Raw genomic sequence first — 144179 nt, forward strand, 5'->3', positions numbered from 1 at the left:
AACAGGAATAAAAGTAGGTAGTTTGCCACACACTGCCACAAGATGTCTTGACACCCCGACCTGGAATTCTCTCCAGTATCTTGCTTGAGTTCCAGAGGTTTTCCTAAACTTTACCCCTTTGGTTAAAGATCTGAATTGGAACTGATTATTATCCAACAAATTGTCTCTCTGCCATAAATGTAATTAAGAGTGTGGGCCAAACTCCAACCATTTTTAAAATGTCATAGTTTCAGTAAAGATCATCCTCTACTCTCAAAGCTCAGCTGATGGTGTTGAAGCAGCTTAGCTGGTCCACCGTGGCTGCCTCTATACAAACAAATGATAAGTTACCTGAGAAATTATCTGGGCACTGGAACACTCTGCCTTGTGGTATTAGAGCCATGTCATTAGCCTGTACCAACTAACTTTTTCCCAAATAATTCTGGGTACAGTTCAAAAGTTAACACTGGACTGAGATTACCACAAAGAGGCCATGTGCACATAGCCAACCTCTTTCAGAGGCTCAGGGGATTTATCAGCATAGACATGGGCTGTTCTGTACCACTCAGCATCAATTATTATAAACATTTCTGGACACTTATTTTGCCAGCTTAAACATGGCTTATAACTGCGTGTATGCTCTTAGCCCACTCATATTACAAAGCATAAAAAATTACTCTAAACATCACTGGATGGCCATTAAGCTAAGGTGCATCATGAAAACCAGGACTAACACTGAGTCCTGGTTATTCAGCCTGGAGAAGTGCAGGTTCCAGGGACACCTCATAACAACCTTCCAGTACCCAAAAGGGGCCTACAAGAAAGCTGCAGAGCAACTTTTTGCAAGGGCATGTAGCAACAGGACAAGCAGAAATGGTTTTAAACTGATAAAGGGTAGATTTAGATTAAATAGAAGGAAGAAATTCTTTACTATGAGTGTGGTGAGGCACTGGAACAAGTTGCCCAGAGAAGCTGGGGATGCCCCATCCCTGGAAGCGTTCAAGGCCAGGTTGAATGGAGCTTTGAGCAATGTGATCGAGTGGAAGGTGTCCCTGCCTGTGGCAGGGGAGGTGGAATTAGCTGATCTTTAACTTCCTTTCCAACCCAAATCATCCCATGATTCTATGATGCTGTGACTGTTACCATGCTGAGCAGATACCCAATAGAACCTCTGTAACATACACATACATCTGACACCTAAAATATAGCCAGTTATGAATGCCTTGTAGTGCATTACATATTACTGTTATGGTGTCTGTTATTTCATGACAAATTAAGCATATACTTTAGTTTGAAAGCCTAAGCTGGGACAGTTAGAAGCTATGAGCATGGCTGTTACATAAAGCTTGAAAAGTATCTCTCCTTTAAGTAAAGGGATGAGCATGCACATGTAGTCTGTGCCTGCAGTTAATAATATAGCAGTGCCATCATGGACAACTGGATCAATAGATTAAATCATCCCAACCTCATTGTAATTCAACACAGTAGGAAGAGAAGGTCATGGCTATATCCAGGGGTTAAAATTAAGAGGAAGATTCATTAACTTTGAACCTAGCTCATCATGCCTGCAAGGCTATATCCTGAGCAATGGCTTACATTTTTAATAAGACACAAAGCACCAGAAATTCAAACACTGTCAAAAATAACTTCAGTGAAACAATAATTTAAACTAAACAGTATTGGCTATAAAACAAGGTAGTAATTCAAGAAAAGTGTGTTTAAAAATCACTCATGAATCATCAATAAACAGACAAATTCAATTCTATTTTCTCATGTTGAACCCTGATACCTTTTCCAAATTACTTTTGGAAATTAATGATTATCAACAATATAGGAACACTGTGCTGGAATTTACTGCAGAATAGGAGTTGAAATCTTTATGCATGATGAGTATTTAATTAAAAGTAAAAATCCTTGGTACTTACTTTATTCTAAAACCTTTTCTTTGCTTTCCTCCTCTTTAGCAGAGGACCCTTACTTTCAATGCATGTGTGGGTACTGGTATTGCTGTTGGCATCACAGAAACAATCAAGTTACTGAGATTAGATCTGATTTTATAGGTACTTAGAGCAGTGCAAAAAAAAAAAAAAAAAAAGAATAGATACAAAGATAGCCACAAGTTAGATGGCTGAATTAATATGATAGCAAACTTGAAATCAGGGCCAAGTTCAGTACCAAGTACGTGAAGTGGCACCAATGACATGAACTGTAATGCTTTTTACACCAAACCTTGTCAGAGGAAAGGAAAACTCCAGTATAACTGAGTTAGGGTAATGTTTTCTGTAAGGTTGTATAAGTGAGAGTTTCCACAAGGAAGGTCTACACAATCATCAGCTGAAATCACCAACTTCAAACTCTCCTCTGGCCCTGGCCAAAGATCCACAACCATACATGCATGCGCTTATTTTAAATTCCTTCAGACAGCAGGTAGGAAGATAGGTCTGTCTTCTCTGCTTTGATGTTAAAGTGTTGACTGGGCTTTTTAAAAAAAGTGTCTGCACAAATTATTTTCAAATAAAAAGCCTTTCAAAAGAGTAGTCTCCAGCAGCTTCAGAAGATGGGGTGGACAGCATGGTTCCACTGGTGTGAAGGTGGGCGGTTGCACTTCCATCGCCACTGGGGAGAAAGCAGCTGGAGTGGGGAAGCACTGCTGCAGGTCTGGCCCCTGAAAGTGGCACCATCCCCTGCCAGCCTGCTCCTGTCTCCCTCAGGGTGGCCACAAATGGGGGAGTACAACGGTACTTAAAATTTTCTTTTCAAGCTCAGCCTTTGTTTGCCCCAAACAAGACCCAGTCCAAGAGCGGAACCAAGTCTCCTATCACTCTTGGTCTTAGATGAGACTACTAAGTGATGTTCAGCATTCCTGCTGTGAACTTTGTGTGGGAGTGCTGCAAGATGAGAGCAGGAGACTTGTCTATTCAGTGCCTATATGTGTGAATGATGGGACAGGAACAAGACAGGGAGTGCACATGATACGTGTGTTCATGGATGTCACTGTAGTCTTACTAACGAGGAAAAGCAAGGGGCAATCCTGAGCTCACCAGCATGCATTCAGGACGGTGCTAACTCAGTTACATGCCTGGTTTTGGACAGGAGCTGTCATGTTTCCTGCTAGTTCAGAGCATGGGCAGAGAAATCACAAGTCCATCTCAAAAAATAAAAAGAGAAAGGCTCTACAGACATGCCCTCATCTCATACTCATGCTGAAGGTAAAAGGGCTACATGAGGACTAGTTTTACAAGCATAAAGATTCTCTTGGACAGTCACTTACTAATTAAAGAGAGATCAGACCTTGATTCAGGCCTCTTTCGAGTGATACTGTGTTTGACATCACAAGTGTGCATGATGTGGAAATGATAGTGACAGATGACCAGTAGCAAATACCAAACTTCTTGGTTGCAACTTTTGTTCAATTTCATCTGCACTCTCTGGGGTGCAGAAAGGTTTACTAAATCTTTTCTGTGCTGTTGCAAATTAGTTTTTTTCCATTGTAATTTTTTCCCAGTGGTCATTGAGTAAAAGGGCCTGGTGAAAAGTTCAGTCTGTTTACTCAGAAAGTCTTAGTTTGAAAGATAGTGAAATATTCTTGAAAGAGTTTAGATTTGTCATTATCATTGCAGGAAGAAGATGACGGAAATCAACAATTATTAAGCAAAAGACTATATTAAAATTGCATGATGTTTTAAATGAGCAATTTTAAAATTACACGGAGCACATGAAGAAGACCAGGAAGTCTCATTAAAAGTGTGTTCTCCACTCACTGAACTAAATTCTATGAGCTCTCAGATCTACCAAATGATATATTCCTTTTGTTCCTTTCATGTTGTTTCCATTTTAGCATAAATAAAAAATCTACATGCTACTACTGTGATTTCAAAATGAACTGTTGCTAACTGAGGTTTAATACAAAAATGATGATGCTTTTTCGTTCTCTTCAGAGTTTATATTTATTTACCTGCAAAACACATCTAGACTATGACATTGAAAATACAATCAGAGAAGTATATTTTTTTTATTGCAGTTCTGCAACAGCTGCTATAGCAATACAGCAACATCTCTAAACCAAATTCATATAAAGAATATATAGTGCCATTGAGTGTTCTGAGTTCACCAGCAGATTAAATCCATTTTTCAGGAACACAAATACTGGCTTAATTTATAAAGATTTATGGATCAATTTCTTGCCCACAGGCTGTGTATCACAGTCCTGTATTGAGCTTCTTTCATGCCCTTAAGGGCAAGCTTAAGGAGAAGCCTTTTGGATTGTGTTTCCTGCCATGTTAACTTTGAAAATGACGGGGTCTCTTGCTGGGTTTGAGCAAGTCTTAAAAATAGCAACCAAAACAGATTCTGACTTCTTTTAATTTCTAATCCTTCAAACTTTTACCACCAGGTATACAGCTTGCTACCAGCTATATCCCTGCTACCAGTGATACTTGTGGTGACCTAAAAGAGAACACTCTCCTTTCACTTATGCACCAGTTTAAAATAGGAATTTTTAAAGCAGCTACTTTTCATCATACTGGATTAAACATTTCCCCAACTATTGTAGGCTGCATAGTAAAGAATAACTACATATGTTCCCTGTAACTAGGAGCTCAGATCACACCCTGAAGGTAAAATCACATTATTTCTAGTTTGTTCGTTCTTTACTAGAAGCAAAGACATAGCATATATAATTTTTCATTTTTTCATCATTTTCTGGCCACAAGTTTATACAACAGATGTGCTTTCAATGTGGTTTCCAAAGAAATTTCTGTTAAATTCTAATAAAAATGGAAGATGGATTTAACAGAGATCTGGCATAATATTTCTCCTCTCTCTTTTTCTGAAGGGGTCTGAGGTAAGGAGAAAAACAAAACAAAAACAAAAAAAAAAAAAAGAGGCTAACATCACTTTCAAAACTGAAACTTATCAAATAAAAATCTATACTTGTCTGGTTCATGTTCCAATAATCCAAGATAATTCTGAAAATTATCTCTGAAAAATGTTGTGCTGGTCATGAATTTGTTTTGCTTAGTGTGAATGCTCAGGAGAAAAATGTTTCATGACGATCCAGCTACCACCTTCAAGAAAAAAATAATGGAGTTCCTAAATACTATTTTTCTTACATCATGCATTGGCAAAAAAATGAGCCTGCAGATCGAAGAGCAACATCTTCCAGAAATCAAGTTGTTCTTAGTGCAAGAGTTACCATTAGCTGCCCCGCAAGTCAGTGTTTTTCAATAATATTGCTTCATATATTATAACAGTTTCTTTTTCTCTGAGTATTTCCAAAGGAGCACATATGCTATAACTTCTAAAACATGCACAACCAGTACCTTTGATTCTGGTCATCAAAATATAAAAAAATTATATGGAAAAGAATAATTACAGGCATTTAGTTTGCTTCAGTGGCAATATGTATGGATAGAAAATCTGAAAGTATTTTAATCATATTCAAAATGGTCATGTAAACGTAAAGCAACATACTGAATTACTGTCTACTCCAGAAACTTTGTGAAACCCTTGCTATAGTGAGGATAAAACTGTTCTGTATAAACAATGAAAACCTTGTTCTTGATAGAAACTTCAAAGGGAAAAGAACTTTCTTCTGTTGTGATATGCAAAATAGTGAAAGGGTTTTTTCATCTAGTTAAGAAAGTCACCTTTCAGTGCATAATCTATTTACAAGAGCGCTGACAACACTGTAGAATATTAGTACTGGCAAGAGAGTAAGTACTGTGCATATTAACATGCTACTAAGAGTATAAACAGAAATGTTAAACATTGTACTACTTATCTACTTCATGGTTAATTCATAGCAGAGTGGTGGGACTGTGGCAGTTGTGTAGGATGCCAAGATGTCTTGTTTTATATATTTTACATCTCTATATTATGTACAAATACTAAGAATATAACTGCTATTTAACAGAGGTGAGGAGACCAGAACAAATATGAACTGTTTACTTGTCCAAAACTCTTTCTAAAATGTATACAGTGAGACTGGAAGTCCTGCAGTATTCTTACTGATTTACTTACCTTTAATATATGACATTATGTGTGTTTTTACCCTGCTCCAGTGGGCTTTTTGTACTATAGTTTAACATCATGACTTATTACACAACTGCAATATGCCTTAATGAATGACAGGGTCATGGAGCAACTCACAGACTTTCTGGGTTTCATACTGACACGCGGACTTTTTTATCTAGGGGTACATAAGTAAATGCATTGCAGAGAGTAAATGTCTTATTGTGCTGCCTGTTGTAAGTGTTTTTAAGGCAACAAAGAGCTTTTTAATTTAAAAACATTATGTGTATTTTTACAAGCAGCTGGTGTTTGAAGTATGTTTGTAAGCAAATTGCAATTGATGTCTTCTCTACTAATTTGGTATCCAGGGACAATATTGAAAATTAGATCTACATATGACTAACAAAAATCTGTTGTACAATGTAATTAACTGAATCGAGGTAGACCCTCATAAAATGACACTGAACATAAGAGGTAAGTCTCCGAGGTCTTGTGTCACCGTGCTTGCACTACGATCCATGCATGAGCCAGCTAGCAGGGAAGCCCCTGGAAGGAGCCCTCGTCACGGCTGCGAAGGGGCACTACGCTCTCTGGTGGGCAAACCAAACGGGAGTTGGAGGAGGTGGGAACCGGTGAAACACCATCGTAGCCGTACCCATCCGAAGACTCTCAGGTGAAGCTGTAGCCACCATGCGTTAGTCCTGGAAGAGCTATACCACCTCCTGCAACATGCAGGAGTGTCTTTCCAGCTCAGTAGCTGAGGACTGCCTGAACTTTATATGCCCACAGCCAATACTTTCGATTAGAGCCAGCTCTGGCCCTCATGCTATTGGTGTGGCTTCAACATGGGCTGAAGAAGCCAGAGTAACTGGGCCATTCAATGCAACACCAGCATTCACCATTACTCTCCAGGTTTGACTACAAGGCAGCCTTTCTGCTCCCTCTTGCCAGGCACAGCTGCACCAGCAAAAGGCAGCAGCGCTTCTGGTGCCTCCTGAAAGTTAGATCAGCACTTAGGAAGTGGAAAATAGGGCAGAGGAGGAGCAGTTTCCCTCCTTCTCCCCAGCCATGCTCCCGCTCAGCCGGGGGACATCCTTAGGGCTGTCCCTGGGGCCATGGACAAGCCCTGATGCTGTAGCTGGCTGAGGGTTGTGGGGGGCTTTTCATATCCCTCCAGCAGCAAACTGAAACCTACAGAGCAGCCAGCTAACATAGCAAATTGCATTTTTTTGATTCTTAATTTCTCGAAATATCTCCCAAGCCCTTGGCTTGTTTGAGTGCTGTACTGAAGTATCATGAGGGCAATTCTGAATGCGAAAAGCACAGCAATACTAAAATTTAAGGGATAAACCCTCCACTGCTGAACCATTTCAGCGGCCACTACAAGAATGTTCTTTCATCTGAACCTTGCAACTATTTCTGCATGTGCCTGCAGCCTCAAGGAGACCCTTGCTGCTTTTATTTTGTGCTAGGAATGTCATCACTATACTTTTCCCTCTCTCTTTATGTTCCCCTGGACTCCTTCAGAGGAGAAACCACTCCAACAAGGTAACATTAAAATGAGTGGACTTGATACAACAATTTGTTCATCCTCAGGTAGGCTCACATTCCAGCATTTGTTCATCTCTGTAACTCCTCATCCTCTACTCTGAAGTTTACATGTATCAGAGGAGGCATCTTTTCTATCATGGTAAGCATATTCCAAAATCAAGCATCCACCACAGTAATTGCCTGGTCCATCCTTGCATTCATGTAATGGCATTTTAGCTCAAGACACCAGCTCCTCCTAACCACAGCGGTGGGACTGTACGAGAAGTTGCCTTACATATTCATGCTATGCTTTATAGATACTTTGCAAGTTGGTTCCATAAGCTTCTGCCAGAATACATGTCCAGGCCATGCTACAGCAGTCACACAGCTGAGGTATTCACCAAACCTCAGCTGATCAGGAACACGACATCTGATCCCAGGCAAAGCTCTGTTCGCTTCTTGCTCCAGATCCATGCTGAGGCCTTGATGCTTGCTTTGCAGCCATGGCTTGCACCCACTGCTTTGAAGCGGTGGCTTTGTTCTCCACTTGCTACTACAGGGGCACAAAGCAGGCAAAATAAATATTATGGTTTTGGGGCTCTTTTTATCGCTCCCTGAAGAAGGCATGTGCAACATGCAGGCATAGCAACAGGATAAATGCCTTATGGAAGGCACCTGTATTTTTTTCAGTTTAGCAAATATGTACATATCCTGCACAAATATGTTTCAAACAAATGTTAAAATCAGTAATTGAATTTAAGGTTTGGGTTTTGATCTTTTAATCACAGATTTCATGTGATTACCTGTGAGCATAGTAACTAGATAGACCCCTACAGTCAGCGGAGGTGGAATAAATTACACTCTCCATAACCGCGGCAAGAGGGAACTCACCGAAACTGGCTTCATGCAGTGTTTCAAGAGCACCATCTTGTGGTTTTCCCTAACCAGAACATACTTTATTTTTTAAAGATCTCCACGCTCCAGCCTTAAAACGGTTGTCAGCCCTTGGCTTTAGGAGTAGATATTTTGGGAGGTGGGAGGGAACTCTTATCACGATCTTAATCTAGATTCCTTTTTTTAAACTCTGTGTGAGTCAAGGCGGATTTATTATTTTTACCACTAAATATTCTGAGGGTTTTTTTGAGAGCGATCACTGCCAGAACTTCGAGTTTAAAACTTTTTTTGTCAAACAAAACATTCGACATGCTAAAATGTCGCTTCTATGAAGCTGAGCCTTTGGCTAGTGATGGCATATCTGACATGCTGTAATTTTGCCATGCATTAGAAATCAGCCTCCAAGGTGAACAGCTAAGCTATGTGCTGTTGCAGAGTTGAAGAGGTGGGGGGGGTGGGGTGTCTGTTTTGATGTTTCCATGTCCCACAGTGCTCAAAGCACAAAGGCTGGTGCTGGAAGATAAATTACACTGATAAGTGCATACAAACTCGTCCTTGGTTTTACAACTGCTTATATCATCAGATTAATCATCATTATCTGAGACTTCTCTCCAACTTCTCTGGTTGCTGTTGTGGGACAGCGGAGATTGCCTTTAATGCTTTGCAGAACGATGTAAGCAGCTCAAGCATTTCCTTGTTATTTTCAGGACAGCATTATAACTGCAAGAGAGATGAGCTGCAAAATATGGATATTTAATACTGATTTCAGAAGGTCCTAAACCCCTGTCTCTGCCTGCCTCCCAGCTAGGGTCAAGATGAAGTTAAGGAAAGTTCTGGACCCATAGTTGTTCAGGTCTGGGGGAACAGCTGCTAATCACGGCAATTTACAGAGCAGAGAGACATCCCGCCCCTCCTCACCACGTGCAGCCATGCCTAGAGATAACCACCTGGGAGAAATCTGTGTTCAGGGTGAGGCTGCAGGTATTTCTCACCCTCTGTAAATCTGGAAGGTGTATGTAATGTGGGTAAGAAGCTGCCAAATATCGAGTCTTAAAGTAGTTTTGACCACACAGCTGTAGCATATAGCAACTGCTGTGCCCTTGCGCTAGACGGGACTCTCACATTGATTACATATCAAAGGCTGGTTCCAGACAGGCTCAGCAATAGACATCAGCAACAATCTGCATCTACTACTTTGTTCCTACTTTTGGAACATATAAGACTCAGCACTGGTTGGGGCACCTACTAGTTCTAACACCCAACGACCTCAGTCTCTATGACGAGCTGCTTTCTTGCTCAGCAGTAGATGCCTGCATGCCTGGGAGGGGACTGATTGTCCATTGATTAACAATTGCCCATTGTTTTTTTCGCCATACACTATTCACTGAAGCTATTTACAAGGAGACCAACAATCATGAGTTCTTTTCAGTAAGATGCATATTTTTTTATACAGGTTCAGTGCCCAGCATTGCTGGGCAAGGTTTCAACTGCTCAGCAGGATTACCATAAAGGAAGAAAGAGCTGTGTGACCACCACAGATCTGTGTGCTTCTCTTAGAAACTTTGTGTAAGAAAATTGCAAGCATTGGTAACAGGTCAAGGTCTTTAAGGAGCTGTCACCCAGCTGTTGAAGGCTGCAGTCTTGAACATCTATTCTGATTATTAACACTAAAGCTAGTAAGCAAGGGTCTGAGGATCAGGACAAGACAAAAATGGTTGGACAAGAGGAAAGAAAGAGCCCCACTGGTTTGCAGCAGACCCATTACAGGCTGATCAAAGCTTTGTTAGAAGTCAAATAACCTTTCCAACAAGGTTTCAGGTAGAAGTTGCCTCTTATGACTCAGTGAAAAACTGTCTGTTTCTTCACATTATTATTCTCCAGTTGTAACCACTGAAGCCACATAGTCCAATTCTTTCCCCTTATCTGGATGTAACAAGAAATCTTCATCAAAATTCTGTGAGTAGATAAATTTCTACAGAAAACAAAACAAACAAGCAGCTCTTCATTAGGCTTACTAGACAGTGGATAGCTCCCCTTAGTAAGCTCAAAACCTTTTGTTTTTTAATTATGTTTGTAACATCCATATTCGGCTCCAAAAAAGACACACAAATCTTAATTCAAGATGTATCATACTCTCCAACACCTGTCTGAGTCTGGATGCCTGTGCCACACTTCTCAAAACCAATACATGAAAGCACAGTCTGTTCAGAGACCACATTAAGACATCTGTGCTACTCAGGACACAGGAATTTCAGGAGACAGATCTTTTTAACAAACTTTTGCTTACAATATTCCTTATCTATCTGCAGTGCTCAGCCTACAGCCTAACAGACTCACTGTGGTTAAATGCATAGCAAGTCCCTGGCCATTGCCTTTTCCATGTCTCAGAAACAATGCTGGAGACACCAACATCACGCGATTCTTCTGCCAGCCTCCAGGACTGGTTGGTAAGGTCCAAGTTACCAGAACATTATAATAGGATGGGAGACTTCTACCTTTCAGTCTCAGACCTTGAACATATACGTAAGTGGACCTAAACAGACAAAAGAATTATGGAATGGAGGTTCTTGATATAACTCACTTTTAAGTCTCAGGTTTAGATTATGAGATTAAGCTCACCACAAAAGCAGAATGTTAGAGGTCCTGCTCAACTGTTTTGACTGCTGCTGTCACAAATTAAAAATGAACAAGTGCAGAAAAAGTTGTCATGCAGTACTGACAGCCCAGTTCAAGGAACAGGGCCCTACAATGCTGCCTTCCCAGCCTGTTGTCTATTTACTAACAGGAAACACATCCAAATCCCAGACATTTCCAAGAAAACAATCAGTCCTTTTCTTGAAAGCATGCCTTTCTTTGCTGTGGAAACACAAAGACTTTAATGACAGTGAGCTGCTTCTGCAACAGCAGCATAAATTCAGCTAATAGACAAATTTCCATAGAATGCTTGTTCAGAAACTATCAGCAATTATTGCTAAGAGTCTTTGGATAAACTGCAGTAACACGGCATAAGAATAGATTCAGTGCCTTTTACACAAACCCAGGAGATTTGGTCTTTGTTAAAACAACATTTTTAAGAAGCACATACTAGAAAACTTGACAAATGAGTCTGAAAAGTAATGTTTTAAGATGATAAATAGAAGGTACATATTTTCCAACCAAGTTACTGAACACAGTAATTTATTTTCACATTTACAAACACAAATAATATTTATAGTAATATTTACAAATATATACAAATATTAAAAATTATCTCATGATTTGGAAAAAACTGGCAAAGAATTTTTCTAGCAGAATAGTAAAGATACAGTACTTTTTAAGTTGGAAAGGGTACAACCTCAGTTCAAGAAAAACGTGCAGTTTCTGAATGAAGGAATGAAGGAAGAGCAACAATTTCAGATTCACATAAGGCAAGCCATTAGAGAAAACGGTATTAGGAGCTTTCACATTTTAAAATTAAGCAAAGCTTTGAGAAAAATCAAAATCTAGACTCCTCAATTTCATGTTAAAAGGGATTTCACTCATCTCACTTGACATTCTTGCTACAGATGTCTTTAAAAGCCTTTTGAACAAGAGCAAACATTTCAATAAAACACAGTTTACACTTGCCCCTTCTGGCATTTAAGAATTGCTAGGGTTACACACGGAATGCTACTTGCCAAAGTTTTTTTGTTTTGTTCAATATTGTTGTAGGGTGTTGTGAAGACTGGAACACAATAGACAAATTGTCAAGACAATATATAAAATATTATAATTCATATCCAGAATTTTCTTTTACATGTATAGATTAATAAGTCTTTAAAAATAGGTATTTCTGATTATTCCTAGGAATTTCAACATGACCAAATAGTAGACAGGAATAATAAAATTAACCTTTTTTTTTTTTTCAAATATAATAGCAAAAAGCATTTTCTTGTTTGATTTTCTTTATGGATAACTTCATATCCTAAAATAACTTTTATGGGACATCTGACAATCTGTACTGGGATAGATGGATCACAATCGCTGTAGATTCTGTTTGCTTTTCTTAGTCCCAGGAAGTGGCTCTAGCTTAGACCTGGGTTTCACCGATTTGCCGCTCATACAGACACTGGAGCTGTGGTAGCTGCACAGGCACCTTGTGCAAAAGTCAAAGCCACAGCTTTCACGATTGCACATTGCTCTTTGTAGATAGGAGTCATACTTTGCAGGTGAGCCACAGCGATGGCAGACTTTAAGGCTTTCGGTGTTTCTCAAGGTCTTGGCAACCTATTGGAAAAAGCATATAGAGAAAATCATAAGTGAAGGGTAAATACACACCCCAAACATTGCCTGATGTTATCCAAGTGCCACAACACATATAACTTCTCCTACTCTAGAGAAATAAACTACAAACTTAGCTTAATCTTGGTTGTATTAAATTCTAATGGAGATTGAACAGGAATAATCAGTTTACAACTGCAGGTACTTTGGACTGGAATAGAAGTAGCCAATTTAAAATTCTTTCAATTTTAAATTTAAAGGACAGGCAGGTTAAATGCAAAGCAGTAAGAAAACCTGCCCTCCTAAATCCTCTAAACTTATGACGGTGATTTAAGTAACTTCAGTTTTAAAACAGAAAATAAACCTGAATTCTGTTTAAATCATTAACATTCTTAAAAATTGAGCAACGTGTTCAGAAATCTCAGCTGTGGGGCACTCCGCTTGAGACACCAAATAGAAGCAATTCCTACATGTCTCCAATGGATTGATTTTTGACACAAAACCAGAACCACCATTCAAAATCATTCAGCATCAGAAAAACTATAGACCTGTATAACACCTTACATAACTAAATTGTTAAAAGCAAAATGTTTTTATAATCCAAATGTCTGTGTACAGACATATATGTTTATCAAGGATAAAAATGTAAGACTGCCACTTCAGTTGAACTTTCAGATTCCTAATGCTACAAAGTACCATATAGTAGTATTAAAGCAATTTGATCATACTTTCCAGTGTGATTATATCTTCTTCTCTTACTGCACCAATTTGCAGAATAAGACTTTTGAGCTTGAGTATAAAAACTTTTTTTAGTTAGGAAAATTTGTTGTTTATTGACAAATAATGACTTTCAATAAGTGCTTTAAGTCTTATAAGACACTTGCAATGTAGACCTGCTCCTATATGTAGGGGGAAAAAAAGCTTAAGAAAAATAACAAGGTGAAGGGAAACTTAGGCTGTTGGCAGCTGTTGACAACTCCAAATGTGTGATACACTATGAATATGTAGTTAAAAAAAGCTATTTTAATGTTAGTTAATTAGTTGGAGAAAAAGCCAAAACAAAACATAGAATGAACAGGAGAAATACTAATTTGTTCAATTTTTTTAAAAATAAGAACGATGCTGTCTTTGGCTTTTTGTTTCTTTTTAATTGCTCAGTGTTGAAGCACAATTAACAGGTTTTGTGGGACTGCTCATCTGAAAAACATGCGATTCATTGTAAGCCCATGGAAATTGAGAAGAAATGACTAAACTTGTTCACGTCTGATCCAATCCGAAATTTAAGCTAAAAAAAATAATCACTAAACAATTTTGAGGGTTCCTAGACACTCGGGGAGGAGGGAGAAAAAGACAATGAATGTCTCAGTGTATCAATATTCTCCACCTAATTTCTGACGTTGACTTAAAATAGGCTCAATAAGCAAAATCTGGCAGCTGTACTAGGAAGAGTTACAAGCACTTCAAATTGGAAAGACTACTTGCAGAAGAAATACGCTTTACAAGCTGATTGTGTGCCAGACAAGATGTGAGAAATTAAAGATGAATGGAAACCATTTACCTCTGAAAACTCCATGAGCCTGCTGTGATTCTTAGATGCTTTGGATCTGGTGCCCTTTTTAGTCAAGTTGTTTGGTGGGGCTGCTTTCTGAATGGAAGATAAAGCTGTTCGGTAGAGAACATACTCCCTTGTTGCAGCCTGCTCTGATGCCTTGGTGCCATTCTAATGAAAAGAAAAACAAGAATAAAATTTGAGAAGATACATGTTGACACAGACTTGTTAAATAGAATCCAACAACTTATTTTTGATCCTTCCTCCTGGCTAGGTTTCCAACAATAAAGTATCTTACCAAGTAGGATACTACTAATTTTACCTTAGCTTTCTCAGTCACTACTGTTACCAATGTGTAGAACAGACCCCTAGTTCAGACCATTAAATTCAACCATCTTCTATTACATAATGCAACATACTTTTATATTAAGACATCATAATTATATGTATATATACAGAGCATGTAACCTAGTCACTGCAATGTTTTAAAGCATAAAGTAATATTTCTAATTTTTCACAGTGAACAAGGGTGCTTGAAGTTTTCCTTCCAAGTAGTAAACTCCTGCTACCAATTTTCTACATTTGCAGTTCAGATTAAAAAAAGGCATATAATGGCAGGGAGGAAATCAAACCTTATGGGGTGAAGTACTGTGGTGTCCAGCTGTTTCACCCCAATAGGCTAGCACCATAAAACACTATACAAAATTTGAACTAATTGACTACCTTATTCTGTGGCAAGTCCTAAGCCTTGTTTCAGTGTCTTTCCATCTTTCAAAGAAGAAAAACACCCCTAGGATTTTAAGAGTCCTGCCTTGGTAAGGTGCAATGCTAATGTGGTTGGATCTTGTATTTTTTTTATTTCACAGGACAAGCAGGCATTAGGAATAGCTCACAATACAAAAAGGTTTTTGTTTTTATGTAGCCAGCATGTTGCACTTCAGAGACTGTTGCTAGAAAGCGTATGCAGAGAAGCTGTGTTGCAGAGTCAGCTGAAAGGTTTCTCTCAGCCCATCTCCCTTCTGGATCAGTGGAGATGCTGAAGTCAGCTAGCCTCTGCTGAGAGCCTCCACCGCTTGCCCAGTGGGCAGTGCTGGAACTGACCCTCTCCTTCCTGCCTCCTCCTAACACAGGACATGTGGGAGCTCCTAAGAACATCTGCATCTCTCCGAGTAACGTTCTCGGTCAATCTTCCTTGGGCTCCAAGGACAGTGAAGTGACTAGCAACACTTGAGACAGGGCATGCTAACAGGACAAGGTCAGGCACTCCAGTGACAATGTCTTCAACCTAAGAAGCAATTCTGTGATCTCTTAAGGTTGGGAGGAATCCTAAAATAGCAGAAAGGCACTGCTGGTTTAGGCTTCAAATAGCTAACAAGCACATAAACTTACAGAAAGGTTTTCCATGGCTCTATTATAAATTTCTAAACTCCATTTATCTTCTTGCAGAATCTTCCGCCATGTTGTACTGACTTTGGCAAAACTGCAATGACAAGAGAAACGTATCAGTTACCTCTGAGGAATGGATAAAACCTTTTCTTTAATAGTGGGCATAAGTATGTAATCATTTCTGTTCAAGTAGAAGATGGGATATGGTCACAGTTTTGGTCTTTAATCAGCCTTCTAGGGAAAAGATACATTCTCCACGTATATCGTGGCTTACATTGACAGTTCATGTTTTAATGTATATACATATTACTACAATACATAATACTACCCATTCTGTAAATTTCACAACCCTCACATCTAAAAGATTCTTAAGTCATCTGATTAGGTTGTTTTCTTTCCCAAGGAAACACATTGAGATCAATATACTTACTTTATTAAATCCATCTCTCCAAGATGCTTTAAAATGTTTGCTAATATATGCTTCAGGTTCTTTTTGAAGAGTTCAGCAAGAAAGTCTATTTTATCTAATCCCATTTTCTTTCCGATTAAGTTACAAAGTTCAACGTTTCCCCTAAAAACAATTCTGTCTACTGCAGCCCAAGACTTGAGATCTCTTTTACCACTTTTTTTCAAAGTTGAGCAAATCATTTCTTCATAATGGATTACTGGCAACAAAGTCTTCTTTGAAAACTGTGCTTGGTTTTGGTTCTTCATGAGACAATGCTTTGGTGTGCCACAGAGATTCCCAGCCAAAGGTATGCTATCCTCATGTCCTATTGCATCAGTGTATTGATTACTTAACATAGAAGAATAACCACTGTCCTCATTAAATTTACTGTTTTCCAGTGCCTCCGTTTCATAGATGCCTTCATCAAGCCTCTGGATTACTTGTTTGTTTTCTTTGTTGTGTACAGGTCTTCCTTCATCTTCAAGATCTAGATTTCTGGTGGCCACATGGTGTGAGTCACTGAGGAATATCTGCTGGGGCTCTTCGTCCCAGCTTTGACAAAAGCCTTCCTCATAACTGGAGGGGCAGGATTCTTCCAATCTTGTTTTTTCTGCAGATTTCAATGGTGCAAATCCAGTGCAAACAGACGTACAATCAAAATCACATTTCATTTTAAAAGAGTGGTTAAGGTTTAATATCGCTACTTTGTATCCTGCAAGAAACAATAAGGGCAGTATTACAACCCAGCATAAACTACATCACAAATTCTTTTTCTTACCAAGATGATCATGCGTTCCTCCCATGTTACAAATTTTAAGCTTTTATCTAACTCACGCTCTGGTGTCTGAAACACAGACAACTAGCAGAACTAAGGATCTGAACAGCCACTTGCTAAATCTAGGAAAGATCTTCTCAAAATTAGAGCTTTATGCTGCATATAACCGGGAGGGTGAGAAAACTGACTGGGTGATTCACTTTGCCATTCAACCAGTATAGTCTGCTCTTAGACACACCTCGTACTGGAAACGCATGATACTCAGGACACTTGCAGTCCCTGCAAGGGACACCATGGCAGAGGGTCCGTGAGTGACAGCTGGCCCATGCAGGGGTATAGCCAGGCCAGAGCAGCCTGAAGTTTGCATCCAAGGCCAGAGGCAATGCTGCTGGTGCCACTTGGCATCTGGCTTTTTTTTGCAAGAGGAGGAGGCTCGGGGGCACAGGAAGGGCCTGACTGCTCACATGCATGCGCCAACTACAGTGGGAAGCAGCGACCCTTGAACAGCAGTGGAAGTGAAATAAAGGTTACTTACAAGCATTATTTTAAGAGGGCGGGAGGTCGATAGACAGTATAGGGAAATTGAGCTTTTCTTGCCCTGTTTCTTTCCCCTCCCCCCGAAGCGTGGTGCTATCTATATTAGCAGTTGCAGGGGGATGGGCAAGGGCTGACGGGGAGAAGGAAGCCATCTCTGTCCTGCTAAATCTAAGGGGAAAATAATTTTCAGCGTGCCTTGCAATCTGTAGCAAAAATAAGCTCCACCATTTGAACAGGTATTTGAAGGGATTTAAACACTTCCAGCAGTTTTGGAAACAAGTATTTAAAACCCGCGTTTCGCGAACGTTTCAGAGGAAAAGTCCCTTCTTCGTATCTACCTTTGGTGGAAGAAAGGAGCAAATACGCTTATGGCTTTGTACAGTGTGAGCTGGGGGAGAAGCAAGCCCTCGCTAAGCCCCCTCCTCCCCTTCCCCCCAACCCGCGCGCCGCGAGCCAGCAGAGCTTTTGGGCTGAAACCCTGCAGAACAGGGACATGCGCCTGTCGTGCTTCGGGGCGCCAGGGCCGGCCCCGACCCCCCGGCGGAGCGGGCTCAGCCGCGGGCCCCCGCAGCTCTGTCAGGCTGCTCCCGCCCAGCTCTAAAGATGGCTCGGGTCGGCGGCAGGTAGCCCGGCTCCCGGCTCCGCCGGGCCCCGCGAACCGCACCCTGCGTCCTCGGGGGTCTCCGCTTTCCCTGCGTTGGAGGATTCCCCCTAAGATGGTGGCGGCGGGGCAGGGCAGGAGCGCGCCGGGGTGATGCCCCCCAACGGCGGCGTGGCCCGGCGGGCGGGAGCCAGCGCGGCGCGGGACCTCCCCGCCCGCCCCTGCCCGCCGGCGGGAGCTGCGCTGCGCTCGCCACCCACCCCGGCCCGGCCCCATGCGCAGCTCGGTGGCGGGACCGGAGCGCTCCGTAGCCGCCCATGCGCCGCCGTCCCGCCTCGTCCCATCCCATCCCACCCTGTCCCAACGGCGGGATAGCTAGGGGGTAAGGCTAGGGAGGGCGGCGGGGCGGGCAGCCACTGGGGAGCGCCGTTCCCGGACCACCCGCCGCCCCTCGCAGCGCCGCCAGTCCCGCCACCAAGTACACCAGCAGCCCCCGCCACTGGGTCCGGCCATCCCCGCGGAGCTCTCCCCGCCGCCGGGTCCGGCCATCCTCGCGGAGCTCTCCCCGCCGCCGGGTCCGGCCATCCCCGCGGAGCTCTCCCCGCCGCCGGGTCCGGCCATCCCCGCGGAGCTCTCCCCGCCGCCGGGTCCGGCCATCCCCGCGGAGCTCTCCCCGCCGCCGGGTCCGGCCATCCCCGCGGAGCTCTCCCCGCCGCCGGGTCCGGCCATCCCCGCGGAGCTCTCCCCGCCGCCGGGTCCGGCCATCCCCGCGGAGCACGCCCGCCGTCCCGCGCTCACCTGCAGAGCTGCGCCGCCGCGGCTAGTGAGTGCGCGGCCGCCCTCGCCGGGTACTTTTAAAAACTTTGAATTTGGTATCCAAAACCGCGCCGGCCAATCGGACGCCGCCGGCGGAGGCGGCGCGACCAATGGGAGACGGGCAGAAGGCGGGGGCCAATCCGAGGCGCCGGGGGCGGGGCCGGCCCGGCTCACATTTTCCCTCCTAGGCCGGCAAGGAGCCAGGCGAGTGGCGGGGAGGTGGTGCGCGCGCCTCGCGGTGGGCGGAGCGCGGGAGCCGGGGCTCGTGGGGGGCCTTTTCCGCCCCCGGCGAACGCGCCGCGGGGTGGCACGCGCTGCCCCGCTCCCCGGCACCTGCGGCCGCAGCCGGGACCGCCCCACCGCCCGCACGCGCCCGGGGCCCGCGGGGCGGCTTCGCCGGGCGGTGGATCTCACAGCGCGGCTTCCCCCGCGGAAGAACGGCTGATTTTAAAGCGTAATCAGGGCTGTCGCCAGCTGGCAGAGCTGGGAGTGGCGGCGCTGGGGGGCAGGCAGGCCGCGCACCGGCGCCGGGGACCCGCCGCTGCTGGCGCTACAGCCTCCCGCGGCCCTGCCCGGCCGCGCCCCCTCGGCACGGAGCAGGAGAGGGGCTCCAAGCTCTCACGCCGCGACGCCGGCCGCGGCAGGCTGAGGAGGCACGGCGCAGGGCAGCCAGGCCCTCCCCGCCTCCCGCCCGCCGATCGGCGCCCGGCCGCTTGCGGGGCCACACGGCAGCCAGCGCCCGCGGGGCAGCGGGGAGGCTGCCCGCCAGGCAGCCGGGCCACTGGCTGGGACGGCAGGGAAGGACCAAGGCGACAGTGACCCCGGCGCTCACACACGTTTCCTACAGGAGCCCGGTGCCCTGACCTGGCTGATGGCCCTTATTGGTCTGGAGGAGTATGAAGCTGAAGCTGGAGAGAAGGCATTGCAGCCTCCATCCGTCCCTCGGCACCAGCTAGCCTGCCTTTAAACGACATCAAGAAGACTGTCACAAGTGCTCTGTACTCTTCCCTTTATAGACTGACCGGGCAGGAATAAGGACTTCAGTCCTTGTTTCTAATCCCATCAATATCCAATTATTTCATGCACAAAATGCTTCAACGTTAATTTTTACTTTCTTACGTGCCAGTTCAGAGTTGTGAATCTGCTAGTAAATCTAGATCTATGTCTCATGCTTACCAACAGGATATATGTATCTTGTTGCGCCTTATGCATACAGGCACACCTACATCTGAAGTTAATGTATGCAACTTTAATTAAAAGATTTTGAACTTAATCATAGTTACCATGCAGTCACAATCTTAGAAAACAAAGCTGGTTCAAATTGCAGTCTCAAATGTAATAAAAGAAGATAACGAACTGATAAAAATCAGTTAATTCTTATGTAGGATAGTTAAATAATACATTTCTACAAGCTATGCGCAGCAAACCTACTTTGTTTCTATTTTAATTTCTTACACTAATTTTAATTAGATATCTAAAAGTAAACCACCCCTATATTCATGGTAACATTTTTCCTTAGGTTCCAATTTTCTTATTTACTGGTATTTATATTTCAAATACATTCTGTGTGTGTATACACACATGCATACGTACAATGCATAATGGGATAATGTGGCATGGGAACAGCAGGTTTTCTGTTGCTTTATGCATTTGGGACTGTAAAATGTAGTCTAAAATAAAGGTTAAAAGTTGTCTTTACCCACAGATATAAACATGTGCACGTGTCAGTAGATTAAAAAGGCAAAAGTCTTACTTTGCTTTCACAGATCAAATGTTTTAAGATGTTGTTAAATAAATAGACAAGGACCACATATATAACACATAACATTCAGAAAGTCAATAAACTGGAGAGACAATTAAAAACATAAAGGAGAAACCGAAGCCAAATGGAGACTGAAATATCAGCCAAACAATATTGTAACAATTCTTTGCACTTTTGACTCAGGAACAGAAACATCCGTTTCAGAAACAATTCATATAACTCGTCCCTTGACTTCCACAGCTTTTTTTTTTTTTTTTGAACAAGGGATGTTCCTAAACAACTTTTTGTGTTTATTAATAAGGGCCAGAAGGCCATGCAAACATAAAGGAGATACACTTTGAAGCCCTCCCACATGCCATGTATTAGTGATAAACAAATATGCAGATTAGCAATGGGGTCATTTATTTATCACTTGCTTCCAATCACTCAAACAAAATACGACTTTTTTGTTCTCTCAAGTATGCTATTTGACACTGTAGTGATGTTTAAACTACTGTTTAAATGAAAACTGTGACTAGAAATAGCTCATTTTTTAATGCATACCTTTCAATAGTGGTGTATCTTTATCTTCTCAGTGGAGAAAGTTAAAAATTGCAGTTACTTCTGACCCAGTCCAATTTACTATTTAAGTGGACTGCTACATCAAGCCCATCTCACTTGGCAAGTGAGAACACTGTTTATCAGTCACGAGGAAACAAGCTGTGGTGTCTGTCATGATCTGAAAAGCAGTTGCATTTTCTGGGTGTTGCTCCAAGAAGCTCCTTTGCAGACAAGTGTCTACATCTTCTGTAATGGGCTGAAAAAAAGCATTGTTCAGGAAAGATGCTTTTTTTCATTTTCTGAAATAATTTCCATTAAAGATTCATAATCATCATATTCACTCAAAGTTTGTATCATTTCATCTAGCATTTCTTCCCCTAGCATGAAACACTCAATATGATGCACTGATCTGCTAATCCTGTGGTCAGTAACCCGGTCCTGTGGAAAGTTGTATGTTCTGATCTTCTCTGATCTTCCTTTAGTCCCAATCTATCGAACAAAAAGAATCAGTTTACCAACATTGTCTTTTTATAAAAAGGGTGACATATTGATTAAGCATGTAAAGCAAAAGCTTCTTCTGCCTCGCACAATTATGCAAAATTTGTTATAATTACATAGTACTCGGACCAGTTCAGTAGTTGCAGTTGTTGCAGTAATCATTCTCAAACATGTAAAAGCACAATTTTACTGTACCTTTTTCTAATACTATTCCAGTTCTTTGTGCTGTAATCCAGATTGTTTCACTACATCTCTAGAGAGTACACACTACTGAAATTTTGAGTCTGGCTAATATACGAACTTTATTGCTGAAGTAGAATGTAATTTTTTTGCATTGCGTAAGTTCTTCCTGGGCTCTTGTTCCTCTGTATGGCCATTTACTATTTGCAGTTCGGTACAGGAGTTGCCCCAAGCCCATACATAATTATATTTTTACTAAGTGAATCTTACTTGAATCTTTCGAACATTGTTTCTCTTTTTGGTTTCTTCTTCCAGTTTGGCGTTGTATAGTTTGGCACATAGCATTTGCATAGCCTTCTCTTTGTTTCTAATTTGAGATCTTTCTTGCTGACATTCAGACATTATCCCTGCCAAAAATATCATGACATTTAACACTTAACAGTAACACACACTAAGAGAGCTTTGCAGTTGCTAGATTTTTATTAAGTTACAATAAGATGTTTCTTTCTTCAATACAAATTTTAGGCTGGGAACATGAAAATCCAGGCTTATTAATATCTACTGATATATTTGGGGAGAGAAGTGCAGTCTGAGTTGTACAAGTGTTTTAAGCCATAAGATAAGAAATTTAATTTGATACATTGGACAACAGGTGGATAATGAAGTAAAAGCTATGTCGTGTAATCTGACTTACAAAAGACGCTTTTAATGCTTGTAATTTTTGACCACAGTTTCAGGAAATTTAGGATGTAAGGAGCAGTATACTACATGAGACAGTGAGTATATAGAATATGATCAGAATATACAAAAGTGGCCACTATTTTCTTAATAAAAAGGTGTGGTTTCTCCTCCCAGAACATGCAGCTCAAGTTAAGTGTGATAAGAAGTGAACAGCCTAAGAAAGGAGTAGGGAGAAGAAATATAGGAAGAGGACAGCACAAGCTATGCTGTTGTTTGGATTTATTTTAAGTAATGGTAAGAATACAGTATGCTTTTATAAGATTATGTAGTATTACTTTATAAAAGACTTGTTTAAAAACAAGTTTTTGGATCACAATGAAGGTTTATAAAAAGACTTAGGATGAGAGAAATAGAAGAAGTAACAGGACAATTGTAAAGAAAGAGAGATCAGGAGGAATGAAGAAGGGAAAGGTGGAACAAGAAGTCAGGAGATAAGGTGAGTTATAAACCCCCCCATTTACCATGTCTAGTGCATAACCACAAAAAAATTTGTAATACATTTTGACATTTCTCTAACAAACATAACTGCCTTTAGCGAAAACTCAGATCATTTGCTGGTTTTAGTTTGTGGGATTTCTTTCCAAACATGTAGGCAATCCAAAACTTTTTGGATCTGTAGGACCTTTTTGTCACCATATCACTATCCTCTCCACTGTTTACCTTCTGCTTTACTGAGGTGATGTCACAAGTGCAGAATGGATTCATGCTTTAATAACTATGAAGAAATGGGTGGCAAAAATCTGGATACCTGAAGATAAAGAGCATTTGGGATTACCCTGAGGCTGTAAAGCCTGACTAATGTTTGTGGTAGAGAAGAGGAAAAGTTAAAAAGCAATGAAAGTCAAGGCAGCTGTTGTGGATTGCTCAAAGGGAAGTAAAAAGCTTAGGAATGGCAATAAAAAAAAAAAAAAAAAAAAAAAAAAAAAAAAGAGATGACAGCTAAAATCAGGTAGCATTTGAGGGTGTATCTTATCCTTCCCACGTTTCCTAACCTGAGCCCTGGGGATGGGCCTCCTAATTATTTTTGTAATCTGTGGGAAAGGAGCCAGCAGACAAATGGAAGCTGGCATCCTGAGTAGACTCTGCAATTAAAAGCAACATTTTAATAAGCAAACAGAGCAATCTCTCTTTTGGAGACTAGTCATGAAAAGCCACATCATCGGATTTTAACCTATTCTGTTTTTCAATTTCTTTTCCATTATTTGAAAGCTTAAATATAACTTTTTCATATAAATTGATTTGGATGTTTTTAGAGTATCATGCTTAATGGCACAATGAATAGCTTGCCTACTGAAGCCAGTAGTCCTCACTATTACAAACTGGAGTGGGCACAAGATGGTGCATTTAGAGTACTACACACACAGTGAAAAAAACTCTATGAAAACTCTGCTCTACTGTTGTCTAGGTTTGAAAATAAAACCACACTTCCAAAAGAAATTCTGACAGCAGTTTTGCAATGTAGATGTTGTACTAAGGAAAAAAATGAAGCACCTGTTGGAATATGAACTATCCGTACAGCACTGTCTGTGGTATTGACATGCTGGCCTCCAGCTCCACTAGCTCGCTTTGTTTCTATCCGTAGGTCTTTCGGATTAATTTCGAGCCTTGTCTGTCATGGGAGACAGAAAGAAGAAAAAAAATAAAATAACACGTTTAAGTTGTTTCTTTCTAGACAGATGTCAAATATGCACAGTTGGTTTACTTTACAAGGTATATTCAGGCAAGATCAAGCTTTGTTTATGAGCGGCAGCTCACATCCACTTACAAACATATTAACAAATCCTTCTAGCCAGACTGGAATGCAACATCATGGAAGCCAGGAAACCAGACAAATAGTAATTTAAGGTGTAACCATCCCTTAGCACTAATCTCCCTCCTCCTCTGAAAGCTCTGCACCCTCTTCTGACAGTCAAACTGTATTTGAGCTTGAAGAAGTGTTTTTTAGATAAAATGGAACACGTTTCTTTTGCTGGAATGGATAGATGGTCTCTGGGAGAAAGGAGCAAGACAATTTTGGGACAGAACAGGAATGAGTAACACCTTTTGCGATTTGCTAGGTCAACACAATACAAAGATCAAAACAAAGCTTTAATTCTTAACCAGTTGTTTGTAACCCAGCAAATAGGTCAAGAATGAATTATCACCCCTACAGTTGGGAAGGGGAAAGTGAGAACACTACAAAAATGGGGAAGCAGAGGTGTTAAAAGAAATCTCTACGGGCTCTGTAAACTATTTCAGTCTTTTGTTACTTTGTAACAAAGGTAAAGTTTTCCACAAAACATGCAAAACAGTCTGAGTGAATTTTCAAGTTCTAGTGAAGTAAACTGCCAGTGACTTTCTTCAGATTATGATTATGAGGAAATCCAGAAAGTCTTTATTTCACCCCCCTAGATAAAAATAAACAATGTGACTTAGTTTAAAACTACTACTACTACTAATAATAAAAAAGTCATTAAGAGAGAATAACAAGAGAGACAGAAATATCTCTTGATATTTCTCGAGTATCAGCAATACGGCATGTAAAAACATTGCTCATGGTAAAGACTGTTATACTAAAAGATAAAAATATTACCTCGGTGGGTTGGGGTAATATTGCAACAGTCATTGTGCTGGTATGAATGCGCCCTTGCTTTTCTGTCTTTGGTACCCGCTGGACACGGTGCACCCCTCCTTCAAATTTCATGTACTTGTAAGCCTCAAGACCAGCTATACTGGCAACTGCATGTCTTAGGCCACCTTAAACAGAGAAGAAAAATAGTTGTAAACCTGTAAGAAAAACTGTCAAATTCTTTTTTATAGATTTAATTTTTATATACATATAAAGATTGTCTATGAGCCACGTACATACATGTACACATACGATCATAAACAACAGTAGAACTCTAGTACCAAAAGTAAGTTTACATAAAGATCAGATTTTGAAAACCACATTCAGAAATTACATCAGGTTTTTTTGTTAGTTTAGAACCTTATCATTCAATGGGGAAAACCCCAACTCTTTAACTAAAGGATGTGTGTTATTTTTGCCCCTTGTCCTCTATGCATCCTACCCAGGTCTTATCTTCGCTCTTTCATTTTGATCTTTTGCTCCCTTGGAGTGAGCAGAACTCCAGCTTCTGCCCCTCTTACCAATACATCCAGCAAAACACTTGACAGCAACGTGCTAAAAACTAGCATTGAACAGCTTGGAACTTGGAAGTAAAGTCCAATACCATCATGGTTTCATGACAGTTTGTTGCAATACTAGTTCATGGCATTTTTGCTCTTCCTTGTTTGTTAGTGTGCAAAGCCTTTGGCCACGCCAGTACAACTATTTGAAGGATCAGAGAAGTGATGACGCTATAAATGAATGTGATTTTTCACCTGTTTTGGATTCTAATCCTGCTCAGTTCCCTGATGCCATTGTCAGCACAGTGGGTGGTGTGTCAAGGGAACGATTAAAGAGGACATAGGTGGTCTTGAAAGAGTATTGCTGTTGAAGTCTTGCAACATGAAACCACAGCAAGGAAGAGGCACATACTTCGCAGAAATAGTTTTAGCTATCTCTAGACTAAGGAAATCAACCACAAAAACAAGACAGCAGCTTTTGAAAAAAGGAAAATGAAGACAATGTAGAATCTGAAAATGGCCTACACAGCAGGAAAAAAAACATTAGCCAGAATGAAGGGTGGGATTTTCACCTCTACTGAGAAGGTTTGCAAATGTTTTTATTCTACAGAAATTTAACATTCCCTCAAGTTTAGTAAAATGTATTTCCTTTTATAGTCACCTTTGCGGAAAATAGCCTAAACTGCTTCTTCCTTTGTCTTTCATCTCAATTTTGTCCTTCTGACTTTTAATTTTTTTCTCCTATTTGTACACATCTGTACCACTTTGATTCAAATGCACTGTTCAACACACCTAGTGCTTCACTGATTTAATTTACATTATCTATTATCAATTCCATAAGATAAATCCATTCTGTTTAGAATAAATCTGACCATAAAGCATATAGTTTAACAAATAAGAATCTCTCTCAAAATCTTCAGTTTAGATCAGTAAGGTTCATTCTAACAGGGAGTGTGAAATCTTTCTACTGCTATGCAAACACTATTCAAATGAACAAAAGATTCGTTCTTTACTCTAAAAGAATCTTATATAACCTAAAATAATTTATGTATTTGAGTAATAAAACTCATTCACTCCTTTGCGGATAAAAGCAACTACTAAAAAAATCATAAGCAACCTCTGCACATGAGGAAGAAGCCAGGCTACATCAGGAGTAAAATAACATGAATGTCCACAAGGTTACAGTACCAATGACAAATATTAATTACATGATCAGCAATTCATTGCAAAAGGTAATGTTCTGTCTTTTCTCCCTCTTCTGGCATTACTATAAATACCACAGGCACAGTCCATCTGTGTGAGTTGAGGCCACATCCGTGACATGTTCAGGAGAGTTTAAGTTTGTAGTGATAAGAGCGTGCTAGTGGCACCACAGTACTTAACAAGAGATGACCAAGACACTGGTTCAGAAGATAAGTATTTAGGTCATACTGCTTCAGATTGGGTATTACCAACACAGGTTAATATGAAATACAGCCAAATCCAATGAAATGTCAACAAACACCTTACCCTGGCAGACATGTCATGGGCCTGTCAAATGTAGTTAGCTTTTACTATGTGCTTGATCCTATTCAAATAAAATGTCCCTCTCTATCCTGAAAGCTGATGTGCGCAAAACAAGGGTGCGAGTTTGTGCTCTTTCTTTATGTGGCATCTTATAGCCAGATTGAGACAAAGTCCCGTATCTGTCTCTGCCTGCCACTACAGGGTGAGAGGCTGTGCATAAATAATGACATGTGGGTTTGTGCTTTAATGTGCGCGCTAAATCTTGAATGTGCTGTTTTTACAGCAGCATCCCTTAGGGTAGGTCAATAAAGCCAGTTAAGAGTGGACTGAAACCAATTCTTAATTGCAGCTTTGTTTAATATTCACTTTATTCACACATGCTAACATTCAGACTTCAGCCAAATTCTGGAGCTCTCTGAAAGGAGGGAGTTTGATGTTTTAATGTAGGACCTTGCTTTTTGCTCATGCAGTCCACAAAAACAGAGTGCGGATGGGATGCAACGGGCTAGTGTCATCAGCAAGCATCCTTAACTCCATTCTTACTCAGCACAGCACAGACACTTTGAACCTAAGGGTTTAAACATGCCTTTAGGTGGCATAGCATCCCTACCTCCCAAATGATTTCTAGCTACTCAGTTTTGATATGTGGTCATAGAATCACAGAATGGTCTGGGTTGGAAAGGACCTTAAAGATCCTCCTGTTCCAATCCTCCTGCTGTGGGCAGGGACACCTTCCACTAGACCAGGTTGCTCAAAGCCCCATCCAACCTGGTCATACAAGTAAGATCAGAAAATACACTACAAGAGGCTGACAAAGGCTACGGCTGCCTTTATTTTTCTCTAAATTTACAACCTAACTTCCTAAACACTCATTTCAGTGCACAGACAAGCCCTCAGCAAGACAAAAGAGTTTAAAATAAATAGCTATTGAAAACCTAGCAGTTTCAAAGAGAAAATACAGGTAGATGTATACTAAATTAATGTATTAACTCAGTTTCCCATCTAAGGCATTACAGACAGTTCCTCTGAGGGTGTGGGCTCCTTGTCCAAGGACTGAGCTTTGACCAAAAGTGTAGCCAAGCACAACTCCCTTTCTCTTCAATCACAGGACTGCAAGCTGAGTCAGACCTGACTTAAGACTATCCAATAACAGAATTTTTAACCCAAATCAGTGGACTAATCCAATTAGCACTTTGACCTCAAAATTACTGGAGCTGAGAAAGAAAGACCATATGGCTGGCAGCTGGCTGGAAGGTGGGACAGCCCTGGTTGAAGCTAACTGTGAAACTGTGCTCTGAAGGTGAAATTGTCTGTGACTGCTGGGGTTTACCCCATCTAAGTCTTTATCTCAATGGAAAGGGCAACTCCCCCCATCCCCTGGTATATAAAATAAAGACAACCCAGATGCTTCCCCCATTCTGTTTACACCCATCTAGCCTGCACCATGTTGATCCTATTTATTTAAAAAAACCCAGTAATTTCTGTCGGCTTTGAAGGCTGAACTGGTTCAGCTCCTGGCAAAGTGTTTGCCTGGTCATGAATGGGGATAAACATGACTTTCCTCTTTCAGCAACAACCTGCATTGTACATGAAGCTTCTTCTTGCTCCTACCTTCACTTGAACTGTGCAAATAGTTTACTTGACAAACGGCCTCTTGACCATAAAAAAAAGTTTATAAATAGTAACAAATCTAGGTAACAGACAATAGTGAATTCCAGTGTCATTGAATTAAAAAAATGTATATTTACTAATTGAATCCACAACAGTCACTCTAGAAGGAGATTCTGATACTGTGAAAACCTGAGTTCATGTTCATCAACTTGAACACCTGCTAAGACACCTGCTAAGAACTCTAAAGAAAGTTTTTAGAACATTTTACAGATATAACACTTCTAAAAATCAAATTCTATTAAAGATTTTAAGAACACAGAAGTACAAGCAAAATCCATAGAAAGCTAAATTGTATCTCCATATCCTGAAGGTGCAGACATGGGCCCCCTTTTTTTGAGGTATGAATACAGACAACAAATCAACCCTGTACCTAGATTTTCAACTCCCCAGTTTGTGATGTCCAACTGTATTTCTTCCATGGCGTTCAATTTTTTAACCTTGTTTTAATCCCTCAATATAGAACAGTGAATCAAAAACTGTAGTTATGCAAGAAGGGTCTTAGGGCACAGAGAAACCCTCATTAGAAGGGAAAAGTAGCTCACTGACATGAAAAGCTCAATTAGGAGAGCTGTGGATATTTATTTTTTGTGAATTTCTGCACAGTTGACACAGAAAGGGTATACTTGATAATACTCAAAAATATCACTGAGTACAAAATAAGGCATAAGTAAACAGAAGTAGTGTTAGAAGATGCTTCACATTTCTTAAAGCTTGCTACAAATTCCTCTGCAATTATGTGTTGACTGAAAAAAGATCAGTTTTCTGACAGATTACATATCCTAACATCCCAGTTTTTCTCATTTCTTCTTCAAGTTTCACTCAAAAAGAAAAAAAATGCTGAAGAAAGTATGAATACAGGCAAATTTTCACAACCCAGCTGAACTAGAAGTAGCAAGCTGCACAAGTGCGCACCTACTGATTCGTACCAACTATAGTAACACGTTACCTCTACGGCAATACGTAAGCAAGCAAAATGTGCTAGCTTTACTCACAGCAGCACGGGTAACAGTAAACCTGCAGATCCATTAACAGACACAGACTTAGCAAGTCTAGCCTGCTGAGAAATGTGACTAGCAATCTGTCCATCAAAACCTAAAATCCCTGCCACTGGCTGGCCATGTTTTGGACTGCAGTTTCACCACTGGCTTATGCTGACTGAACCTCTTGCTGCTGGAAGGAGGTCCTGGTTTTCTCACTGCACCGTTGGTAGCCACATGCTCCTGCCTCCACCACCTCCACGAGCGTTTCTTCTCTTCTCTTGTGCTGGATTACCTGAAAACTAATTGGGGAGAGGGGTGTGTGTGCACACTGTTTTTCAGTTGGATTGGCTTGGTGATGAGACTCTGTGAAGAGGGATCACCATGGGGGCCAGTGCAAAGAAGTCAGCAGCAACACAGAGACAGCAGCCTGATCCTTGTGGAACAACTTACACAGTAAACTGGATTCAGCTAAAACTAACTAACATGTGTTACTGCCTCAGTTTGTTGTGTAAACCTACCAGTCTTCATCTTTGCAGAGACAGTGTTCTATGAGATGCAGTGAACCGACTTCACAGCTCATCATCACCAGAAGATCCAGTTTTTCCACTCCTTGCATTCAGTCCCATCTTCTGCTTATCTTATGCTAGCCCTCAGGCTCATGAGAACTGACTTAACACATTAACTAGGCAAAAAACTCCCAGTTGTAAAAAGCAAAGTCTTCACCAGTTTAAGTGAAAGGACACCAAACCAGACAATTAACACAAAAAAAAAAAAAAAAAAAAAAAAAGAAATGAAAAAAAGGTAGGACTGCTCAGACAGGAAGGGAGGATAAGGAAGAGGGAAGAAAGGAGAAACAGGCATTAAGCTGTTAAACTGATTACCTGTGACATTTTAGTTGAAGACTTAGAAATAATTAGATCTCTTATCTCGCCCCTCAAAGTCTCAACAATTCCCCCACTTTGCTCATCCATTAGCTGTTACAGATGAGCTATATCCAAACATCTCATTTCTTTACATAAATCCTCAGATGACGTTATTTCAGACAAATTCAAGATGTTTGAGATTAAACTTCAAGAATAGTTTGAATTATACTGATCCCTCTCCACCAAGGGATTCATAATTATAAACAGACTTTCAACCTGCCAAACTGATCTATAAACACTAGAAACACTAAGTAACTAAGTCTAACAGCATATACAAGTGAGAAGTCTATGTAGTCTGTATTGGTAATAAATAAAGCTAAAACAACATATCTTCATCACTTTCTAAATTCTCTTCTGCCAAACACTTAGTTTCATTTCTACTTTTTGAAACTACTGAAAGACAAGTATTATTGCTTAACGACTTTAGTATTTTAATAATACTACTGAAATGGAATTTCATTCTCAAACACAAAAGCTAAGGGAAATTGTACTCAGACATTCAAGCAATCTTCCACTTCTAAAATTAAGTTAGTGCAAAATAGCTTCCTGTAGTCAGGAAATTCAAGTGTCATATGAATGAGTGTGTTAACTTAAAAAGTTACAAAGATGAACTATTTTCATTACTGACCTATTTCACTGGGAAAGTATTCTAATATTTCAAATTTCCACTTTTTATAGGCAGCGTATCGTTGATACATATCAAATATCTCCGAGGTGAACAGCATGGCTTCCTGCCCTCCAACTCCAGCGGTTACTTCCATGACAAGATCATTCTTGTCTGTTTCTTCTGAAGGAATCAAAAGCAACAGTATCTGTGAATACAAAAACAGCCCGCTAAGACTTCCCTCCGACACTGCTGTCCCCAGCTGAGATAGTATAAAATGCCAAGCAAGTCCTCCGTAATCAATCTAGGTTGCGTTCTCCTGCACTAACTCCTTGGCTGCCCTGAGGACAGGCTTCTCATGCCTCTTGCAGTGAAGCAACAGCAGTCAGGAGGAGGTGGGGGGGATGTTCCGCTGCAGGAAGGCTCCCCGGGTCTGCTCACAGTTGCAGGAGCTACAAAGGTCTCTCTCAAGACCTACGAAACTTCTCAGAAGTTTTCACGCATCAGGAGCACTGCGATGGTTGGATACCACAGGATACAGGCTGGTTCTTGCAAGACAGCTGAGCACCTCCCTTCCCATCAGATTCCCTTTTAACCTGGTCTCAGTTGCAGCGCTAAGAAGGTATAGATGTTCAGGAGGACAGTCCTTCAACAACAATCCAGCTGTATTATTCATTTATTTATTTAAAAAGAGAGAGCCAGCCTTATACTGATCTGCAGAAGAAAGGTACACTACAACCAAACCAACTGTATCACAATTTTGCAGGCTGGATCAAAACTCGGGATGATTTGCAAATGCTTCTCAATCACCCTCTTTAGCATTTGGTGATGCTTCCCTCCACAGACTACTTCCTCTTTTGGAAAAGTTCTAAGTATTGACAAAAATATAAAGTGACTATTGTATTCTTGTGGGAGGAATAAACAATGCGACTATACCAGCTTCTACTTCACCAGTAACATTAAGAATATGTAACAGTGTGTCTATGTAAAGATCATTATTTTCCTGTTAAGTAACATAAAATGTACATAGACCAAAAAGTAACATAGAAAAGTAACATAAAAGCAACATAAGATGTGGAATCTACACAAGGTAACAGTCTGAAGTAGTTACATAGTATTAAGCTAATTATTTTTTTTTCCGCAAAAAACCACTGGTGTGTGTGATACTATACAAATTTAATGTTTCCAGTAGGTAAAAAGCTGGACATCCATGAGGGTACACCCAAACAAGACAAACCTACTCATAAAGATGTACTGATTCAAACAATTTCAGGTACAAGCAGGCCCTTGCAGGCTGTGTCTATACCACCTGCATTTTCCATTTTCCTTAGATAACAGACAGTTGAGGACTACAATTGGGAGGGAGAGGAAGAGAAGAGAAGTTTTATCATATACATCTTACTTTGATAAAAGGACAATCTGAATTTGTAAATTTAAGAATGGGAAGGAAATAGGGGCTTTTAAAGGGATCTAACCTGGTGTTTCAGTTCAGCTATCTCTTCTTCACAGGAGGCAATTTCCCTTTCTGCAAGTTTCTGGAAATCTTCACTCTCATCTGAAATATTTGAGCATGGTTAATCCTCAGACTTACATCAGTGCCAGTCTCAGAAAACCTTCAAAAAAATAACCACATGAAGAACTTACTCTACCAAAAAAAACCCCAAAACACAAACAACTAACAAACCATCACACAAGCACACCCACACCCACACACACACACACACACACACACACCCCGCTCCAAAATACTAGATATGTCAGAAAATTAGATTAATAATACAGTCTGGAACAAAGATGCACAGTAGATATTGAGTGTTATCTGATATTGTTCAGGTATGAGACATGGGAAAATCTGAAATACAAGAAGACTCCAGAGGCCCCTTCCTGCTTCAATCATTCTGTGATTCTAAAATTACTTTCTGTATTTCAATGTGACATGAACATTAAGGATTTAGAGAGCACAGCAGCTCCACAACTGACACTCTTCATTAAACGGAGTACTACCCCTATCATTGTATACAAAAATTTGAAGATAATAGCAGTAATTTCAAGTATTTTATCTCTGTAAATTTATTTCAGAACAGCTGCAAAACCTCTAACACATCATGAAAAAAAAAGGTATGGAAGAAGTCTTGCATAATAAGAGGAACTTGTAATTTCGAAGTGTTACTTGACTGATCAACACATGCTTTACAACTAAGACTTGTTTTTCTGTACTACAGTTCCGATATGTTAAAATGTACCTTTTTTTCTGGTCAGTATCAAACTTTACACACACATAAAATTAAAAAAAAAAAAAAATATCAACACCTTAAGCAGCCTCTGATCTACACTGATTCAGCTCACTCGCCCAGAAGAAAAAAAACATTACGCCCAAAAAGGAGAAAATGGTACACACGATGAAAAAGGTGGAATTGGGGTGGGCACAGGGACACATTCAGCAGCAAGAGATGAAAAAGATGGTAGACTTCTTTTTTCTGTGTGCAGCAAGCTTTTAAATGCATCCAGCTGAGGCGGGAGATGCACGCTTACAATGAAGCCAAACCCTTTCAACACTGTAACTGCATTTAGTCACCAGCACAATTTTAAATGAAACTTTTAAACTTCACAATTTAGGTTAAATATTAGTGATTTACTATCACCCTGCCCCCATCACTTCTGTAAAAAGGAAGTTAAAAAGATAATCATGCGTAAATTGGTTTTACCTACAGCTGGCTTAGAGCACCCACGGTTGATTGTAACTCTTTAAACATGTAACCTTGATCATCTCCAACTATCTACCTTTCTTTACAACAACTACTGACTGATAAGGGCTAGTCATTAAGGCCAGCAGAAGGAAGGATAAGAATTAAGGAATTACAGGTGTGTTAAGAGTAAAACTCTATCATTGATAATGCTACTATTATGCAAAAAAAGAAAATAATATAACAAAAATTAATAGCAGTTGCATACCTTAAGATGCAAACATAATATAGCCTCTAAAATCAGTTTAAAATAATATGTACAGATATTTTTACGTATGAACTACAAAGTTCTCAAAGTTACTAAGTCCTTGTGTTAATTTTGCTGAAGTTCTAAGCCTGGTTTTGATGACACTGGTTTTTTTAGCAGGTTTTGAAAGCTGAGGAAATACCTTCCATTTCATTTCATTCAGTTAAGTTTGAGTCAATGACTAGTTTGTTCACAGGAACAATTTCTCCTTTTTTCAATCCGAAGTGGGACAAGAATGAACAGAAAAGAACCCAAATGTGCTTTTAGACAGTATTTGCCATCTCTGTTAGAAAAGCTGACTGCAGTTAGCACTTTAATCTGTATTTAGCAAAGTAGTAACTACTAAAGGGAACGTTTCATGATCTAGTGAACGTTTACTGATCTTATAGTACTCCTTTTCTGCATTTTGGTTTCTAACTGCTATCAAAATTTTGATACAAGGTAACTGCTATCAAAAGTTTGATTCAGGGTAGGAAATACTATTTGCAACACCGAGGTGTGTGGCTTCTGACGCCACCCAGCTCCACCACAGCGCCGAAGCAGCACTGTGACTGCTGAAACGGATGCAGGCAGGCAGACTGGTCTGTTTTGACAGCAAGGAAAAAATAATTAAAAAAAGAAAATAAAAAAGGGACAATATTCTACCCCTGATTAATTGCCTTCATTTTATATGAAATACAGTACCGCGCTGCTCTTCCTTCAAGTTCCAGCGGCTCCCACGCTCAGGGCTAAGCCTTTCCCGCTCACCCGTGCCCTGACCTCCGTTCAGGAGGCCTGCTGGCCTTCGGCAGCGGCCAGCACGGGGACACCGCCCGGGAGGTCCCCAGCCACCAGTCCACCGCCCTCGCGCCACCGCGCCGGCACGCGCGGCCGGCATCCGCTACCGCCCGCCTCCACCCACAGCCTGGGGGCGCTCGCCCAATGGCATCGGCATATGCAAATCGCGGCCGCCCCGCCCCACCCCGCCCCGCACCTTGCCGCGCCAGCTCCTGCGTGTCGCGCAGCTCCTGCTCCTTGTCGCGCAGCTGCTGGATCCGCGCCGCCAGCTCCGGCCCCGCCCCGGCCCCGCCCCGCGCCTCCAGCAGCCGCCGTAAGGAGGGGGCGGCGAACAGGTCGGCTAAGCTGGGCCGGGCGCTCAGCCCGCGGCGCGGCTGCCGCTGCCATGTCACCGCCGCGCAGCTCCCGCCCGGCGCTGCCCGGCGGCTCCGAGGGATTGGCGCGGCGGCCCGGCAGCCTTGCACGGCGCGGAGAGCTCGCGAGAGCAGCCGCATGCCCGGCCGGGGTGGGAGCTCGGGCGCTCTTCCTTCGCCAGCCCTGCCCGTGCCGGAAACACCCGAACGCCCTCGCCCGCCTCCCTTCCGGGTTTCCGGAAGCTGCCGAAGAAGTTCGGCGCCGATTTGGGGCGCAGTCGGAAATTATCGGTGCTTGCTGGCGGAAAGGGACGAAGGAGTTCGGCTCCCTTCGTTCCGCGGGGCGGCGCCCTGGGCCGGGCGCGCTCTGGTGGGCCAGCGCTGGCGGGGCGGGCTGAGGGCTCGGCGGGAGCCGGGCGGGTCAGGCTCCTGCCCGTGCCTCCCCGCAGGCCGGGGCGGGAGGCAGTGCTGGCGTGGGGTTTTTATTCATCCTGACAAGAAAAAAAACCCAAAACAAACCAAGCCCCAGACCTTGCCAAATCCTCCATAGCGCAAGTTTAAAGCCGGGTTCTGGGGCCGTTTAGTGTCCAACGCCGCAGCCAGCCTCCAGGGCTGCTCATGTGAAGGGGAAGTGGGAAGCCTCGACTGGGGCTGGGGGTGTCCAGGTCACTTACAGGTTGTCTCCTGTCACTCCAGAAGAAATTCTGAGAATCAAAATACCCCGAGGAGGACGAAGTCATAAATGTTTGTGGAAGGATACCTCCACAGTAAAAGCAGGTGCAAAATTAAGCATTTAGAGGAAAACAAATGCATTGTCAGAAGAAAAAAGGGTGATTGAAGGAGCCTTTACCTCAGGGATTAGTGGAGGAAACTAAAAGACTGCCCATTTACCGAGTACAGTGTCTTACATTAAAGTTTTAGACTGGAAGGCTGTGAAGATGCAGTCACTGAGTAAATGTGATGTGATGGGTGTTGTGGGATAATCTTGGCAAATCCCCTCAAGTATGCAGACAGTGTGGCATAGTAACCTTCTTTCAGATAGCATCATTAATGAGATTCTTGGCTACACTCAAGACAGTTATTATAAAAATGTGCAACTATCCCTATAATGTTATTGGGCAGTATTTTATCTTGCAATAATTGGAGGAGTCAAAGTGGTCTTTGCCATTCTTCTGTCCTTGTTCATGTCTTAACAAAACTAGGTAATCATACTTTATAACTAAATTACACCAGTGGAATAACAGTAACTTCCATATGATATATGCTATTAGTAAATTGTTATTTTCATGAATGTAGTAACAAAAGCAAGAGTAATGCTTGCACACCTAAGTAGTTTTGGTAGTCAGAAATGAAAATTTGGAAGTTTTGTTCCATTGTGGAAATCCAAAGGCAATATGGTCAATGGGAGAATTTGTTATTTGGAATATGTTTAATGTTCAATTAAAATGGTTGGATAAAAACTTTTCCCTATGATTGTAAACGCACCACTTTGAATAAGGTTTATTGGCAGAATACACTGTAGCAATAATTTATAAGTAAAATCACATTCAAAGAGCTTTGTGGAGAATGTACAGTCTGTGTGGCTGGTCTGGCGCTGATAAACAGCCCAGGCTGTTGCTTATGAGATCTCACCCACCAAAAGCTTCCCTTACATTCACTACTGCCTGCCCATGAAGGTTCCTGAAGCCTTCTTTCAGTAGGGTAAAGGAAATATTTATGCATTTAATAGACCAAATATTTTGGTGTTCTGTAATAATAAAAGAAATTATAAGAGTCTAACAGCTGTGTGAACCCCATTTGTGAGAGCAGGATGCAGAACTCAGGACATTTAGAGTAGGGGGTGATATAATGTAAAGCTTGTAAGAAGATAAAAACAGGTTGTGTGAGTCAATGACTGATGGTCAGTCTCTGAATCACCTGAATTGTATCCCTGTTTTAAATTGGAAGGATGGATTTCCACAAAGTGAGGATGAAGGAAGGGGCAAAATCTGGCTTTTGGTGTAACATTAAAGTAATATGCAGACAACGTTTATGTCAGGTTTTTTCCCCACTGACTTTGGCACCATTGTTGCTTTGTTCGTTCATTCCACAAACGTCACTTCTGCTGCTGGCAGAAGTATTCAGGACCTATGTGAATGGGGCTGATGTTTTGTCACTGCAAATGTACTCAGGGTATTGGTGAACAGGACTAGACCTTTGTCACTGCAGCCATGTGCCAGAATGTGCTACAGTGCTACTCTTGGGTCTCCTCAAAAATAACAGCGTTATGGGCTAAGAAAAACCCTGTTTGGACTTGGTAGTTAGACATGGTTCAAATCAACTTGGAGCAGAAATTGCAGCTGTCTGTCTACATGCAACCATAAATTTTTGCATTGTTGGATTTGATAAGGACTTGGGTTGTTGTTGGCTGGGTTAAGACTGCTGGGAGCAGGCTGACAGACATTGTGACACAGAGGTGTGAGCTTTACTCCTTGTGGTGTAGAGTCTCTGAAGTTCAGAGAATTTCTTGTATCAGCTTTGCTTTTGATTTTGCATTGTGGAATACTTATGTTAAGTGACTTTCGCAAGCACTTACTGCACGAAGAAGCTGCCGGTTCCTGAGCAGGCTCATGGCGTGGTCAGTCCAGAAAGCTGTCTCACCAAAAGAGCTCCCCACCTTTTTTAAAGATACTGGTTCCACAGGCAGATGCTCCTTGTGATCAAATTTGCTGCCTAAGGGAGCAAGTTTGGCATCAGGTGACAGCTTAAACCCTGGCTGATAAAGGTAGAATGTAGGTCTCCTTTATTTGCTTGGTTTAGCCTACAGCCTAGCAGACACTTTAGCATGCTTTTAGTTTTAAGCAGAGCTATTACTAGCTTAAGTCTGGTTTTTGTCCACTCTGTTGTCCTGCGAATGGATTATGTGGACTCCAGAGGTGCTCAAGCAACTTGTGGACGAGCTGTGGACCTGGAAGCACTATGGCCATACTTCCATGGTATGTTGCTGCCTGGACTCAGCTGGTTAACACGCAGCCTAGCCACGTGTGTAACTGACCTGTCTTTTGTCCATCACACCTTTAATCTCCTTCATACCATATGTGCCTTCAGTCTAATTTAAATACCCTTGATCCTATCTGTGGGGTTTTGGGGTTGGTTTTGTTTTATCCTGGGTGCTCCAGACTACTTTCAGCTCATACGAAAGCTGACTGTCAACAGCTAAGTTGAACACATGCATAATACAATATATATTCAGTTTCTTTGAAACCTAAAGGTCAGGAGTGTACACAAATGCTCTGCTTATTTGTCGCTATTTGGCATTAGGCTGTATTTGACAGAAAAGATTAAACACTGGGCAAGTCACAAAAACATAACTCACTTTCTGTAGTTCTCTTGCTATATACATTCTCATGAAAAACTGAAATACAAGTTAAATACATACTTATTTTATTCCAGGCTATAGAATAAGTGTATTTAGGCAGTTTTTCAAAGTGTATTGTACACTGCATGCACAATAAATCAGTTTAATAGCTTGACTGTTTTACAATTTGTGTTCAAAGAACTGTATGATAGGCAATGAGATCATGTTACAGCACGACTTGTTGTCCATTTGGACCATATCCATTTTTTCATAAAAAAATTTGGGAAACCCAAACTGATAGATGAAATGTATATTAAACATTTTAATATGAGCATTTGCTCCAAGAAAGAAACTTCACGTGTTATGTTCATTTTTTAAATCCCTCCAAATAGAGGATTTAAGACAAGAAATTTTGAACGTGATTTCATTGCAGTATTACACTTAAGACTGGTGTAATATTTTTCAAAATGATGGAACAGTTTCCGAAGACAGATTTTGGAATCTTATGCTAGAAAGCGAGATAATATTTTAGGGCCCATACATTTAGCTTTAAAACTGTCCTTGAAAGGATGACTTGTCAATGTTGACAAGAACTTCTACCTGTGTGAAATATCTTATAAAGATAGCTTATGACTAGCAGGTCACCATCAAATAGTAACATTAAGAATATTCAAGTCTACATTTGTAAAGACTTATGCATGCAGTTTTGTCTCTTACACCTTGTTTAGATGTGTGGACTAGATGTATTGTGCCTCAAACATCAACAAGCTTGAAATTACACTATGTAAATATATACATATATGATGCTGTATGTTTAGTACCACAGTAAATATAACTGTAATCAAATGATACTAGACATATGTAGGACCATAGTTAAATTCCAATTAAGAAAAAACCCAGAAAAATTCATTGTTTCTAACAGTATTTCACAGCTGAAGGAGGCAGTCCTTTCTTACTGAATCCCCCCCCCCTCAGGATTTGTAAACAATATAGCTATTATTCTACCAGTATAATAATTGAATGTTTTATTCATAATGGTAAGTAGCTAACCAACATGAATAAAGTTGTCATAACACAATAACACTTTCAGACAAAACAGGTATTTATTAAAAGAAACATTTATAAATATTTTGTCTTGCATTTTAAACTACATTTTCATAAATAACAATATTTAAAAGTGCTGAATATGGTAGGATAGTCAGCAACGCCACTGTAAACAGATTTGTTTTCCACTTTGCAGATTTTTTTTTTAGATCCCATTTTTTCAAACACTACAACAGTTAAAATATTTGCATAGGGAATAGAGAATAGCCCTTTTAATCATCTCCTGAATTCTATATAAATTACAAAACCAAATGAGTTTAAGAAACATTTCGTTAAATTTTTTGTATATATATCCAAAAAAAGCACACAGGTTTCAAGTAAAAAGAATGATTAAAAAATTCCCCAGACTTGCTATTTGAAGCATGTTCAATAAATTAAAAAAATGAGAGGTAGTAAAACAAAGGAAAAAAATAAGCCCCAGAAGATAAACGAAGACCTGCGTCCTACCAGTTACTGTATAGCAGCAGATCCACCTGGGCAGCAGCGGCTCCAGCGAAAGCTGGCACCGGAGGCTGCCTGCAAGGAGTAACTGGGTGGTTGGAGCCAAGTGTGTTGGGGCTAGATTCAACTCACGGACACAACTGCCAGACCTTCTGGTCACCATCGAAAGCAATGGGCTTATGCCATGTTTAGTCCTATGTAAGCGAGAAGAACCTTGCCTCTTAAGTCTTAGTATAAGACCAGAGTTGTTAGTATTAAATATATATATATACACACATATATACATACATGTATATATATATATTTTTAACAAGTATTCAAAGCCATTTCTTGGTATATCTATAGCAGTTTGTGAAGGATGCTAATGCTCATTTTGCTTGTATATGGTAGCTATGAAGATGGGTTTTTTTAAGTTCCAAGTCACTGTCTCTTTAAACATCAAAATGCATCCTGAAATTGGACATTTTTGACAAAAAGGCCAAGCAAACACCTATTAAAAACACCATGGCAGCCAAGCAATGGGAGTACTGTGCTGCCTTAGCTCTGATTAAGGGCTCAGTACAGGATTCTTTACCCAGGAAAGACACCCGTTGCGTTTCCATAGGCATTTTGCTTGGGTAAGGACTGTGGGTTTAGGAGCCCTTGAAGTTTGGTTTAATATTACTCTTGAAACCCCTTGTTTTCAAGGAGTTACTCAAAATCAATGAGGCTAGAAGCTAAGATAAGTCTTCTTTAACCCGCCACCTCGTAAAACATTACTTTGTTTAAAAACATTTTTTACCGGATTTAGCTTTCAGGAAAAAAAATAATCTTACAGGACAGATGCAATTCATCAAAATGTTCTAAAATGCTCTAAAATGCTACATGTAGGCAATCTTTTATTAAATTCCTTTATTCAAAAAACTAAATTATCAAGCTTTTTGTTTTTTGTGTTTTTTGTGTTTTTTGTTTTTTTTTTTTTTTCTGAACTACATAACATTATACAACAGTGTTAGAACTGGATAGCCAGTCTTTAATAAATCAATTACAGTATCTGACATCTGAAATGTACATTGAAAATCTTTGTTCTTTTAACAATTAAACAATATCAGCGCATAGACTGTGTCACCCAGATATGGATCCCTTTAAGTGGTTTGTGCTTTTTTTTTTCTTCTTTTTTTTTCTTTCTTTTTTTTGACATTGCAAACTTTGTAATGAAAATGCCACAGTTTTGGCAGTGAACAACCAGAGGAATCCTCTGCTTGATTTGTTTTAAATAAACAGTGATAAATAGCTCTTTTTTTCTGTACAGAAATATTGGCTTCAAAAAGTCAGTGTATTGTACTCAGTAGAGCATGTTTAGTAATGCTACACCTTAAAAATTGGCTTTTTTCAGTTAGTGATGTTAAAAAATGCAAGCCTCTTTCTGGTTTGCTGCAATTGTTTCTATGTACCATAAGACTGTATTGCACAAAAAAAGTTCTTAAATACAGATATAATTTATGTTATTGGATTAAATATTGCAACAACTAAGTGATAAGTGAAGCAGTTTTACCTTGCACATGCAGTGTGAGGATACACAAGGAGACTGTTCATAAAACTACAAATACATCATTGCAATCTTGACTCCAGTAAGGTGAAAGGAGTGTGAAACAAATGTATTTTGGCAAATCCATTGTTCCCCTCCCATGCCATCTCAAGCAAGGAGGACCTTGGTAAAAATGTAGACAGAGACCATAATATGTATTTGTTTTCTTCACAGTAGCCTGAGTAGTGCTAAACTGTAGTTCTCCAGGAACCCAGCTCCAGATGTTATTAAACTACTTTTCTTCCATCCCACCCACCCCAAAAAAATCAAGTTATTTTGTTTGAAAATTAAAACTAAGTTTCAGAAGTAGAGCCTGTAATACTTTCAACAAGAGACTTATAAATCTGAGAGTTCAAAAACCTTGGAAAAGAGTCTCTGTGCATTAGGGTGTATATCTGGAGCTGGGCATCTTCATACATGTGAGGACTGGGATCCAGCAAGTTTCTGTTGATCACTTCTCTCACCCGGGAATCAAGACTAACCTGAAAAAGATAAGAAAAGACTAATCTTGAACAATAATGTCAGAAAGATTGTTATATGTTATATCGTTATTACTCAGGCCTCCATTGAACGTGTGAGTTTATCAGAGCCACCACACAATTACAGACTAAGACCGTTGACTCTACTTCAGTTTTGATGTGATCTCTGCATCCATCTTAAGATCTGTGAGATGAAATACAGCTGTATAACAGAATAAATACAGTACAGCTAAATAAAGCTCTGCAGTAACCTGGATTTCCAAAAATTATGTTATACTACCTTATTTTTTTTTTCACATATTTATTTCTCTGAAAAGAATGTTGAATGACTCTCATTCAGAGAGCTGAAATTCAGAGAGATTTTTTTCCTGACCATATGTGGTTAAATCTTTAGAAGCTTTCTATTCAACATTCTCATCTGGCTGCCTTACACATTTTTTTTCTTTTTTTTTTTTTTTTTTTCAGGCACCGCACTTATTACTCACAAATTACCCACAGTTTTTTATAATTTTTATCATGTTAATCTCCCCATTAATATTAACTATTTCAGATTTGTTCTTCTTTTCAAGACTTTAACATCTGATAATTTATACTTTCAGGATATCATATGTCCATATTGAAGTGGTTAGCAAGTTTCAATTTTAGCTTCTCATTTACTTTCTTTCCATTTGTAATGAACTCCAAAAAGGCCACATTACATTTGGGATGAATACTCAGAGGATTTTAGAAAATCATTTAGAAATTTGAGTGAATGGACAGTTTATCCACAAAATGCTGTAAAACCAGTAAAATTAATGCCTTCTGGATTAAATGAAATTGCAGTAGATGGAAAGCCCACTGGGGCTAGCAAGGGTTTACTCAGCTAAGAAGAAAAAGGCTAAAACTCTGAGCAGTGAAATACCAAGCACACATTAGTTAAGCTACTGTGATTTACACCAGGTTGCAGTCTGACCCTACTACTCTGTAACCCTATAAATACATATTGATGTTGTCTGAAGGATTGAATTCAACCCTGGAAAGCTCCATGAACACATACCTTGGTATGTGAGGGATGCTAACTGAGATGAAAACTCAGAACATGTGTGGATGTATGAGCTTGTGGGTTTTTATATGTGGTAAAGCAAAGTCTTTGAAATACAGTGGTATGGTATAGTATGGAGGAGTAAATATAGATTTTCATTATATCTTCAGTACCAACTGTAGAATCTGTCATTGTCGGTTCGTTGGCATATTGGAGTATGTTGCTGCCACAGCAGGCTTTCTCCTCACACAGCTCTTTCTCCTCCAGTATTTGCTGTTACTTGGTTATCAGTTACAAAGCACAACTGTGATGCAGCCTAACTGTGAGTAAACTGTTGCCGATTCGTGCTAGCAAACTGTACCTATTACTCCAGTATGCTATCTCTGCAGAATAACCGTTATGGCTGCCTAATGCACGCTCTCCACCCAAGCACTCATTTAGGCTTGCAGGCAGCACCCCGGGGCTGTGCGCCCGCCTTACGGATGGGCAGCAGTGCTGCATGAGCTGCCATGAACAGCCTTTCCCACCCTGGCTCTTCCTCTCCCTTGCGCTGGCACTGCTGTCTGGGCAGCCCCACAGCTAGCTGAGTTAAGGAATTGATCTATCTGAAAGTGGCATTTCTTTTCTATGCTGTTTTTCAACCCAGGCATTTTTCATTGTCTAACTGATGTAGCTGTGTGAGCAGGCCAGACTGCGCAGCAGGAATGAACAGACTGGTGGGGCTGCTCAGCCAGGGGCCACCTGCTTACAGACACAACAGCGTGCAGGGGTGTAGTGTTATGGTAGTTTTGAGAAGCAGTGTTGCAGCCGTGTGTCTTCAGAATTTATTGAATAGATTTCAGTCCTAGAGTATTGCATTTCTGTAGCACAGAAATGACACACTAAGATTTAAGCAATTCTCCCCCTGACACACATGCACTTGCATGTATCTTAGCAAAAACAGTCTGTGCAGCTAGCTAATTGGTTCTTCATTATCAAATATTATTGCTGGGATTAACAACTCGAATTTGGCAGGATGGTGGGGCTTTGTGCCATTGAATACAGTACAAGTTAATTGCATTTATAGAATGAAAAATAAAATTAATTATGGAACTATTAATTTACACTGTAGTTACTCAGTGAGTCACTAAAGCCAGATGGCAAAACTAGTTGGAATTACTAAAGGTATTTCCTTGCTAAGCAGATGAACACAGGGTATGTGTTTAGAACACTAAGACCTTCTGCCTCAATAACTTCATCACTGAACAAGTGATGCTACATATTTCAGCTTGTATGCTAAAAGATAAAATCTGGAACGGGATGGCTGGATGAACAAGAGCTTTTCAGCTCCTGTGCTGATCTAAAGCATTGCAAACAGTTCTTGTTTGCCTCTTAAGAATTCCAGGAGCAGGGACAACTGGATTGATGACATCTGCACACGTCCAGTGCATCAAGTTTGTGAGTGGTTTTGTTAAATCTAAGTCAAACAACACTTAGTGGTTGAATTTTAACTGCTGGTTGATCTTAGCTTAAAAAGACAACTGAGCATTCAACACATATATATGTACTAGAGATATTATAAGAAAATCTCATTATTAGCTTGCTGTACTGCTGGTTTTCTCACTCCAGAGCAAAAGTATACACTATGGCACAAGAGAAGATAATGGAGCTGTAAATTGCTGTTGGTTTCATTCATATGAATGAAGTTGCAAATTATTACTGAGTGCAGCACAGAAAGCAAGGTCCACAGTGAGTATAAAGTAGCATAACATCATTGAGTATGTAGTCGGATGCAATGCACAAAATCAAGGGAAAGGAGCTAAACGTACATGACATGGCCTAAAAAAAGACTCTTCAATAGTGCTTATATATTTATGTATCTCACTATTCCAAGATATGGTTTGATAGGGGATGCTTTTTCTTTACTCCAGGTGAAGATGATTTCAGAATTTGCCTATTTCAGTTTAAGGATTATAGACAATCTTACATAATTTCCCAGATACTATCATACCTTTCATTAGAGAAAATACATGGTCTCCATTCCTGGATTCTCACATAGGAATAACCAGTGCAAATTTGGACTTTCTCCGAGACAGCTGTTGCAAAAGATAAATCTGTAATGATTCTGATTTAAATTCCTTAGTTTTGCTGTCTTTTCTCCAGAAATCCATTTGCATTACTTACTCCCTCTCTCTGGCAGGCATGTAGCATTACTGAAGAAGCATACATAAGAAGAACATGATGGACATGTTGGAATAAGTCCAGAGGAGGGACACAAAGATGATCAGAGAGCTGGAGCACCTCTCACAGGTGCAAAAACGAGGTGCAAAAGAGCAACTGTCTTTGAGCAACTTGGTCTAGTGGAAGTTGTCCCTTCCCATGGCAGGGGGTTTGGAACTAGATGATCTTTGAGGTCTCTTCCAACCCAAACCATCCTATGATTCTATACCTATTTCTCAGCCTTCTCTTACTGGAGTCTCTTGAGCCTTACAGAGAAATTTGAGGTGGTGTGGTCAATGATGCTAAATGACCCAGCACCTGTGTCTCTGCTTTTTCTGTCCCTTCCTTTCCTGATTTAATGTCCATACTAGACTTTCATCTGACAAATCAGGCAGACTTTGAGACCCCCATCTGGCAATCCAGGGTATAACATTTCTGCTTTAACAGAAAATGCAAATGTAGCATTTACAGCTTTACCTCTTTTGGTGATAGTATAGAAATGTAATCTTCATATATAAGTCTTGCTTTTTCTTCAATAACTTTCTTGTTCTGTTCCTTCTTTAGATCTTCACACGCAAGCCAGAAAAGCAGGTTCTCCTCACTATACTCTGTTCGAAGAAACTCTCTGAAAAGGTTCCTCCCAGCTGGTGTTTTCATCATCTTGTCAAAATTCTGAGACCAAGACAAAATTTCATCTGCAGTAGGGTTTTGGCTGCAAAAGCAAAGTATCATTACAAATATGCTTCTATTTTTTTAACAGTGTTTTCATACATCCATCCAAAAATTCTCCTTTCAACTGCACTATAGTCCAGATTGAAAACTGGAAGCAAAAAGGCTTCAGCAGTGACAGGGGAATTTTGTTCAGTGTTCACTTGTGCATTCATTATCTCGATAGCCTACTGAACATGTTCAATGTTATAAGACATGTGCCTGGCTTTCTACAAGTTTTTTTACGAATGTTTTTAGCCATCAGACTCAAAGGCAAAATCCCACAACAGCACTGAATTCTTGCATCTGCAGTTAAAGGAGATGTGATTTCAGGGACCTGGCAATAGACTCCCCTTCATGGGGGGGTTAGGTGACACCTGATGTCCCTGCCTGCTTCTGATGGTGTTTGGCCAATCACTGGCTGCCACATGATTTGGTTCAGGAAGGACAAGAAAAACAAAAGGCTCTTGGCAGCCAAGAGCATACTAATGAGGCCCAACAAAATAGTAATTCAGAGAGCTTTTAAATTAACATATTTCTCTGTGCTTGTACATAAGGGTTGCTAAGTTTCCCTCTGCTTAGTGCTATTGACCTGAATTATGATCTATTGGCATGAGATGTGATGGACGTAGCTGGCAAAACTGGAAAGAGAAGAAATGGGAAAAAGTCCTTATTCCCATTTTCTGCTGGGAAGTATTCATGGGTTGTAAGAGTGGACGCACTAGATAAGTGAACAGAAGACTAACTTGCGTCACTAATCCATTAATGTACCAATGAATAGCTTCAGAAGGTAATACTCCAAATTACTTAACAACAATTAAATATGTTTTCAAACTTAATTCTGAGCACTAACTCTCCCCTTCCTGATAGGATCCAACACAAGAGCTTTACTAGCTGTTCTTAATAGCTTCTCTGTAATCATGTTGCACAGTAAATGATGTTTGTCTATATGATTTCTCTTCAAGTCCATTTATCAATTCTTACTCTGCATGCAAGGCAGACTGGATGATGGGAGGCTCTTTGTGATAGCTTTTCAGCAGTCCAAAAGGCATAACAAATAAGAATGTCTTTAAAATTAAACTACCCAGCAAAATAATTGTAATCTGAACCAAAAAGTATGATTTGAAGGTGAAAAGTCCTCTCTCTAAGGAGGGTGAAAAGAACCTGCTGAGGTGGATGGAGCCAACAAGCCACCTGTGGTCCCTCATTGTCTATTGGGAAGCAATCTTCACTACAGTATTTTGTGGAAATTTCTGACATTGTCCTTTCATAAATGACCATGAATAGGAAAGAAGACAATGAGTTGTTTGGGTTGGTCATACCTTCAATCATATCCTCTAGAGTTACATTTTCATTCACTTTTTACGGAATTAGAGAATTCAAGGACACTGATAATAGATTAGTGTTTTTCTCAACTCAATAAACAGGGGCCCAAGTTTCAGACAGAAACAGAAGCTCAGACTTTTAGTTTTTCAAGGTATGTGTTTCCTTGGTTAATTCCAGTGAAACCATACTCCAAGCTGTTTTATGAAAGGTAGCCATGTTAAAAATCTGACTGTGAAGTACCCTTGTGACCATTAGTTTTTCTTCTTGTCTGGATAAACAGAAGAAAATGATTCCACAGGTAGCAGAGGCTTCTTACAGGTCTGTGGAACCACTCATGAACCTCCCATTCCTCCCCACAGTTCTTCCCCACAAATAAGAAACTGTAAGTGAGCCTGACTTCTGAATGTCTCTGCTGGCATTGCATTGTCAGGACAGATTTTGCTTCCTTTTGTGTAGATTTTTTTTGAGGAAAAGTAGTCAAAAGGACATTTCCAAAACATAAAACCCAAGACAATTCTTGCTATTACTTATAGGCAAATTAAAAACATTTACTAGACAACAGTTTGACCAACTTACCATTCTTCTATGACTTGGATGCTCTCCATTTTGGTCGTATGTGTTGGCCTTCCTGCACTGTCTCCTCTATCTTCATTCCTAACAGTGAGGCTGCAATGTAGTACAACACTTTATTTTGTCTAGAGAAAGTTAATTTAAAACAATGACTATAGTAATTGTAAACTTCTAAAAGTTATAAACATATTGAAAGTTTCATTTTTCACTCTTGCCCATAAAATTGTGGAAAGAAATTTTTGATAATGGCTTTTCCCTTTAATTCTGATGAATATTAATTAACAGGTGCTATTAGTATGTGTAATTTCTTACAAGCTCACAGTTTATCCACTGAAAGATGGACACAAACTTAGAGGTCACTTTTTGAGTGATTTGACTTAGTAAATTGAGAATACTAGTAAGAATAAAGGTAGAAGGGATGAGAATATCTGAACTGGAAATTGATGAGGCTTTGGTGCCCCACCAGTCCTGGATGGTTGTTCATTCTTTATGAACGTTCCCTTTTTTGTCTCCTGGATATGGTGGCAGTAGATGGCTCAGATACAGAACGCAGTGTGAAGCTGCCTCTTATGATTTCCTCCTCTGATCTAAATTTGCTTTTCGTTCCAAAAAGTAAAACTTACTGGCCTCTCAACAGAAAGGTGTCCATTACCCTCATCTTACCACAAGCCAGAAAAAGAAAGACTTCCTTTATGTAAGGATGTTTTTAATTTTTTTTCCCTTCTTTTTTTGAGCTGGTAACTATCATCACATATTTTTATGCCAATACCTTTTTAATTGAATTTGCTTTAGTGGTAGTGAATTCCTCTGTGTGTGCTCCTTGTGAATGTTCTGGAACATGGTATTGTCAGCAAGAACACAATTCCTGATAACTAATGAAATAAATCACCTTTTGAATGACATAAGTATTCATATTAGAAACTTTGTTCCAATAATTAAACTTAAGAAGTGGAACATAGTAAGGAGATGGAGATCTCCCTTTATCAGGTGTTACCTATGTGTCCAATTGAGAGAAGACAAGCAACCAAGCAAAAGTTCCCCCCTCCCAGTCGCAGGAGAGCTCATATTTTGAATATTGAGGACCATACAATGATGCTTTCAATCATCCTCAGCAGCAATATACAAAAATATGTTGGTAGCATGAAGCTTCTCCCTCCCCCACTAACCTGAATTACTTCTGCTCAGCTCTAAGAAGAAATCCTAGCTTCGAGGCATTTTTAGCACAAATAACCTTTCTTTCTAGCCCCTCTGCATTTATGAGTTTCTTCAACATTTTTTCAAGCATTTGGCTGAGTTAAGAGGTGATCTCAAATACTCTCTGAGAAGTGGAAGTTTAAGCTCCCAGGTAAAGCAGAGCACATATTAAGACTTAAACATTACAAAGACGTACACTTTCAAATGAAGCTGTTTGATACTGGTTGCTCCTTCACTTACCTGCCAAGACCTTAGTTCAGGCCCTTGGTCCTGCTTCCCCTGTTACAGCGTAGGAATGCAGCTCCAGTGCTGCTAAGGTGTTAGGGTGTCATCAACCGCTGCAGGAGAAACAACACATCCTGAACTCTGGGGTTGGCAGGTAAAAAGCCTTTCCATCTCCTCTGACCTGTTGCTTGTCAGTCTATAGAGGGAGCTCCCAGGAAAGCCAGTGGGAGTTCCGTATACAGGAGGAGAAAAAAAAAGGACCATCCACTTTCTGTCTTGTAATCTTTAAGTCCACACATGTAACTGCTTAGGATCACATTGAATATGGCTGGAGCACAAAGTTGGGGTGAGGGAGAAGCAGGGAAGGCACAAAACTTCTCTTTCTCCCTCCCTCCCTCCTTTGCAGTCCATAGGGAGAGCAGCATTTGTCTTCTCTGCTAGATGCGGAGACCTGAGTGTCTTTTGGTTCCATGGAAGAGTAACGCCATGGAAGGAGGAAATGGCTTGTGTAGGTTGGCATGTAACAGGGTGTTCACCTGAGACTGTCCGAAATAGAATGAAGCTGCCCATTTTCTTTCCTCCATCACATGAACAACAGTTAAAATGTACCGAGGTAATTTGCTTGTTGGGCAGTAGACATCCAAGATTTGGATGCAGAGCCTTACTGGAAGTAGAAAGTGACTCATCTGAGAGCAGCTAATCTACACTGCTAATTTAATTTGATGTCTGGGATCAAATACTGTTTGTTTTGCTCATGCAAAATCTCTGCTAAACTTAGGAAAACAAACATGGGCTGATGAAGGTGGAACGTAAGCAGTGTGTGGTAAGTAAGAGAAACAGGAAAATGAAAAGAAAGTCAGGTTAACTTCATTGTACTTTTATATCAAAGGAGCAACAGATAGGCCCTATGCATTTGATTTCCTACAAGACTACATCTCAGCAAAAAGTTCAGCTGGTGGTCCCAGAGTGTAGCGTGCAGTTTTCTGGTACCTATATCAGACTGATAATGCAAGGCACACACTTGACCCTAATTTCTTCATCTCACCATTCATTGCTGGAGTTCAATGGCTGAAGTTAGTCAGAGTTGCAAAACAGGGAAGACTCTAAAGAAAGAAGTGTTATACTTAGTTGGAACAATTTCTCAATTTTGGATATTGTATTTAAAACTGTGCTAAATTTATAATACATCTTGGCCTAAATTCTGCATTATGTTTCCAGTGATAAACACTAGCACTACATTTCGACTTTTATTTATCTGCATCTGTCAAAGCTGGAGTTCCATTGGATACATTACTTTTGATATGTTTTTGCTGTGAAAGAAACCATCATTTTTATACAGAAGTACATCCAATTCAGACATATTCTGTTTTCACTCAAGGAACTGGCTCATGTTTACTTAGAAAAAAATTTAAATATTTGCACATTTGTGACTGCAAAGCTAATTTGAAAGCAGCCTTTAAATAACTGATCACAATAACAGATTGCTACCTTTTACCTCAAGATGACCACACTGCATTGCTATTTACTATGTTGCTATCTTCAGTTGAAAATACCCTGTCTGCTCACATTTCTCAGTGGAATTCAAGCAGCCCTCAGCAGCAAAAGCACTCTGCACATCTGAAGTTGGTGTCCTTGACATATAATTCCATCGTGGAAGCTAGCTGATTATGTCAAAACAATGATGCTGTATAGTGTAAAGCTAAACAGAGGAAAAGTAACAGGATAAAGATTAACAAAATGATCTTTACTTAGTTAAGTCTTTAAGAAGAGGAAATGGCTGACATGCCTTATCAAAAAGTAGTTGAATGAAAGGGAGGTATTCTGGAGAGACATTTGATGTAAAGTAACATATATGGTACCATTATTATTTATTAGCTGGAGTACCTCCTGCAGATATCTCTAAAATTTAAGACATAAATTACCGATGATAAAACCAAAACCAACAAAAGTTCTAATGCCTTGAAAAAGAGAGAGTTTAAGTGGAAAGCACAAGCACTGGTTTGTTTTCTGTTCCCATGGAAAGTTAGTTCTGCCTATTTTTATGCTGATTTTATTGCTCTGGAGGGTATGGTAAAAAGTACTTCAGTAAACCCAGGTGGCCTGAGCTTGATGTACCTTTCACATATATCTTGTTCCTGACTTCTACAAAAACGATTGTTTCTGTAAAACTGTAATAGTATTATTATGGCTAGTTTCTGTTTGGAGTTAGTGCATTTCTACTTTGCAACTTCACAGACTTTTAAAGTAAAAATGCTAATGACCAGGGAGTAATGCTAATGACTACTTGAAGAAGTATACAAATTCAACACATTACCACATATAAGGTTAAACTGGTCCAGGTTCCTAGCTGATGTGTTTTTGGAGGATGTACTGGGATTCAGAAAACCAATCTTTATTTATGTAGCCACTATTATTCAGCTGTTAATATTCATGTTCAGCAATTAAATAATTGTCCCGTTGAGTAATTACTTAATTAAATCAGTATTGCAGGGCAGTGGTGCATGGTAAAAAAGCCAAGGTAACTGGATAAAATCATCAAGAGAGTTGGACTACTTAAGAGCAAAAATCTCACTGACTTTTCCTCCAGGTGTTTCCAGCCAGTGGTTTTAGCCTTTTTAAAAAAGTTGCATAGCATCCCTACTTTCTACTGCCATTAAGAAACTGAAAATAATATAGAGCTTGGAGCTGATCTTTCATTCTCTGTATATCCAGTAAACAAATAGTTTTTAATTGCTTTCCAAGGGTCAGATTTTCATGTATCAGTAGCCTAAATCAGGTGAATCGGTGAAATTCCTGTTATCGCTATGGCAAGAAAACTATGCCGATGTGGCAGGTGCTAAGGTTAATATTCTGCCCATACAAGGCTAACACCAGTTACTATTCACTCAGGTATTTTCTCAGTTATGTGCATCATATGCCATATATCATCACAGTATTTTGCAATTATGTCTGGCATTGAAGACAATCTGAGAATTAAAGTGTCTTGCCTTACGTGTGTTTTTTGTGCTACTATGAAGGTAAGGAGTAGAAATCAAACTGGGATGCTCTGAACTAGTTGGTAGGCTACTGGGTTGCCATTCAGATCTGTGCTCAATTCCTACTTCTTGGCTGAAGTTTGTAAATGCTAGGCCCTGCAGGGCAACGATTACATTTTAGGCTGAATTGGTGTATGTCACACAGTAGGGCCATGAGCCCTTCAGCCACCGCTGTAACACAAAAACCTTCCTTATTCCAGCCCAAAGGCCACGTGAAGTCAGTTGCACATACATAATCTAAAGGCAGGATTTGGTTTTCAGATGAAAATCAATCTAAGATCCTCTGGATAATAGATGTTCTGACATGTTTCTTTCACTGATCTACCCTTTGAAAGAGTGTATCACACTGGCACTGCTCTTCACCTTATCCTACTCCTAGGAATTTTTATTATCAACAGACCAAGAGACAAAATATTTTTAAGGCAGAGGTCCAAAAGCCAAGAAGCATTTTTTTGATGCTTGCATGCAGCTTCCACTGCAAGAGAGCTACAGGCAGGACTGCCATAACTTAAATAATGGTGATTTAGTAGATGCAGATTAAGTGGAGGCTTACTTAAAAAAACACAATTCCCACCCTCTCAAAAACCACAAGAGATCAAGATGTCATTGTGATTTTAAAATTCCACTGGAAGATGATGTAAAACGGCCATTCACCTAAAGTGTTGACAAACACAGGCTGAATTTACCAAACAGGGTCATTTGGAGGAGGAAATCCCCTCCTTTAAACAAGCAGGTTAGTGCACTCTGTTCGGGATTTGAAAGAACCGTTCCTGTGGGAATGTGGTGGGGTAGATGTCTTTCAAGCTATTCTGATGAAGCTATTCCAGTTCGACGTAAATTACAGAAAACTCAAGGCAGAAATGGGCAACTCTTAACTTACTGGCAAATCATCATGTAATGAATACTTTTAAGCGTTTTATATAAAACACATCATTGAGGGCAGAGCCTGAAAACAAGATGATAAGATCAGTGCATTTTCCTAAAGTAAGGGGAAGCCAGTTTTGAAAACCACCTGAGACAAAGATGGGCACCAACCCTGTATCTTTCACCAGCTGGATAAATACCTTCACTCTTCAAAGCAGAGTAGTTGTGCCCCTGCCCGTCTCCATGCTCTTTGATGCCTTTATTTATATTATAAGTGGCTGGCTTAAAACATGCTATGTGAACACAAACGTGATTTTTCTGGTTTTAATTCAGATACAGAAAAAGTGCATGCCAGCAACTTTTTCATTTTTGATTATGGTTCAATCTGACCAGACTGTCTTCAGTTCTGTGGTTCAAGTCAGTCTTCGAAAAACAACTGTTTGCACAGCTCTGTTCACAAGCTTACTCCTACATGCTGAAGCAGGCTCTGATAGAAGTCAGAGATGGATGTGGTCCCTGTATGCTGTATGATCATGCAATAGACAACTATATTCTCACTCTTCAATTTCTTCTATGAAACCAAAGATATTTTTTTTCTGACACCTTGTTTTTCCTGACAGCTGGAATACTTAAGTCTTATGGCAGTGAAAACTAGTCAGGGCTGTTTGTTTATGAACAGAGGAGCATAATGGTTTTGCTAACTGTAAAGCAGTAATAATGAAAAATAACTGCAATATTATCATGATCTATTAATAAAGAACAACACAGCTATGTTAATCTCAAAATCACTTGGAGTCTAGTCAGTAATGCTATCTTGTCTCCCCATTTTAATGGCACAAAAATAGGTATCCATGAGAATGAAATGTTAGATAGACAATATTATCCCAGGATAACTTTTTTTTTTAAGCTGAATGAATGGCTAAACCCCTGCTTCTATCAAAGTGAGGAAAACAATTCACTTTTTGTTAGAATAAGTGAGTAACATCCAGAATAATTATTCTCAGAAAAGCTAGAGCTAGATTTATTATTTTTATGAAGAAGCGATGCTTTGCACTAGATATTTTCATAGGCTCAGATAAACTTGCATTATATCCTTCAGGCCCCTGGCTGTATTAGAAAGGGGATGCATCAGTCATCAAAGCCATGTGTTGTGGTCTCCTATCTCTAACCTCTGAGAATTTATCTCCTTGTAAGAATAGCAGACTTAAGCACTCAAGACCATTGTAATAATACTAGTATATGCAAAGCATAAAATGTAGAGCAAACTTTGGCCAAATAAGTGTCACTAAATGATTTCTGGAGTGGAGGCTTGTGGGGACCCCTGCAGGTCTGCAAGGCCAGCATAAGTGACCTGCAGTTCATCCACAGAAAGATGTGAAACAGTAAAAATTGCAAACTTGGTATTTCCATATGTCTGCATTGGTTGTCCATGAGAAACTTCGGAGAGGAATGGTGGTCAAGAGCCTTTCGAGTCATTTACTCAAATTGACCAGAATCTGGTCTTAACTCAGTCAGCAGAACATGATAATTTCGTTCCAAAGAAGAAACATCAAAATAAATGTGAACCCTTTTTTCTTTTTCTTTCTTTTTTTTTTTTTTTTTTTTTTTTTAGTGTCCATCCTAGTTCTTTAATGAGATAAGATTTACAGATTTTCACTGAATTCAGTAAAGAAATGTAGGATGTAAAATTTTTTACTGAAAAAAAGACTTTAATGAAAAAAAGCTACATCCTTCTCTGAGTGGAAAAGGAATTGTCTTGTGCTTAAAACTAAATGATGGAGATGGTGTTTAGCGAACTGACACAGGAAGGCAATCTGTTGGGGAGAAGCCAACAATTACCATAAGGCTATAATCAGCCTACTTGGCAGTGTCCACTGAAACTATAAACTCCTTTCAAAGACTGCAGGTACCTGTGGTGCTAAGTTTTCTGAGTGCCAGAGTTACATTTGCCTTAGGTGAAAAGATGGTGCAAGAGACCTGTATAATCCAAATGGGTTTTAAAAGAAAAAAACCCCAAACAAGCATAGACTCCAGCTTGGATTCAGCTGTTTTAGAGTGAAAAAAAAAATGTGTTTGCAAGGAGGATTTATAAATTTGAGGTCTCATTCTGCAAGACTTACCTCCTGTAAGAAAAAGAAACCCAAACAAAAATTCTGTGTTGGTTTCTTTTAAATAATGCAAGTATTTGCTAGGCTAGCATCCTGGAGATTTTGTATTACAGCTGAAAATCCTCCAATATTTCAAAGATTCAGATGGAGGAATGTGGAGTCACAAACTTCCCAGCTCTTTTTTCAGCTTACACTGTGGTCTCATCATTTTGACCTGTAACCATAAAAGCCACCATGATAGGTCACAAAAAGTAAAATAAAAATGAAACAAATGATAAACACAGATGCTTTGTCTCTTCCAACAGCTAGAAAACATTCAATTTCCTCCTTTGCAATTTTCCTTGGTGGTATTTTTCCCCCCTCAATTCATTTTGCTGTGTTGTAGTGTGCTGTACTTCAGATTTTTTCCTTTTCCCCCATCTCTTTGTTTGAAGAGCATGCAGCTGAGAAACAGTCTGTAACAGACGGCTGGGCACTTGTGTGTGCCGTGAATGTGCTTTCAACTGAAAAGCCTAGATGCTTTGCTCAGGATCCAGTAATAGGAAATGCAGTCAGACTTCTGGCTCCCATATGCACCTTTCTGCATACCATAAATCCTGTGGGCCAAGGAGGAGCTCAAGGTGGAAACTTTCTGGTCTGATTTTTGCTACCTGCGATGGATGCAGAAACTGCTTCATAGGCCCTTCCACTGGGGTTTTATAGAGAATGCAGCTGACTGGAACTGAGTTTGTGTTCTGCACAGATTTGACAGTTAAAAGATAACTTACTTCTGAATTGGTTTTTCCACAAAACAGTGTTTGTAGGAAAGTTTAAAATTAATGAATTTCCTAATTTGTTTTGATGGTTTTTCAAATAATTATAATTGCATTTTTAAATGAAATAATCAGGTGCCTTGGTCTCATTCATTGTTGGTGACTTGTTCTAACTAGTCTTTCATAACTAATTCTAGTTAATGTAATCAAATCATAGATTTAAATGAAATATTGTGCCTAGCTCTGTAGAAAAATTCCGTTCTGTCATAGTAGATGTTTTTCTCAGTAAGCTTTCTGATTACTGAGACTTTCTCTTTAAGAAAAGAGTTCATCAGGAAATCCAGCAGCTATATATGTTAAATTTTTGATATATGGAGTTTATTAGAACCTCATCTCTCAGAGTCCTGCAAACAGTTGGCAGCCCCACCTTTCACTCAGAACCATGTTTATACTAAGAACTGTGGCGAGCAGCTTGAAGATCAATGTCTTATAGTATCAAAATCCCAAAACACAGTAAAACCTGCATTTGTTTTTTTGGGTTATTTTGAAGTTAAGTTTTTTGGGGTTGTTTTGAGATTTTTAGAAGAGTGGCATTGATGTGGAGTGTACGGACATAGGAACAGAGATGTGGTCTAAAGCCTTATGCCTGCACACAAGTATGTTGGCCCGTTCACCGTCATTATTTCTGAAACCCGCGCTGTAGCAGCAAGCCAGGGGTGACTGAAGGAATCACTGACAATTCTCCTGTCTGTTCTGTAGTGCTGCTTTTACAGTGCTATTTACACTTTTCTGTATGAAGGAATAGCTTTTAGCCCTGTGCAATATTTGAGAGTTTAGAAGGAAGTACACTTCAAAACATTACAGATGAACAGGGTCCTTCCTTTCTTCTTTTGAAAACCTGGATAAGGTCTGTGAATTCTTTTCTTCTGAGGCTTATGATAAGGTCATCATGGTTCAGAGCTGTGAGCTTCCTGATGAAAAATAGGAAACTTCTCAGTTCATCAGAGATTGTGTGTTTCTGCCATACTTTGAAGGTGGGGGAGAGCAGGCTTTACCTCTTACTGCTTTTCAATTGCAGTGCTTCCTTAATACTGTGCTGGATTCAGCATAATTGGTCAAAGTCATTACAGATTCAACTATAAATCATAAAAGAAAAAGGAGATTGGTGGAAAATAAGGTTTAAGATATCTGGAGCATCTGAGGCTATTAAGGTCTAATTAGTTAAGATTTTTAGCTCTGTCCTGATAGTCTTACTTATCTTGTGCTACTCCTCAGCTTGAGTAAAAGCAGAATTGAACCCAAGTGATCTAGTGCTTAAGAGTATAATCATCTCTTTGTTAATTGGAAGTCTTGGCCAAGATTCTGGAGTTTATGTAAGATCATTATATAAGGTTATTAAATTGCATCCCACATGCCACTGTGAAGGTAGATCATCCTTACTGAAATATGAATGCTAAGCTAAAGTAAGTCATAGAGGGATATGCTCAGTAAAGCAAGTACCTGAAAAGGTTTTAGCAAATCTGCAGTGTTCCGCTCTGTTCCCCTTCCTGCATATTTAATGATGCAAAATGGAATAGATCTAAAGTCTGATAACCTTTTCTGTTCATAAGGGACAGTCAGACTAACAGGCTCTTTTCAAAGCCAGGAGTTATATTCTCCTGCTGTATTTTCCGTGAAAGTTGAATTCAGTGTAAATTTGGCAGACAAGCTTTCAATTTTGTCCAAACTGCATTGTCCCTTAGGACCCCATGAAGAATTTGAAAGAAGAGCCTTGTAGAATTAAAAATCCATGTGTCAATACATCTTCCATCATAGATCACTATTTGCAGTGGGATATTTGACATAATTTTTATACTGATCCTTTCTTCTTTTAGAAAATGTTCAAAAGTGGTTTGGTAGTGGAAAAAACTAACCTGCTGGAGACCCCTTGACAGAAGGGTCATTCCCCTAAATACCAAAAAATATATCTAGAAATGTTTTGCAAACCTTTAAGATCTGAGAGTAGTCTTTGCCAAGCTGAACAGAATCACAAAAAAATTGAGGTTGGAAGGGACAGACCTCTGAAGGCCATCTTGTCCACCCCTCCTACTCAAGCAGAGCCACCTAGAGTAGGCTGCCTAGGATCATCTCCAGGTGGGTTTTGAATATTTCCAAGGATCACAGAATAGTCAGAGAACCACAGCACGGTCAGGGTTGGAAGGGACCTCTGGAGATACCTAGTCCAACCCCCTGCTAAAGCAGGGCCACCTACAGCAGGTTGCACAGGATCATGTCCAGGCAGGTTTTGAACGTCTTCAGAGGAGACCCAACAACCTGTCTGGGCAGCTTGTTCCTGTGCTCTGTCACCCTCATAGTAAGGAATTTTTCATCATATTCAGATGGAAATTCCTGTGTTCCAGTTTGTGCCCATTGCCCCTTGTCCTGTCACTGGGCGCCACTGAACAGAGCCTTGCCCATCCTCTTGACACTCTTCCTTAAGATATGTGTAGACATTGATAAGACCCCCTTGCAGTCTTCTCCAGGCTAAACAGGCCCAGCTCTCTCAGCCTTTCCTCACAAGGGAGATGCTCCAGGCCCCTCATCATCTTTGTAGCCCTCCACTGGACCCTTTCCAGTAGTTCACTGTCTCTCTTGAACTGGGGAGAGACTGGATGGAAACTCTGTAGCCTTTCTGGGCAAGCTATGCCAGTGCTCAGTCACCCTCACAGTAAAACCCTGTTTCCTGATGTTCAGAGGGAACCTCCTGTGTTTCAGTTTGTGCCCACTGTCTCTGGTCCCCTCACTGGGCATCACTCAAAAGAGCCTGGCTCTGTCTTCTTTACACCCTACCTTCAGGTATTTATACACATTGATAAGACACCCCTGGGCCTTCTCTCCTCCAGGCTGAACGTTCCCAGCTCTCCCAGCCTTTCCTCACAGGAAAGGTACTGCAGTCCCATAATAATTTTAGTGGCCCTTTGCTGGACTGTCTCCAGGATGTCCAGGTCTCTTGCAATGAAGAGCCCAGAATTGGAGACAGTACTCCAGGTGTCACCACCAGTGCCACAACCAACGCATTTACAATGATCATATTTAAAGAAAGTCATTTAAAGAACATTTTTGGGGGCTACTTAAAAAAATGGAATGAAATTTACACTACAGGGTGACTTCATGGTAAAGGAGGGAAATGCTCTCAAGGTCAATGCAGGCTGAAAGGTATGTGGAAGGAGACCAGTCCTTTTAATGGACAGCCTTGCTGAACTTGCTTTCCTCCTCTGCTCCTGTGTGACTGATTTAAACTACCTACCTACAGATACTGCAGCTCAGCAGGCATCCAAAGGCAGATGGAAACTACCAGTGTGCACTGTAGTTGAACTTCTGAAATAAAGGACGCTCTCTCTCAGACTAGTATTGAGCAAAAGTTGTAACTATGCAAGGGAGGAAAGAACCAGTGGTTTAAAGCAATCTGACTTTCCTAAACTCTCCTTTTTACCTCAGATCTATTTTTTCTTCTGAAAATCTGTAAGAAAAATTCTTTCTGCTGGATTCTACTTTAGAGATTATATCACTTTTACATAATGATAGCCACACCAGAAGCTATTACAACTTTTGGAAACTTTTAGTCTTTTCTGGGATAAATTTTTGAAGTTTCTGTTCTCAGATGTGGAATGTAATTTCTGTATAGTTAAGAAATCCATGGCTTGCCAAAGTTTGCTTGCTAATAATTCCTAATGAAGTTACTCTGGCTTTCATTGCTGTAGAGCTGGTTTCTGCTTTAGGCAAGATTCAACTCAAGGGTGTATTTCTCTTGTCAGGTCACCCAACAGATGACTAGTCTGGCTGTCAGCTTCATTCCTTCCTTCAGAATAATATTACTGTTCTTATTCCATCTTGTACAATGGATACATCTAATTACTAGACAGTTTGCCATGTCTTTACTCCTGGCTACAGCTATTTTGCAACCAATTCCTTCATACATTTGAGATAATTAAAAGTGGCAGTTGTCTAGTGTTCAAAGAAATAGAAATTGTATTCTTTGAAAGGGTAACTTGATGAATAGAAGCCCTCCAATCCACTAGCAAGCAAGCCTAATGGTCTCAATTAATTCTGACAAATGGGCCTTGTCTCACTTACTGTAGTGGCTTCTTTTTTTTATTTATTATTGGTTTGCAGAGATGAAAATAGCAGCAACAGTAAAGAATTGAGCCTGATTAGGGTCACTCCTTTGATTCCATAGATTTAGTTTCCAAATGGGAAGAAATGCCTGGGAGCATTTCACACTAAATTCATACTAAATTTTGTTTTCATAAGGTGTTGTAAAGTTCTTCAATTAAAGAGGGCTGTATGTATTTGTAAAGTATAATTCCTACCATGATGTTTACGAACAGCGTATTTTATGAAATTAGCCTGGACCAAACTAGTTTACGTTTGTCCACGTTACAATCAAATGAGATGGGGGATCTTACACAGAACATCTGTCCAAGTAACAAACAGGAGTGAGAACCACCATGCCAGACTGTATACATGACAGGCATCTGTTTTGATGGATGTTAACTGTTGGTTTTCGCACTTTCTGTTAGACAAGGCCCTGAGCTGGGAAGCACTTTCGGCACGGATGCCAACAGGAACCGAAGGTATCCATTGCCCTGTAATGGGTGCTCAGCCTCTGCTGGTGCCAGGCCCCCAATCAGCTACTTCAAAAGAGCCAGAGTTGCCATCTAGACAAAAATGTGTCTACGTATGGAATTATTAAGAGTGACTAGACAAGATTCACATCTCCCTTGCCTTTCTGCCTCACATAATGAATGTTTGACCCACTTTTCTGGTGAGAGGATCTCCATCTTACAAGTGTTATCTACTGGGGTGTCAACTCATTTCCATGATACATTCTCTCATTTTTTCTCTTAAAAGTGCTAGACATTTATTCCTGTTTTAACTGACATTTTAAACCGATTTGGAATGATACACGGTTAAAAAATAAACCTTTGTAAGATGGAAATTTTCCCGCTAACAGATTTAAGTAGCCTAATTTTTTTTCCCTTTTAGCTTGGAACTACAGACTACCTTTATTCTTGCAAATAAAATCAGCTAGGAGAGTTCTCTGGCCTGACAAGGCACCACGTAGCCCGTTTGTAAAGCCAATACCTAAAACAGGGCTTCTGCACCTGCGACAGGTCATTGCCTGCACTCTGCAAGGGGGTTAACACTTGCTAACAATTTCACTGTACATACAGATGATTGCTTGAGCCTGTATTTGGCCCTGGCCCTGCTTAGTTCACTAGTATAGAAACAACCAGTGTGTTTAATTTGGATAAGACTTTTTTTTGTTGGTTTTGCATGTTAAATGTTTAGGATTTTATTATACTCCATGATGAACAAAGTTTGGAGGATTTGCAAGGCCACCTTGGCACCTTTAAAAGGACACCATATATTAACATGCCTTATTTCAGCTTATATTCTGATCTTAGACCCATTTTGACCTTTCACACACTTCTCCATTTCTGTGGTTTTCCATGGACTCCTGAGTTAACACATCTTTGTGTAAATACCTAACAGCCAAATTTGCAACAAGGAAGCAAAAAACCAGCCCAAATCCTATCAGGGGAGATTTCAAGGGCTCCAAACACCCAACAGCTGAAAATCACAGCATAAACTGGACTCAGGCATCCTCGGCACTCTTGGGTTTTTTGTTTTTCCTTTTTTTCCACAGCAACAGTCAAGCTGTGCGCTGGTGACAGAAAATCTGTCATGACAATACAAATCTTCCTTCAGCCACTGTTCCACAGACACCAAACTGAATAGCATTTTGGCACAGGCAGTTGGGAAACAGGCAGGAGTGGCAAGGGAGAGCCAAGATGCTGATGCTCTGAAGCAATCCATCTCTTAAACGGCCTCTGAGGAGACATCAAGCTGCTTTACCCCAGTGGAGGTGATTCTGCTATTGCTTTCTCTCCCCCTAGCCTCCTCAAGAGCAGCTGTCCCTGAATACACTCTGTGTGCTGCGCCAGGGCAGAATCAAGATAATTTTCTAAACTTAACTAGACTTAGTCTGCTATCTCCTTCTAAGGAGCTACTGTCAGTATCTTCTGTGCAGCTGAATTAGAATGAGCCTTGTGTTATCCCAAATCCCCTCTGAGCATGTATTTATTCTTCAATTTAGTAGGATTGCCGTTCTGATTTATTTTTTTTTTGCATTCCAATTTTCTTTACAGAATTTTTTGCTTGAAATAGGACTATTTTCTGCAGTTAGACCAATGCAGGATTCTTATCTCAGTAGTATTATACACAGAGGGATCTATGCATTTGGTTTGTGAAGCTTCAGAAACATTTATTAAAATTTTGCTAATATGTTTATGTTCTACCCATTCTCTAACCTGCTTATGTTATCACAGATGGGTAAAAATGTCAGTAAACACATGAGCCTCCATCTGTTCCTCAAAACGAAATGAACTTTCAAAGTTTAAAATATTAAGGATAAAATCCTGATACTAGGAAAGCTTGGCCCAGAGAGCCCAGGGCTGGTTTTGATGTTAATGAGGATTCTATGACTGGCTTGTGATCAAAGTTAACAGACCGGCTGCCTGAGAAGCTATTTCTCCACTCTTTGCATTAGACTTCTATTTTATTATGGGGAGGAACAAGTTTACCCCATACCTTTGAAAATAGAAACATCTATCAGTTTACATGCAGTTAGTCTCAGTTTACAGTTTTTTCAAGTTTTTTTTTAAACCAGAATTCTTGGTTGAAAAGGAATTTAAAATTAATTATGTATGCTGGATGGCTGATACGTCTTGTGTGTCTTTGTGCTTCCACCACAATTTCATGGTAGGCCAGCAGCACCTTAGTGACTGCTCCTTGGCAGACACTTGCCACAATAAATGCAGTGTGTAGTTTACAGATTTCTCCTAGAGAACTGCATGATTTTGATTTACTTTGCACGTCCCACAAAGCAATGACCTGCACCAAAGCCGCTTCTGCAGGAGCTGGCTGGTGCACAGCCCCTGCCCCTGCTCCGTGGCTGTGCAAGGGCTTGTGCTTCCACAGGGCTGTGGAGGCAGGTGGCAGGGGGCTGAGAAGAAAAAAAGAGGAAGATAAAAGGTGCTGGATGACCTTGGAAATAGGGATTTCCTGGCTGCTTTTTCACAATGGGAGATGAGATGTGTTTGATTAATTTAGAACAGGGCTCCACAGTGATCGAGGCAGGCTCTCATGAGATTAAACAGGTTAATTTTAAGCTTCCTTTAGTTGTTTTTACATTAAGTTTTGGTTTTTGTAGATTTTATTTCTATAGTTCTTTTGGTTTGCTGGTAACATTTTGATTTCCTGCATTCACATCTTACTCTTCAGAGTAGATGCAGGAAAAATTATGGAGAAGTAGCTTGCTGCAGTTAGCACACCTGAGACCTCATCTAGCATACCTTTGCACCTTGTGTCATCATTTATGTAGAATAAACGTGCTCCCCTCTTTCAAACAGTAGCATTTCACATCTGCTTCACAGGGAGGTGCAGGAAGCGGTCAAAGCTGCCTTTACTCGCCACCTCTGGAGCTCTGGGATAAGCTGTGTGTGGAATCACATCTGAGGTATATCTGTGCTCTATCTCAAGGAGAGAGGAGACTTCCAGGAATTATTAGGCTAACACTGACAATCTGGCTCAGTGCCACAGAAGGGCACAAGCCCAGAGGTTAGCAAGTCAGGCTGTGATGCCCTGGGAGAGTTGTGTAAACAAGCATGCACAGAGCCACCTGTCCCCAGCCTGCCCTGAGGAGCTAAACATCCATAAAACTACCGCAAAAACACTTGCACTGTCTGAATCATAAAGCAGAGTGAGCCTATTAAATATCTTACCCATTAGGAAGACATGCTTCTCCCTTCTGATTTTTTTAACTTTAGAGATCATCCCTTTCTCTGGCTTTAAAGCAAAAAGAAATACTTTACTTGGGTATTATTTAATAAGTGCTGTTAACATAACTTACTAAAGTATAAAAAAATATTTGACAAGCTATTTATTTTTAGAGTGTCTTCTGCTTGTTTTTCCAAATGCTGAGAATTTAAATTTCTTATTTTAAGTAGCTCAGGGAACCTTGAAAGGCCCATTTCTGAGGACTAAGTAAATCCTTACCCCACACTCACCCCATGGTGCATTCCAGTGACAACAGGAATGTCTGCCAGGCAGCTTTCTCTCATGGCCTCAGCACTGAGGATATGTGGACTTAAAGGCAAGGTGAGTTCAGACTGATTTACTAGATTTACTAGAATATCACATTTGGTAGGTTGCGTGACAGGTCATAAAATGGATTTTATCCAGCTTTAAATTCTACCTGTCAGAAGAACTGGTGCTTCATTCCGAAGAAAGCACCAGTGCTGCTCATTGCACTGTGAGGATACAGATGATGCTGTCCTATAGATGCATAAAGCATGAGTTCCTGTGCTAGCTAAGCCTACTATCCCTCAGAATAAATTATTTTCCAGGAAAGACAGAGAATGTTTTCATCCTTGACCTCTGCAACAGCAAATGATAAAGACATATGGAAGTCCTGTGTCTTTAAAGTAGTTTAAAGTGTAAAAAGGCTCAGAATGAAACATCTTTTCCCATTAAATATTTAAAAATATCAGTTTCTATTTCAATAAAATAGAGTACAGTAGCCTGCACTAGAGTACAACAATTCCTGATGCACTTTTCCATATTTGCTTTTCTCGGGTGTGATGTTTCAAAAAGGTAAAATGCAGAGAGTTGAGTACATCTGTTTCAGATGCGTTGTCCTATGTGTTCAGGGAGGAAAAGAAAAATTAAAAAAATAGGTTTGTAATAAAAAATAAAATTGAAACCCAAAAATATTTTTTAAAATGAGTGCTTTTGTTTCAAAGATAAAGATTTAATTTAATTTTCTTTCTGAAAGCTTTAACAAAATTCTGGAGCCTGCATGACTCTTTTTGTACCATCTAGTCTACTCCTAGTATAAAAGATCTGCTGCAGACAAGTATAGGAAGAACATGGATTTTGTTTTCCATGTATTTCAGAACATGTGGCTATAATTCGTTGCATTAAATTGTTTTTTGTTTCTATCCTTTCTTTGCTTCCCTCTTCTCCAAACTTTCTACCGTAGTTAAATAAGATAATGCAGCCATGACTATAACCCCTAGGGATTATCTTGTGTAGTCATGCAAAGTTTAGACACAATTTTTGAATGGCAAATTCACACTGAATACACCAGAAAAAAATATTCATCTCAAAGTACTGGAAAGGTGAGAAGTGCAAAAAAATATTGTTTGGGTTTGTGTTTTTCATTTAGAGTACTATCTGTTTGTTAGGAGGAGGAAAATGTTGAACCCCATAGAGAAAAAAAAAAGTAATTTAAAATTGTCCTTAGAACTGTATCTGTCATTTCATATTCATGGTGCAAGTTACAGAAATATCTTCTTGTAGACCCAAGTCAACTGCTAAACCCATGCAAGAAAAATGTTCCCTTTAATAAAGAAAAATATTTGTGTAACAAGGTCATCAGGAAGAAGTTTCAGATGTAACTCACAGCAGTCACAGGCAAGTTATAAGAACTGGAGGAGAAAGGTTTCTTGCCAAGAGCAACTGTTGTTTACTGCCAAGCTGGCAAACACCCTATCTTCCTTGGCATCTCTTGGGTGTGGGAAACTAGTCATGGAAGGGTCACAAGAAATCAAATGGCAGGCATAGCTTTTTACAAGACCGCTCAGAGCTGCTGGACATGCGAGTCCCTTTCCCTCTTTCACAAGAGTCTTCAGCAGTTGTTTTAATGGTTCCCTTTAAGGTAAAGGTCTTCCAGCTCGCACATTTGAATTGAGCTACAGAACCAAGTGAAGCTGTGTGATCATCTTCACTTATCCCCTGGGAGCCTTGTCCCATTCCCCAGGCTCCCGTACTGCTACGGTCTCTTGCAGGGCAGAAGTTAGATGCCTTCTGAGCCTTCTGTGTGTTGTAAGAGGAGAGGGATTATCAGGCATCAGAGTGTCCCTCAGCTTTAAAATTCACTGAGCACCTTACGAAAGGAAGAAAGGATTAAATGTATGACTCCTGCTCTGGGAGGGGGGAAAAAAAGGAAGCAAAATCAAATTGGCAGAAGAACCAACATCCCTGTGATAGCATCTTGTGAGGGTTTTTTTTGAAGAATGTGACTTACAGGTGTTTGCAAAGAGAATGACTGACTTCATGTCTGCTCGTAAAGCTGGAGTAATGGATTGCTAAATCAGGTTGGGGAGGTGAAACAGCAGGCTTCTACCCCTATCTCGCCAAGCTGAGCTCAAAACTCTAAAGCCGTAGCACTAAATACTAGATGTGCAGCGCTCTGGAGAAAGTGTAATTGAGGAAATTATAGACTGTCAGGGGTCTTACTGCAAATTTTGCAACTCTCAGGCTACCCAAGTAATTGAAATTACACCTAGTAAGAAAGCCTTTTCTTCTGTCCTTTATGGGAACAGTGTTTTGTGGAAACTTAAGACACAGGGTGAGATTCACTCCAGCACCTTAGGTAGCTGGCTGGTACTTATCTATTAGATGCTTTAGTGAGGCAGTCTTCCTCAAGTAAGCACCTAAGGCCTGTATATGGCCAGTGGAGAGAGGAAGGTCCTATTAGAAGATCTCCAGAGGGATATATCATCTGCCTCTGCAGTCGGTGGACAAGCTTTTCCTGTTGGAAACCTCAGAAACACTTTATTTTCTCCACTTGGGAGGACTGCTTCCTGCACTATTGGTGCTCAGGTACCAGCTCAGGGCTTAAGCTAGCTGGGCAACACCCTGACCATACCACCATACCTATTACAATAAAATGGCCAATGTAAGGAGTCTGCTTACCTCTATCTTTTCCAATCTGATCAAACCTTGGTAATCAGCCCTGCTTTACTCTTGTAAACTGAGCAATTTACTGTCCTGACAGTTATCAGTGCCAATAGATGTAGCAGGTCTGGCTGGGATGGAGTTAATTTTCTTCATAGCAGCCCATATGGTGCTGTGCTTTGTGACCAAAACAGTGCTGATAACACACCAGTGCTGTAGCTGTTGCTGAACAGCATCAAGGATTCCTCTGTTTCTCATGCTGCCCTGTTAGCGAACAGGCTGGCACTGCACCCGAGGCTGGGAGGGGACGCACCAGGACAGCTGACCCCAGGTGACCAAAGGGATCTGACAGTGTGCTCAGCAATAAAAGCTGGGGGAAGAAGGAGGAAAGAGGGGGGTTCAGAGCTGTAGTGTCTGTCTTCCCGAGTAACTGTTAACATGCGATGGAGCCCTGCTTTCCTGGAAGTGGCTGAACACCTGCCTGCCCAGGGGAAGCAGTGAATTAATTCCTTATTTTGCTTTACTTGTGCATACAGCTTTGCTTTATCTATGGAACTGTCTTTTTCTGAGCCTGGGAGTTTTGTCACTTTCACCCTTCTGATTCTCTCCTTCATCCCATGGGGCAGGAGTGAGCAAGTGGCTGCGTGGGGCTGAGCTGCCTACCAGTTATCCAACAACAGCAGAGAAGTACTCCAAATATTTGTTACCTGTAAGATAGAATTATTAGAGACTTAAAAAAAATACGTTTGTAATAAGATGTATTGAATAAATTTTTGATCTAACTTTTTGCTGTTAACAAGCCTCTGTTAGGCAAAGTGCTATTTCCCAAACAAAGATGTGAATATTTGCCTATGCTGTTAAGCAAACAGAAGACTTAATGCCTATTCTGGTTGTAACACAGGGTGGAACAGCAGAAAACAAACATCACATGATTCACAAAAGATATTTTTAGAATTCTAATGATTTGTTTGGATATATGAACTATTTAATTAACTCTTCAAACAGATAAAAGTGAAAGCTTCTTATTAAAAGCTGCATATACCTCCCCCATTTCTGTGAATGGTGAGGAAGCTGAGGCACTAAGAAGTTAAGATGTGAGACCTGTCCTCAGCCACACAGGCTGGTGGAAAAACAGAAGAAAAGTCTCCTAATCTTAATATTGACAGTTAAAGCATTGTCATCACCATGAATAAATCCAGAAACACTTCCAGGCAGGTATCTCTTGAGAAATTCAAGTTACTCAAATACAAAGACCTGTGGAACTAGGGAAAGCATGTCATTACGTTAGGTCCAGAGAACCTGTTACAACTGTCGATTAGGCTTTCCTGATACAGAGAACTGCTCTAGAGAATTACCTACCTATAAACCCCTATATAATGAGTGACTAGTAAAGTTTGTTATGTATTTTTTTCAAAACTAGTTTTTTAGGGTACACAACTGAGGTAAGAACAGTAATCCGTACTGTACCTGGACAGTTCAAAGTTACCAAACAAATTTGGCACCAGAACCAATTAATTCATTTTAAATGAGATTCTGAAACATTTCATATTGGCTTTTTCAAAGTTTTGCCCCATCTCTCCTCTAATGGAGTTTCCACTGTGGAATCACAGAAGATAGAGCTGGAAAAGACTTACTACATCATCTGTTCTCCCTTTCTGATTTTACAAAATGCAAATGAAGTCACTATCCTCTTTGACCCATTCTTTGACTTAATCCTGAAAACTGGCTTAAACTGACAGGATTTCTCCATGCTCAGTCTAATCTACTTTCTAAAAAACCCCAACCCTCAAAACCCCAAACCCCCAGAAAAGCAGGATATTAACAGAAAAGAAAAAAAAATAATGAGTTACTAAAGCAGCTGAAGGGACATCCTACATTTTAAAGCAATAATTGTCCTAATTTAGATTTCATATGCACAACTGTTCAAATATATAACAGTATTGCACTCTGAGGAGTGGAGGCACTAGGAGTCATAAAGCTCGTGAAAGCTTCAAAATATAGTTGTCAAATTAGACTTCTTGAGCTATAGCATGCTTAAAAAATAAAATCGGTTCTCTTTAAGTTTTAGAAATTAGACTGATACTTTTATGGCCATTCATGTTGCAGTATGCAAGGTAAAAGCCAACCCTAGCTGTACATGTACTACGACGAGCTTTATTTTCATTCAGCAAAGAGATGTTGTAGTCATGGTGGATAATTCTATGAAAACATCTTCTCAGGGGTTAGTTAAAGGCAAGCAGAGTGCTAGGAATTCCTGAAAAAACAAGAGCAAACACGAAACGTGGTGCACCCATGTCTTTACTGCAACAGATCTAGTCACACATGTTAGACAGGAGACAGTAGAATAGGAAAGGTACAGAGGGAGACACAAGGTTGGTGGATAGACAGAAGAGAGATAAGAATAAACCATGATCTGGGTCAGTTTCTGTATCACAGAGATAAAAACAGAGAAGACTAAGAAAAGACAGCTGAAGGGGGATATGAGAGAACCCTATAAAATCTTGATCATCCTGGGAACAATTATTCACTGTTCCTTACAGTCATAAGGACAAGGAAGCATCAAGTGAAATTAACATCTAGTAGGTTAAAATAATTAAAAGGGAGTAATAGTTCACAGGGGGCACAGGTCCGTTGTAGAATTTATTGCTACAGGAAACTCTGGATGCCAAAAGTTTAGATGAGTTCAGGAAGTCGCTTCAGAAAATGGTTGGACAAATTAATGAAAGAAAATTCCATCAAGGGCTATAAAACACACAGAAATAACCTGTGGGCCAGGAAGTCCCTGAGCTGGAGACTGGCAGAAGCTGTGAGGAGTTTTGCTGTGGGCAGGTTGAGGAGGTACATGTCCACTTGTTTTATCCTTTCCTTGTGGCATCTGCTACAGGTCACTGCCTGAAATAGGATACTGAGCTAAATGGACCTCTCTGGTCTGTAACAGTACAACTAATCTTACATTGTGCCCTTGTCACAAAGCAGTGATAACAATGGCAAAACATTCTCCCTTTTTCTTCCCACTTAATACATTTCCACGTCTCTGCTGTATGGATTGAACACATTGCAAAGTAACTTCATAAAAGCATGAGGTCTCACTCATCCTTGCTCCAAAGTAACTTCATAAAAGCATGAGGTCTCACTCATCCTTGCTCCAAATATCCTCTGCCTTCAGGTGAAATTGGAAGTAACAGCCAAGGCAGGTCCACCCTGGTACTGCCTCCACGGTGCGGCATTTTGTAAAAAGCTGTCCCATGTGATGCCTGGTGCATACATGCTGCTATGTATTTTTTAATATACTGGGGGCAAATAGCCTCAGATTTTAGATTGGGTCCAGATGGCTGATTCAAGTGAAAACAGAGATACACAGAGGAATGGTCACTCCAAAAAGACTGAACTGTGTATGTAATAGGATGCACAGGCTCTGAACAATACTGCACGTCAATTACTTTATATTTCAACACTAACTATGTTCATGAAAAAGAGAAATAAAAACTGATGCATCTCAAGACACTGTGAATGTAAAGCTATTTCTGAAACTGGTTTTAATTCTTTGACTTTCCAAGTGAACTCTTTGTTTAGGAAAAGACAAGCAGCCACAATTTTTGAGCTTTTTTCCCACTAAAATTATGCCACACCAGTTAAAAGATAAAGTGGAATTTAAGGCTTGCATTTTTGGATTTACAGAATATATATTGTGCAACAACTAAGTAGTCATATATTCACATTTATGACCACCTCCCATTTACCACCCTGAATGCAGAGAACTGCAATATCAAAAATACAAGCAGAAAAAACCCCCTTTGAATGCAAATTACAAAACAACCATATCAAGTCTCATTCATACATACTAGTTTTACAACTGAAATTTCCTCATTTAGTTATGGTTTAAGTAGGGTAAATATAGCTTCAATTTACTATTCTCTCCTCTTCCCCCTCACAAGATGTCCAACCAAATCAGGGAATTGTTTAATCAAATTTTTAAGTGACATATTGAATTGTGCCGCTTGGCAGCAATCCTCTCCCAGAATTTTGCATGTTCCCAGTGCCTGGCACTTTCCATTCTCATCGTTTACCTGTGGCAGATATGGAACCAAATATACTACAGGACATACCATGAACAGCTGCAGCAACAGCACCAACAAAAGCAACATGTGTTGTTGGGCCTTTGGTTTCCAGGTGCTTGAGACACAGCTGATGCTCCTTCATTTTGTGACTGCTGCCTCTTTCTCATTTCAGCTACTTCAGTGCCCAAGTGGCTATAAGAACACAGACATAAGAGATGTACAGAATTACTACAGACCATCATAAAGTACATTCACATTTCTACAGCAATCTCTGATTCTACTGATTCTCACAGCTCATGGCAACAAAAGCATGTGGCTATCAACTGTGCTGGCCAAGTAATAGTCCTATTGTGTTAAAAGCAGTTTCCAGAAGACCACATTTTAGTGACACGCTTAGGCTACCGTGCTGTTGAATCACTTCTATTCTTATTGCTTTGGGCAGACTAAAAGGACTGTTTATTACCCTTTTGAAGAGCAAGATACACAGCTTGCGTAGCACTTGGTAGAGACCGAGTTGTTCCTTACCATGCGACTATCACAGCTCTTTCCATTGTACTAAAAATACAGCGGGATGGTTATTCACTTTAAACGTGAGCTGGAAACTGATCTTTTTTACTTTTTTACTTCTCTGGTCAATGCTGGACCACTGAAATTGATGTAAGTGATATTATATCACAGCCACTAATAGCTGTCTGTTAAAAGCCCAAATTATTGTGGCCTAACTGGGAGGTTTGCTACTTAAGAGTTATTATCTGTAAATAAAATGAATAACAAATATGTATTTCCAAAATACTTTTCCAACTTTGGAACTATTTTCTGGTCATAGAAGATTTTCTTTTGCTCACTGCCAGTCTTTCCTAGATTTTGTTAGGCCAAGATACTTTTATTTCCAGTCACTTGCAATATGGGGCTGGAAGTAATATTCCACGCATTACTTGGTTTTCAAAAGAACTTAAAACATTATTTGCTAAGTTATGTTATTTAGGAAGGTTCAGATGTCAGGATTCTTCTAATGCTTCACATCTTTGTACAACAACTGGAAATTTCCTAGAGTAATGGCTATTACAAGCCATTTGCCACCTGGGTGCATCATGCACAGACAACTGAGAGATGCACTGCTCCGTCTACGTGCATTCAAGCAGGAGCTGTGAGAGTTTGCATTTATATGGTTGCTAAAACTCCTCAAGTTCTTCTTCTGTAATAGTGTCCTTCTAGACAGTTTACACACAACAATGTGTAGCAAGGATACTAAGCTTCAAAACTCAAACTCATGCTGCAAAACTCAAGGTTGGTGGCTATTTCAGCTTCTTGCATGCCTAACTTTTCCACGTACACTGTCAATGAGCAGAATCAAGTAATTTCTGAAGGATTTGGTCAAATTAAACAATGAAGAACCATTTAACTACCTCTGGTGAGCGCACCTGCTTATGCTATTGATATTACTTAAGGTTTATAGTTGCTGAACCCGTAAGGATTAAAATGACATACTAAAAAAAACCCCACACCATTTTTTTATCAAATGTGAACATGAGTTTTTAACCAGGGTGCTTTGACATAATTGATAAATTGCCCAAATTTTTACGATAGATAGGAAGGAAATGAAAAGTGTTGCAGCATAATATTTAGCTCAGATAGTGAGTGACACTATGGAGTCACTTTCTCCAATTACAGCACTGAACTTCTGCTGACTGCGCATGATGCAGTTAAATTATTTCATAGATAGCTGTGTCATGCTGTGAATGGTACTTGCTTCAGCAAAGTGCAATGACTATGGTTAAAGGAATTAAAGCCAGATATTATCACAGGGAGCGTTTGTTTCTTGTAAGATAGAGATTCTAGAAACATAAACCCACAAAATGTATTAGTTTCAGAAACCAGTCAAATTACCCATATTTAGGTATTTGTAGGGCTGTAATCTTGGAATGAAAACATCCCACGCATTCCATCCACATACCTAAAGCCATGCATTTTTTACACAATTTTAGCTATATATATATATAAAATGGACTATGGCTAGAATCTGTTGCACTATAAATACAAGGGGGCAGGATGAAGGTTATCCATTCCGACATGACGATGACAGTTGGTGACTTTGCTGTAGTTTCACAATAACTTTAACACAGCACAAGCTGCCACTGCCACTAAAATAAATGTCTCTCCCTTTCCTCCTGCACAGCTGAGAGTCCCTCACTCCCTCAGCTGAGCCATCCCCTTCTTTGTGCTGGCAGTAGCATTTGTGCATTGGTGAACTGGATAAAAGAGTAGGCGTGATTTAAAATTAATCCAGAAGGGGGGGGGAAATATAGTTTCAACTTGTTTCAAGTCCCAGTCTCGTTCACCTTGGGAAGACGTGAGCACTTGGGCCAGAGCAAGGGAGGAGAAAGAACATCAGGGAGGTGAGGGGAGTGTGAGGACGACTTCCTTCCATCCCTGCTCACACTGTCGGGAAGTGACGGTGGAATGGATGGGAGCTGTGCAGCTGCAGAAAGGCAAAACCTGCAACTGTAATTCCCAACACACAGCACACGGCACGGCCAGGGGGAAGGGTCAGAAGTACAGTTTCACAGGAATGGTTCATGTCCTCAACCCTGCCCAGCAACCTCTGCCACTGAAAATTCTCCATCATTCACCTTTCAGTATGGTTTGTCATGGCCAGTAGTTTTGGAGGTTTTCAAGTCTGGCAGTATGTGGTAGGAGTTGTGAGAAAACATGGGTCTTCATTGTAGAGCATTTCAGGAGGCATGGTTTCCTCCAAGGCTGCTCAGAGCCCACAAGCTAGCCAGCCTTTAGAGTGGGACTGCTTGCTTTGCTGTGCGCTGACTGCTCAGGAGTACAGATAACCCATCGCTTTCCTGACCATGCATTATTTGGAGGAGGAAAAGGGAAGTCTCTGATTGCAGGTGCAGTTATATTTATCTATTTAGGCTGCATTTGAAAGAAAAGGAAAAAGAAAAGGAAAAAAAAAAAAAAAAAAAAAGAGATAAAAAATTCCCCCTCCACAATCCTGTGTACTTACATCCAGGGATAGTTTGCATTCTAGCCCTAACACAGTATGTTAGGCTATTTGAGGATACGACATTATTTACAATGCTAGGAAAGGGCTCCAAGGGGCTATCTCTTGAAATGGGTTGATAACATGGATACTGTCTAGTGGGACTATCCTTAGCTTCCAAACATAATAGGCAAAGATCTTACTGGCGCAGTGGGACAGAGTTCTATTTAATCCATTTCAGATTCTGTCCCTACCACAGCTAATGTTGGTGTTCACTTCGAACCTTGCTGCATCCGACTATGCAAACTGTTATTTAGCTTGGCATGACTGGCACATTGATCAATAAAAGCGCAAGGCTGAAAAATCAAGCAGTGGGACAGTGTTCTCAGTGAATGCATGAACGATATCCACTCATCTGGCTTAACCACTGGCTGAAGCCAAATTTATCAGCCCTTTTCTTCTGCTTGTGTTACATTCTCTTGGAGAGCTTCTAAGCTGAAGTCTATAAGAAAGATGAAAAATCTACCCCATAATTGAAAACAATAATATGCTTGCTTATTGAGGATGAAGTAGAATGGGTGGAAACTTTAGTTTCATGCTTATTTTGGTTGGATTTTGTGTTTCATGTTATATTTGCAAATACCAGATGTCATCTAAGCAAAACTGTAATTGATCCATTAGATTATTTAGGATGCAGAAGCAGGAATATCTTAATTCTCAGCTATATTTAGAGACTGAACTGTAGACAGAGGGTTTATATTTGGTGCCTTGGTCCAAAGCAAAAAAAAAGAAATTTAGAATCTTTAATTCAGCAAGTCAGTCTGATGAGATACATTCTTTTCCTGCAAATAAGTGTGAAAGTTACTACATAATTCTGAAGGAGTAGAATATTGTGAACTGATGTTGAACAGACCTTCTAGCATAGTGGTACAAATTGCACATACTCTCTCCAAGATCTCAGTGCCCCTTTTAGCTTTTTCGACATTTTCATTCTTCCTAAGACCTTCTAGCTTGGCAAAGATACTGGGTGGTGAAGGTGGGCCTTTTTCCAATTAAGTAATTTTTGTCCTTGCTACTCTATATGATCTCTCAGACCATCACAACACAGGTATAAGTTTCTTCTGCCAGTTTCGCATCTGGTTCTTTGTTTCCATTTGGTGGCATGGTTTACTAACAGTGCTATGATTTCCATTTGTGCTGAGAGGAAAAAGGGATAGTATTCTAGTTTGTTTGACTGACTCATTCTCTTGGGGGTGGGTAGGTATTATGGCCCTCTGAGCAATCCCATAATCATGAAGGATTTCATTTTGCAGAACATCTGCTGTCCCTGCTCTGTGTCTGAGGAAAGGAACCCAAGGGCACAGCAACTGTTTATTATAAAAGTTATGAGACAGGTAGTTCATATAAGCTCAGAGCAAGAAAGTCTGTGCAGCCCTGTGTGTATCTTCAATCTTGCAGTGCTAGAAGAATACAAAAACTAAAAAATACTTAGAAATTTGGAGCAAGGCTTCCTTGTCAGTTTTGGAACCGATGGCACAAGGATCTATTTCTATGTTTAGACAGTGTAATTACCACTTATTCCACTGAGTACTCAGGGGTAATTATTACAGAAATCCCCTTGTGCACAGAGCAGTATCTTGGGAAAACAGCTCAAAAAGGAATAACTGATGGAAGAATCATCTGGTTTATTACATTTATACCTGGGCAGCCCTACTGAATACCAACTACAGTCATTTCAAATTCCATGGAGTGCCTCTAGAAGATGAAAAGAAAGTAATTTATGAACAGCTGCACCTCCCTGATTCTCCACCTTCTGCAGGACTTGAGCTAAGGTTTTAGAGTGTTTTCCCTGGAGATTCCCAAGGTATTGGACATGGCACAAAACACAGGCTGCATCATTTCAGTCATTTCAGTGGCTCTATTGATGCCTATTCTCTGATGAAGCAAGAGCAAGCTTCCCCGTCCACCTTGACCCCAGCCTCAAAAGCCTGCTGTTATGACCCTGCAAATTATCTGAGCTTTTGGCACTGTCCCATCCAGCCCCATCTGCTCATTTTAGAGTTTCCCCGGCACATGACCCTCCTGTAAACATTTCTGTTCCCCTCTCAGGATTGAAAGGGCATTCCCCAGAGAAGCTCATGTATTAGGAATTCATATAAACATCTTGAAACTCCATTAGGGTTTTCTGCTAATTAGGGGTTGAGAATTTTTTATCGTATCTTCTGGAGCCATTCCCCAATGGCTGTTTTGAAAGATAGATATCATATAAGGGGAAGGATAAACACACACCATCATCTTATACAGCAGGGAAATGGCATTTTGTCTTTTGTTGCAGGTAGGACACAGAACGGCTTGGTTTTCAGGACAGAATAGGAGCAGAATCAGCTAGAGTAATCTGTTGGGTTTTTTTTCAAACTTCTGCAATAGGCAAGAAAGAACACCTTGCGTCAGAAAGGAGCAGTCAATGACTTCAGAATATCAAGGGTGATTTACTCTGCAGGCAAGAAACTTAGCCCTTAAAATAACTTTTTTTTTTTTTTTTTTTTTTTTTTTTCCAGTGACCTATCACATCAGCTCTTCTGCATTGCTTTGCTTCCTTTAACTTTGCCAGTAAAGGACAAAAACCTTAACAGCATAGCTTACATAAATTCAAACCTTATACCAGTTTATACCAGTCCCAGATGTGACTCTATTGACCTCTTAACCGTACACTACATTTTCACCATCTTAACTGGCATTCACTTGGTACGCAGATTCCTACCAAAAACTGTTTTTAAGTTTAGGGATGTTGAAAGCCTTCAAGCCCCAAGCATTATTGTGAACACTACCCATTTAAGACTCCATTCAGGCTTCATTGTAAGAAATAAATGTACACTGAGGAAAGCTTTTTATAATGTGGATTCAAGACTTCCAACTGTCTTTTTAGATTTTCCACATATTTGGAAAATCTCAACATTCATAAGAACAGAGTTATATTAACATTTCTTTGATTTTTTTTTTTTTATGAATTGTTTGGGCATAATTGGAGTGATCTTTACAGGATTTTGATTGGTTGGTTGGGTTTTGATTTCCTGAAACAGTCAATGGGAGAGTCTCAGAGATATCCCTGAAATACTATTTTTTTTCTTCAGAAGAGTTCAGTACTTTATTGAATTTTTAATATATAAGACATCTTTTTAACTCCAAGTAAAAACCCTCAGAGAATGCCACAATATGTTTCTTCTAGTGATCTGTGATATGATATCTGTTTTAAAGCCACAGTTTTTTTAAGGACAGACTTACTAGCATACCAGAACAGTGCAACACAGCTTGGATGCACCTGCCAGTTAAGTAATCTCACAAATGCATGTGCTGCTCTTGCAATGAAAAGACAGCCCTAACATGACACTGATCTTCTATTTGTGCTGTCTTCATTCATCTAAACGAGTGTCTGAAGGGTACCACAAACTAAATGAAGACAGACCAAGAGATTTTTTCAGATGTCTCTTAGCTATAAAGATTTGCATACACCCCTTGCAATGCTGCGCAAGTAACGAAATCAAGACAGCAGAGCCATGGGCACCCTTTTAAGCTCTACTGACCACTCACAGAATCTTCATACAGCAACGCATCCATACTGGTCACTCTGCCTAAGAGAAACCTTGACATGGGTACATTCTCTCTTTTGCTACTGAGTCCTGAAAGCCATTCAGTATTTCACAAATAAATTCAGGTAAAGTAATGGAGAAGAGTAAGTCTACAAGAAGAAGAAGTGTAATTGAGTTACTTTGGGCTCCATTTACTTGTTTCAATGTATCTATAGTCTATAACAGATTAGAAGCTATTGGCAACAATGGAACCTTGATTGCACCTTGATTTAAATATAGGCTACATAGAAAAGTTCTATTAATTGCAGCAGTATGGAAAGCTTGAAATGTTTGCATTTTTAAGAATTTGTGTTTGGAAGGAAAAATCAATGTAAAAGGCACTTTCTAAAAACTGCTCTGGTTAACAGTAGTCATGTCAGAATTTGAAATATAACTACAAATTTTAACAGATTTGCTTTTCTGCATTCTTCGGAAATTATATTTTGCACCACGTCTAAGTTCTAAATATTTGTGAAGAGTAGTAGGTCTGATTCAAAAGAGAAGTTGACCCATGTATGTGTAACTAGACTTTCATATTGCATACATACCCTCTGTTGATGTGCCAGACAGGCAGTGCTCAGATTCTGTGTTCTGTGTGCTGAGTTCAGCCAACAAAGGGCATCCACATATTACAGCTTTTAATATTAAAAGCCTGACTGCCTACATCAAGCTGTATGAACCATTGTGTTTAACTCTGATGGTCCCATACTGATTACCAAGGTGGCAGAACCATGGAAGGAATTTAATTCTCTTAAGTAGCTTGAAGTGCCCAAGACACCCCATGGCCTCCATTCTGTGATTCTTGTATAAATGGCAGACCACCTTTTGGGAGTAACTTTTGAAATTGTAGGTTTTGAATACTTTCTGGCTCAGCGAACAGGCTATTGCACCAAATGAATTTTGCTTTTGGCGAGTTGAAGCTTTCAGTGTCTACAGCAAAACATCTTGCTCTTCTGTTAGTTACTGCAACTCAACAAAGAGTTTTAAGATGTACACCTGTGCCACACAGACACCTTTCTCCTGTCAGGTCTTCTGCTCTGGAGATGTTTGACTCTTTCTAAAGTCTTTCAGAGCAAGCCCTGAGAAGGCCATAAAGTGGACATCCTGTCCATTGATGGAACAAGAAGAAAAAGAAATTGTGTAGACAGTTGGAAGAAAGTGTTCAGACATTGTTTTATTAGGATAGAGCACTGCTATGGCAATGTTCATTTAAATTGAAACTGTGCAATTTGGCTGAACATTATAAAATTCTTGCCTTGTGTACAGTAATATTATTTTTATGACTTTGCCAGACAGCTTCTGTGTTCATAAAGGATGTCTGAGATTTATTTTTATTATTTTATGGTGAACTTAGTATCCTGAGGAAGCCCTGCTTAAATCTCTGCATCATCCAGTAGATACGCGTTTGTACTCCTGAATCAGGCATTACTGCTCAGTAACAAAACATTAAGCTGGAGAGTAATGCATTATTGAAAAGTTTCCTGCATGCAGTTTTTAAGGATCTGTACTAAAATTACGATTAAGAACACTCTACAGTCTTCAGGAACATTTTATAAAAGCAAAATGTAAAATTAATCAGGAAACCTTTCATCTTTTTTAAGTGTATTGTTTTTATTAGTCTGTGTTTGAAAAACATCTTAGAATCCCATTTTTCACTACTTCTATCTACCTATTTGCTGTGGCTAACATGGCTGCAGCTGACTTAGACACATGATGCCACTACACTTTAGAAAGCTGAAAAGATACTTTCCTCACAAGGGGAAAATACAGATCTTGATGTATTGCTGGAAAGAAGTGTTTGTTAAAGTCCATGACATTCCCCATAAAGTGGACACTAAGAAGACTCTTGAGAACATAGAGAGCTATACTGCGTGCATTATCACTGTAATTTCTAAGCTTCCCTGTGGTCAAAGCCACTTCTCTGTGTAAAAAGCCAGATGTCATTTGGGGGTTATGGGAACTGCACAGATTCTATACAAATTTCAGCTAAAAATTAAGAAGAAATCATAGGGCCAGCACAAGAATTTGTAGCTAACATAGGGTAAAAAGATTTGCAAGTGCAATTCAGCTATCAAACAAGCTGTAATGTTGGTGAACTACTTTTACTGCATGTAAGACCATTCTGGCAAATTTTCATCTGCAGAAATGGCAGCATTTACTCAAATAAATGCACACAACTTTGGTTTATGGTGCACATGCTACTACAGGCTGAAAAACAAAGGGAGGCATTAGAAAAACTGTTTTAGTGTGACAATAGCATTTCTGAAATCAATTTGGACATGGTTCTAGTCTTTGAAGTGACAGAATCTACATTCTTCACTGTAAAATGAAGACTTGCATCCTGTACTTCCAAGGCACTTAATTATTTCAAATTCTCTCTGGAAACAGAAGTTGGAAATGTGGACAGAAGTAGACTCAAAAAGGCTTCCTTTATATAGGCTTTTTGGAATAACTGGGTATTTGGAAATCATGCTGATTTTAGTTTCACTAACTGACTTCTGGGGCATCCCCTAACAGGATCTCTGTGTGTTCCATCCCTCCCTTCTGCAGCCACCCTCAAAAGTTAAAAGAAAAAGAAAAATAAATAATAGTAGTATAATAAGCAAAATGAGGAGGTTAGTGTGGCAGGGAGAAGGTATTTCATTAACATAGTGTAACTGAAGGGAGAGGAGCAGAAGGTGGCATGTGGTAAAAACAGGCTTAGGGTCTTTCTAGATGGCTTGGAGTAGTGGGAGAAGGTTAATGCACGCACTACATGTGGGTAGGCTTGATCTAAAACCAAATTGCTTCCAGTAAGAAAGGCAGGAGCAGGGATCATCCAGGTACCAGACTCTGCTCACATGACAATAGCTATGACCTTCATGACTGTAGAACTAAAGGAACATCTACCCTTGACAAACAGTGGTCAGACTGGGTGCATACCATTTGGTAATGAACTTCCACTTCCCCCCCGCCCAAGCTATGCTACTTCTGTTAAACTCATCGCAAGCTCCTGATATTTCTGCTCCTCTAGTTAGTGCTAATGCTTGCTTATCTGAGGGAGGGAGAGGAGACCAGGGTCTACTCTGGGCAAGGGATGTGCTCTTTCCCACCATGCTGGTGTTTGGATTGATAGCAGCTAGTTTAAAACCTTGACTCTAGTGCACTGTGCTGTTGGCAAGGTTCTTGCTTCCACCTTGCTGTTTCTCTGCTCATTTACCTGGCGGATAGCTCCAAACAACACATTTATCTTATCACTTCTGACTTCTTCCTTAACTGCTAACTGAGGGCTTTCAAGACTTTGCCCAGGATTTGTGTGTGTGTGTGACACTTTCCACTACTACTCCATAGTTGCCTTTGGTTTCCTCTCCTCCACTCTCATCCCAAGTCTGTAGCTGCTTTAAGTGACCTGCAGTCCGTGACAGCTTGGGGTTTTGGTTTCTTGCCTATGCTGCGGGTGGCCATCTGCTCACCTGCATCAAAGGTTCAGATTTGTGGCGCTTTTATTCCTTAGCATTCCTATAATGATGTCTGTGTCATGTCAAGCATTTCTCCATGTTTGACTTTAACAGACAGGAATTTACCTATCAGTTTGTGCAGGGGTATAATTAGCACCTGTTAGGGTACAAGGGGTGATTCAACATGTCACAGGAGGGATCTCCTTACATCCACTCTTTATCCTCTGTCAATCTCTTGGTTACCTTTACTGCTGACAAGATCTTTCCATTGTTTCCTGACTATTGGTAAAAATAATTTGTGCTCATTGGTACCAAGAGTGATGCTATGCCATGGGTGCAGTAATATTATTGCATCTGGTATAAAGCATATGCATATGGCATAAAGTATCGACTACTTTGAAAAGAACAAACCTGTAATCGTAGTTTTGCCTAAGTATCTTCCAGATTGTCAACTCAGTTTTGTGATGTGGTCATTCATATAACTAAAAGCAAACAGGCTTGTTCTTGACTTCTTCCATGTTTATCTGCAATTTCCTTGGTATCTCTTTCTATTTAATTGCTATGTTTTTATGGGGGCTATACAGATCATTAATTTTCACTTTAGTCAGATATATTAATTATTCCCTGGATGGTTCTGCTGCCATGAACATTCTTGACTGTAGCTTTAGGATGAAATCTGCTAAACCCCCCCCCCCCAATCTTTTCTACAAATTGCAATCAGTTGTATGTTGTTGAATTATGGAATCTTGAGTAATTTCCAGAATTACCAAGGTTCTCATAAGTTATCATGCCAGTCTTGTCACGTAACTCTGTTCCTTCTATGCTCCTAGACGTTAGGTTAAAAAAAATAAAATAAAATAAAATAAAATAAAATTAACCTCTTCCTTTTTTTTCAGTTACTCAGTCTCTGCTGTTTCTGTGTTCCAGGCACTATTCCTGACATCGTTGTCTTAACCTCTTTCCATCTCCCCTTTTTCCTCCCCACATCATAACCAAGCTTTACCTTCATTTTCTCATCTCTTCTTACAGAAGCAGCTATTGTTCCCATGCTTGGAGAAGGTTTGTTGTCTGAAATCCCACACTTCCATTGGTCTGACTCTTCCACCATACTTGCTTGTTCTGTGTTAGATGCTGTTTTGTCTACCTGATAGTCACACATCCCATGCAGCAACTCACTTCTCTAGCTGATGCTACCAAGCTTCATGTCCTTCATGCTGTGTCACCTGAGAGAGTTCCCCACTTACAAAATGAAAGTGGCCTTTTTCTTCAGTAGCAGAATGGTTTGCAGAGGTGATGTACTGAGCACTGTGGCCACACGCTTCCTCAGGGCTTCATCACATCACTGTAACCGGTGTTTCCCCCTCCCCAGGCTCCATGTCCCTCACTGCTGGTTTTGAGACCTGGCTGAGGGTTCACTAGTGCGGGCAGAGGTGGGAGCCACTGATCACAGCCACAGGCACAGGACAGGAGGAGCTATCAGGGGCTCTTTTATCCTTTTCTGCTATTCAGCAAGTTACCAGGAAAAACAGGCATGAAATAAAAAGGGCAGCTGACAACAGGGGGAAAATGGGAAGACGCCAAACAAATATGGAAGACAGAAAACGGATTTACCTGACTAAATCTTGGGTTAGAACCATTTTGGAGCAAGAAATTAGAGTGGGTGTCAGAGAGGTGGCAAGCTCTGTGGCTTGAAAAGCTTCAAAATTTTAATGGGAAGCTTTTTTGAGATGTAGAAGAGTAGACACATCTTTCAGTTTATGGGTGCCTTGAACTATATATGCATACGATAACAAAGCAGACATTCCAGAAACATTTATTTTGCTCCAAAATATAAAAATTCTACCTAGAGCTCATGGAAAAGTTGAGGCATGCCCCAGGCCTAACACACCTCTGGGCAGCAGAAGCCACTGCATGAGACTCTGAAGGTGTTTTCTTCTAAGATGCCCTGACAGCAGAATAAAGAATCAGAGCTTTGAAAAATGACGACACTGTGCTCTTTGAGCTTTGATTTGGATTCACCTGCAACAACCCGGTGCAGTGGTATGGGACGCACTCAGCCAGTAACAGTGACAGACCTTCACGGGACCATTTGCCTCCTCCTGATTTGCACCAGTCTCTTAGCTCAGCTCCCTTTCCATGTCCTCCTTTTCTTCCCACTCCTGAGGTCACTGGCTTTCCCTGGCCGAGCTGTCTGTCAGCCCTGCTGTGAAACCAATAACCTGCAGAGCAACACGGCAGGTGGGTGCATGTCTGTAATGCTGCTGCAGCAAGGCTTGCTACGACTCATCTGTCAAAGCCACTAGGCAGCACAGCAAATAAAAAGAAATTTGTAGAGAAAAAGAAAAATCAGACTTCCAGGTTAAATCCCCTAGCCATTACAAGAGCTTTCTAGAACTTACTGTCTTTTCAGTGAGAGAAAGAAAATTTTCTTTCCTTTCCCTTGTCCTTGTTTTATCCCTTCCCTTCCTGGAAGGATTCCCATGTAGAAAGCTGCATCCTCCTTTGTGTACCTCAACACTTGAGCATCCACTTCATCTGCCTGAATCCTCAGTAGTGTCTTTTTTGTTAGCTTGCCTGAAGAGTGGGTTTCTCCAGTGCTACTCACAGATCACTTACCAACTACCATTATGTGGCTGTTGGTACCTTATAATGTGAGGTAGTAGACACTTGCAGCACAGTTTCTCTCCCCTAAACACAGAGGTATGATGCAAGTGTGCAGCAAAAGAAAGCCCTAAATGTCTAAATTATGCAGAAAATACCTAACAATCAAAGTGGTATTCAGTTCATAGAGATTCCCAAAGTACTTGGAGGCAGAGGGCTTGACATGATTTGAAACTAGCATGAGGAGTCCCTAAAACTAGTCAGCATGTTGTGTGTTGGAAGGGATGTACAGAAGTTCAAAGAAAAAAAATACAGTTATGATTTCTTCTGCTCTCCTTTCTCCTCCCATGATCATTTTTCAATGTGTTATTTTTAAAAATATAGATTTCCAACCAGGCCAGTAAACAAATTTTCATAGCATGCTGCACATGTATTCTTTCATATTCACCAACAGAAAAGAATAAATTCTGTCTCCCTGCAGAATCCAACAGTTACTGCATTATGGAAAACTTATATATTAAAAAAGAATATAGCAGATTTTTTCCCCTTTTTTTTCTCTTTAACCCTATAAAGCATGTGATTTAACTCTTATAGAATTTCTACAAAATAAATATAAATTTGCATAGAAACAATAAATTTTTCTTCCCGGGAAAGGATATTTTACTTTAGAGGGCAGATACCAATAGTAAATAATATTCCAGAAGTTAATTTCTTCCCCCTTTTCTTTATGTGATGGCATACTTGAAGCAGTACGTGCTTAGGGAAGGCTGTGGTGCTAATGCATTTTTTTCAAAGCTTAAGAAGAGAAAAGGAATTGCAAATTATTTGCTGTCCATAAAAGACCAAAAAACAGCCAAAAGCAGAAAAACCTTTTGAAGGCCACTTATAAGTGAAATACTCTAAAAAAAAAAAAAAAAAAAAAAGTCTTCCATAAAAGATCAGTTTTAAACACCTCATTTTTATAAGGTTTAAAGGATGGGTTTTGAAACTACTGTCCCATAATATAAATTTCATGATTTTTCAAAGTCCAAGTCTATTTGTTGTACCAATACTAAAAAATCTACTGCTAAGATACAAGGGACTTAAAACAGGCTGTGAAAGCTTGAAATCTTTGAAATACCTGGAAACATGCAAATTTTGATATGAAAGTGTCGTGTCTAGTCAGGTCTGCACATTTACAAGCTCTCTGCAATTATGCTGAGCATTAGCACAGATTTAGAATCACCAGCTATGTTACCGATAGCAAGGCATTAAAGTAGCTCTTCCACTTGAGCGTGCAATGGGATAGAGTGAACCGAGTTAATTTAGATAAATAGATCCCTGAAGATCAGCAGACGAGACCTCTTGGAACACTGTCTTCACAGATTACTGAGTGAAGCTTGATGTGATTGCCTGGTCTATCACCCCTCTTCCTATAAAGGCTCTGCTCACTGGCAGTGCAGTCTGTCTGATGTCCTTGTTTACTGTCACACAGACTATAGGCTCCACGAGGGAAGTTCATCAGCATCCTTTTATCCAGTCTTTCATAATGTTAAAACAAATTAGCAAGCTTTGCATGAAAAGCTGTGTTTCCACTAGCTAGTGAAATATACTTAGGTAGTTTTCTTGCTGAATTTTATGGAAGTTAGGTGTATAAAGGTAAGAGGACAAGGTAATGTTTTAATTTAAAAGAACTGTCCAAGAGCTCTGGGCAGCCTGTTGACTGTATGTTAAAGGACATTAAGTGGATTAAAAAGAACTACGGGCACAGCTGGCACAGCCAGGTGTCCACAGCTCCACCTTCCCCACAATTTGACCTCTCCCAGCCATTCAACTGCGTTGTGACTTGGGCATTGATTTCTGTCCCCAACTCTCTTTGAAAGTAGGACCTTGCTGTGAGATTTGTAAGAGGATGGGGAACAAGGGAAGCTTGGGAACAAGCTTGGGTACAAGGCCAAATTGTACCGAGACCTCACGCACCGATCCTCTCTGAGGACCTTCTCAGTGAGCTCCCACAGCAGCCCTTCCAGCAGCAGAGGTTTATACGAAGGCCATGTTGGCCAGTAAAGGTTAACCTTGCAGACCAAATATTCTCTCCACAAGAGCTTTAGCAGGACCTCTTTCCTTCACTTGGCTGCTGGGGGTTTTTCCATGCACTTGGGTTAATTTTCTGTCTTTGAGATTGTCTTTGAAAGTTTGATCTGTCATTTGGTCATATACATACATGAAGTTGGTGGAGGGGGATAGACAGGCAGCTACAGCAAGGTCTCACAAGTATTGTCAGCTTAGGAAACATAAATGAAAAGTCAGAAATCAGATGAATGTGAAGAGCTTTGAGCGGTATGGCCTGGAAGAGCCCATCACTGAATAATAAATTCCCATTCATCCAGCCACAGCTGTGATCGAGGAGCTACTTCTAGTCACTGAGGCAAAGGGTGAAGGGTGTTGTTGGGGAAGGACATGGAAGGAGAGAATAGTGCTCGCTGTCTAGCCCAGCTACATTGAGTAAAGCAGAGCCAGACCCCACTGTGGTTTTATTTTGCCTATTGGGCCTATTAGACAAAACCAGTCCCACCAAATCTGCAGCTTCATCACATGCTTTGGGGAGGGGAAAAAGGTTATGCAATAAAACTAGAAAGTATGATTGAAGCTACCAAGCTTCACAGCAGTCTGTGGTTTATTATTAGAAACGACTTCAGCCTCTTTTTTAAAAAGACAACAATCAGAAAGAAGGTTTCTGTAGGTATTTTTTTCCCCCGTACCATAAGACATAAAAATTCAAAATATTCCAGCTGAAGGACTAGCTCCCATTTCAGGTCAAATTTTTTATGTCCTGTTTTTATTTGCCTCAGTTGATTCTATTGAGGCAAAGGGTAAAATATGTCATTCGATAATACTTGCATGTTATTAGAAATAAATCGGTAGCTTTAAAATATCTACACCAGTTATTTATAATATCTTTTCTTCCGAGACTCTTTACAATAAAAGAATAATGAAGCCTTTTTTGAGGGAGTAAACTGGAAATCAGGGCATAATGCTAGTAGCAAGCAGAGCTTGTTATGGACCAAGACGTATCTTTCCTCTTATGAAAAATACAGCATGTTCTGTATGACAGGACTCTCAAAAAACATCCAGTGGTTGTAATATGCTTCATCCACTCAACCAGCTCTTAAACACTTCTCTAATTTGAGGCAAAGTGAAGATGAAGCTCTCACACTGGTGAAGGTGAACATCTCTGAAGTATTTTTACTCTTAAAAACTTCTTAGGTAGAAAAGATTTTGGGGACAGAATCTTTAAAAAAATGCATAAATCACAGAAAACTGCATGAAATTAATTGTATTTACTGAAACCTCCCTGTGATTTAAGTATTAGACATAAGGTTGCTTCATACGAGTAGTTTCTAAGGTTGCATCATGTGGATCAGAGTTTCCTCTGACATTCTAGCTCTTTCAAGCAAAAAAAAAAAAAAAAAATTGCACCTGCTACAGCTAAATAAATCCTTTTCCTCTGAGGCAAAAAAAATGAATATTTAACACCACTGTGCAACCTCCGAGATCTGCTATATGTCTTTCCTTGTTGATACCTGAATGGTGTGCAACTAAGTGCAATGGTAAGAACAGAGGCTTCACAGAGGGACATTAAACAGTATTTCTTAATAAAAGAGATCACTGCTTTGTTTCAAGAGCTAAATGATGCTTTCATGTTATGTTTTATATTTGACTCATGCCTCTTGCAAAGTTCTGCCACATTCAGTGAATACACAACTGAAAAAGCAAAACTCAGCGTTTCTTCCCTGCACGCTTGACACAAGTCAGCATGCCTAATGCCAGTCTTTGCTAGTTCTAATACACATCTCTTAAGTGACTTCATTCCACATTACACACAAGAAGAATAAAAAAAAATCCCAGAGTTACTCAGTTATGCTTGGAGACAACTGATGGAGAATTGCCCTGTGCTGCCCAGAGGAGCTCGCAGATGTGGCACAAAGGAGGCTGATGTGGCCGGCATCCTGCAGCACCCACAGAGCACATGGGGACAGGTCTCCGGACTACCATTGCACTGGAGGCTACCTGAAGCCTCTTCTGAAGGGAGGACAGCTTACAGAGAAGAAGAAAAGATACTAACAGAAATTAGCCCTAACAGGAATACTTTTCCCAAGCAGCACTGCAGGCGTTATCTTTTCCCTTTGTTATTCAGCTGTCCTCTCATGGGGGGAAAGTTACCTTGAAAACCCTATTCCTGGTTACCTGTTATTATCTGTTCCTTCTCTTTCTGAGATACTATCAGCACTTCCAGCGCTGTACTAACTTGTGCATCAGCATTCAATGCTGGATAACTGAGCATTTCATATATTTGCAGTTACTAATCCAGTCATCTTTTATTCCAGGGCTGTCTCAGACTCTTTGGAAGTATTTATCTGTTCACTGACTTTCCTGAGGTTTGCAGAGTCTTCCTAAGGGCATATTCAAACACATTTCCTTCAGTTTTTCCACACTGGGCAGCTGTACTTGTGTTGTTTCCAGGGTGCTGCCTGCGGTGGACTTTGAGTTCTGAATGCCGTTCTACTTCAGGTCTAACTTTAAATGAGTTTTTTGTCTGTCCTCATTTTCCACAGTACCAAAGTCCTGTTTATCATTCAAAACTTCAGGCAGGGGCACTTCCTTTGCCCATCAATAAACATATTGCTAAGAGTTAATTCCGGATTTTTCAGTAGGCCAAGGGCTTTGCCTCAAATTGCAGTCCTAACTGGGTTTTGTACCTGAACTCACCTTCCCAAAATTACCTCTGAAAGCTAGACCAGTCATTAACCCCATTTTTACTTGCATGTAATATCTTGCTAAAAAAACATGTTTCTGGGGCTCATTTTTGTGCATTGCTCATACTTTGAACATCGCCTGGTGGTTAACCACCTCTACTCAAGTTAGCAAAAATAAGATTCTTCAGTACCACCTACTTCAAGAAACATGAATGCTTCTGCCCATCTTTTTTGGATAGCACCGACTCCTGCCAAAATGAAGGTGTGTCTGAAACTTGCATGACCTCCCTCCCCAAACCCGAGCATGTAGCTCCATCTCTGGCTGCAGCTCTCCCAAGGATGCTCTTCTACAGAGGGCACTGCAGGAACAAGGTCCCCCAATACAGGCTGAGATGACTCCATAAGCAATTCTTACTGCAGAAGGCAACATGAGGGAGATTCTTTTCTATTTGTGTGTAAATACATCCGCCACCCTTCCCTCCCATGCAAAGGCAGCGCTTTTAATGACACACAAGCAGGAACTGGTTAAAGGCATGTTGCCAGGCAATTTTTTTCAAGTTGGTTAATCATTACAAATAATCTCAATGTAGTTAATGAAAGTGATGAGAACCTAGACGTTGGGTACTCCATTTATGCTATGTGTTCCGACATGAAAGCTAATTCAGCTGAACCAAAAAATGGCTTCTAAAAAATTATGCAGGTGATGTAGCTGACTGCTCTCATTCAGGCTCTCGTGAGGCTGCCAGGTATCCTGCTTGTGATTTATTTATCCATAAACAAAACTTCCAAATAACCTGCTCTATCCTGAAACACTTGTGAATTACTCAGTAGTATTCACAACTATTATTGCACTTTTCCTCGATAAAAACAGACTTGAATTAAATGCTGGTGATGATAGCAAGTAGTAGACAAAGCTTTTCAGAGATATTTTCCAGTTATGTAGTTTAAAAAACACAAAAATATGTGTCTTGCAGCAAACCACTGAGCATTTAATCTGGTGCTTCCAGAGTTTTCTTGTGACTGCTGGAAAGCGACATTTTTTTGACATTACAGGTCTCCAGGGGTGTGGTAGTGGTGGAAGGATTTTGCTGGCTGTGTTCTAAGTTTCTGGTTGGGGGAATTCCCCCGCTTTCAGATTTGTTCAGTTCAACATTAGACTGTTTCTGCCACTGATGCCATGGTTCATCAATTTCTCAAATGCTGGGAGCATCCGCTAGATTTATCTCCTATGGTACACTATTTTCCCCTCACTGCCTAAATCCCATGATGTATCACTGAAGTCCCATTACTGGAAGTGCATCACAGAAAATGGTGAGTAGAGAAGTCCTGATGCAATGGAAAGGTGCTATTCTGCAATTAAGGCCTGAAATACTTTGATCGGAATTATTCAAATGATGCTATGGTATTTCTAAATCAAAGTTCAGAATTTTTTCACAGTTATTTCAGTGAGATGAGTACAAATATGTAAATGATACAGATTTCCATTGGATTGATATTCTTATTTTTGCCCAAGTTAATCTGTTTTACAGCCAGAAGAGGGGCTGAAAAACTCCACTGGCACTTCTATCAGCTTCGTCATCTTTTCAAATTCAAATTAATCCAGAAGAATGCTGGAGTAGGTCTTTTCCTACTCAAATCACTTATTATTTTAATTGACTACATTGAAACTATTATTTGTATTCATGAATTTCAGCTTTAGTGATGAAAGGCCAAATTTTGATCTGTTTGGTGGTAAATACAGCTACGCCGGTGACTCTGTTGCAGGTGTTCTTCCTCTGCGGAGGTGTCGGTGAGCCTGGGTTTTCTTGCACAAATCAGGAACGCCAGCCACTCTCGCTCTTCTAAAGACTCCTCTGTGCCTACCTACTTCTAATTCAGCAGTTGAAGACCGCAGTCTCCATTTCAGAGAGCCTTTTGCTAGGCTGAAATAAATCAAGCTGGAGTTCAGTCAAGTAATTTATAGCCACTACAGTTCCCATGTTCTTCCTTCCCCTCCCCATTCCTTACTCACGCAAGTACACACATGATGAAGTAAAGAAGAATTTTAATCAGTATATGGGTATTACAAGGGATTCCTGTAACAGCGGCATTCATCTCCTCTTTCTGTCCTCAAGCCCTCAGGAAAGGAGGGTAGTAACACCCAGCGTGCTCATTTACCTGTTGAGGCTGAGACAGTGATCTGTTATCCTCTTGGGTCATGTAGAGCTTTAACGTCAGTGAGGCCTATGCAAAGGAGACTATTTTTATTGTTACAGTTGAAAGAACTCCTGCCACTAAAAAACTGAGTATTGTCTATCTTTTTGTTTTATTGTTCCCTAAAATTCCCACTGAAGACCAGCGGCTTTAGTCAATTAGGTACCTAGGGGGTCTCTGTCCACTTTGTCAGTTCTGCTCCAAAATTACACATGGCGCATTCTCTCTCAAGGAGAGTTTGTTTTCTTTCTAAATGAAGAATTATTCACCACAGCTTCCCAACATCATTTATTCAAACTCTCTTGAAACATATCGATTAGGATGTTCCAAGTGAGTGATTTGTAGCAGTGAATAAATCCCCCCTGGGGAACAAAGGTGTCTGCTGAACATAAGACTTGGAGAGTATCCCAATGCATTCTCAAGTGTACGAGGAAAAGATTAATTATATCTGCCCCCAAAATGGCTGTGGCTAGAAAGCTGGAACTGCACAAGGAGACTGTAATCACTATTGTCCTGTTGTGTTCTAGCAGAAAAGGATTTGATTTGGAGGAATAAAAAGGTTTTTAACTCACTTCAGCGTTTCATTTCCTCTCCCTAGGAGTCCAGAAATTCCCACTCATCCTACATGTACCTGACTCTTTTGATACTGCTCTTATTGCACTTCTTGCACCTCCACAGGTACAGGTACAGCTCCTGCTGCAAGTACCACTGCTGGCTCCGTGCACCTTACCACCTCCTCTGCTAGCAAGGCAGTTGTGGTAGTAGCAGCAGTAACAGAGGTGGTAGGAGGTGCAGCAGTGGCAAAGAACACCCCCATTGTCATTTTTTTTCTCAAAAATTTAGCCTAAAAATGTGAAGATGCTTTATAAGCAGGCCTAATTTGTAACTGGCACAGTAATTATTCTGTTAAGGTGTTTCAACAGGGACACGAAGTGTTGCAGCTCTGTGCACTTCCACGGTTTTCTGCAGCCCTGCAATTAGCAGAACATAAGCTGTTGAGTGGGTATCACTGTCACAAAGGCTACTCCAGGGAGTAAAGGGAAATTTAGATTTTAATCCTTTTTTCATCATAGTGAGATGCTGATGACACCCATTTCCAGTGAATTTTCAACTTTTTAACCACTAGCACTGTGCATGTTGATATACTACTTCTACATCCCGCAGAGGGCATATTAATAAGTGTGGATGCTTTCCACAGCCAGGGCATTAAGCAATCCCAATTTGGCCACACTAGTTCCCCTTGCTGTTGCAGCGATCAAAGTCAGTAACGCTTTCTGCTCACTGAGATTTTGCTGGGAAAGAAGCTGCCTTATATAACATCACCTTAATTTTATGCCCTCACTCCCCAGCTTGCTTTTCTTGCTTGGGCTGTGAAAATATCGTATTTCTTTTGCACAGTGTCAAACTGCTAGTCAATTCCCATGCCAATCTAGAATAGGCCTGGTCAGGAATTTTTCAATTAAATATTAATTAGAAAAGTCTACATTTGTCAAAACTGAAACTGACTGCTGAAGCAATTGTTTTTGACAGACGTCCTCTTAAAAAAAATATTCTTGTAAAGAAAGTTTGGGAGTTGCCAAAGCATTGCACTGAAGTGTTGTTTTGTTTTGTTTTGTTTTTTGTTTTGTTTTGTTTTGTTTTGTTTTGTATTAATGGAGGCTGATTTTTCATTTAAAGAAACCTTTGATTTGAAATTAATCAATTTATATTGGGAATTGAAATAAAGGAATTCAAAACCCCCGATGTTTTAATTAATCCAACCAAATTTTCACATTTTCTATTTAGGAAGGGTTATTATTTGAGAGCCATTTTTTCACTAGTCAGGACAGGAACATTTTTGAAAATGTTAGAGATGCTCACAAACAGGACAATTCTTTCTTCCTTTAGCTGGGAACTGTTCGGGACTCTCTGTGAACTCATTCCTGGAGACCCCAGCAAGTTAAAAGAAGAATACAAATCTTTTATGATAATACCGATTTCCCACTTGCCTATAACCCACTAATTTTCTAGATTTAAAAGCTGTATTATCCTCTGGTATCCAATTTATCTTGTTTTCAAGCAGTTGGGCTGAAAAAACCCTGAGTGCTTCCACATGAATAGGGAAAACTGCTGTGGTATTACTAAAAATGGGAAAACAATTCAGAGGAAAAATCAGAGCTCAAGTTATAGAATGTGTAAATACTTGGGAAAACCCCCAAACCAATATTTAGAGAATACACTCAGAGTTCCTCTTGTACCCAAACCATGTTTGCCTGCTTTTTATGATGTGAACAAATACCCTAAATTTGGCTCTAATTAGCTGATTGCTACTGATTCAGTAGGGTATACCTGGTTATTTTACATCAGAAAACAAGTGTTCCCTCACAGCAACTTATGTGTTTAACTTAAAATAAATTTTAACAGAAGCTTTTTTAGGTTGTCAAAGCTTTTCACTTAATAAAACAAATATACTTGAATGGCAATAGTATGTACAAAGGCACTGGTTTGTACTGTTATCTCTAAAGCAATATATGGTAGCTAGAAGCAAGTTGGTTATTCTAAGGATCTCTCAATGAGAAGAAAAAAATAATTTTTAGAAATATTGACAATTTAATCTCTTCTGTTACAGACATCTAGGCTACATCTCCTAATTAGCTCATTCCCTTTTGGGTACACCAGTAGACAAGTAGATGATTGAACCGAAGGAATGGGATCCTCTAGGCATAATGGGGAAGAAGAGCTCAGGCAAGTAGTGCCAAACAGTCAAGGAGTATGCAGAGTATATATTATAAATGCTGAGGTTTAAGGTAAACCAAAAAGAAATCTTGTATATGAGAACAGTAAGTTGCCACATAATTTACTCCTGTCTGTGCCTTCAGCGACTGAGTGACCACAATCAAGTTTACTGAATATTATACCAAGGTATTTAGCCCTGATTGTACCTCAGCACATGAACTGTCTGGAAGGTTTCCTGTCTGGACAACTGGATGGGTCAGGGACGCAGAACTGAGTGATGCAGAGTGACTGCTGCCCGAAGAGTTCTGCTTCAAAGATGAAGAAATTTTCCTGGTACTTCTTTCACAAGACAGGTATCTATTATTTGCATAGCTGCTTTCTAGGGTTGTTGAATCATAAATACATCTAGGAATTATTAGTCACCATTTACCATCCATTTACTCTTGTACTGGAAAAGCTATATAAACTGGTATTTTAAAATGAGAAAGTGAACAGTGAGAATTAAGCTTTACATGAGCTGTTGGATAAGAGGCAAAACCGAGCAGCTGTAGTGTACATCAAAGAGTAGTCAATTTCACCAGTGACCCAATAAAGTAGCCTAGATGTATGTCTGGTTTAACTCCATCTTAGCTACCATAAAGCCACAGTTTGGTAAGAAAGCAGCTTTATGCACTTGCATAGAATTTCCATCAGCCTCCAAGCACCTGAGATATGAATCAGGTTCCCAAATAATCCTGAAAGGAAGATGAGTTTTGGTTTCCTATGACTGGTCATATAAACATAAAAACAAGTGCATAAGGGTTTGGTGGGGTTTTCTGCAGTTATAAAGGAAATCACCAAGTGAGGATCTCGAGCAGAAGGTTTTCTTGAATCCCCCAGATGTCTCCAGTTTGAATTGTATACATTTCATATTAGATACAATGAAAGGGCTACTTTTTTGTTTGTTTTTCCCTCTTTTCTTTTTATGATGGGAGGAATGAAGGGTTAACACAGAATGAATAGCATCTCTTACTTGCATTTTTTGCTGCCATGAAGAATGAGAGAATGGTATAGGACTCATTTTTGCCTTATTTGCTTGATAGTCAAGAAGCTTTATACTGAGAATGGAGATGTCAAATTGCTATAGAACAAACTGAAGTAAACCGACTATTTCTATCAAAAGCCAGGCAATAGCTTGGACACACTATGTTTCTTAAATGAGTCAGGATTACTCCTGGGCAAATGCAGAGGACAGTGTACTCTGCTTGCTCAAGAGGATGACATATGCCATGATGCAGGAGTTTGCAGGTGCCCACCCTGTTTTCCTTTACAAAAGCAGTTTTGTCAGCTGTCTCAGCTTTTTCTGCTCCCTTTCTCTGTGCTCCATCCTCCCTTACGCTGCTTCATTGTCATTCAGTCAGTACTTATGCTTCATCTGCAGAGATATCTACTGTAGGGCTCTAGTGGCAGTCCATAGCCACTTGGGAAAAAGAAAGATGGTTTATGCTCTATCATGGCAGGAAATGGCAACTTGAGTCAGTGAGGTTTTAACAGACTGACTTCAGATTTCAGGAATAATCTTCAGTCCAGTTTCCTGCTGTAGCTGTGCCCTTCTAGTAGCTTAGCTCAGAAAGTCCATTAGTTCAAGTGAGTTTATGGAGGCTAAGCTGCAGTTAAGAGAATAATACTTTGGTCTTCAGCACCAAGTCAGATTCTGTCACCAGAACAACATGAAAGAGATTCAGTTTTCCGTCCCATGCTAAACAGTGCGCACCGTTGCTTGATCAAACATTTTCTTCAGTGACAGCTGACATTAATTACTCCATGAGCTTGCAGTTTACATGGGTTACTTCGGTAAGCTTACTTCGGGAAAGGTGGCAGGACAATGTTTTTTGCAAGAAAAAGCAACATCAAACCCCCAAATCCAGCACTGAACCTCAGATACCATAGCTTCTTGAAAACCTAAATTATCTGAAGCAACTAATCCATAATTCCCCAACTACCATTATACAAACCTAGATGCAAACTGAACATTAGCTTATTTTTATCAAATGGAGATAATAATTTTTTGATCTGATACTCAAAACATAAACCAAATGAAATAAGAAACTGCAATAGATGGAGAAGCTGAAGTAATATATAAACAGTTAATCATTCTTCAGACATGCTTGGCAAATTTTCCTGGTAAGAACGCTATTGCTCTGTAAGATAACTTAATAGACGGGCAGGACAGGAAAACCGGTTTGCTTCTAATGGCATTGCTATGGTGTAATGGGGCTGAGATGGCTATATTCAAGACAGATGCTATTATTTGTTCTAGTTTTACCATAAGTGACACTATGATATTTCCAAAATCAAGCCCAAAAGCCCATTAAAAACATCTTGCTGGCTTGACTCATAACAAAATGTAGGAATTGGTTTTTTGAGTCCTGATGAATGGAGAAGCTTTCAGAACACTCAGCCTGATGATCCCCAGCTTTTATGGCAAAGTACAAGGCAAACTTAGCAGTTTAGTGATATGCTTTTATCACCTTTTCTCTTTTAATGCTGTGTCCTTTTCCATCTAAGCTATTGCAGCAATGGATAGAAATGTTGCTTCCCCATTTATTCATTTATTCCCGCTTCTGAGCATTTGTGTCACTTTCATGGGAGGCTTAAAAAGGTTGGTTAGTCTGTTGGTCTTAGAGAAAGATACTAGCATGCTCTTTCACTGAAGAAATGTGTTATGTGCTCCAGGTGCAATCCTGGTAATTAAAATTTAGTTCAGCGTAAAACCCTCTCTCTTATTGCACTTTGGGTTTAACAGTGTCCCCTTACGGTAAGTGATTGGATTCCTCTAACAGACCACACTGGTTCTTTACCTGATTTGTTTTCCAGTGTTCAGCTTCACTGCTCCCTCGTATCTTAAAATCTGACAGTGTATAAGCACGACAGTCCTTTCAGGAAAAAACAGCAGTGCAGAGTTAACGTTTACATTAACTAATTAGAAAATCTGGTGATGAAGATGAGAACACTTTCTCAGTGTGCCCAACTCTACATAGAAGGCAGCAGGCAACCCCGCTATGATTCACATCTGGCAGTGTGTCAGTAGATGAGCAAGAGGCATTTTAAGACTAAGTGTTCAGATTCCACTAAAGAACATAAGCTTTGAACTTTCTACAACAGCTGTTCACCACAACTTTAATGAATAGTTAATAAAGTTCCACTTGTACCCAAGTCAGGCACCATACCCAGCTGATCGGAGACATGTCAACAAACCGGAGAGGAAAAATGATCCAGTAGCTTGAGGGCTATCCTAAAATTTGAGAAGCCTAACTAAATTGTATTTATTGCCTCTTAGTAAGTTACTTCTTTCAATAGGAGTTGGAGACTACAGGTTGTGAAATGATGTGTTTCAGTTATTCATTAAAAAATAAGTTTTCCATTTCATGAAAGAGATCTATGATTTTAAAATCTTCCCCGTTTTGAATTGAGTACCTCCAGACTTGTGCACAGGTCACATCAAAGGGGCTGTAACTGCTGGCAGACACAAACCTAGGGGATGCAAGAGCTGCAGGTGTAAGTCCCTTTTCTGCTCATTGTGAACTTAAACGTTGCTTTCTGAGTCCAGGTGAAAGAACGAGTGATTGACTATTGGATGAGCAGAAAGGAGTCTTTTCTTTTTGACTAGACAGTCAAAAAGTTGAGCTTGGACTTGAGGCATGGATTTTTAAGATTCTGAAGCACTTGGACAAGAGGATAATGAGAGATACATAAGAAATGTAGATAACCAAAGAAAAAAATTGACTTGTAAATATTTGCTATTTGCATTTATCTAAGCTACTGTGTGGGGCCACAACAGTGGCCTTGTCTGCATTAAGGGAGCCCTGTCTGGAATTACCAAAGGTGTTGTACGTTATTTGTTTCAGTCCTGTGATGACTTTTAAAGAACATCTTTCATCTCACATATATGACCCCTTTCATACTAATAATTTCACAAACTAGGGAAACATACAGACTTTTGTCCCTTACACGAGTCTCTGGAGCAGGGACTGACAGACAATTCAGAAACATTAAGTGGAATTTCCTAAATCCATCCACATTCTGCCCCCATCAGTGTGGGTCCTGACCCTAGGAAGTCATTTTCTTACAATCTTCTTTGACGTCCCCATGGCATTTCAAAATTAAAAACAGTCTCTTTTCAGAAAGCAACAATTTCAAAGTTGTCTGACACAACTCCCAAAAGAGTTCATCTGCACCCAGACCAAATGCTGTATCAGAAGAAATGCTTAGAAAAGGTCTGTCTTCAGTGCACTCTCCATCCAGGTTCGGTGATTATCTTCAACCAGGTGAAGTTTCTGGAGACTTGATTATAGTGCAGACAGAAAAAAAGAGATAAACTATGGGGTAGAGGAGAAATGAATTTACTTGTTATGGGTTTAGGATAACCACATAGCTGCAGAACTTCTATGCAAGGATAAATAGCTTCTAGGATGTCCGGTTAGATTGAACATCCACTTAATAATAATTGCAGATCTCTGAAGAGAACTTGTAAGGCTATTTGTTGCATGTAACATTTACTGTAGGTTTAGTCTCAGTGCCAGGTAGGCACCCAGACTTTGTTGGTTTTAATATGCTCCCTAATTACATTTTCCCATTTGTTTGAACAACAGTTCATGAGTTGAACCACCTTTTTTAGCTTTTTATTCAGTTATTTGTTATATGTCAATCCTATTGCATATGACTGTATTTTCATAATGTAACAAAAAATATTAAACAAAAGCGTAACCCCCAAAGTTAAAACTGGAGCCCAATACAACTAGAACATCAGAAGAAAAAAAATCACACAGTTCACAGGGGCACTGTTAACGAGATGAGGAAACAAGAAAACCAGCCTGATGCTCCTTCTGCTTCTGGTACATTGTGGGGAGCTCTGCGTTCCCCAAAGCTGTCCCCACTCCGTTGGCTTACAGGTACCAGAGCAGACAACTCTGGTTGCAAAGAGGCAATGAGCCTCGGGTTCAGCTTTTTTTTGCCTCCTGGAAGGGAACAGCCTTGTGTGCAGTACATGGGCATCTGGATGAGACAGCTCAGAATGAATTCCCAAAGGCAGCACCCCAAGTATGAGGCTCTTTGGCAGCTTTAGTCAACTTAATTCCATGACATTGGTCCTTTGACTCCTGCTGTCTGGTGAGGTGTTTCTACCATGTGGTAACCCAAATCAAGTAGGTGTTGGGGTAGAAAACGAACTCTGTAGAAAGAAATGATTAGCTGTTAGGTGGATTAACTCTGTGAACTGCTTCACTGTGACCACTTACATGTGGCAAGGAGAGAGGAGCAGTAGTTTTGGCTTAGACTGGTGTAAGCTGCTGCACAACCAGGAGTTGTAATCCTGGTAATCAAGACAGTCCTTTACCCTGTTCCTTTCTGGGACTGAGAAACCCAGTGTGAACTGCAGAATGACTGAGATTTGCAGCCATGGCCCTCTCCTACGTTTAGGACCCTGATTCATCCCTTTTAAAAACGCATTAAGGACTAGGTAGGATGTGCTTTGAAAAAGGAAACCGTGGATTTGCTTTCTTGCTTTTATTCAATATTGCAAAGATTAAGTAATGTGGCTCTCACACTCTTTAGTGCTTAGAACAGGGCACAAATCAAGGTGTTGCTGCTCCCAGGTGAACATTGTAATGGTGGGTACTTTGCTGCCTCTCTGACTAATTACCCTTTATTTGTTTTACAGGGGTTTGGGTAGGATTTTGCAAAGCAGCATAGTGTCAATAGGAATAGTGGAGACCATTTCTCCCTTTGAATATCTTCAGGACACAAACCTGGTGATTAGAGCAGGCTTCCTCTGATGGGGAAGGGAAGGTCTGCATTCCCTCAGATTCACATGGGATGAACCCAAGTGTCTCACATCCTGGCCAGAGCAGTCCCTCCTGCTTTATTTTATGAAAGAAAAATTGAGAAAATGGCAACAGTTTTGGTGAGGGCAGGAAAGGTGAAACAACCACAAAACTTACTTCTTACAAAGACCAGCCTCCTTCTCTGGTTGTTTTGGAACGAGAGTTCATTTGTGTCTTGTGTTTTGTTATCAGCTCAGCTCTTTCAGGAAATGAGAAGCATACTCTCAGCATGTCTCCTGGACTGAGCTCCTCTGGGATTTCAGGCAGAAAACGTTCTGATGAGAGCTGGTTGTGATTTGGTTAGCTGGAAGCAGTTGCACGCATGAGTACTAGGAACTCAAGGCACTTGACTGGGGAAATATGGGTACCTAAGGGTGTGAGGGGAATAGGTTATTGTGGGTTCTTAGATACAGATGACTGAAGCCAACTAAGTCCTAGTTTAGATGCCTAATCTCTGTAGCAGACTGGGGCCAAGATGCACACAGCAGCCACTGTCACCCCAGCTTGAGTAAAGAAGATGAACTTGTCCTTGCTACCTCTATGCTAGGGTAGTTCAACCTTGTCCTGGAAGGCTGCATGTAAAATGGAGCTTTAGAAAATGTTTAAATTAAGTGAAATATTTTAATTACATTTTTTGTTTCCCTTCTGTCTATAAACTATGTTTTCTTCAAGACGAATGGCAATAAGTAATGCCTCTGCCCCTAAAAATTTGGAGAACTTAGATTTGATCTCACAATGTACATTCAGACATTATTGAAATGGCCACTTTCTGTTTATCAGAGAGTTTGTACTCAGGCCACCAGTGTTGCCAATAACTATGCTACAATAATATTTATGCATCTTCCATAAACAGAATTAATGAAAAATAATATTTCAGATGGTGGAAAATGGCATTTTTTTAAAAAAACAATGAAACAAAATTGGTTTTTAAATGTTAAGGGCATTGATCAGGATACAATGGAAATTTTGAATTATCTGTAAGAGCAACAGAACCTTTGGGAGACTTGCAGTTTGCTCAATAGTACCTTCTTCCTTAGCACCTTGGTCTTGTAATAGAAAGCATGCTGTCAGTAAGAAAGGTCTCCAGTAGATTTGCCACATCAAGCAAATCTAGGAATGTCATGAGCTTTTATTGCTATCAAAAGTTTTCTGCCTTCTTTCTCTTCATGTGCAGTTTTCCAGATCCAAAGAAAGCACTGCTTTGGAAAAGTTGATCTCCTTTCTATTCAGGAAGGTTGTCTGTTCTTACTTAGCCAGAGGTGTCTTACCTGTTTTGAGTGTGGGGTAGGATCAGAAAGGAGGAAAGGGAATAGAAGTGTTATCTAATTGTTAGTTCTAATCTCTTGTTAGCTCCAGATCAAGGAGATTTAGTTGAATGGCACATAGTTTTGAGTGCCTTAGGAAGAAATTCTAGTTGAGGATAGCAAAGGAAAACTCAACATGTTTTTTGTGGTTTGTTGTTCTGTTGTTGTCCATATGTCACTATTTCTTGCACATAAAGAAATTATTTTAATTTTTAACACTTCATTCTAAAGCAGGACTTGGTATTACCTTTCTTAACATTTGGGCTGAAAAAACATCTCCTTATAAGTACTTATAAACACCTCCGATGCTACAAACATCTTCTAATAATCAAAAGCCATTAGAAATCAGGTTTTATTTTAAAAAGTGACTATAATGCATTTCTTCCATTCCCCTCAGTCCTTACTAGAAAATTCTTCAGTATCTCCTGCTTCTTTTTCTAGATCTTTAATGATGGATTTCTTTTTCCCACAACATGTTCCCCTACTGCCTTAAGTCTACACTGGCACCCATCTAGGCAGTTTACTGTTGGTGAGATACTGTTCTTTCCAGCCTTTCACCCACTGGTGAATGGCTTTCTTCTCCTTGATGTTGCACTGGCAATTTAAGTTCGTTGGATAGACAGAAAAGTCTTTATCTCCTCTCCAAATTTTCTTCTCTGTTCTGTACCATAATCTTTCTGATCGCATTGTTCCCAAGCTTTTAAACTTCAGTTATGATCAACACCTCTCTCCTTCATTTATCATCTTATCTGTTGCGAAATACTGATGTTCATTTTTCTGAGCTCTAAAATCCCTCTCTCCTTACTATTTCCATAGCAAAAAGCCTCTCTCTGCCCCCTGACCTTTACTTTTCAGCGTCCTACTCTCCTATTCCATACTTCCAAGATTGTATCACTGTAGCCATTTAATTCACCTTTCTTCACTAATCCCCTTTTTTCTTCACTAACTAGCACCCAGACTCATGTTCTCACTTCAGTACCTTCATTGTTCTCTACCATTACAATTTCAATGTCTATTATGCCTGTTTATTGCCCTTTCACGCTTTAAAGGTCCTTTTAACATCTCTGTGTTCTCTCAGTCTGTGCTGGTTATTACTTCTGCTCCTGAGATTTGTTCCTTTTCCTGGAAGATCTGGATAGCCAATTCTGAGGTGTACACACTCTCTAAAGTTTTCTGTAGACCATCCCTGTCAATAATTCGGTCTTCCTGCTCCCCAACTTCAGCAGCTTTTGACTCAGGATGTGAGCAGGGAAACAGCTGGAGAGCCAGGGGCAAAAGGCTCACAATGAATTTAAACGTGGCATAAAAAAGTTAGTTTGGAAGGGCTGTATGGAAGGCAATGAAACATTATTTAGCATCTCAATAGAAGATTCAACCCACTTACGTGAATAGGATAAACTTCTGTTCTCTGTGGAGCTGACACAAGCACTTCCTCCTGCAGGGAATTTTTTTGTAGTCTTGTGAAAAGAACTAGTCAAAATTAAACTGAACCACCTGCACATTTGGTCACAAAGTGAGATTTTGCAGATTTTTCTGCTAGGGTGAAGGCCTGTGTTCATGTTCATCATTCAGTTGTGTGGAAATGTAGGAAAGACTTTTTCCTTCTAATTATTGATTTGAACTAACACATTTCCTCGCTGGGATAGACCTGTGGGCAAGCACTATGATACTTTTGTGGAGAATATTTTTTTATTCCCTCTTTCACGATGCAGTAGCACCAAACACCTTAAGAAAGTATGTCTGCTCTTATTGTTAGAAATCATCCCTGGTCACTGACCCTCTATACCACTGCAGATCTACTTCTAACATTCCCATTCTCATTAATATTTTGGAAAAAGTTATAGATACCTCTCAAAGACAATCTAAATGTCTCAAAACTTCCTGAATTTTCTTTCTCTGGCTTCTCCCTAACTTATAGTCTTATTGTACTATGACCAATTATAGCTATAATTGTACTATGACCAATTACTTCTGGGAAAAGACAACAGTTAGATATTCCTGCCAACGATATTCCATCTAAACCCACATCTGAAATTTTGATTTTGGGGAGTTGCAGATTAGATTAGAGTCCTAGCAAGAATAAACATATGCTCAGGAAACTTTCTGTCTGCCTTTGAGAAGCTTTGCTTACAAGGGGATAAAACCCACAGGTCCCTGCCAGCTGTAAGCATGGCAAGTCCCCACGGTCCTTCCACAGCGTTGTCTTGTGAACCAGATGACAATATTTCTTGTGCCTGTGTGTGACACCATGACAGCAGCAGAGCCAGGGAGGCTCAGGCACTCCAGCCTGGGTGGGATGTGGAATGCCTGATGCAGTAACCATCCTCTGGACGCTCAGAAAATAAGTGCTTATCACCTGGGCACCAGACCAGCTCAGTGTTGTCCCCACGTTTGTTGGGAGGGTCTGAGCTCCAGACTGGCCTTTAACAAATGGCGTATGCATACCTACAGCCTTGGGGTAGCTGCCTTTTCTGATCAGGGAACTGTTTTCTGACACACATAGACAATACAACACGTTGCCCACTGCTATGTCACCCATGAACATCTTAGGAAGGAGATGTGCATAGAAATGTTTTCAATGTGCTAACAGTACCGACCTTTACATTTCCGTTATACATCGCTCAGAAGTAGTGACAAAGCATTCAAAATCTCACACAGTCTGGAAGCCAAATTTAGATGGTTTCCGAATGGCTTTGTTTGACCAATACTTTTTTAAAAAAAAAAAAATGTAAAAAGTAAACTGAGGACATGTTATAACTGCATTTTTGGGTCAAGCATATCTACCCGCTGATCACATCAGATGTTTGGTCATTGTTCAGCCGCCATAAGTTTGGGCACAGACAGATTTTTTTTCCTAGGGAGGTCCCTGTCCTGAGATAGGGCTAAGCATTTTTCTCAGTGCATAGTAACAGGTAGGATGATAGCAAGAAGAATAAAGAATACAGCATGCTTATTGTCAGTTCAAACCTCTTCTTGGGTGTAAACCCAACTTTTTAGATGTGAGTGCAAAACCCTCATAAAGCAGCATGATCTGTTTCCATACAAGTCTGCAAGTGGATCAACACCTAGTTCATAACAGAACTGAACTCTTAAAAATAATCATCAGCCAATTCATCCTAGTGGCCCAGATTCTTCATTTCCTTGACAAATGTTTAATTTTCTCGTGTGATTTGACTTTTCTTTTGAAGGTGACTCATGCAGCAACAAATCAAAACGATAGACGTTTTTGTTTGTCCTGTGCAATCTCATGTAGGTGAACCAAAACATTTGCATAGTTATTACTGTTGGAACTCTGCTCTTCTAGACTAATAGCTAAATTTCTAAATTAATATTTTGCTTGTTTATCTAGTCCTACAAGTTGCCAGGATGGAGAAGCACTTATAAGTAACATACAGAAGAGTTTCCTGAAAAAGCCATTTTGTCTGAAAAGAGAAATTATACTGATACTGAAGCTTTTTTGTATCCAAATCAACATGGAAATGTATTTTGGTGAAAGAGAAAAAAATGGAGACACTTTTAGTGCGCACACACACCCTCCCCCCAATTTATGTCAGTAAGTCTTTCCTTACACACATGTTCTGATGCGTTTTGCAGCCACTATTCACAGCAAGGATCGCACTGCGTCACAGCACTGAAACTCAAGCGGCAGTTTTCTTCAGATATTAGCGGAACCTTGAATGCTCCTTGGCAAGGGATCTCCTTTACATAAACAGGAGTGAGAGGATGCTCATGAAGTAGTCACACAGCCTACTGCATTCATACTCCAGAGAGCTCCAGATGAAGTTATGAAGGGGAAGGGCTGGAGAGGGGTTCTGTGATGGGAAAGAGTGCTGCTGCCATGGCATTTGAGACCCCTTTCTTCATAAGATACAAAGATTTTGCATTCTAAGTGTTCCCTCCATCTTCTGATGTCTGTTTGATCTAAAGAGCATTACTGGAACAAATACTTAAAGGTGAGGGAGATGAGTGTGTCAGGTGGATAAATGGAAGGGAGGCAGGCCAATTTAATATGGATGATTGCACCAGAACAAATGGGGAATAAGCTGTCTTTGAATAAATGTAGCTGGAAGTGAGAAAAAGGTTTTCAACAGGAGCTCTGGAACAGCCTTTGAGTAAGAATAGATGTAAAAAAACCCCTCCTGCTTTTAATCTTAACTTGATTCAGAAAAGGAAGGAAAGGTAAGAACGAGTTGCTGGAAACAGCCGGAGATGGGATGCAATTAGCCAGGGTGTTCCCTCCAGCCTGTGTTCTTATTTTCCAGTGTTCCTAAAACTACTATTAAGCCACCTGCTGGAATTGGCCATACTAATGAAAAGCAGTCTAATCCAGAATGCTGCTGAGCGCACACTGCCAGCCTGGTTCGATAGCAGTTGATTTGCTTGGCACTCGGCTGGATACACTCTGTACCTCACAGGACAGGGCTCCAGCACAATTTAAAACAGTCTCTCACCTACATAGCTCAGGGTTTAACATAGGGAAAAAAAAAAAAAAAAAAAAAGTCTGCTGTATGAATAGTACCCAACTCGGTTTTAAAACATAAAATACTGTCTTTAGGTGATCCCAGCTAGTACCTCACAGCATGGGGTGCAGTCAAAGTCAAGGTGCTGTGGCATTCAGTCCCCTTGTTGCGTACGATCTGAGAGTCCGGCAGAAGTTTCTAATTAACAGAGCCTAAATAGAGCCTTGCAATCACATTTGAAATATGACTGATGGCAAGCATTGCATGTTAGAAGTTTCTGCCATAGAATTCCATTCAAGTTAATGGAAAAATGCCTTACACATTAGTAGCAATTAAATTATTTGGAGTTTTGAAACCTCTAGGAACCTTAAACCAACCAAATCCCATCTAGAGCTGGGTCTGCAATAAATTACACTTTCAGACAAATTTAGTCTTCTTACATTACAGTTATTTTAGACCACATTTACTTGAAGAGACACCCCCCCCCCCCCAAAAAAAAAACCAAAACAAAACACAACCAAAAACAAAAACAAAAAAAAAAAAACAAGGGAGGGACATGCAGTATTTTACCTCTTTTAATTAAGAAATAAACTACATTGCATTTACTAGGGCCATCAGCACACTTCCAATATTTACTGGAGAAGTTGATTGGTGGTAACTTATGCCACAGCCCATGGATGTGTTCTCTCACCATGGTAAGCAGAAGACAATTAATTCAAAGTGTCTTAGGCTAAATTACAAAGAGCTATATATAAGCATATATAAAGTATATGCTGATATAGACTGATTAAAGCATCTCCCATAGACCAAGCTCTGATCAAGCCCAAGAATGCAGTCTTGTTAAAATTCAGAGTAATCTGGGGTTAGAAAATGTATTCTGCATTCTATACTAGAATTAGGCATAAGTTGACTAGTTAGTCCACTCTGTTACTACCTGTAAAAACATTTTGTTGTGTGTGTATTATAACTGTGATCTTACAGGATCTTTTATCATAAAAACTAACAAACCAAAAGAAATGCAGATAGAATTTTTTTACACCTTATTTGGTAAAGCTAGGACATCTGTTATTTACTGTATTGAAGTTACCTCCTTTTATGAGGATGGCAGATTTACAGGTAATGGTTTAATGGATCACAAAAATCCCCGACTATTTTAAAGAACCAATGAGCTGAATGTCAGGAGATACATGCAGAAGGTATCATGCCACCTGCTACATGCTTCCATTTTCTCCTTCTCATTTTTTAAATGTAGGGCTACATTGCTCAACCATCCAAAGTCTTCATATTCTTGAAGTTTTTTGCTTACTGAGGATTTTTTTTCCTAATATGGCCATAACTAATACTTTTCATATTGATATTCATGTTACATGTTCAAGGGAACAGCGTAATTATGTTGGATGGGTTTTGCTCTGGTCATCTTCAGAATGTCAAAGAATGTTTGATTGAAAAGACTGACTTCTGATCAACTGCAAATTCCCAGTTTTGTCCTGGAGACTTTCTGGATCTGGAGATTTTCTGGATCTTAAGCTCTCTCTGATGTTTTATATAACAGCATTACTTTGGTAAAAAGGAAGCTGTCAAGCGGAGTGGGACACAAGATTCTTAACATTAAATTTTGACCCTTGAAATCAACAAGAATTTGGAATTTTGCCCCTCACATTTGATTTCCGCATCTGCCACTGTTTTACTGTGTGATCCCGTAATTGTTTAATTGATATGTATCTGAATTTCTTTTCTGTGATATAGCAGTGCTGTTGTCCCAGCATGCAGAGGTGATGTGATTGAAAAGTGAGCTTGTAGAAAAGATGGCATGATGGGACAATTATCTTAAAACACTAGGTCTAAATCCTAGAAATCTGGAAAGATAGTAGCAGCCTTTTCATAATGTGTTCTGTATCTCAGTGCTTACTAAATTGTCTAGATTCTCAAGATAATAATAACATGAAAGATAGTTACCTCCTCCTCTACTGTTTTGAACTTTCTGGATTCTCTATTTTCTTTAAAAAATCCTGAAATGTCACCTGCTTTTACACATCGTATGAAACCAGGTCACAGTATTTGTCACAGCATTATATGCCTGCCCAAGAAAAGCAGTAGAAGCGAAGCCATACAAGGTATATAATTTTCCTATTATATCATGCACATAGAAATACGAGCCATTCCCCTTTCCTAAACTTTACACTTTCTTAGTTAATATGCTTAAACAATTCTCTCTCCTGTTATGTATGAAAGAAATGAATTGAACATAAATAATATCCACCTCATCCCACAGATTTGACAGATTATTAATAATAATAAACACATGAAGGACTTGAATGAACTCAACATAATTAAAGCCATTCAATATGAGTTATGCTAAATACAAAATTTAAAACTATATATTTTTTTGATCAGTATGAGATGGTTATAAATTCATATTTTACGGAAGATTACCAATTTGATGGCTAAAGTTGATGGCTATATTGTTAACTGGAATATGTTGACTTCTGTTAGTACGCACAACATTGTGATTGTAGAATCAGCATGGCAAAAATCAACATGATAAACATTAAATGTATTAAAACCTGATAAATCTTGGTCTGAAATTAAAAATGAGGAATAATTATTAAGCAGGTGTGTTTCTAACTGGATTCTTCAGGAATATGTTCTTTTATACTACTTAACAACCTTCCCCTCTACTATGAACAAAACAAAGAACTACAAAAAATCACCAACACTACTGTTTGTAGTAGCAAATATCAAGGGAACAATATAAACTATCAAGGGTAAATCACTGACTTAAGGTGATCTGGATCCATTGGTAAGTAAATCACAGCAAACATGGATTTACTTTGGTTGAATCTAATATCATACACCTAGGAAAGGATGCAGGCCAAAATCAGAGGCTGGAGGCGATATCCTGGAGACATGTGATGCATCTGTACTGGAAAGCTAAGCAATTCCGGGGCTTGTTCTCTGGCTCTGATGCCAAATGGCCAATTTAGTTATATTCATATAATTAGACTGACCGGCTCTGGGTAACAGGACAGCCTCATACAAGCATTTTATTGGGAATGGTTCCTGGACTGTGGTAGTTTTCCAGCCAGGTCTGGGGCCATTCTAATGATTTAGTGCATAGATGATCAAGTTCTGGTGCACAAGCTCAGGGTTTTATTTTACAGAGATAGAACCTGGGACTCTTAACAACAGCTGAGAGTCACGGGAAGTAAACAAAGTGCTCAGTGCAATCCTGCACCCAAAAGAGCTGTGCTACCTTGGCTACATAAAGGCAAAATCTCAGACAGATTAGACAGCCATGTGAAATCCATGTTACTTCTGTATTTTTCACTGACTGCTATTGAAACAACAGTTGTGATGTCCTTAGATGAAGAGGGTTATTGATCAATTGAGGCAGGTTTAAGAACAGCTAAGGCAACGGTTGGAGTATGGAACATATTTCATGTTAAGTGCCTTCAGGAGCCCTCTAGCTTAAAAATAGAAAAACTTCAGGAGTGGATTTCTATTTCTCAGTAGCCTACACTGCAGGATGCAAGATGACATACAGACAGTAGAGGTAAAATAAGGTCATTTTCTTGCACAGGGCTCAGTGCTGCTTTAACTAGATTTTTCAAGTGTCCAACCTCTGTCAGGTATCTCTACCCTACATTGCCATTTGCAGTGCAGACATAGGCTTTGAGACAGATACTCCATATGGGATGGTTCTTCTGCAGAGGGAGCTCAGGACAAATCCAATGAACAGTCAGATTTCTGTACAGTGAATCACTGTATACTGAGTCACTGGCCAATGCCCAGTCCTACATGAGCTATCAACTCAAAGCTGCTTCTTTCATAACCTCATAATTTATGAAGTTGCTGCATTCATTACATAGAAGTATTCTCTCTATCCTTTTCAAGACCCTCACCACACCAGTACTAAATTTTTTTGTGGTGGGTCTATGACTTGATTTTACATATCAAATAATCACAGAATGAATTTGAAAACATCATAGTCTATTCCGGTCAGCACAATGCTTACCATACAGCTGAGACTCTGATTATTATTATCATCTGGGGTTTTTACATTGTGAAGATCAGCAAGGGTTTATACAAATATTTGGACACATACATAAAATAGTGAAAAAATGCTACAAATTAGACTCCAGATTATCAGATATCAAGCTGTATTGATTAGATTATCAGACCATTATATGACAACTCCATGCCAACACACTAGTTTAAGAGTTAAACATCAAAATAATTTCTGGATATATTTTCAAACCATTCCATCTGAATGATAAAATAACTTATACATCTCATTCCTCTCTTCCCAGACCCATCTTGAAAGCTATGAAGTACCTGATTAATATTTTAGGACTTTGTAATTTCTGAAGATAATAGGACTGGGACATAAAAGTACTTTTTGGACACTGAGTAATTAGGACCACACTTCCCACCTACATTCATTATAAGAAAGCTACTTGTGAAGCCCTTGTACAGGAAGTTATTACTCACTGTTCTTGATTTTCATATGATGCAAATCATTGACAAGTCAGCATCTGTACTACCCAAAGGTCTGGTGCAATGTGAGTATCGGAGAGCATGTACTGCCTGAAGTTCTGTCATAACAAGATGGATTGGATAAGAAATTCCTTACTCCAGAAGGTTGCTCTCTATTATATGTATGATAAACAGTAACAATGGTATTAAAAATTTACTATATATTTCTTCTCTGTAAGGGTGGTGAGGCACTGGAACAGGTTTCCCAGATGTGAATGCCCCATCCCTGGAAGTGTTCAAGGCCACGTTGGATGGGGCTTTGAGCAACCTGGTCTAGTGGGAGGGGTCCCTGCCCATGGCAGGGGGGTTGGAACTAGCTGATCTTTAAGGTCCCTTCCAACCCAAATCATCCCATGATTCTACGATTTCCCTCTAACTTAGGCTTTTAGGACATCAGTGTGCATATAGTGATAGTAGCCGGCCAGTGGTACTGTGAGAAAGGTAAGGACTTCCTGCAGCTCCTTGCTGCGGCTGCGATACCCCTGGGACACATTGCCTCTTGGGGGTGCCCAGTGTTTCGAGCTCTCTCGTTTGAAAGCTGTCTGAACTACAGTAGGCATAAAAATGCTGTGCCAAGGATAGCATGAGAGCCTTCATGTATGATTCCTGTGGTTTAATTGCCTTATCTCATAAGATTATTTTACTGTAACTGACAAGAGTTGCTTTTAAATGAAGACATTGTTACAGCATACCACAGCACAGCAAAACAGCACAGCAAAGCCATATTCAGCCTTCCTAAAACAGTAAGACCAAGTCTTGCTTGGACTCGCACTTAACTAAAACTACAGAGCAAGGTGGCTTTTACAGCAGGGAGCCGTGACAGAGCGGCAGTCTTCCTTTAAAGGCAGCATCACTCTGGTATACTCTCTGCTAGTCTGTAAGTATAGAGTTAGGGCTATACAGAGTGGTCCAGCTTCCAATCTCTCTCGCATTTCACCAAGCACAGAGCTGGCATCACTGGAGAGAGCAGCCAAGCTGCTTTAAGTGAAGCTGCTTTGGTAGCAGAAGCTGCATATCTGTGTTAATGCATCACTCACTAATTTACTCCCTCTCTCGCTGAAGAAACTAGGCTAGATGTATAGTATTTTTGCATGCAGAAAGATTATACAGTGCAGATGTAGTGTTTAAGATGTCTGAGTGTCTTTAAGTAATAATGCTTGGCTTTAGGATTTAAGATTTTATTTATTTTTTGTTTCTATTCCACCTCCCCACCTGTTATTCCCCACATACATTCTGTCTAGAAATGTACTGATTTCTAAGAACATACTACCATTTGCTTACAAAGTAAATAATGTATGAAAAATTCGATTGTATGAAAGGTAAGAAGCATTTAATTCATATTTTATAAACAAGGAACTTAAAGGCAAAGCTGTCACTCAAAAGTTACATGAAGATATGACAGAATCAACCTTGCAATACTTTTATTCTTTTTTTAAAATTTAAGCCCAGATTCATTAATATACCAGAACAGCACAAATTATTCAAAGCATACCCATCATTCAAAATGAGTTTACATCTATTTTGCATCACTGCAGCAGTGCAAAACAGATAAAGCATGCTAGGGAATCAAGCCCCTGTGTTGGTTTGGAGGACCCATGTTTATTCAAGGCGCAAGTTAGATGGTGGCTGGGCAGGAGAAGCAGCGCAGGCCCCGAGTTCAGCTGTTTGTGTGCTTCTAAGCGTTCCCCTAGGTTTTTTGCCACCGTCACACTGCATGGCTGCTTCCTTTGTGCATGTTAAGAGACAGCAGCAGCGCTAAGGGAAACCTTCTGAGAGCAGATACTCAACTTCGAGTCGAAACAGAAAATCTTTGCAGAAAAGATCTCTCTGAACTGGTTAACCTGCTGGAGGACTGGAGTCAGATGTGCATGCAGCTCCCTGTCTCAGACCCACTATAGCCAAGACCTGAAGAGGTGCTGAGCTGAAGGGCTGAGCTCCTTTGGAGGGTGCAGTAAGCCCCCCAGGAGTCAGCAGTGAAGCTACTACTCACACAAGCCTACTTGCAGCCTGTATAGTTATAGACATTAGCTACAATCATTAATAGATAAACTTAATTACAACTTCATCTATTAATTTGTTTTTATACCCTACGCACAAGCTTTTAATTACTTAACAATATGGAAAGTTTGATTGCATTACTTCATTATTAAGACTACTTAGGAGAAAGAATAAGCCAACAGAAATGCCAAATTTCTTGAAGGATTTATTTTTTAACTAATTTTAACTCAAGCCAATTAGCACATGAATTTTATGTTCTTAAAAAACTTGTTCTGTGTGCACAGAGTAAGCACTACAAGTATGGTTAGGATGTATTTTTCATTAAAAAAGCTGAAGCTGAGACCTTGGTACAAGTGCAAAATAAATCTCTACCTGACATCATGGAGACATGATCAGGAGGAAGCTAATGGAACTGTGATGAACATCTCTGTAAGAGCTAATACTGTATCACGTAGTACACTTCTAGCACAGTCCTAAGTACCTCCATATGTTTCATAGTTACAGGCAAGCGTGTGAAGCATACAAGAAAGAAAGTGCTAATTTAAAAGATACTAGGATTGTAAAATTTATTCAAGCTAACATATTTTCTGTGAAGGGAATTTTATAGATTATATATATATATATATATATATATATATATATATATGGTTTGCCACAGATATATATACACACACATATATAAACACATATATGCCACTCATAAGTGGAAAATCATTCCCATATTTAGTTTGAAACTGGCTTAAGTCTGAGACTGGCTGACGTCCCTCCTATCCTGTCTTCATAATGATACCACTCAGCCTCTTCTTCTTCTAGTCTTTAGGGAGATGCTGATTACTGCATCTGAGGTTCCCAGCGTTTTATTTTTTGTGAAGGATTTCACAACTCACGTGGGTTTCTACTGTTCTCCACTTGTCCACATTCTGCTGTGGATTGCATTGCTCCAAATTGTGTCTGCTGCTGATTTCAAACTCTGAGAACTTCTGGGTCTTTGGGTCCAGGCTGTGCTTTTGTGGTTCTTTGGTCTCTTATTCCTCTATTATTTTTGTGAGGAAATCAAAGCAGGGCTGAGGTGAGATCGGGGGAGCTTTCTGCAATGTTGGTCTGATCAGTACTAGTGCTCCTCATGCATGATGTGAACTAAGTAGTACTCTTGGGGAGAAGAACTTCTGTCACAGCTCCTTCCAGATCAGTTAGATTTTATGGGGCATTTAAACTTTACTTTTGCAACTATGCTCATCCTTATAATGAACAATCATACAGAGCAATTAAAAGTGATGCTAATTCAGTGGTACCGAGTTCATAGATATATGCCCCTTGACATATAACTTGCACTTTTTATTTAGTGTACTTCTTGGAAATGAAGAATTGCAGTTTGAAAATAAAACATTTCATCTTCTTTTCAGGGTAGGTAGAAAACTGTATTAGCATAGGGAATTTTTCACCTAGTTGTCAGACAGATTTCAATTCAAATCAATAGAGCAGGGAGTTAATTTTCAACAGACAGCTTTTCAGTAGCCTTCTTGAAATGAGTTCATGGGTTCAGGGCAATTCTTTATGCACAAACATCCATGTTGCATAACAAGAAAAAGCATGACTATTCTTATCTGTAGATTTCAATGTAAAAACCGAGGAGTGCATATGGCTTTACACCCCTAGGCAGAACTCTCAACTCAGTGACAAATAAAATGAAGGGACTTGAACTGCCAGTGCTGTACCTGCTCTGGTGTGAGAGGACACTCCGAGTGCTTTGTACAGACACAGTATGTGCTCCTTGTCACATAAGAAAGCTAAGGAGCACTGAATGAAATTATCAGGCAGCAGGTTCACAGCAAACAAAAGGAAGTACTTTTTCACACAAAACATAATTAAATTGTGGTGCTCACTGCCACAGAATGTGGTTGAGACCAAGGTATAAATGCATGAAAAAAAAAAGGGAGTAGAGAAATTCAAGGGCTTATTAAATATGATGATCTGGGAGTAAACCCCAGTTTAAGAAATCCCTGTACTACAGTTTGCTGGAACTTGAAAGGATATACCAGGAAAAGATTGCTGTATACCAATCCTGTTTCTTCCGTTTTTCTCCCTTCAGCATCTGCTAATGACTGTAGTCAGAGCCAGGATATTGGACTAGATGTTCAACTCACTATAGCAATTTTTTTGATCGTATGCTTTTAATCAAATTACGTTCTTATTTTGGCTACTTAAAAGGATCCAAGGCCCTGATGGAAAAGGCATTTAAATGTCTAATGCTCGTGTATTTTAGGGAGGTAAGTACTTGTGCGTATCATAGCCTTTGCATCTTAGGCCGTAAACTTATTGGGGTGGGGCACATGTATATTTTATTAGGATTTGCTTATTGTGGATATGAACTAAAATAAAACTACACATTTGACAAAAGTGGTAACAATGTGTAACACTGTTTCTCTGTAACGGTTAAATAATTTGTTTGCCTAATGGCTTGTGCCACAGGAAAATTTCCTACTGATTTACGTAAGGATGATGACACCAGCATCCACTGATATGAAAAAGAATTAACTTCCTTTGTAGAACTCCCCACACTTGCAATGCATGAATATAACATTTGTAGAAAGCTATTTATCACCTGTTACCCATAACAGTATTGCCAGACGATACGAAACTTGCTTACATTTACCTAGCAGGGTATTCGAGATTTCATCCATTTTGCAAAAGCATCTGGCTGCAAACCTATGACACACATTGGTGAAAATCCAGATAGAGGACTGAAGAAACCAAATACCGAAAATCCTCAATTTTACCCCTGCCAGTGCTAAGCCTGACGTGCGGGTAAGGTTTCCTCCTAAATCAACAAGAGGTAGCTGTCAATTGTGCAACACGGGGCTGACAGCTGAAGCAGCCAGGCAAGCCCCGCTGTAACTGCGGGCGGGTGCATCCCAAGGCGAGGTGAAGAACCGCAGGAGCCGCACACGGCGGGCTGCGGGCGCCGGGCAGCATTACCGCATCCCCGCAGCACCGGCGGCGGCGGCAGCGGGTGTTTCCCCGGGCTCAGGGAAGCCCCGCGCTGCTCGGGGCCCGGCGCCGCGCTGTCCCGCGCCCCCCGGCACCGGCACCGGGGGCAGCCCCTGCCCCGCCGGACCCGCCCGGCCACCTGCCCCCCCGCCGGCATTTCCCGGGGAGGGGTGGGAGGAGGCCGGGGCAGCGGGATGGCGGTGCCGCAGGGCTCGGCGGGCGGGGGAGGCTGGGTGCGCCGGTGCCCGCGGTGGGGGCGGCCCCGCCACCTCCCCCGGCCGCCACGGCGGGGGGTCCCTGGCCCCGGCCCGGCCCTGTGGGGGTAGCCGAGAAAGGGGGAGGGGGGGAGGGAGGGACAGAAAAGCAACTCTCGCTCTTAGAGCAACGACTCCTTCGTTCACCCTCACCTTCCGCTGGCTCCTCGAATTAAAATAATAACAACAACAATAATTACAACATCCACCCCCCCACCCCACCCACCCCCCCGCAGAGCAGACCCGCGTTACGGGGAGGGGAAGGTCAAGAGGAAAGGCAGGGGGAGCGCTGCCTCATCTACGAGCCGGCGGCTGTCACACCGCCAGCCCATGCTTCCCCGGGGGCGGCCCGGTCCCTCCCCCTCCCGGGCTGGGCAGCATCGCCCGGCGCGGCGGATGCCCCGTGGCATCGCCCGGCTGAGCCGCGGCACCCCCGGCACGGAGCGCGGGGGGCGGGGAGGGCGCGGGCGGGCAGCGCGCGGCGGCACCGCTCCCCACCCCTTTGTGGACCGCAGGCAGGGAGACACAGGGGCATACAGACACAGGGGCACACAGACACAGGGGCACACAGACACACACACGCCCCTTGCAGCCTCCGCAGCCGCCCGTTGTTACACGCGCGCACACACGCTGACACACGGCCCGTCCCCCCGGTGAATGCATTTTCTGTTGCACCCCACCGCCCTCCATCCATCCTCCCTCCCGCCTACCTCCTCTTCCTCCCCTCGTTCGGTTGGTGTCCCCCCCGCCGTGTCGTGTCCGTCCACCCCCCCACCCCGTGCATCACTATAAAGCAGACATTTTGATGCCGTTTATCACGGTTCAGGCTGAAATAACCGCGGAGCGCCTTACCCACCCCCGCCCGGCTGCGTGCAGTTGGCGCTGAGCGATCCCGGGAAGGGCTGCGGCGGCTCGTCCCTAGCGGAGCTGCTCTGCTGCCATCCGCCCAACTTCAGCACCCAGCCGGCGGGCGGAGGGAGGCGGCGGCAGGCAGGGAGGCAGGGAGGGAGGGAGGCAGGGAGGGAGGCAGGGCGGGCGAGAGGGCGGTGGAGAAGGGAGGGCGGGAGGGTGCGAGGAGCGGCGCGGCGGCGGGAGCCTCGCACATGCGCTCTGCCAGCGGCGGCGGAGCCCGGCGGCAGCGGGGGTTTCCCCGCTCGGCCCGGGCCCGTTGAGTCACGGCGCGCCCCGGCCCGGAGCTCCCCGGGGAGGCGGGAGGGAGCGGCTCGGCCAGGCTGCGCCGCAGGTCCCGGGGTCCCCGCCGGCGCGGCGGGCGGGGGTCCCGGTGGGCTGCCCCGCGGCGGGCGGGGGTCCCGGGGCGCTGCTCCGCGGCGGGCGGCAGCGCGGCAGCACCGAGCCCGTGGCCTGGGAGTGTGTCGCCGAAGGAGCGGTGCGCCGCGGCCGTCAGAAGCGAAACGCCGGCATTGCTGGGCTCCTGCTTGCTTTTATTCTCGTCCCCACATCGGTATGTCCAAATAGAAGACAAAAAAAAAAGGGGAAAAAAACCCCCAAACGTGTATAAACCACTGTCTAACGCCTCGTTGTCCTCCTGCCGCCGAGAGGAGGCAGGGATTTAGCAGCCCACTAAACTTTTTGATATCGGGCACCCGAGGCAGGATGCCAAAGTAAGGAACCAGCATGGATCTGTTGGTTGCCACCATAATAATCAAGCTCGGGATGTTCTAAAAATCTGACTCTGAATCCTAAGTCCTGCCAGGTCTTGCCAGCGAGTTTGTCCCAGCTTTCCAAACTCCACTTTCCAAATTTCGGCTCAACAGAGAACATTATTTAGCATCCCTGCTGCCCCTTAACAATCTGGAGCCTAATCCACCTCAAGGCTATGGCACTGGAAAAATACATATTTGGCATCCAGATCCCATCAAATCATGCCATAAATCCAGAAATGTTTGTATCTCCAGAGAGAGAGCACATTGCTGCATTTACCACTCCGCCACAGCAACCTGGCAAGGTGGTACAAAAAGGCACAAGGCTGGGTTAAGGTGGTGCTGTGCCTTGCCAATGACCCGTATTAATTCTCTTCACAAAACTGGTCTAGACACCTGTGTATCCCATCTAGATCTCAAAGTGGAATGCTGCCAACCCTAAAGCCAAAACAGTGTGTATGTCAGTAAGGCTGAAATTAAAAGGATTGGAAGCAGCCCAGAACAGCTAACTTGCGTGAGAGCCGTAAGAGCATAGGAACATCAAAACGATCTCAGCTCCCAGGAACCTGTATTCAGAACATAACTGATTTAACAACATGGCAGTAGCAGTCACGGCTGCATGGCTTACTTTTTGACTTCTGGGACAGAAGCTTCCAAGTATGGATCATAAGGACCAAGGTGAGTGTTAACCCCCCTGAAAGTCACTCCTCATGAAACCATCACTTCTATTTGGGTCTGATCCTGATGGTCATGGAGGAGAAGTCTGACAACTTGAGGACATAACTCTTCTTGATACTGAAGGTTATCGGCTAACCGAAGACACTTGTATCACTGATTTTATATCACGTTCTGTCCAAGCAAAATCTTTGCAGTCTGTGTCCTCTTACAGTTGCTCCTACCTTATCACCTTTTCCCTGGCAAACATCCCTCTCTGCTCCTTCTGTACACTAACAGACCTATCTCAAATTATTCAGCTAATTTAAAATAGTTAAACTAAGAGCAACTGATACTTAGCATGATGTTTAAGATTTCATTTAAGGCTTGAAGAAGAGCTTGAGGGTCTCAAAAAATATTTTTCCAACTATCCCCAGTGTCCGAATAAAAATGCTACCTACACATAGTCTTGCCCTCAGAAAATCAGGCCAGTTTTAGTTAGATACCTAAATAAAGACGTAGCTGTAACTCCAAGTTAAATATCTGAGTACACTGCAATTTGGAAGTCTTTATAGAAACTGAGCTTACATCCCTTTCTTTAGAAACAGTGCTCAAAAGAGTATTAAAAAAGATAAAATGTATTTATGAAGTGTTAACAGTGTTTTTATTTGTTAATTGCAATGCTTAAAATATTGCTTGGGTATCTTTCTACAGCTTGAAAGAGCATCGGCTCTATTCCAAGGCCTCAATTCAGAAAAGCCTCCATGTTTAGGAAATAGTCTTAAGACTTGTTTAACTTCAAGCTCAAATGTTGGAGCTTATTGACTCCATGCTGAAGACAGTAAGCCTTCGGTACCTGCTTAATATTAGGAAGACAGTTCAACTCTGACCGAAGCTGTGAAACTGATCAAAGCAAGTTTCTTCTAGAGATTTGGTAGGTGTAGAGAAAGTATATTCAGATGTTCAGACTAAAAGGGAACTAAATAATGGGTAGAAATGAAAGGAAATAGTTTTATCCATATACCAGAGAATGAATAATATGATTTCAAAATTTTACAAGTTTGAAAATGTTATGCTTAAAAAGTTTAAATTAATAAAAGACTTCAGCTGTTTATGATTCTGTTAATGTTTCCCACAGCTCTGAATGAGCCCAGCCATTCCTATTTGCCATAGTTTCCTCCACTGAAGCCATTCCTTGTTGCTTGAACTTCTGTTTATAAATCCACTTTCTTTCAATAGCTGTTCAGCGCTCTGCTCTGACCACTGCCTAATCCTTCTGCCTATTTTAGAGCCCTGCAATTGCACTCAAAGACTTTTTCTTCCAGGCCTTTCTATCCTCTTTCCCTGTATCATGTGTCTTGTTCCATGCTTCTTTGCATTTCTTAACCCAAACAATTTTCTTATTAGCATACATTCATTATTTTTCTATTAAAACTGTTAGCATTGTTTTTCCAATGAAAAGTCACTGAGTTTTGAAAAAAGAGAAATGGATGGAGGAATGCATTATAAATGGGCTTGTGGAGATCTAGAACAACATGTATGTGAGAAAGCTTTCTGGTACAAAGGGTCCATATAAATCTAATAACATCATTTCACTTCAAATTTGTGATCTTTAATGTCTGGATTCCTATTGGCTTCAATGGACATGAAGTTACATTCCTTGTTTTCCAGCATTAAGTCTACGTAATTATTAGTTGACTGTGTAGTTTCAGTCAACTTCATATTTCACCAGCAGAATACAAAACATTTAACATCTGTCATGGTCATAGACTCTTCAAGATTACATTCAAGTAATATTAGCCTTTGCCTATCTTCAACTTAAAAAATAAAACAAAATCAAAGGCTATCATTAAAACAAATCAATAGCCAAATTCCTCAAATTGATCAGAAAGTCATGATCTTCTTTCATGCCCCCAGCATTGCTTCAATGTGATACAAAATGAAATATTTAAAATGTTTTGAGCCACTGGTCATACATATTTTTTCCTCTGTAAGCAGCAGCATTCAGCAGTTTAAAGGCACTTACATTTGTAGCATCAACTAGGGAATGGGTCAGAAAAATGTGCTGCACTTACGGAGATGTCTGTATATTTATGGTCTGCATCATGCAAAACACTTTTTTAAATCTTTCTTAGCTATAATTGTGCAATACCACGGTTCTTTTACAGCCACGGCTGCTTATGACTACCAGGCTGTCTAATGCTATTTGACACTATTAGGAAGAGTTTAAAGAATTAAATAAACCTTTCTATGCTGCTATGCAAAAACCCATGAAAATTACCCCACACCCCCACACCCCCCCAAATAACAACAACCCCCTCCCCCCCAAAAAAACCCACCCCCCCCAAAAAAAAAAACAACACCCCAAAACCCAAACCAAGAAACCAAATACCAAATCCCCAACCTTTTTGGCACAGATCAAATTAGTTGAAGAAGTGCTCATCTTCAGTTAGCTATTTGGATGGAAATCTGGCTTGCAAAATGTGATTAGAGCTACAGAACCTCAGTGTTACAGAGATTTATTTTTGCAGTAGCAACAAATAGAACAAACACAGAGTCTATCTCTGAGAGTCCAGTTTCAGATTTCCCCAAGCAACGCTTATAATTTGGCTTGTTTATATGCAGAAACAAAGGCTTCAGAAGTCCCCTTATTAAAGAACTGCTCTTTGCAGATGGCAGTGCACTTGTAGCTCACTCAGAGCAAGACCCAGAGATAATGACATCTTGTTTTGCAGCTGTTTCTGTTAACTTTGGCTGAGTAATCAGTATTTCAAAAGCTGGTACTATGTGCCAACAGCCACCAAAACTCAAAAGTCCGTTGACTCAAATGAGAAGAAGAATGTCACTGGCACTAGACAGATGAAATCAGACCAAACTATTGCTCTGGTGCTTTGAGAGATCTTCCCGTGGATTTGAGCTACCCTGGTGGTCTCTTGATCAGTAATAAACTGGTATTATCATTTTACTATTTCACCAAATGCATTCTTCTGTCACAAGCTAGATGAAGATTCCTAGCACTATTCCTGGAGCTAAATGTATTTTATCCCCCTTCTTTAGCAGCTAGAGCAAATAGATTTTAAAAGGTTTCATTGCACGGGAGTGGGAGATGGAGATTCACTTCAGTAACCAGCTGATCTGAGCACTCCGCAGTGAAACATTTCTGATCCTTAGGAATTGAACAGAAAGGACCGGTAGGTGGTAAGGAATTTTTTAAGGCTAGTAGTCATAAAAGCCACTTATATCTCCCAAAAAAATGATGTTTGGGTGGCAAGAAGTATGTGGTATTCTGAACCTGTCTGCTTCTAGTGAATGATAATCCCAAGGTTATGAGTCTTGATAAGTTAACAATAGATTACCAGGGTTAAGGTTCAACAATGAAATACTAGTTTTTACTTAGCTTGCTGATCCACAAACTTCACAATGTTTCTTTTTAATGATGACACCCCTAACTACCCTCAAAAGTCATGGGACATATCACAATGCCATTTCCCTAAAACTTTGTTTTGTCTCAGTAAAAAAATAGTAGTATTTTTAAAATTTGATCCTGAGTCAAGAAAACATTTAAACACATACTTGGTCTCAGTAGTAGGACTTAAGTATAGATGTAGAGTTAATTCCATGTTTAAGAAGTTGTATATGAATAACACATACTTGATTACTTTCTCAAGTGGGTATTTGTATTTTCTGTTGTGTTTTACACATTTTATAATCTCATATAGTTTGCTGAAGGTACAATGAAAGCACAAAGACTTGTGCTTTATATATTCTGATTTTCTTAGTTTTTTTACTTCATGTTTCCATTAAAATCTTAATTAAGCCAAAGCTAAAGGTCAGAATGCAAATAGTAGTAGGTAAAAAGCCCCAAAGCCCCTCTACCTCATAACATAACAGTGTCTATAAGAGTTCCCATTGTGAAAATTCAAAATGACATGGTTAGACTTAAAACCTCTAAGCATCTGAAACCAGAGAATATGGGTGAACAGAAACCCAGCTTTTAAAACAGGCAAGTATTTCAGGTGGGGGATTGTACCTAAATATAGAACAAGGTAGATGTGCTGGAATAAACTTGGGTATTTTATACCATGAAAGAGTTTGGGTAGTATCTGTTCTCTTTTATAAGTACAGGCAATGTGTTCAGTGTAATATGAAGAAATTAATTTCGTGTCGAGTAATTAAATTAACCCATTTCTTTTCATTGTTAGTTTTGAAATAAATTTAATTCTTCTGTCAGAGTTGGTAGCAGCCACCAGACTTGGGACTGGAAGCACACATGTGTGTCCACCTGGAGTTTCTGATAGAACCAACAGGAACTTTTTTCAAGGGAAGAAAGCCCAATGAAATTTGTGGCTTTTCAAAGTCTTGTGGCTCTAGTTCTATATACTTCTGTCCATGCTATGCATCTGGCAGCAAGGTGGTGAGGGTCTGATCTGCGGAGCTGTGGCTGAGACCCTTGGTTCCTCAGCACCCTGTGAGGCAGGTTTTGCAGCACTCAGCCAGAGATTTTATTCTACAGCTGAAGGTGCAGGGTGAGCAGCTACCTGTGCTGTGGATGGTGTATCACCCTCTCATCCATCCCCACTACGTTTGGCAGGAGTTTATTAACTCATTCCAGAGCCTACCAGCATCAGAGAGGCAACTTTCCTGCCTGGCTCTGGTGCCAGGCACAGGCTGGTGCCAGAGGTTTGTATGATCCCACAGTCCTCAGACACGTGCGGTAGCCTTGGTTCCAGCCAGCTGGGAAGTGTTCTGTGCTTGTCCCCTGCAGTTGCACCCCTTAACAAGGATTCAGCTTTGGCTCTTTTTCTGCTGCTAGCTGTGTTGGCTTCAGCAGGCAATGCCATATCCCCTGGTTCTTTGCCACTGGGTATTGAAGGATCCTCCAAAAGCCATACGTGTTTCAATGGCTAGGAATCCGCATCTCATAGTAATCTGAAAAGATTCCTTACCACAAACTAGACACCTTTTTCCTCCCTTCTTGGATCGGCACCACGACACTTCGCATGTAGCTGCGCTTCTGGTGTGTCCCAGAGCAGTGGGTGGGAGCATCCTGAGAGAAAAGCTTGCGTGAATGAACCTCTGTTCATGCCCCCCTGTCTGTCACAGCATGGCTGTCCCCCACTTGAGGCATTTGTTCATCTGACTTGTGGATCAACGAGGAATCCAGACGGCGTCGCCGCTGGCTGTCCTTCCCCGCGGCCACCGGGAGGTGGAGGCAGAGCACGGCCGCTGGCCGCCGCGCCGCCCTCCTGCCCGCGCGCCCGGAGCCCTTCGCCCGGGGGAAATCATTTAGGGATGTGATTCAACACAGTAGATTCCTCAGTATTCACAAGCGCACCCTTTCTTAGAGGATGGCTGGTCTTTCTGCCGATATTTGTATTTGCACGCAGACAACTCTGTTCTCTGGTTGGTACTTGCTGTTTCCTCTTTGTGATGTATAAACTGAAACTTTTTGAGGGAGAAGTGGTACACAGTCACAGAGTCCACACAAGGTGACTTAGCTAAGTAATCACTAGCGGACGTGACCAAGAGAACAGGCAGATGTCACTGTATTGCCCCGGTGAACGATGCCTCAAGTATTCCGTACTTGCCACCATCTATTGGTGGCATCCCTCTTCAAACCAATAATAAATAGAAATAGGAACGTCACTCTTTTTCTGCTAAGGATTCTACAAATACTTTCTGATAATTTGTTTAAAGTACTTGCTAATACAGTCTGACAAAAGCCATTAAAGCTTTTTGCAAAATCAGAACAAATGGCCTTGGAATAGATTGCAGGGGATTATTTAATCTGTTCCCCACAAGGAAATTTGAAGCCGCCTTGGGTCGTTTTCTTAGCTAGATGCTTTTGGCTGTATCTGATCTCTTTTCTGAATATTTGAAAAAAGGTGTCACATCAGCATTTGTATATGATGTAAGAGCAGTGAACTGGTTACTGCCCTGGTCAGAAACCCTTACATTTGCATAATACATATTTTTCCTCTCTGAAAATAACCTTCTAACAAAATTGATGAAAGCAAAATCCATTAGTCCCTACAGATCAGTGACTTCATGATCTGAAGATACAGGTTAAGCTAGCCAGCAACAGACTTTGTAGATGGGCACGGATCTGGCCTTCTGAGATATTGTCCTGGTTACAGCTGGGATAGAGTTAATTTTCTTCCTAGTAGCTAGTACAGTGCTGTGTTTTGGATTTAGTATGAGAATCATGTTGCTAACACACCGTCTTGGTTGTTGTAAGCAGTGCTTACCCTGAGTCAAGGACTTTCAGTTTCCCGTGCTTGGCCAGTAAGCAGCTGAGCAAGAAGCCAGGAGAAAGCAGAGCCAGGACAGCTGACCTGAGCTAGCCAAAGCAAACCATATGGTAGAACAACTTGCTCGGTATATCATCTGGGGGGAGTTGGCCAGAGGGGGCCCATTGCTGCTCAGGGACTGGCTGGGCATCAGTCAGTAGATGGTAAGAGTTGTATTGTGCATCGCTTGGTTTCCTTGAGTTTTATTGCTCTCTCTCACTCTGTTAGCTCTTCTTTCCCTATTATTATTAATGTATTGTGTTGTTACTATATTTTACTTTATTTCAGTTATTAAACTGTTCTTAGTTCAGCCCACGGGTTTCACCTTTTTTCTCAATTCTCCTCCCCATACCACTTGGGGAGGGGGGAAGTGAGCAAGCTGCTGCATGGTACTTAGTTGCCAGCTGGGGTTAAACCACAATAAGCTTACAGGTAGAACAGAAATTTGTTTTCCACCTACTTGAGAGAGAATATTTTCAACAAATTCAATCGCCCTCAGAGAAGGCATATGTCCTGTGCAAATACTGTGGCTTTCATAGAAATTGTCCTCCAAAAAATCTTGGACCTGTATTTTTTGGTTGTTTTACCTCACTCACTTTTTTTTCTTCTTTATGCTTTGACTGAGAATAACTGGCAGTAAAGCCAATACAAAACAAGCTTTTGTCAAAGCTCCACTAAAATTACTATTTTGCTTCAATGTAAATCTTCTGCAGCAATATGGAAATTTAGTGGCAGTTTCCTGACTTCCAAAATATTCTCCTGAAAATCAAGAGACAGTTCCCCTGTTGGATTTTCCTGCGTGATCAATTTAGCCTTTAGTCTGCAAACAAATGGCTTGATCCAAACTGAGAGATCAGGACATGTGCTACCTCCACATCCTTCTCACAGATCAATAGAACGATGCTGACCTGTGAGGGATGTATGCAGCTGATCAGAGGACAGTGCTTTTCGACCTTCCCTATTAGAGACCACAGAAAATTTTTTTTAAAACATCCCAGTGCCTGTGCAGTGCTGCTACACTCAGCTTAAAATTATCATAAAGTCTGCATGCTCTTGTATAGCTTGCTTTTCCCAATTTAGTTTCTTTTCTCAACTGCAGGATATGTAGGATGTGTTCTGTTTCCTTTCTCGCCACAGACATTTTGCAAGGGAACCCCAAGCTGAGAAGCAGTAACATATCCCATGCTCTCCTCTTGCAGCATCACCGTTGTAACCTGCATTGAGTTTGGTCCAACATCATCATCAATGCTTCAAGAAATTTGCAGTAATTGAAAAATAGGACAACAGGTGTATGTTCAGTGATTTTCAAAACGCTAATTTGAAAATATGCTTGTTTGTCCAAAATGGCTTTTATATGGCCCCCTTTGGACTTTAGATTTTTGTGTTATTACTCTTGCAATCTTACTGACCTCTGACTTTATGACTCTTTTTGGAAGACTGGAAATTGCACACTAACAAACAAGAGAAGGTGTCAGTCCTTTATTTCAGCTGTGTATCATTTTAAACGTAGCCAAAGTCCTGAAGCAAAGGTGTAACTGCAGCCATATTCAGAGATTTCTGCCAAGTGGTGACAACTGTAACAGGGCGTGGCGGTTGGCCCCTACTCTTTTAGCCTTCATCCTTCATTTTTTTTTAGGACTATTTCATGTCCTAAACTTATAGCTTATTTATAGGGTCAAAGAGAAAGATATTTGCCTTACTTGCACAATTGAAAGTATTTATATTTGGGTATGTCATAATTATGACATCAGTCAGAATTATAAGCACACCTGTGTATTTGTCACTCAGCTAGGCACCATGATTTAATGAGCTGAGCACGTGACCGTAAGCGAACAGGCTACATGTAGTTACTATTCATATATGATCATTATGTACCTGTCAAAACTCAGTTCCCTAAGTAGAATCCTGGATTAGTGTTTATTTATTTAAAGACTTTTAGACTAGTCTATATTTATTTAAACAAGATAAAGGAATTGCAGAGTTTTACCCAGAGAGCCACATAAGCTCATTATTTCATTTTTAGCCTCCCTACCTCAGAAAATTGCTTGTATTTATTATCTTCTGTTGCTCTTGCTTTGAATTAACGTGTCATTTCTCTTAAGCAAGACTCCATCTGTATTTTCTAATGCATATGCCTACAGCACTGTAAAAAAAAAAAAAAGGAAAGAGCTCACCATTGTGTTGGTTGTTTAGTATTGCACAGTTTGATGGATCTAATCCATAAATATCACCACAATAAGATTGTGCAGAGAAATGTGAACTCACACTCTTTGTTCAGGAAGAATCACCGTGAGTTCCTAAAATAAAATCAGCCAAAACCCTCTCTCCCTTTTGAAATGGTTGGCTAGAATCTAACCTGGGGCATATTACTGCAAATCCTGAGAATCTGTATTTAATTTAACGCAATCCAGAATGATAGTGTGGTAAATTAGGTGTGAATGTATATTCTATAATAAAAGATAGTTTAAAATGACCAGGAAATTTCTATCTGAATGAAGTAAAATTTTGCTCATCAAATTTCTTCTTCCCTTCAATGAAACCCAACACCTTGTCAACTCTGTTTTGCCTCAGAACTAAGACAGACAGCACTATAAACAGGCTGTGGACAACACCACTGGTTGCATATGTAAAAATCCAGCTTTTTAAGATCAATCAATCACTTGTTTGCTAAACCTGTCTGAAGTCTAGTAATTCAATAAATGGCATGTAGCTAACTTTGGCCAGTGAAATACATTATACACAGCAAACGAGGAAATGGAGTATTTTTGAGAAGAAGATCAGTGTTTTTAAGAACATTTCAACACCTGTCACAATCTGGAAGACAACAGACCAGAACCTGAACAGCAAACAGCATGAAAAATGTGCTTAAAAATGGCACGCTCTAACCAAAAAGGCCTGTTCCCGAGATGTAATCAGACCTATAGTGGAAGGAAAGCATCTGGAGATCTAATCTGCTAAGGAACACTACAAAGAATTCCTAAGCACCACTTTATGAATCAAATCAAAGGGCATAAAATGAAATAATATCAAAGCACCTTAAACTGTAGAGCCTCTTTTACACCGACCAATTGTTATTTACAATATTGAGGCAGTTCTCATGGCCAGTGTGTTGTCAGAGGCAGGTAGATAAGGTTGCCAACATTAAAAAGAATCAATTTTCAGAAATGACTTTTCATTTTGGCCTAACAATGTGAGATGCCCCAAAGCCTCTCATTTCTAGAGAGAAGGCAGGGAAGAGGAGTCTTCTGCTCATGAGTTTCTGAAAGGCTGCCCTTCTAGAAACATTTGAAGTCGGTCACTGTAATGTACTTACCATTTTATAAAAATCATGGTCACAGTTTGATCTCAATTACAATAACATAAATTTAAAATAAAATCCACCACATTTAATAGAATTGATTGAGCAGTAGCACCAAGTTGAGATCAGGATAGGATTCACAGAACGTTTTAGATGCAATAAGCAGAAATATGAAAACATTTCTTTTTTGTATAAATCCCTCAGTGGATGAGGACATAATCTAAGAAAGGGACCTTTGGTGTACAACCTTTTTTGAAAAGAAAAAAACCCTCAACAACAAATAATAAAATCTTTTCTCTCTTTGTAGTGGATTTGTGATATTGCCAGTAGTAAGAAAAAAGGACTATAAGCATTGCCTGTGTGTTTAAAAAATAATTTCTGCTCTGTTTGTCATAGTGTTACACACAGAAACAGCCTCTAAGAGACATACATAATCACTGGCCGTAGGAGAAAATAATACAAATGGTATTGCACACGCATGCACAGATACATAATGCCTTTGGTGCTGTGGGCTTTCTGAGAAAACATTTTGTTGAACGCACCGGCCAGGCCATTCTTTTAATAGCCTTTTATAAATCCATATCTTGGATAAAGTTGTGCTTTCAGTTATACAAGCTCAGTCTGGAAGTTACTCGCTAAATTCAGTTCTGCTTCAGAAGTGAGCAGATGAAGATGCAGTTCAGTTCCTTGGGATTGGGCAGGAGGCTTTATCGGTCAGCTATTGTGCCTGAGATCTGCTCACACACAAAGCCAAGCTGCCTTCCAAACCTATTTATTGATAAACCCCCTCTCCACAGCTATGACCAGGCTTGACCTTGCCAGCAATTGTCTTCTTTGACAGCATCTTTTAGAAACTGCTAGACCATATGCTATTTTGGAACTTAATACGAGCAGATGTGACTGACTTTTCTGGTAATGCTGGCAGCTAGAGTATCATTTGTAAGAATCTCTGCAGCACCACATAATCTACTTGTGCATACAGAAAATGACAGGGAAGTTTTTAATTACCAAAGCTCTTAAGCCCTGGCTGCATCTATCAGTGTGCTGTGAGCCAAAGGTAGAGTCTGAACCTAGGAGAATATCAGAAAATACTGATGGTGAAACCAAAGGCTATTGGATATGATTCCTTTATAAAATATGTATGGAAAATAAAACGGTGGCTCCAGCTAATTTTACTATTAAGTGAATCTGGTATTTCATTCCTTACTCAAAGCTCCCCTGGGCTTTGCTGTAGAATTACTGTGTTGGAACTGGAAATTGAGTTTGTGTTTTAAAGTAAATGAAGAAGGAAAGGGTTGAGAACATCCAATTTAAGAGAACAACATGACCAACACACAACAAATGCAATTGTAGGAATGGGAGAATTTTGCTAATGAGAGGAAAAAAGAAGAGGAAAAATCAGGGGTAAATGTGTAAAGGGGTTAAACTTCATCAACCTGAGCAATTTCTTAACATTTCCAAATAAATACATTCTCTTCCTTGAACATTTTGAAACTGTACTTTCCCCCTGTCCCTCTAGAAGAAAGGAACACGAAGCTGAGGACCCAGCTTTGCTGCTGGCAGAGAGCTTGACATTTCTGTGTAAAGGAGCTACTAGCGCAGAGCATCGGTAGAGGCAGCTGTGCACGTCCATGCTTGTCTTGTGGAGGAAGAGCTGTAATTACTGAAGTTGGGATACCCAGCGCTTATGAGTTCGGTGTTTAGTGTGGTTACTGAAACCAGCCAGAGCAGAGTGTATAACTGGGGAAAGAGCTGTCTTATTTTGCTTTAGGAACTGTGGAGCATCCCTGCTTTCTGACTAACAAAGGCAACACCACTTCAGTATAATCAGATGTTAGCCTAGATCCTATTTAAATGTTCTGCTGTTCTTGCTAGAGATTTGTTAGTGAGTGCAGCAGTGAGATTATGGATGTCTTATGTGGTAATGTACCTTGGCTGGGAGTATGTCCGTCTGGTCTCTGCGTCATCTTCTCCTTTCTGTGTGATGTTAGGCCTTGCACCCACAACATTTCTGCAAGTCTGCAAACCAGTCTGTGCAAGCACCATGTCAACTAATGCATTCACAGGGACATTGAAATCATGGGATGTGTAGTATTTAGCATCAGCAGAAGATATGGACTTGAGGATGTGTAAAGTCTTAAGTATTGGGATGGATCTGCTTTGCTGTTGACTGTCCCCAAAATGAACTGATGCTCCACAGTTTCCCTGTCCTATGAATAACTGATTATTTTTTGTCCTTTACTAAAAAAAATTTAAACAATATCACTGTGAACTTTAGTAAATAATTCGAATTATTAGAAGATGTCTTTTACATTATTTTTTTTCTTTTCATTGTATGACAGTTATGTTTTCCACTGATAAGTCTGCATTGTTAGCCTTCCCTCATCTTGACCTCAGTGTTCATTACTGGAAGTTTGCAGTGAATGAAAACTGGGTCTGGGGTTTGAAAATCTGTTTCAAAGAACAGTATGTCAAGAAACTAGAAGCCTTTCCAGTTCAATTATAAAGCTCATTTATTCAACCTTTTATTTCCCAACAGGCAGTAAATAAGCATGTCTGCTTTTTTTTTTTTTTTTTTTTTTTTTAATATGCCTTTACCTTTTTTGTTTATGTGAATATCACAACATCCCTCCTACACAGCATTCACATAACTTTTCTCTGTAGGGGAGGAACAGAGAGGAAATTTCACATGACAGACATTAGTCTTCTTTGTTTAGTCTTAATTTGGGAAAGTGCTTAGATGCTGTGATGATTGGCACAGCATGAATAGGAAAGGACAACAGAGTAATTCTGCATCTTGTGCCACCCTCTCATTCCCACAGAAGTCCATAGGGTCTAACTGAGGGCAAAATTTGTCCGACATTTCCTAAAATTAACTTGGACCTTCCTTCTACTAGACTTCATTGGAGTAGTGTAGAGGAATGGCTGCAGAAGCGTGGCCTTAGAATCTCTGAAGATCTGCACAATCCAGGCCTGGTATTAGAATAGGTCTGTAATCAGAATTGTACTGAAGTTGCTGTGCTGAAGTTAACAAGAAAGGTAGCCTTGAGCTATTCTTGAATCCCGAGACCAAGTAATTATGTTGTGCCAACAGGTGGTGGCTGTAACAAGCTACAGCTGCTGGGAAAGCAGGTGCAGGGCCAAGAAAGATGGGGACCGGTACGGGAAAATAGGGAATAACAAACTACAAGGCTGAAGCACAGCAACACTGTTAGCTACATGGACAGAATGCTTATTTTAGTCATGATAATTAGGGGTGTGAGAACCGCGCGTGTTTAGAGACTACTAACCAATTATATTTCTGCTTTACAAATATGCATGTGTATCGGTTCTATATAAGTGGTGTTAGAAACTAATAAAGTTGAGCAAGATGCATAACTCATATTGAGCGTCTTCTTGACTCCGGCGAACCCTTCTTCCAACAGAGTAGGACTGTGACTTTAATTCTTCATAGGTTGTGTTGCAAGGCTGTAAGTGCTGTTTCCATTTTTCAGACATTAAGGTGAGTTGCTTACCCATGAATGCAGAGGTAACACTACTAACATAAAAATCAATATATGTGCTCAGTCCATGAAACTACAATTTACAGTTTTTCTTCAATCCCACTATTAATATACACTATTTTTTTTTTAAGAAACCCTGAGCTCTCATATGTTGTGTTTGTGGAAAAAAAATAAATAAAGTTGGCTTAAAAGAGTTGTGTAAGGCAAAATAAATCTCTCCAGGCATATCTGGTACATCTTTTGTAGACTTTAGCCACATTAACATTAGGGGAAAAATAGTAGATTCAATGCCTTCTTGTTTCAGTTTGGGTTTTATATTCTCGTCCTCCTTCCATATACAAAGAGAGAAATACCAATTTCTCTCTGACATGGTAATGCCCTTGAAAATCCTGTGTGGAGCTACAGGCCTTCTGCCAACTTTATAAAAAAAAATTGTAAACCCAAGCTTTTTGATTACATACAGCACCTTGGAAAATCTAACTCAAAGTATTTTATAACCCATTTATGTTCAATGTTGATGTCCAATTTGCCATCTGCATCTTGGTCTTCTTGAACCTTGAAAGTAAATTAATGAGAATCCTTTCAGTTTTGCTAATAGTTATGTTCCTGCACTTCGCTGCAAGGCATTCAAGACTTACTAGCTTCGTCCTGCAAGGCACCAAGTGACTCCTCCGGGGTCCTAAACTCTTTAAACTCCTTCAGTAATTTCAGGGAGTAAGGAGAGAAGCTGGGAAATAAACAGGTTTCAGATTCTTGATTATTAAAGCTGACTTCTAAGCATTATATAGTGGATGCTGTATTTGATGTAGTCCTTGCTGTACTTCCAGGGGTTGTTGGTGCAAGTAAATCAATCAGGCTTTAACACTATGAATTAGCAAAGCAGTGAGGTGGGAGAAACATGCACTCCCTATTAAAGCGTTGTCCCTGAAAGAGCCCCAGTACCTTCAGAAATCAAGCCAAAAAGCAGACTGAGAAAAATGAGTGAAAGCAGCAGGAATTTAAAAAGCAAATGCTACATCAAAGGGACAGGAAGGAACTGCAATAACACTGCTGTGATTGCAACTGGGCACAGTCCCAGGAGCTTGGGGAACAGGCACCTCCAATAAACAGAGCTGTTTCTGTACCAAGTACTTATGAAGGCTTGGTGAAACAAGGAAATATGCTCAGTAAAAGGTGATGAGCATGCTGGTATTTCATCTTCAGAGGCATTTACTCCTCAGTCCTCAGCAAATACAAAGCCCACTAAGGACACATCTTGCTGCCAACATACGGAGTCTCTGTGAACCCCAGTAAAAGGATGCCCTTATGAAATCATACTCTGAGAGCTAACCAGACAAAGGCATTCAGATGTGCCAACAGGCCCTGTGTGAGAGCTCAAGGGTTTGGAAGTGGGCTAGGAAAAAGAATGCATCAGGCCTTTTTGCTCTTTGTTTTAGCTTAATTCCTCCCAACTGAAGGAAAAGACAAATCCAAGGGTAGTCACATTGACTGTACAACATCAAGGCAAATTACTAATTAGCTATTCATTCTCTGCTGAGTACCCCGAGAAAAGGAGAGTGTTTAATTCTGAGGGTCACCATTCAGTCCTGCCTTGCACCCTGATGACCACAATGCAAATAACCACTGTGACTCAGCACAAGTTACTTGTCTCACTGTGTGCATTGCCCAGTCTCAATTTGAGAAACAAAAGTACAGGAGGAAGTGCCTGCTTTTCTCTTTTACTAAATAGGTATGTGCCTTGGGATGTGGCCTGCTCCTGAAAAGCAAGAAAGGGGAGTGTCTGATGGCTCCATAAGTGCCAACTTGTATGGCTGCCCAGCAGGAGCCATGGGCAAGCCCTCTCTGGATTTGTGATGTGCACACTCAAGCCATGATTCTGCAAACAGTTATACATACGATTTAATCTATATGTTTAATTTTACATATATGAGTGGACCATCTGTGTCTGTAAAATCTAAAATGTGCAAAAGAGAAAGCAAGCACAGGATTATTAAGGAAACAAACAAACAAACAAACAAACAAACAAAGCTAAATCCACCCCTCCCTAATAATAACAATTAAAAAGCAAAACTAACCCCAAAAAACTTAATATTCACTGGCATAAATGGAGGCTTCAAATGCTTTGGAAGGAACTGAGTTGAACAGGAGGGCCATGCCTTTAATTTTTAAAAGAGGCACAAAAGGACTAATTGCTAATTCACAACCATGTGGTAGGAACAGACTTGCTGATATTTGAGTGTTTAGAGTGCCGAATGGGATGAGATGTGGGATTCTTGCATGGTACAGAATATCTTGCAGAGAGAAAAGGGCAAAAAGAAGCTCAGTGTCGATCTTAAGCTTTGTATTCTCAAGTTTCCCATCTGTGAAAGGGATGGCAGAACTTTCCTGCCTCACCAGAGGGAGCATGATAATGGAAGCCATATATCAGCACTTAATGGGCTGAAAAATGCGGTTCTGTGACCCAACACACAGTGATGATTTCAGATGTTCGTTGTGTAGATATGCATTTTCATGCTCATTCAGCTATTTTGTGATCAAATTAAGAAACAGAGACAATAAAAGGTTTACATGATAGCTTGCTGAATAGTCAGCAGATAAAACTGATAAGGCACAAAAAGTGAGTTTTCCCACAGGAGCTCATTGAGCTAGCCTGTTTTCAGAAACTTTGTTAGCCAAAGACATAAAGAACGACACAAGACTGCTGACCAGCCAAACCCAAACATTCTCCTCTTTGATATGTGCTCTGGATTTTTTTATGTGCCATTTGGGTATCAACCTACAGCACACCCTGCACTTATTTGGTGTAGAATATGCAATGTACTCATTTGTGGTGTTGATCAAAGAGATGCCTTGATTGGGATAATTAAAGTAGGAAAGCAGACTCGTGTGTTTCTCTTTTGCACAAGTGCATACATGGGCAGAAATTAACCAAAACAATGTTAGAAGCCAAGGAAGCTTCATACCACCTACCCACTTTGGTCTGCAAGACTGCCTCTGAGTACAGAAAAAGCTCAGGAAAGAGAATATATGCCTTAGACCATTCAGTTCTCTTATCAGATGCAGAAAACAGACTTACCACCTGCATCATAATGCAGGCAGGAGGACTGGGCTAGTACCTCCAGGTTCGAATCCTGTTATGGATTCCTTTGATGAAGAGGTGTGTGCTCAATCACAGCATCTTTCAGGAAGCTACAATTACTGAAGGAAACTTTAGCTTTACACATCTCCTAATGCATTTGTTCTATAATTCTTGGAAGGAGTGGGTTTTGGTGTTTTGTTTTGTTTTGTTTTGTTTTGTTTTTTATAATATATTTCTCCACATGGCTGCCTACCATTTGTTGTATGGTATCTTCTTAAGAGATTTGATATCAGGACATAAGAAATGTTTTGCAATTTTTCCTACATCTCCTACACCTCAATTTGCTCTTTGACATTTTAATCTCTACTGTGCTTCACAGCAGCTAGTGAAGTTTTTAGGAGCTGTAAGTGACCTTCCTCATCACTAAGCTTACCTCTCTGAAAGTGCAAAAACTATTGGAAGAGACATATGTAGGCATCTCACATCTTAGCGCCTTACAATCATTTCTTCCAAATCTGTTTTACCATTATTTTGTTTGTTTGTTTGTTTTAAGGAAAACGTGAAGCTAATTCAATTCCATTGTGGGCAAAGCAGTGAGAGCTACCGGTACACAAGTTTGTGCCTGCAATTGGGGAGTAGGTCAGGAGGCATTCTGGGCTTGTGTACGGTGTGATTCCCACAAGATGTGGACAGTCTGACAGATGCTTGTGAAATTTATAGATAGTCTCTGAAATGCAAATGTTGTATCGGGGCAGAAAGACTGAAAGAAACACTGCTGGTCAGAGCAGCTAACACTAATTACACTGGTTGACTGAAAACGGAGCAAGCATATCGGGGCTTTTTAGCCACAGTAGTACTAGAGAGATCACAACACTGCTCACTTGGCATGTGCTGAGAGGGATCAGGTCTCCCCCTGCCTTTTTCTCCTGATTTATGTTTCTTCTCAACATAGAGAAAAAAAATTACCTCTGCATGGCTGAGCATGTAGGCTGTGTTTGGATGTAACTTTCAAGATGTTCTGCAGTGACTCCTGTCCCTAATGTGTACTCAGCTCACGTTTCCTTTGCATGACAACGAAAGTGTGTGAGTATGGGTGGGACTAATGATACCCAGATCTGGCTCCAGTACAGGGTGATGCCAAGAAATGCATCTGGATCTGGGAAATGGGAGGCAAGTCTGGACACAGCAAGGTGAATGTGGCCATACAGATCTAGTCATTCATAGTATCTAGCTGGGGTGCAGGTTAGCAGCACAGGACCATGTAAATGTACAGCAAAGTCGCACTCACTGGCGTGCTTTAATCTTTTACACATTTCTATCCTTTTTGACCCTAAGATCTCCAGATTCTTAAAGGAACTATGGAAGAGTCTCATATGTCTTATAACAGGAAAAATTAGACAATATTAGAACAAATTGGGAAGTCAACATTTCTTGCACACATAGAATGTTTCATTGCACAAGGTATTTCCCAAGCCATTTTTGTACTTTAGAGGTTTTTTTAATGAAAAAAAAACAAACCCAAGCTGTTCACAGTTGCATGCATGTTATTTTTAAGATGTAAAATAGAAAGCATAGATATAAATAAATTTTTCATCATCTAGATTAAAATTGCCTAGTTGTTTCTTGTAATATACTATAGATCTAATTTCCCACTATTAGAGCATAGATTAATGATTTTCAAGTACTTTAGAAAAAATCTAAAATTACATTTTTATTGAATTTTTTCTGGTGAGTACATTATTATTACTAGATTATAAACTGGGTAGAACAGTGAAGTATCTTACAGTATCAATTTTGTGCCAACAGTCACTGCTTAAAAATAAGCAAATATATAAATCAGGTGCTTACTTAGCCACATTAGATAAAATCTGCCTGAGAATAAGCAGCTCATAATTTGCAGGTTCTTCTTAATAGCATGACTTAGAATAGCAGATATTTTTTAAAAAGTGCTGTATGCAAATTTAACTGACACACAGAAAACATCACTTACTTTATTTATTTAATGGCATGTATTATCCAACAGGAATTTTCAGCTGTTTAGATCTTGTGAACATGTTGAAAGCTTTTCTTAAAACTTATGGTATGTTTTTTCAGTGCAATATGAACCTTTAATAACACATTTCCAGAAGAACATGACATTCAGAGACTTCTGAACCTCTTAAATCATAAGCAAAGCAAGATAAAGTGTAACCCTTATCCTATCTATGGTACAAAGGCAATGCTGTGTTACTGTATAAATTAAGAATTAAAAAACTCCAACCTTGATTCCAGAAAACATTCTGAAAGGTTAATACTGATTGTAACATAACCATAGTTAACCTACCCATTCCATGTTTGTTAACATAATGGAAATCTGGCATTTAGAATGAAAAGAAAAATTCACAACTACAACCTAGAGCCTTTTCTCCCAGACATTTATTTTTTTTATTATAGCATCCATTTTCTTTGACTGACCAGCAGAATTTCATTTCAAGTTAATACATTCTGATTACAGTTTTCTTCTCCATCCCCATCATTTAATGGAACAGCCTTTCAGAAGTTCAACAGAGACAATATTCCACAGCGTGAGGCACCCACTTTTAAAGTCAGATGGCTTGGAAAGCTCACTCAGCCAAGCACGGTAATTGGTTGAGCGCTCTTGAGTGCTTTATCACATTATTTCCATGGGCTGCCCTAAATGCTAGGAAGTGAGCCGTGGTTTCGGTGATTAGTGCCAGAAAGCTGAATGTTAATTATTGCTGGGCTACATTAATACAGTGACTGATTATCTGTAACAAATTTCAGGAACAGACTATTGAAAGAACTGATTAAAATCTAATTATTTTTATTATGAATTTCTGATCAATTCAGTGCAAAGACTGATCACATTCTTTTACAGTTGTTCAGAATAACATGGAAAATTATTAACTTAGTATTAAGATTTTAGTAGTGCAATAGAAAAGATTGTGCTAATGACTTTACATAGGGTGGGAAAAAGAAATAAAAGTTTATCTGAAACAAAAAGTTTTGGTCAGCAGGCATTAATTTTGTTTCTGTGAAAGCAGAAATTTCAGAACAAATTTACTTTTCACTTGCTGAAAGATCAAGCTTCTCTGGAGGTTGACTTGTTCTGACAAAAGCTATCTAAATACATTTGCAAATTGCTTCCTTTTAAATGGAATTTTACCAGTTTACCACATTATTACTATAAATTAATATATGTATATTGCCAGATATATTCAACAATCTAAGAATATATCTGTTGATTTTAAATGTGTGTATGCTCTAAGATTAACTATGCACTCATATTACTTAAAAAAATGAGTGATGTGGATAAATAAGGTGCAGCTTATCTGGATTTGGCTGCTACTTTTGCAATGGCAAAGACTTTAAGTCATACTTACCTCCTCTGCACTGTTAGCTTTCTCCTTTTCATTACAGTCAGGTTTCTTATTGGTATTAAACTTTCATTCTCAGTCCACCATTTAAGTGGACTTTTTAAGTGATTTTCAAAATGATCTATGCATGGTAGTGGAATGACAGGGACTATAAAAGGGTCAAATCCTAAAGCCTCTATTCAGGTGACAATTTTCTGTTCCTTTATACTCCCACTAAACTCAGTGGGCATTCACTAGCTTAAATAAAAAAGAAAGCCCCCCCCTCCAAAAAAACCCACAAACAACCCAAACAGTGTGAACAGTTTTTATTTGTAAAATGCATTTATAAAACGTAAGTTTGAATTTATTTATTAAGTCTCAAGAAAAGAGACACCACATAAAACATGGTGACCCAGAGATTAGACATCTCTGACCAAGTCTTATAACTTGTTCGTCATGATCTCAGTAGCTGACTTGCTGAGGCCAAGATCCAACACTGTGTCCTGAAACTTAATACATCCAGTACTCCAGGCACCTAACTTCCAAAAGGCAGCTTCCAAATGCAGGATCCTGTCAGAGATCAACTCCCAGCAGCCCTTTTTAATCTGAAAGAGGCAGATGTCTTTTCTGATCTCAGCTGTGGCAGTAGTAAAGATAAACAAGTGCCAGACAGAAATATTTTACCCAAGCAAACCCCGTGCTTTGTTTGTTAGATGCATATACAAGGATCAACGCCCAAAACAGAGAACAAAGAATGGAGATCTTGAAGTATGGGTTAATGCACTTACAAAATGTCACACTGCTGAAAACATGTTTGCTGATGTCTCCACCACCATTCATCTTCATAGGAATTCAACCTGGAGCGAGAAATACAGCAGTATCATCTGAAGCAATAAACATGTAGGGATTCTTGCAAAGGCTGCTTGCTTTGTTCATGGGGGCTTTCCTAGGGGAAATGGGAAAATAACCCAGCCCGCCAGACCACAGACCCAGTTCACACCAATCTGTCAGTCACCTCCAGCCAAAGCAGGCTATTTGCAGTAAGGAAGGAGATGAGGAAGAAGGAACACTTGGCAAATCTAATAAGCGTAATAAAGTCTTTCTACGTGAATAAGAGTATCTGCAAAGCGAGAGTTTGAGGGATCCCATTTGAGGTTTATCCCTCTGAGCATTTTGAAAATGAACTGTGTGACGGGCAGGCTTGATATTGCCAGTAGTCCATAAAGCAAAATGTATTTGATACTCATTTACCTATGAAGTCATTACAAACATAATCTCGGACACAAATTTCACAGATGTTACTATGTTTTAACTGATTACAGTCGCAATGTACCTCGGGCTCTGTTGTGTCAAAGCACTTTGAACTCTTGTCTAATTCCTCAAGTAAGCAGGCAGAATACCTGCAGGATCTTTTATTTTTGTCATAAGATACTATGCCACTGAAACCAAAATGTCTTTAGAGATACTGGTTTTGGTAACATGTCCAGTGGAAAACTTCTTTGCAGTTTAGCATGTCATGAGACAGCAGTCTCTAGCCTGCTCCCAGGGGAAAGAAGAAAACTTGGATGAGAAAGGAGAGCTTTTTGATCATAAATGGAGGCATCACTATGATTCCTTCTTTTGAAAGTCTTCTGAGGGCTTTACTTTCATGCTGATGTAGAGTGCAAAAAATTTCTGAAGCCTCAAAAATTTTGCAGTCATGGAGCTGTCAGTCCTAGGCCACTGTTAATCGTTCATCCCATCATGCCAAGAAAGCATTAGTGGACTGAGTGGCCTCCCTACAAATTCTGACTCCAAAGACCTTTATGGAAGTTCATGGAATCAAGGACAGAAACACTGCCAGGTTACCTGAGCATGCTGAGTTTCTCTTTGCAGTGGAGCTATGCACACTTTCACGTGAGAAGCAGTTCCCTTTCTTTGTTCTCTGGATAGCTGCTTTGCCAGGGAGCGCTTCCCTGCTGATGAGGGGCAGTGGGTGAAGCAGACCCGTGATGCCCTCTGTGAAGCGATAGTAACAGCATAAACCCAGAAGATTTAAAATCAACAGTCAAACTGTTTTCTTTTGGCAATGTTATTTTCTCTCTGGAAATATTTCTATCAATGATAGTAAACCCACTGATGGTACCAGCACTTCTTTATTTTTTTTTTTATTTTCCTACCAGTTAATTACTGTGTCTTTTAATGATAGATCTAATGAGGATATCAATGACAAGGACTCTATTATGGTCTTCAGGCACTTTTTTCTACAATGCTATCAAGTATACTCAAAATGCAAATCTAATGAATAAGGACTTCAGAGTGTGGCCTTTGATATTTTGTTTTTCAGAAGTGTGACTGAGAAGACCAACAAGTGACTTAGAAGTGGGTTTAATTCCTAGATGGAAGAAACAGGAATATTGCAGTGTCCAGCAGGAGATTTGATAATTATGAACACTGGTTTCTTACAGATGGTTCTGCATCACATCAGACAGGAACATTGCAAAGAGTGTTGACCTGAACCATATCTTAAAGTTTTAGTAAATAAAGTTCGCAAGCTTTATAGAGTTCTAAACTTTGCTACAATTTGAAAAATACATTAGTGACAAGCTAATGTTACTGAAGAATTAGACAATGAATATGAAAACGCTTGTTACTGTGCTGAAGAACCTACTACTGGGTTCACGGTGAAAAATATAAAAATTAATGCAATCAGGAAATACTAGTTAAAGATACAGGAATAACTACAGATAACTGGATTATAAATCGATTCATGTATCTGGATAAACACAGAGGAAAGAAGTTCATATTTCTACTTAATGAAAAAGAAAGAAGTTAGCTTCTGGAAGAGAGAGTAGGCAAATTCCCTGTCTTTTTTAGACAAAAGCTTCTTGCTTAAAAATAAGTCTGTAAACTACTAGAATTTAAAAGGAAAAAAGTTAGAAAATGTTTCTGACTAATTTAGATCTGAACAGTGGGAAAAAAGAATTTGAGATCAATATAAAATAATCTATTTTATAGATTGATAGCTAAAAGACAGTAGAAAAAAGTTCCATTATTAAGAATTCAAGTTTAGTAAGCATTTGTTAAAAATTAACATAAAAGTAAATCATAAATAAGATATCCTTTATGTAATACCTTTAAAATTGTTTGCTTAGAAAAGAACCATGGTGTCAAGCTTACCATTTTAAGATATTTTTTTACCCTAGAAATAAGTTTATTGAAACTAACTCTAATGCACAAAAATGCTGCTACTGTCTTCAATTTGAATTTTCTGTTGAAAAAATCTCATTGTGGAAAGATTTCACTCACTTTGCCTAGTATTTCTGGCATAGAATTTCCAAAGCAAAAGAAATTCAAACTGGGATTATCTAGGTGATACATTTTTTTGAGATTTTTCTGCTTAGCCAAATATTCTTGACAGAAAATACTAGCAAAATATGTTTCCTTTTCTCCTACATGCCATGTGGCATTACTTTTTTTCACCAGTCTACCAGTGGAATGCAGGGTTGGATATTGGTTCCTAAGTGATGTGGCATTTTCTGTTGTGATTAGTTATATTTTCCTTATAGTATGTTTGTGTGTTTTGCCATGATTTTAGCAAAATAAACCACTCATGATCTAACCTAAGGATTAGAGGTAAAACATGAGTTAGTAATACTAAATAACTCACTGGAACACTTTATTCAGGTTAATCTTCCATTTGTATTTACCAGTGTTTGGGCTATGGAGGGTTTGATCAAGAAATAGTAAAGCTTTTGCAAAGAGAGATTGTATTCTTGTAGTTGAAAAAAAGTGAAACTTAACAGAAATAACAATTTTATGGAGGATTCTGTATTGTCATGCACAAATAAGAAAGTAAAGACTAGCTTGGTCTAAGAAGGCTGACATCCTCCTAAGGTGGAACAGGAAGGAATGGGTGTTGTACTGGTGATTAAGCAAAGAACCTTCAGCCCACTCGCGTTCACAAAGGAATCCAGCTCTGTGCAGTTTGGCACCTGGTGCAGTTCACTGGGTTCAGAGTGCTGCAGAGCAGAATTCAGTATCGCGGTTTCTGTGTGCTTGGTGTTGCCTGAGATTCAGATGGCCAGGTCTTACTTTCAACAGTGACGTACAGTAATTCATTTGCTAACTAGTAGGAATGACCCCATTATGTCCCTGGCATATTGTTAGAGACTTAAATTCCTCTGAGGGTTAGAATGTAAAGAACTTTTGAAGATAGGATTTAGCCTTCTAAATTGATGTGACCTGCAATGATAAGAATAATGCCCACGTATATTTAAAATAAACATATATTTATTATACATTTCTAAAGATATAAATTGGTGAGTTGGCCTGTATGACTTCAGAATAATGATTTTTTTGCAAGTGGATGGTTTGCCAATGCAGCTTACATCAATCCATTGTGCCAAATGAGTCATTCAATAGATTAGACTGAACAGCCACCTACTACCTTTGAAGGAATGTTTCGTGGATCTAAATGGGACAAACAACAGTGCTTTCACTGTCAAGTACTGTGCAAGCACAAGGTGCTGTCATACAGCTGTAGATATGAAGAGAGAAGCTAGGCTAAAAACATGTAGTGTATAAATTAGAAGATGAAACACATTTTATTTGATTCCATCCTTCCTTCTGTAGCACAGCGTACTTTCTAAACATAACCACTAGTTGAGATAGTTTGAAAGTCTTGCTGACTTAGCTGAGAAACCACAGTATAATGTTACCTTCCATAAGACGAAATGCGACCTATATACTGTAATTAATATAGTTTGAACTAGAAAACATATCTTTTATGGAGAAATATCTTAATTTGAACATTTTCAGTGATGAATAGTAAACTACAACTGCTCAGAGATTTCTTATTCCTTCCTCTTTGCACATTTGTGAATTTCACCCAGTCACCAAGCTTTGCTATACCTCATTCTGATGTTACAGAAGTTTGTTGCCAAAATTATTTATAAGACCTTATTATCAAATGCCTATAGGTAATTTTATTCTGTGATAATATTACATTTCCTAATTCCATCTTTTCTTAATCCTTGATGAAAATGCTTGTTTCCCAGTCTTTGAATCATCCTTGTGGATCTTCTATAAGTTTCCACCGATGTAGCAATATTTTCTCCTCGCACTGACTGCCAGAAACAGCACAGTGATAGTATTGCAACGACGTCATTGCTAAATACAGAGATATTAAAACCTTTCTAGTTCTATCCCCTTTTCTTGGAAATTAACCAAAAAGCAGTATCTTTAATATACTATGGACTGTGTATGAAAAGTATGGTTTAAATAGGTTCAGAAAGAATTTCCATAAAGCACAGCTTCAGAAGATGCCCCTTACCTTTCTTGGAAATGAACAAATCCACAGAAGAAGAGGAAAGTTTATCAAGGTGAAAGCAACGCATCTTCTATGTGTGCAATGCCAGAGGCCAGCCAGCCAGCTGTGACAGCTGTTCCTGTGATCCTGGCTCACCCTACAGGCTGCCATATCTGTGGGCTCCATCCTCTTCCCAAAGGAGCCCGCCTTGTCCCAGCAGGACCAGGAGGGGCACCTGGGCTCCCCAGCACTGGGGAAAGGAGAGGAGGTGGCTAAGAGGTTTCAAGAATGTTGGTGTTGGGGTCCTTGCTGGTCCATAGACGATGTGTTTCAGTGTACCAGTTGTGATCCAGCTTCTTTCTTTCTCTTATATTTTGGTTTTGGTGTTGTTGTTTTTTTTTAATGTTGTTTTGTTGGGGTTTGTTTTGTTTTGTTGTGTTTTCAGGACAAGTCCAATCTATCCATCTCCTCTCTGTACTCCTTTTCTCATTATTTATTGTTATAGGCTGTTCTCATATCACCTGAGCTGTTTCTCATGGCTGTGTTCATAGTAAGGATAAGCTTACAGACAGACCCTAATTATTCTTAACAGTTTGTGTTAGTCCTGCTGGTGACAGAATTGTTCTGAAAGCTCATGTGTGTTTGAGCATCCTCCGTAAACCCCAGATCATTTCTTAGAATTGCCACATCTGCAAGTATGGGTAATTTGCTTTATTGTCAGAGAGGTGAATTCTCATTTGGCCCCATTAAATGCATATTTTAAGCTTGCTTGTAGGTTTTAGAGACAGTCTGGCTCACTCTTGGTGATTCACTACACCACTGAGTTCACTTACACAATTTATTAATAATGGTTATATATTTTCTACCAATTCACAGAGTGAATGGTAAAAATGTTAGTTTCATTAAGACCAAGATCCAATACCTGCAGAAGACTATTAGAAACATACCCTTCCAGAGATAATTACTTATTGACAAGTCTCAAAATATAACAGCAAGTCCATCAAGCTTAATGAATTTAATATTTGCAGTGTTTATTTTGTAATCTAATTTGGTTTATTAGAATGTCTTCCAGAAAATGAAATATATTACATTGCCATCTACCGGTATAATCAAAACTTGTAATTTTCCTTTGTTTTGTTTTGTGGGTTTGTTTTGGTTTTTTTTATGAACCACATTGATCAAACTGCTGCCCTTTTTCATTAACTGAGTCCAGCTTGAAGTGTTCCATTATATTTTGGGGAACAAAATCAGACTGACAGACCTACGACTAGGTGGATAATTTTTATTTACACTTTCTAAGTTCTGGCACAGTATTGTTTTTCTTCCAAATCTTTGGAATTTACTTTTCTTCTAAGACTTACTGAAAAATCAGTATTTATAATTATCAAGGTTTGGGGTCAGGTCTTTAAGGACTTTCTAAGTCTATTATTCCAAAACTGTTATATATATATAACTACATGCTAAGTGGGGAAAAGTATCTTTCCAGAATTTCAGATCATTATTCTTGAGAATGAGAAACTATTTTTTTTCTCATGTGAGTCGTATTGACTTAATTACTGTCATCAAACAACCAAAGAAATTCTTACAATACATTCATTTCACAATTCTGGAAAAAATAATTGTTCACTGGAAAGTCATCTTTTTCAAGTTGCTTTTTGATATTAATTCTCACAAGAAGTTATGTTAATGCCATGAGAATTATGAAAGTGATAGCATATTACTGTAACTGAAACATTTAGTCACAGAAATTAGTGGAAATTTATCTGTTAAAAAGCAAAGACATTGGATTTTATGTGGAAAATAAAATAAAAATTATGACATTGACTCAAGTATTTAATGAAACTCATGCAGAATTTAACACTAAAGCGTGTAACACAACATATTCACAGGCATTAACAATTGCAACAGAAACATAAGGCTGCCTAGTTTGTCATCATCTAAATCCAAAATATTTAAGGATAAACCTACAGTTTCTTAGCCAAATTTGAGACAGATAGGATCAGCTGTACATCACATTTTTAATAACAATGAAAAGAGCAGTCCAGTGAGAAAACACCCCTCAGAAACTATGTCATGATCACTTCTGAGTATGTTTAAGTAATAGAGTATGTCAATTAAAACTATTTCATAGAGTGCTTATAATTTGTAATGCTCTGAAGATCTCAGCAAGTCAG

The 144179-nt window shown here is 40.2% G+C and overlaps 3 protein-coding genes across 9 annotated transcripts; all 3 read right to left on the reverse strand.

Moving 5' to 3' along the window:
* Positions 1–11905: 11905 nt before the first annotated feature.
* On the reverse strand, positions 11906–20371 carry FBXO5 (F-box protein 5). 2 transcript variants are annotated; one of them, XM_080389151.1, is made up of 5 exons: positions 18749–20371; positions 16020–16749; positions 15593–15683; positions 14213–14374; positions 11906–12660 (listed from the first exon to the last, which is right to left on the reverse strand). In XM_080389151.1, the coding sequence occupies exons 2-5, from the start codon at positions 16706–16708 to the stop codon at positions 12409–12411; spliced, it is 1194 nt and encodes a 397-aa protein (XP_080245277.1). In that variant the 5' UTR covers positions 16709–16749; positions 18749–20371; the 3' UTR covers positions 11906–12408. The 2 variants fall into 2 exon arrangements, with proteins under 2 accessions (XP_080245277.1, XP_080245276.1); XM_080389150.1 differs by lacking the exon at positions 18749–20371 and having other exon boundaries at positions 16020–17313.
* Positions 20372–20909: 538 nt separating this feature from the next.
* Positions 20910–41052, reverse strand: MTRF1L (mitochondrial translation release factor 1 like). 2 transcript variants are annotated; one of them, XM_080389148.1, is made up of 7 exons: positions 35244–41052; positions 32755–32834; positions 31304–31487; positions 25060–25223; positions 23979–24096; positions 22017–22153; positions 20910–21557 (listed from the first exon to the last, which is right to left on the reverse strand). In XM_080389148.1, the coding sequence occupies exons 1-7, from the start codon at positions 35539–35541 to the stop codon at positions 21342–21344; spliced, it is 1197 nt and encodes a 398-aa protein (XP_080245274.1). In that variant the 5' UTR covers positions 35542–41052; the 3' UTR covers positions 20910–21341. The 2 variants fall into 2 exon arrangements, with proteins under 2 accessions (XP_080245274.1, XP_080245275.1); XM_080389149.1 differs by lacking the exon at positions 35244–41052 and adding an exon at positions 34955–35162.
* Positions 41053–41199: 147 nt separating this feature from the next.
* Positions 41200–116298, reverse strand: RGS17 (regulator of G protein signaling 17). Of its 5 annotated transcripts, XM_080389155.1 has the most exons (6): positions 115731–115834; positions 90723–90788; positions 71222–71365; positions 48159–48248; positions 46026–46260; positions 41200–42331 (listed from the first exon to the last, which is right to left on the reverse strand). In XM_080389155.1, the coding sequence occupies exons 3-6, from the start codon at positions 71338–71340 to the stop codon at positions 42143–42145; spliced, it is 633 nt and encodes a 210-aa protein (XP_080245281.1). In that variant the 5' UTR covers positions 71341–71365; positions 90723–90788; positions 115731–115834; the 3' UTR covers positions 41200–42142. The 5 variants fall into 5 exon arrangements, with proteins under 5 accessions (XP_080245281.1, XP_080245282.1, XP_080245280.1 ...); XM_080389156.1 differs by lacking the exon at positions 90723–90788 and having other exon boundaries at positions 115727–116298; XM_080389154.1 differs by lacking the exon at positions 90723–90788 and having other exon boundaries at positions 115731–115855.
* Positions 116299–144179: the final 27881 nt, after the last annotated feature.

The sequence above is a fragment of the Falco punctatus genome (assembly GCF_963210335.1).
Source record: "Falco punctatus genome assembly, chromosome: 5".
Classification (NCBI taxonomy): Eukaryota; Metazoa; Chordata; class Aves; order Falconiformes; family Falconidae; genus Falco; species Falco punctatus.

Bases quoted from the DNA above. Each gene is read 5' to 3' on its own strand.
- FBXO5 (XM_080389151.1), bottom strand. From the start codon at position 16,708: ATGAAATGTGATTTTGATTGTACGTCTGTTTGCACTGGATTTGCACCA. The intron at 15,684-16,019 runs GTAAGTATATTG...TTGTCATTGCAG, and splicing joins GGAGAGATGGATTTAATAAA to TTTTGCCAAAGTCAGTACAA. The intron at 14,375-15,592 runs GTAAGTTTATGT...TCTTTTCATTAG, and splicing joins GAGCCATGGAAAACCTTTCT to AATGGCACCAAGGCATCAGA.
- RGS17 (XM_080389152.1), bottom strand. From the start codon at position 71,424: ATGTACTTTATGATGGTCTGTAGTAATTCTGTACATCTCTTATGTCTG. The intron at 48,249-71,221 runs GTATGTCCTGTA...ACTACATTGCAG, and splicing joins TGTTGCTGCAGCTGTTCATG to CCTCACTGTTAGGAATGAAG. The intron at 42,332-46,025 runs GTAAAGCTGTAA...TATCTTTTTCAG, and splicing joins CTATACTATCACCAAAAGAG to GTTAGTCTTGATTCCCGGGT.
- MTRF1L (XM_080389148.1), bottom strand. From the start codon at position 35,541: ATGCGGCTGCTCTCGCGAGCTCTCCGCGCCGTGCAAGGCTGCCGGGCC. The intron at 32,835-35,243 runs GTGCGGGGCGGG...CAAATATTTCAG, and splicing joins GCAGGAGCTGGCGCGGCAAG to ATGAGAGTGAAGATTTCCAG. The intron at 22,154-23,978 runs GTGCTTCATTTT...TATTTTTGGCAG, and splicing joins GATAGTTCATATTCCAACAG to GGATAATGTCTGAATGTCAG.